Below are 108,518 nucleotides of genomic sequence, written 5' to 3' on the forward strand. Positions count from 1 at the left end.
TTGGGCTCATGCTTTTCGTATGGAAGTGGGAATTCTTTACATTTTGATTTGAAAGAAAGCCCAGCCCGCCCAGTGAAGAATATAAATATTTTCGCCATATGAAACATAAATAAATAAATAAATTAATTAATTAATTAATTAATTAATTAATTAATCTTTAGTTGGTTTTAGTATTTAACTTTAATCACATTGTTATTGTTGTAATTCTTTTAAGGATATAGTAAATGTAAAATTAGATGTTAATGATTTATAATTAAATATAACTTAACACCATCTAATTTTTTTGGCCAATGAGATAAAAGAAACAGACAAAAAACAAAGGAAGAAAAAGATTTTGTTTTTTTTTTTCCTTAGTTTTTGACATTTTGGTAATCACTTGCCACAAGCAAATCGGTGCGGCAAGGAGGGAAGAAAAATCAGAGCAGTGCCGCAAGAAGGGACAAGGGCGGGAGCAGCAGGGAGACGAGGGGATACGCTTTGGGCATCGAAGCAGAATCAAAAGAGTTAGGCATAAATCAATAGGCAATGGAGGGGAGTGGTGCTGATACAGACGGCCATGAATTCAAGAATGCGGAGGAGATGTGGAGGGAACATGTCGGGAATCCCACCAAGCGCACAGAATGGTATCGTGAAGGCGTAGGCTATTGGCAAGGTGTTGAGGCTTCTGTTGATGGGGTGTTGGGCGGCTATGGCCATGTTAACGACGCCGATATCTTGGGTAGTGAAGTCTTTCTCAAATCCATTTTAGGCGAACGTTTATCTTTTGCTGGAAAAGACCGACCCCTTGTCGCTCTCGGTATCTCTCTTCATACCCCCACTTCTTAATTTTCTCATTCCATCACTTTTTATTATCACTGCTCTGGATGAGTTGTACTTTCTAGTTAATGCTACTAATGCTTGAGCTGCTATTCCAGATTGTGGTTCTGGCATTGGGAGAATCACCAAGAATCTTCTTATTAGATATTTTAACGAGGTAACGTAAGATGATATAAATTGCCTTTTTGTTCCTGCCATGTTACCTTCTGTCTTGGAATCCGTTGTGTAACACTTACGAAATCGTGCTTTCTTTGGTTTTGGGCTTTTGGTTTTTGCTTCGACTTTGTGCAATCTGCTTGGCAGCTTGAAAGGTGGACATGATCATATGGATAGATGTTCAGTTTTCACAAGAGTGGCTAGAACTCTTATTGGGCTGTCGGGGATTTAATGCTCGTTTTTTTTTTTTCTTTTGTTTTAAAAAACGTGTATCGAAGAGCCAAACGAATGATGAATATGGTGGAATAGCTGTTAAATTAATTGAATCGCAGCGCTTCCGTATCTTTTTGGTTATAAAAGGAAGTAAAATCACAGACGTTTATAGTTAAAGTAACCGTGTGGAATTTAGATGGATTTTTATGCTTTTACGCCAATAATATAGTGAACCTAAAATTAGCGATGAGCATCCTGTCCTCTATCCACACGAAACACTTCTTGTTGGATATTGTCATACATAAGATAGAAGGATGAGATCAATAAACGCCTAGACTATAATAAATTTAGTTTCCCAGTGCATACCCCTGCCAGGATACCATTATTTTGGTTGGGCCATTTGTTTATGACCATTTCCTTGACTTCAACAAATGGTTTTCCGGATATTGATATTCAAAGTTATGCTCTGATGTAGACTGTCATGATTCTGAAATCAATGGTTTGTTGTGACTCTAGATCCAATTTCCCAAGCTTTCAATTCCACATTCAACTTTATGTGAATTGCAGCAAGATATCGCTACTAGCTCCTTTTGTTTTTTTATGTGAAAATTTTACTCCTATAGAAAGTTTGTTTATTTACCTCTTTTCTTTTTGAGTCTTAGGTCGATCTTCTTGAACCTGTATCACATTTCCTAGAGGCTGCTCGTGGAAGCTTGGCTCCAGAAAATAATGGTCCCTCTGATCTGCACAAAGCCACTAACTTCTTTTGCATGCCTCTACAGGTATATGTAATCAATTGATATTCAATCAGGTAAAATAAGAGAATTTGTTATTTTTTGTGGTTGTGTTTGCTCAAGACCTTCTCTTTCGCCCTTTAGGTGTTACTTGGTAGCTTATGTATTCTTTTTTAATAAGAAAGGAATTTTGGTTTTTGTGTAAAGAGCATGTTTTCCCCCACTATGCAACTGAAAAGAAAAGAGTTATAAGAAACTGGAGAACAATTGCCAATATATAGGTCCATGGTTAAGACAACATTTTCGAACTCAAGTAAAAAAAAACGGATAAACAATTTTTCACATTGCTAGATGCCACAGGATAGAGGTTCAACATCCAGTAGGTAAGACGTTGTATTGAGAAGTTTTATGTGATAAGTTGCTTTGGTATCTTAGTTGATGCTACGGTGCCTTTGGATCTCCTCCATCTTCTGACTGTGCATATCTGATTTACAGCAGTAAATTATGAGTACCAAATGTCTATCTGCCTGAATTTTCTTTGACATCCATGAATTCACTTGTATATTTCTTGATTTGGTATCTGGTGCCAGTCGTTTTCTCTTTTCTGAAACATCTAAATTTACACTACTGCTAGGAATTCACGCCAGATGCAGGAAGATACGATGTTATTTGGGTTCAGTGGTGTATTGGACATCTCACTGATGAGGACTTTATCTCGTTCTTTAAAAGAGCAAAGGTAAGTTGTATAGATATATCTTTTCTTGAATCTAGCTCTGAAGAATTTTGTTACTCGAGTAATTTATCATTTCTCGGGTTCCTTTGGCTGTAGCAATGTGGTCTAGCGGTCAATGTCAGTTAAACCCTTCAAATGGTTTAGATCTTCTCATTTTTCTCTTACCTTATCGTTAAATTTCTTGTTTGCCACCTTTGTTGTGGAGTTCTTCTATTGTGGGTGATATATTTTGAATTAGCTACTAAAACAGTCTTGAATATGGAAATGATAACGATGAAGGCCACTATGATGCTCAGAGAGTAAGATGTCGTGAAAATGTCGATAGAAATACTGGCAACAAAGTTTACTTCATGGAAGCTTGAAACCTTTAACCTAAAATTTCAATTTATATATAATTTTAGAAAGATATTAAAATAACTTTATCTATGAAAATTTCAATATTTCAAATAATATCTCAGGGAAAAATCCTTTTGATAATATTTATATTGAAAATAGAGATCTTAATATTTATATTGATTAGAAACTAGGAGCTCATTTCTCAGGATAAAGTAGAAACACAAGGGTAGATAAGATATGTCCACCTAGTTAAGGTTTGTTTAAAAGGACTTTGAGTCGGTATTGACGAGAAAATCATCATTAGTGCAAACGGAAAAAAAAGGTGTATATTAGAATTTTCAGGTTGAAAGCCTAGCAAACGTCTCAATCTCCTCTTTGTCCAAACTCCCCAGAATCGCTGTGAATTGATTTCTCAAAAAACGTAGGCACCTCTTTTGAACACTGAAAGATGAAATGATCATTCAATTGTGGGTATTGACTTGAAAATCATTCTGACTCAGTGAGTCTTATGGTGCTTCTTGTAAATGATAAGGTCATTCTGGACAATAATTATGATGGTTCTTTTCTTTCACTGTTTTCAGTTTTCAGTTTTTCTTTCACATTGGTGTTCTTTTCTTCTTTTTGGGAAGAACACATTGATATTGTTCATGTTTCTGCTAACGTCAGCACCATATTCATCTTGCAAGTAGTCTGTCTATAATAACATCTGGCTAGTAATTAAAAAAAATCATTTTTCTTACAACTTTTATTAGAAACAAAAATTCTGATAACTGGGCTTAACTCTGCTAGATAACCCCTTTATGGACCGTACTTATTGTTTGAATATTTAATAATTAAGTATGCCATGACTGCATCAGGTAGACTAAAACCTATTATGGCTCTAATCATTCATTACTTTTCAGTTGGGCCTAAAAGCTGGCGGAATTTTCATCCTGAAGGAAAATATTGCAAGATCTGGTACTTGCCATTTTCAGTTCTTTTCTTTAAGAATCCCATGCTCTCTAGTAACAAGAATATATTAGTTCTCAAAAAAAATAATAACAAGAATATATATTATTTCAATTTCAATGTCTGATACCTGCATTCAATGAAAACGATTTTCACTTTTTCATCTCCAATAAAGTTTCTGGTTTTGAAAGAAAGACCTTTTTATTTAGAGCATGTCTCTGCCTTATTAACCTTTTGAGTGGGACATATCGGAACTCAAGTGTTGTATCTTGTTGCAGGGTTTATATTAGATAAAGAAGATCGAAGCATCACAAGATCTGACTCATACTATAAAGATCTATTCAACCAGTGCGGGCTCTATATATTTAAATCAAGGGTAAAGTCACTATCCATTTGGTTCAGTCTGATCTATGCTACTTTTGTTTACTTTCATCTGTTCAACCATCAAACAAAATTGCAAATGATTTTCTCGGTTATCTTATTTTAAATCCATTATTTATTTCTCAAATTCATCTGTGCAAATCACTTCAAATAACAAGATACTTAAGATAAATGTAATTTCATCTGATTATGTTCATAAAAGCCTCTTAAATTTTTACCCTTCCAGTAAGATGCCTTCTGATCTCAAAATATTGAAATTTAGCAATTAGTCCTGAGAAGTTGTAAACTAGTCCTATCAACATTTCTGCTTTACCTCACTATACTTGGATTATTCAAATTCCCTTTGGTCCTATGGAAAACAATGAATTTAACAGAAAATAGAGTTGTATTTTGTGTTTGAAATGTGAACACTAGTTAGAGAGTTCGACAGCAGCTTGAACCATAAGGTGAGCTTAAGACCCATCATTTTATAGAAAAGCATACCTTACCCATAAAAGGATTGGAATATTTGGATTGAATATGAATAAATTCGTAACCAGGACCTCCCAACTCAATCCATGAACATGCTTTTACCTGGGTGTAATTTTACTAACTCTGAAATTCCTCCTATATCAGTGGACTTATTGTTTTCTATTTTGTGGTTAATGTTTTTAGGACCAAAAGGGATTTCCCCAGGAATTATTTCCGGTGAAGATGTATGCATTAACTACAGAGGTCCCCAAGAGGAGTTCTCGCATCAAAAGGGAACAAAGCAATAGACCTGGCGTTATCAAGTGAGGAGCTTCACCTCATTCCTCTCCTTTCTGAACGAGGCAGTAGCAATATATACATTTGTAGAGGGGTACTTTTTAACCTTTTATGTAGATTGCATGTGGGCGTGTAAGTACATATTATCCCAAAATTCTCGTAGAATGTCATCTTGTCTTCAAGTGATAAGTATGAACTACCTCCTTTAGTCTTTGTTAACTCTCTGGCTTTGATCGTTGAATACTCCCGTTTCAAAGATCTGAACAAAAGAAAATTACGAAATCCAAAGTTTGTTTTAGAGAGATTTCTTGGTCCAACTATTTTAACCTATTTCTACACTTCCTGGATTGTTTGGAAAGGTATCTTCATTTGTAGTTGAAGATAACTGCTTGTTTTGCAAACAACTGCTTCTTGAAACAGATACGAACACTGAAAGACAATAACATGGCACTTATATTAAAAGATCTGTATATATTTGGTATATGTCCGTATTTTAATTTCTCAGTTGTATTTATTTTGTGTGGTAGGCCAGTTGACATACAAATCCACAGTAGATGGAACTGGAAACACCAAGCTTCTCGTTTTTCATACTTGCAAGGAGATGTCATTGCCATCCGCCCCAAAGCCCTTTTCCCTTTATTATGTTAAACAGTAAAGTGATGTACATTGCATAATGGTCTTCTCATACTCAATGGTTCAACAGTTAATAGTTCTTCATTTTAATGAAAAGTTGTGATACTTTATATTTACAGCCATTTGGTAGAGTTCTAATTTGAAAGAGCAAGGAACGCCGAGGAAAGGTAGTTTATCAATGATTTTACCATAAGCGTCTTCATTTTACTTGATAAATGTGTAAGAATACCCTATCTAATAAATTTAGGCCATCAATTTCGCAATCTATATATTTTAGGTCCATCTAAATGTTGATAAATGAGTAAAAATACCCTACCTAATGAGTTCAGCAGTAAGAAAAAAAGTTTACCAAACCAAGCACGATAATTCAACAGCTTTTACTTTTAGTATAAACTGTTACAAGAGAAAGTCGTTCAGTTAGAAATAGAAAAAGAAAATTCAGATTACTATAGCAACAAAATGTTGTGCATTTTGTCACCTTACTTCATTCCTTTTTTTCCTTATTTTTCAATAGGGAAGGTTTAATATAAAATTGGAGGTGTATGGTAATGGGATCAACTAAAAATAAGTAGGCAAATAACAGAACTGATATCATATACTGAGAAATACTCCAAGACTAGCAATCTTCTTCTCCAATAAATGCTAGCATATCAAATAAAGCTAACTACACACGAACAAAATAACTAGTGCTAAATACTAAATTTGAATCAATTGCCCCCTCTTTAGCCATAGCAGTCCACTATTTAATCTTTCATATTGATTTACTAAACATAAACAAAACTCTTCAGTAGAGATACAAATTAGTATGATACCAAACCAATGGCAAATAGGTTGTCACTTTACCTGCCACCATCTGAGCCATTCCTCAGAAGCAAGCATTAAGACCTTATACAGTTATGCTCACGTTCGACAATTTGAAGGTTGTGGAAGGTGGGTGTATCAAATCCTTTAAGCATCAAGATTGATGGGTGTATCAGACTAACTTAATCGAAAATTAGAATCCATAAGCCAAACAAACCAAAAAAGAATCCATAGAAATATATATGATTGATGGAAAGAACTCATGTTCAAAACTTCCATAACTAACATCATAACCAGCTGTGCTAACAAAAGTTTTTAATAAGTGAAAGTTACTCGAGCAATGTGTCATATTATGCTTGCCGAAATTCAAAACAATATAAATAACAATCTTAGAAAAAGAAAGGACGTAAAAAGACACAAAAGATTAAAATTTTAACTTCCCCGGGCAAGTTGGAAAAAACAATAATGGATGCTGCTGACCTAAGCTTGAACAGCATCAACCTTCTCTTCTGCATCATCGGTCGCCGCATTAACAGTGACACCATTTTCATCTTCTGCTGGTGGTTGCACTTGATCCTCCTCAGCCAGTGGCTCCTCAACATAATCATTCTCAAATGCATCTGCAGGAACCTCATAGATCCTAACTTGTGGTTTCGATGGATCCTTAACCAAAACATACTTACCTTCATTCAATTTCATGCACAAATCCACGATTGATTTAACAATACCCCACATGTTAGAAGTATTCAAGTTAATTTGACCTGCAAAATCCTTAGGTTTGTATCCAACCACAGCTAAGATGACATGGTTAAAGTGATCACGAGGATGAACCCTAGAGACATATCCCAACTTCATCATATCTGCACTAGCCAACAGGGCTTGAGCTGTCCATTTGGCTAATTTATTAGCATTGTTCTTCAACTCAGTGGCCAAAACAGCACCCCTCTGCGTCTCCAATTTCTGCCTCCAATCAACACCAGAATATTTGGGATCGAATTCATTAAGAGCATTCAAAGTCAAGAATGATCTTTGCTTATTAACCTCCATTACACTTTGAACCTCACACCTGGCTACAAGATACATATCATCATCGAGTTTCCACCTCCTATACCTATAAGCAACAGAAGCAACCTCCTCACCCTCATTTGCAAATGGGTTTGGCTCGTCAAAGGCGACCTTATTTCCATCCCTAACTAAAACTTGCTGTGAAAAGTTCTGATTAATGTAAGCAGCTTCAACACTGAGTGAGTAAGCGGAATTGATATCATCCTTTGCCTCTGGTAAGGGTTCCTGAGAGGTCTCATGGACGGCAAGCAAATCAAGTTGTGACCCATCTCTCTTATCAAAGAAAAGCTTGTTACCAACACGCTGAACCACAATATCCCAGGAGTAAACCGATCTCGTTGCGCACATAAGGGTAGAAAGGATGGCATCGGTAGCAAAAACCGTGGCTTTGTCCTCGTTTGCTAAACGACGAATGACAGGGTCGTCAGTAGTAGTTACCTTGAAGAAGTTGCGGTTCTTGAAGCGTTCGAGGCGGCGTTCGTTCTTGGGAGTGATTCGGTCGTACGCTCGATCATAGAACTCTAGGCCGCCGCAGAGAAGGAGGTCTTCGGGCTCGGGAACAGAGAAGGACAGCTTCGAGAAAGTGGAGAACGGAATCTGATCAAGCATGTTCCATTCAGGTTGAATTTCCACAGAGGATTTGAAAACAGCAGCTTCACGACGGGGGGCATTGACATTAGACCTGTTGAGGTTGTAAAGGCGGTCACGGCGAGCCCGCTCCTTCTCAGCCTCGCGCTTACGAGCTTCAACTTCTTCGTCGCGGCGCTGAGGTAGTTGCGTCCTTTGTTGATTGAATCGCCATTTAGGGCCAAATTTAGGGCGCGGAGGAGGCTTTCCATCAACCAAACGGAAGGACATGTCCTCGTCGGCATTGGCCGGGAAGGAATCGTCATTCGTGAAATCGAAGACGGAATCGGAAGCAGTCTTGGGGCGACCAGGGTTATTCATCGTCCGGGTCCAATCGGCGATCCGGCCAAGCTTATCGGAACGAGAAAATGGGGCAAAAGGAACATTGAGAGGGAGGTTATTGGAGGCGACGAGAGTGGCGGTAGAGTCCGGAGGACCCCAGCCGTCAGGGTTGTAGGGAACAGCTCCCACTTCGAAACCTCCGACCATGATTGACGATCAGATGAGAAGGGGATTGGGAAAAGAAGAAGAAGAGCGCAAGAATGAAAGCAACTAAAATGGCGGCCAAAACCCTAGGTTTTTTTTCTTTGCCTCACTACTAAAGATATGCTTTAAATTACAATTCTGCCCCGGTACTTTTTCTTTTTCTTTTTCCTTTTCTCTTCTTTGGATAAAACATTAAATGTTTTAGGTTTATTTCAAAATTATCTTCTTCTAAATTAAAATCGACTTTCTATCTAAAATATAAAATAGATTATTAACAAAAAGAAAATAAACATATTTCTTTGCCAAAGTTATATTACCTTTATACTTTTCCAATTAATTTAGATTTTGAACTTAGGTAAATGTATCATAATTAAGTTGATGCAAATATTAATTTAGAATTTAAAGCAATAGAATCTTTTAATTTGGGATTTTAATCGATACAATTATTTTAATTCAAGATTTAAACTTTGACTCTAATAATATTTATCTCAAATTTAAAATAAAAAGAAAAACTTTCTAGCAACATTATGATAAAAGCTATCAAAATATTTATACTTCTAAGTGTAGTAGATTTTTATTTTTAATTATTTTCAATAATTAATTATATTATTAAAAATTTGGGCAGTATTAAACAGAAAGAGATATAATTAAGTTTACATTTATATTGGCTTAAGCTTGATCGAAGGAGACATCGATTCTATACTAGAACACTCCTATAATTTTCTTTTTCCAATTATTATTCATTTTCATTGATATACATATTCCTAGAGTTGTGTTTTTTTTTTCTTTTCACTGGTCAATTTAATCTTTAAAAAAAATACAAAATTCATAAGTAAGTCTCTATAAAATTCGTGAATTTAAACAAAAATTAAGTACAAAAATCATATTTATTTCCGGACGATTTGGACCAACAATTTATATATTATTTGATGAAAATAATAGAAAGTGTTGTTTAAGCATTTTCTTTAAATATAGTTTATAATCTTCTTTGTAATATATAAATATATAGTTAAAATATTATGGAAACATTATTTTAAATATCAATACTGTAAAAAAAAAATATTTATAAATAAATTGACTCATTTTTACTGTATATAGAAAAATAAATAAATACGAAACATACGAATGACTAAATAAATAAATATGAAGAATATATGGAGTGATGTTATTTATTAAAATGCATAAAAATTAAAAATTAAATAAAATGAAAAATTAAAACTATTGGAATCAAAATGACATCATACAGTGATAGTGATACTAAGTTCCAAAACTCCACTGGAGTTCATATTAGTTGAAGCTTCCAAAACCACATGAGTTGAGTGTTAGTAGAAGGAATCAGGCACCCAAATCTTCGTACACGAATTGCCCTTTCGGCAATGGAGGAATACTCTGTTCATTTCTAAAGAAATTATCAGGATCCACCATCGTCTTCACCTTTACCAATCGATCAAAGTTCCCTTTAAAATACTTCCTCCCATATACTTCTGCAACTCCCTCATTGATTCCACTACCTAAATTCGCTCCAATATCAAGATCTCTATAATTCAAAAACGATTCTCTAGGACAGCTCGACACAAACGGAGTCATGAAATCGTACAAACTCTTCGACATGTTCATATAAAAATTTGCAGCTTCAACTCCTTCTTCAACCCACGCCAATGGATACTGAATCAGAAACAAATTCCCAGCTCTATGTGGAAATGGAGTAGCTGATTCTTCAATCTCCCACATTCTTCCTCCATATGGATTCCATTGCATCACCAAATGGGTATTCTCAAATCCAATCATCGTTCGCCAAATCGCAGAAATCCCTTCCTTCGGGATGGGCTGCTTCACATAATCGGATCTACTCTTGAAGAAAGAAGAGCCATTCTTTGGTCTCTCGAGCAGAAAATCAATACCGTTCCCTTGGGGGGAATTGTACCAAAACAAAGTGGATTCTACCCATTTTCTCTCGCTACAATCACTTTCCTTCAAACCCAATTCAGGGAAATACTTATTCGTTAAGGGAATGAGAGATTTAGTAGTTCCCAAAAACAAACCAATAAACGAAACTTGTACTGTGAATTTTCCTTCTTTTGGAATGGACTCCACTACATTATGCATTGCTCTAACAAACAACTCCTTGGGTAGATTAGGAGCCACAAACTGCCAACGGTGAGCCACATCGAGTGCACCCTCTTCTATTGTCAGTTTCCTATTGAAAACCGTAACCTTTTCAGGGACTGACACTAATTTGATCTTCCACGAAATAACAACTCCAAAACTCGCAGCCCCACCTCCTCTAATAGCCCAAAACAAATCTTCACCCATAGACTCACGATCATGAATCACACCATTTGCATCAACAAACAGAGCATCAATAATATTATCAACTGAAAGTCCATATTTTCTCATGAGATTCCCATATCCGCCGCCACTAAAATGGCCGCCGACGCCCATGGAAGTACAAACCCCAGAGGGAAATGCAAGGGTGGGGCTGAATTGAGCAATCCGATAGTAAAGTTCGCCAACAGTGGCGCCGGCTTCAATCCACGCAACATAATCGGTAGATTCTTCAGAAATGCTAATGTTACGAAGATTGAACATATCAAGAAGAACGAAAGGATTGGTGGAGCGATAGGAGAGGCCCTCATAATCATGGCCGCCACTTCGAACTCGTAGCTCAAGACCGGCAGAGTTGGCACAGAGAATGGTGGCTTGGACATGGGTGGGGTCGAGAGGTGTGAGAATGAGAATTGGTTTGGGGGTTTGTGGGGTTAGAAATCGGAGATTTCTGTTGTAGGATTGAAGAACAGAAGAAAAAGAAGTGTTCTGAGGAGTGTAGATTATATCAGATATGGAGGGTGAGGATTGGATTGGAAGGCAAGACAGAAATTTTTGAAGAGGTGTTGTAAATTCATAGGAAGATGCTAATGAGATTAGTGAAATAAGAAGAAGAAGAAGAAGAAGGATGAAAGAATGAGGCCACATGTTGTTTGATATTATAATTTTGAAATGGGAGAGTTTAGATGAGGGATCATATATATATATGATATATGTTTTACGTATGCATATATGAAAAGAGAATTTAATTGAATGAGATTGTGTAGTGCGTTCAACATGGAAATTAATTATCCTTATTACTATATCTATTTAATTGGAATGTTTTTTGTTTCCTTTTTTTCTCTTCATTTATGTATATATTATTACTCTCCATTTCATGTATTTATTTGGGTGAGAGAAATTTCAAATGTTATTAAATTGTTACGTTAGTACGTTCCACTATAAATGGTGTCCTCTATTCATAGAACTGGGGATCTATATTTTCCTTTTCTTTTACTTTTTACTAATTACTAATATATTGGATATTTCTTTTAAAAAGCCTAATAAGTAAGGAATATAAATTTGATATCAAACTAAACCAAAAAATATATCAACTTTTCTATAAAAGAAAATAATTTAAATTCATATTAATTCCGGTTAATTTCTAATATTATATATAATATATAATAATTGTTTGAAATTTGTAATAAATATGCATTTTAATATTTAACATTTGAGTTTCATAAAATTCTAATAACTAATATGTGTTTTACACAAATTTAAGTAAAAAAGTCGACAATCCATTTCAATTTGAATTTTTTTATTTAAGTTATGTAAGTTGTCCACTCAATTGGATTGGTCGAAAATGTTTCCCTAATTCAATCTATGTACACCAAGTAAAATGACACGGAAGATTGTTAACAAATAAAATGGCGTAGGCATATACAGAAAGAAAAAGTTCATATTTTTAGTAATTTTCTCTTCTCTAATAATTAAAAGCTTAATCTCAGCCTTGAAAATGGAGAAAAAGAATTAGTACAATAATAGGATTAGTAAAAATAAGTATCTTTTCCAAATATATATATAATAAATTGTTTTCTAAAAAAGAATAATGAAGGAATGTGATTTGAAAATTGAAATTACATAATTACAAAATAAAAGATTCACCACCTTTCCTTGAAATATTTAATTTGATTTAGTATAGTAAAAGAGGTGGACAAATGATTAATCTACAAAATAAAATGATTGGCATTAAGTGAGAAAGCCATGAAATTAAGGAAATTTGACCTCATCCCATTTATAGAATATTTAGATTGACCAGTAATCAAGAGTCAATCAATTTGGAAAATCCAAAAACCAAAGCTTCTTTCTCACCATTAATTATTTGCTAAACTATATGAACCTCTTATTTTAATATCAATCTAATTTTAAATCATTTCCTTACACAACCAACTAACTGACATATATGGAAGAAAATTCATTGTCTTTTACTTTAAATCCCTCACCCAAATTTCTCAAACATTCTCATTCCTCCATCATTAATTCCATTGCAGCAATGTGGACTCCATCTTCTTCTTCTTCAATCCTCACATTCTTCTCTCTCATTTTGCTTTTTTCTCCATGCTTATCCTCCGATACGGTTCAACAGAGCTTTCTTCAATGTCTGGCATCCAATTCACACCCCAAATTCCCCATTTCTGATGCCATTTTCACCCCCGACGACGCTTCCTTCTTACCTGTCCTCAATTCCTACATCAGAAACCGCATATTTCAAACCCCCACAACCCCAAAACCACTAGTAATCGTCACTGCCAAACATCCATCCCATGTTCAATCAACCGTTGTTTGCGCCAAACGCGTCGCTCTAGAGATCAGAATCCGCAGCGGTGGCCATGATTACGAAGGTCTCTCTTACGTCTCTCAACAACCCTTCATCGTTCTCGATCTCTTCAACCTTCGAGCCATCAATGTTGACATTCCAACCGAAACTGCTTGGGTTGAAGCAGGGGCTACCATGGGGGAACTTTATTACGCCATTGCTAAACAGAGCAAGGTCCATGCCTTCCCTGGTGGAGTTTGCCCAACACTGGGTGCTGGTGGACATATTTCAGGAGGTGGGTATGGGAATTTGATGAGGAAATTTGGGCTTTCTGTTGATAATATTTTGGATGCACAGATTGTTAACGTTGAAGGGAAGATTCTAAATCGACAACAAATGGGTGAAGATTTGTTCTGGGCGATTCGAGGCGGAGGAGGAGGAAGCTTTGGTGTCATTCTCTCATGGAAGATCAAATTAGTTCAAGTCCCATCAACTGTGACGGTTTTTGATGTTGAGAGAAAGATTGAAGAAGGAGCAACAGATGTTGTTTGGGAATGGCAGAATGTTATGGACAAGTTGGATGGGAATCTGTTTATAAGAATGATGATGCATTCAGCTTCAGGGGAAAATGGACAAAAAACAGGGAAAACTACGTTGGTGGCTCTGTTTCTAGGGCCAGTGGAGAAGCTTATGGAGATTGTAAACCAGAACATACCCAGTTTGAAATTGCAAAAACAAGAGTGTATTGAAATGAATTGGATTGAATCGGTTCTGTTTTTTGCAAATTTCGCAAACGGGACAGCCCCAGAAGCGCTATTGAAGAGGGAATCTCCATCTGGAACATATCTGAAACGAAAATCGGATTATGTGAGAGAAGGCATTTCAAAGAAAGGGATTGAAGATATATGGAAGTTACTAATGGAGATAGAAGGAGTGGGTTTGACGTGTAATCCATACGGAGGGAGAATGGGTGAGATATCAGAGACGGCGACGCCATTTCCACACAGAGCAGGAGTGAAATTCAAGATTCAATACTCTGCAAATTGGAAGAAAGAAGGGGAAGAAGAAGCGAAAGAGAATATAGAGTTGGCGAGAAAACTGTACGAAGCGATGAGCCCATACGTGACGAAGAATCCGAGAGAAGCGTTTCTGAATTACAGAGACATTGATGTTGGAAGTAGTAGAAATTGGAGTTTGGCAGAAGGAAGGGTTTATGGGGAGAAGTATTTCAAAGGGAATTTCGAGAGATTGGTGAATGTGAAGACGAAGGTTGATCCTCAGAATTTTTTTAGAAATGAACAGAGTATCCCCACTCGTTAATTTTGAACTGAGATTATCTTCATCTCACGCTTTTCCACTAAATACATATTATCAGGACTCTTTCCTCTCCAAAAGCACCCCCAAGCAATTTGAAAAAACTGTAATATTATAATATTTGGATTGTCAAGTTATTTATTAGTTTTGATAATTGCATCGTATAAGTCTTAAAAGGAGTTTGGTTTGATCTAATTGACATGGATCCTGTTTTGTAGAGATGTTAGAGGTTCAATCTTCACCCACAATTATTATATCATCATCTCAAAGGATGCTTGTTAAAAAGAAGTAATGTAAAAGTTTATATGGACCAAAATTCTAAATTTAATTTGGTTGTGAAAGTTTTAGAAGCTTAGGAAGCAATTAAGGATTTCACAAAATAAAATTGTAAAATTTAGATGTATATTTTTCCAAAATGTATGGGTCATTACAAAGATTTGACCTCCAACTAAGCAAGGACATTTGACATACTCTAACATAATTAAATTGAGCAATCAAACATGGTGGGAAATCCAAATGGAAAACAATTAGGGCGTGTTTGGGGTGGGGTTTTAGAGGGAAAAGGATTAGGAAATTGGGCCAAACTATGTTTGGCCCAAGGAATATGATAAATAATCATAATCCCTAGATAACCCTATCTTATCCTATTTTTACTTTCTTACAGCCCTACATTACCCTACCTAAATAACCCAATCTAAATTCTATTATTATTTTTTAAATTACTACAATCATAATCCTTCCCCCAAACATATATTACTATAATACTACTATCATAATCTCTCCCCCAAACACATACTATTATAATACTACCTTTTATATTCTTTCCCCCAAACACATATTATCATAACACTAGGATTATCATAATCTCAGGATTATTATAATCCTTTTCCCCCCTAACTCTTTCCCTCCCCCAAACGCACCCTTAATATCAAATCTCCTTCTCCCCTTTATTTTCTAAATAGAGAAACATATTATTAAATACTGTGTTTTTTTTTTCCCTTAAATCATACTAAATAATGTTACAGATTCATAGGTTTCAAATCATTTCTTTAAATTACTCTCCATAACTTTGTCCCATGTAGAAGAAAGTCTTATTAAATGGAAGGTGTTTGGTAATAACCCTATTTTGAATTCTCCTATTTCATTTTTTTTAGCTTTTGAAAATGTTTAAACTTTTATATAAAGATTCTTCATCTATTTTATTAATACTTTTAAAAAGAAAAATTGTTGTAAATGACATAAGGTTCAATATCTATTACTGTCGTTAATAGAATATGAAGTTTTTGTATATTTTATAAACATTTTGAGACAATAATAAATTTTAGAAAACTATATACATTAAAAAAAACCCGTGAAATCGTTAAAATACAACGGGCCCTAATATTTTTTATTTTATTTTAGAAAACGGCGTTCTTTTAAAACTCAAGTCAAGTTTTGAAAATGAAATTTATTAAAGTTTACGTATTTATCGAGTAATTTTATGTTCCCCTAATCTTTATTAACTTCATTTAGACGATGTTTATAGTTTAAATATAAACTTTCTAACTCCAACGTAGACTTTAGAACTCAATTCTTCATCCGTAATAATCATATATTTTCATGTAGGTGAATGCAATACAAGGGATTAAATTGCCAGGGTATAACTTTCTAAAAAAAACAATATATATCAAATTAAGAATATTTGACCTCATTGGATTTATTTCCTAACTAAACCAACCTCTTATTCCTCCAATATGATTTGGATTTCAAACTTATTTCCTTATATAAATCCCCTCAGACAACACACATTTATAAACAAGAAATAACAATTAAATTAATTTCCATAAAATCAAATCCACAATTTTTTATTTTTTTTTTTAAAATAGTAACTACATAAGGATTATGTGTGTTTAATTTTTGTATTTTTAAAACTAAAGGCTATTTCACTCCAATGGATATTTTAATTTTGGTATAATTGTATAAATAAACAGTGTGTATAAACCTAATTTAGAAAAACCAACCTACTAAAAAAAGAGCAAAATAATTGTGTTTGTTCTTTAAGATTCACATAAATATCCATTCAAATTCCATCATTCTTCACCATTACATTACACAATATACAATGTGGTCTTCATCTTCTTCAATAATCCTCACGTTCTTCTCTCTCACTTTCATTTTCTCTCCATTGGTATCCTCTGATTCTGTTCAACAGAGCTTTCTCCAATGTCTAACCTCCACTTCACAACCCCAATTCCCGATTTCTGACGCCATTTTCACCCCCAACAACTCTTCCTTCTTACCAGTTCTCAACTCCTACATCAGAAACCTCCGATTTCAAACCCCCACAACCCCAAAACCACTACTTATAGTCACTGCCAAACACTATTCCCATGTCCAATCAACCGTTGTTTGCGCCAAACGCGTCGGCCTACAGATCAGAATCCGCAGCGGCGGCCACGATTTCGAGGGCCTCTCTTATGTCTCCCAACAACCCTTCATCATCCTCGATCTCTTCAATCTTCGAGCCATCAATGTCGACATTCCAACCCAAACTGCTTGGGTCGAATCAGGGGCTACCTTGGGTGAACTTTACTACGCCATTGCTAAAAAGAGCAACCTCCATGCCTTCCCTGGGGGAGTTTGCCCGACCGTTGGTGCTGGTGGCCATTTTTCTGGAGGTGGGTATGGAAATTTGCTCAGGAAATATGGGCTCACCGTCGATAACATTTTGGATGCTCAGATTGTAACTGCTGATGGGAAGATCCTAAACAGACAAACTATGGGGGAAGATTTGTTTTGGGCAATTCGAGGTGGAGGAGGAGGAAGCTTTGGAGTTATTCTCTCATGGAAGATCAGCTTAGTTCAAGTCCCATCAACGGTGACGGTTTTTGATGTTGATAGAAAGATTGAAGACGGAGCAACGGATGTTGTTTTTGAATGGCAGCAAGTTATGGACAAGTTGGATGAGAATCTGTTTATAAGATTGATGTTGCATTCATCCAAAGGGAAAAGTGGACAAAAAACAGGGAAAGCTACATTGGTGTCTCTGTTTCTTGGGCCAGTGGAGAAGCTTATGGAGATTATGAATCAGAACATACCCAGTCTGAAATTGCAAAGAGAAGAGTGTTTTGAAATGAGTTGGATTCAATCGGTTCTGTTTTGGGCAAACTTCGCAAATGGAACAGCTCCAGAAGCGCTGTTGAGCAGGAAAATGGCATCAACACCATATCTGAAGAGGAAATCAGACTATGTGAGAGAACCAATTTCAAGAGAAGGGATAGAAGGCATATGGAAGGCGATTATGGATGTTGAAAAAGTGGGTCTGACATGGAATCCTTACGGGGGGAGAATGAGTGAGATATCAGAGACGGCGACGCCATTTCCACACAGAGCAGGAGTGAAATTCAAAATCCAATACTCTTCAAACTGGAAGGAAGCAGGGGACGAAGAGGCAGAAGAGGAGATAGAGTCGTCGAGAAAACTGTACGAAGCGATGAGCCCATATGTGACGAATAATCCGAGAGAAGCGTTTTTGAATTACAGAGACATAGATGTTGGAAGTAGTAGGAATTGGAGTTTGGAAGAAGGGAAGGTGTATGGGGAGAAGTATTTCAAAGGGAATTTCGAGAGATTGGTGGATGTGAAGACGAAGGTTGATCCTCAAAATTTCTTCAGGAATGAACAGAGTATCCCCACTCGTTGATGTCTTTTTTGTAAATAAACCAGCAGCAAAGATGAATGTATGAATGAATGAATAATGGTTTCAAGTTTAAATTGTTATGATTTTGATATTAATCAAATCATGTGTTATGATTTCGATATTAATCATGTGTTATGATTTGATAAGTGGGAGTAGCCCCGTAGCTGTAGCTTTTGAATGAATGAATGAATGAATGCATGAATGATACTAAAACAAACACAACTATGCCCCTCTCTCTCTCTTATCTTATATCTATTTTTGTACCAAATTCTTAGGCACCTAAAATAAAAACTTAAAACATAAAATTCCCCAACACCTTACAAAATTTCAAATCAAAAACTTCTCCTTAAACATACAAAAGCAATAATTAAGGAAATTAAAAAAATGTATTTGTACAAGATTTCACTGAATTTAAAAAAAAATATATATTTTTTTTTTATTTGATTAGTTATTATTTTAGTGAATTTAACGAGAAATTTTTATTTTAAAATTTTGTCAGATTTTATGGAATTTTATATTTTTGGATTTCATGAGAAAATGGGTATAAACTTTGAGTATTTTCTAACTTTTCAATAGTTAGACAAATATTTTTGAAAGCAAGCTTTAACTATTTACATCTAAAATCAATTCTTAAATATTTTAAAACTTTTTTAAATTTTAAGATATTTTTTCGACAAAGGTGTATCTTTATTAATTTTAATCTTTTATATATATATATATAAGTAAATAAAGAAGGTAAGTGGGGGTAGGCGTAGCTTTGAATGAATGATAATGTGAAACTTGCACAACTGATTCTTTATGGCATTTCTTTTAAGAAATCTGTTATATTTTCTTGACGGTTTTCATTCGCTGTCAAATCATACAAATCCACTCTCTTAACCACAATTATCAAATCAACAAACAAATAACTACAACAAAACCAAACATACAAATTTATAAATTAATAATTATGTGTTACCTATCCACCTCTTATCTAATAGAGCTCGATTTTGTTATCCGTCATGGATCTTAATTAATTTGTTGATTAGACATGTAGAACTTGTCCATTGTTTTTAATGACAGATATTACTTAGCCTTCAAGTATGAAGTGGCAGCCTCCATTGGTCGATGCAAATTCCTTGTTGTTTCTTTAGTTTTCATCATCTTCCTCCCAAAGCCATTTCAATGGGGATCCCAATCCCAGATTCAGTATTAATCCCAACTCTCACAACCCTTCTTCTCATTCTCTCTTCAATGGCGCTTTCTGCTCAAACTCCCTCTCATCAAACCCTTCTCGACTGTCTTTCCGATCATTCTAATTCACCATCATCTTCCCCAATCTCTCAAGTTACCTTCTTCCCTGATAACCCATCTTACTCCCCTGTCTTAAACTCTTACATCAGAAATCTCAGGTTCGCTTCACCCACTACCCCAAAACCCTTGTTCATCGTCGCCCCAACCCATGTTTCCCACATTCAAGCCACCATTCTCTGTTGCAGAATCCACGCCCTTGAAATCAGAATCCGAAGTGGCGGCCATGATTACGACGGCCTCTCTTATGTATCCGATTCCCCATTTGTGATCCTCGATATGTTCAATCTTCGATCCGTAGCTGTCGACATCGAAGACGAAAGCGCGTGGGTGGATTCTGGTGCAACCCTCGGGGAAGTTTACTACAAAATTGCAGAGAAGAGCAAGATCCATGGATTCCCAGCTGGGGTTTGCCCCACGGTTGGAGTTGGAGGTCATCTCAGCGGCGCTGGATACGGTAATTTAATGAGGAAATTTGGGGTTTCAGTAGATAATGTAGTTGATGCTTTGATCGTTGATGTTAATGGTAGGGTTTTGGATAGAGAAACAATGGGGGAAGATTTGTTTTGGGCAATTAGAGGAGGAGGTGGAGCTAGTTTTGGTGTCATTGTTTCATGGAAGTTTAAACTTGTTCTTTTACCTGAAACTGTCACTGTTTTTAGAACGGAGAAAACCATAGAAGAAGGTGTTGTAGATATCTTGCACAAATGGCAAGAAATTGCTGATACAATTGATGAAAATCTATTCATAAGAGTAGTGATTCTTCCTGTAAATAAAAAAACCCAAAAGACAGCGAAGGCCAAATTCGTCTCCTTATTTCTTGGAAATGCACAGAAACTGTTTGCGTTAATGTCTGAAAGATTTCCTGAATTGGGTATTAAGGGTGAGGATTGTAAAGAAATGAGCTGGATTGACTCTATTCTGTTTTGGTCAAACTACCCAATCGGAACTCCACTCGATGTCTTGCTTGAAAGACAACCCAACTCTGAAAAGTTCTTGAAGAAGAAATCAGATTATGTTCAAGAACCAATCTCAAAGGCAGGTCTTGAAGGAATGATGAGAAAAATGATAGAACTGAAAAGACCAGCTTTGACTTTCAACCCATATGGTGGGAAAATGAGTCAAATTCCAGAGACGGAGACTCCATTTCCACATAGAGCTGGGAACAAATACAAAATTCAATACTCAGTGACATGGAAAGAAGAAGGGGATGAGGCTGCAGCCAAGCATTTGGAGATGATTAGAGAGCTTTACAAGTACATGACGCCGTACGTTTCAAAATCGCCTAGAAGTGCTTATTTGAACTACAGAGATGTGGATTTGGGAGTGAATGGGATTGGAAATGCAAGCTATTGGGAGGGTAGCATTTGGGGAAGAAAGTATTTTAAGGGAAATTTTGATAGATTGGTGAAGGTGAAGAGTATGGTGGATCCAGATAACTTTTTCAAATATGAACAGAGCATTCCATGTGTTGAACTCGAAGCATTTGATTCTAATGGCAGAGCTGAGAGCCTTTAAAAGTATGCATTGCTTGGTTGAAAATTGAAATTCATTCCCATATTATTTCTGGGATTTGTATAATTAAAGCTTAACTATCCCACTGATTAATGCTGGGGTATTTGTAATTGGTTAATTGTTTTACACATGATTATAAGAAGAAAAACAAAGTTTGTGAATAAGTTCGAGCATTTAATTAATGGAAGAAAAAAAAAAGGGTCAAAACAGTAGGTAGGGGAGGGAGATTGTTTGAGTTGGTGGAAGTTTGAATTTTCTTTATGAGTGGAGGTTTTCTAATGGAGGATTGTATAGGAATGGTGGGGGAGTCCGTGGGAGTCGTAAAAACGCGTCCCAGTTCCCAACTTGTGATTACGAACTTCATTAACTACCTCCCACGTGCTAAAGAGTTTGAACCAACTCAAACTCTAAACCCTCATTTTCATTTTTCTTTTTTTCTTTTTTTCTTTTTTCTTAATAAATAATCATTAAAAATATTATTATAATTATTATTTGGACATTTTAGGAATCCTCAATGCCTTCCTTCTATTTTATATTTTAAAAATTACCTACAACATATTTACTCAATATATATATATATATATATTTAAAAAAAAAATGAACTTCCAAAAATAATTTTATTGAAGTGATTATAATTTTAGTAAAGATAAAAGGTTTTTGTCTTAATTTAGATTAATTGTCTCAAGAAAAGTTTGAGTTTATATTTATTTTTCTTCAAGAGATTGATATAAATATAATAGAATTATCATGTTTTCTATATTTATAAATATTTTAGTTATTTTAGTTATTTATATATATATATTGAAAAAGGAAATGCATGGAGAACCTTTGTGTGGATTGAAAAATCAAAGTCAACTTTTAAACTTTTTTGGAAGTTTGACTTTTTAAATGGTTGAACTCAACTTGAAGATAATGCTTTTTAATTTAAATCACCTCAAATTTTATTTATTACATTTTTTAGCTTTTAAGTACAAATAATTGAATTACAAAATATCTTTCCTTTGCCTTAATAAATCTACGTGTTATGTAAGCGGACAAGTTATATTAGATGTCTTTCGCTACTTGAAAGAGCAAAGAAAACAAAATATTCAAAAATTAGATAATAAAATGTCTGGTGAATTAAAATTTCATTTTCAGGCATAAATTTGCACTTTATCACAAATGTATACCATCATTCATACATTTTCATTGTAATTTGAATATAATAACAAGTATATATTTGAGTGAATAATTGATGTGGGCAATGTGATTAAAAACGTGGCATAGCTTCTATGCTATATGTTAGTCCCAATCAAATCACAAAAGATCTCAATTCATTCACGTTGGTTGCAACCAAATTTTCTCTTCATTAATTATCATCACATTTTTCTCCACTTCTTTTTTCATAGTCAAACCATATCCCACTTATTCCTTTCACACTCTTTTCCCTTTCAATTATTTATCCACAAAATCAATTTTAAATCCTAAATCAATAATTGTTTTACTTTTACTTGTATCAATTTATACAAATACACCGATTACAAGTATCTAAGTAAAACACAATGGATATATAGTTCAAATTGATACATCTTGACCTCTAAATTTATAAATACTAGTTTGGAATTAAAAAGGGTTTAGATCATCCAATTATTAGTTTAAGGGTATAAATGAATTTTTTTCCCTTGTTTATTTAAAGTAGTATTGATGAAATCTTAGCATTAATTATTATATGAATTATGATATATTTATTTAGAATAAAACTTTTAAAAATTTAAATTTTCATAAAGTTTAGACCTTGAATAAAAGATTGTTTTAGATAGGAAGATATAAATAATGATGTGGTAGACATGTGAATCCACAAGGGACAGACGGACAATACATAACATACATATAACATATGTACTTTTCAATTTTAAATTATATGTCACACTTCCAATTCCATATTTAACTCTTCTCCATGCTTTTCTATCTTAAATTACTAATTTCATTTTACCTACTTTACACTACTTTCTAGAGTTAATAACTTAACATGGTAATGATTTACCTAACCAAGGAGACCACTTGTTAAATTTAATCCAATAATGACCTACTTAATTTTCATCCCCATTTGATTTTTTATTTTTTTGTAGGCCTTTTTCTATAATTACGAAATAGTCTAAAATTATTTTGCCAAATAAAGAAGAAAAAAAAGATTTAATTTTTGGAAGGATCATAATGGATTTTAAAAATTTTGTGGTACGGATATAACAACCATTTTGTATGTTTTGTAAAGTCAAAGCAATTGAATTTTGTAAATCTAATTAATTCGTGAAAATCCCCATTTTGAGTGGGAGTGTGACATCTTCATTCTTTAATTTCAAAATTACCATATGATTAACGTCCGCATATAATGCCGCCTTCGCCGGCATTATCTTCTTTCTCTTTGAATAATAACTAATCCTTTTTTAGTTTAATTAATTAACATGTGGGTTGATTGCCTTGCAAAAATTACAAATATTGACACAATATTCTTTTCCCCAGTTGCTAGAAAGATTCATGAGCTTCTTCCTCCTACCAATGCAGAAATTTCACGATACCAAGCATGAACAACACTATTAAGTCACATAATTAAAAGAGTATGAAGATGAATTAGTTGTTAATCACATAACAAATTGATGACTTCTTAACTTTCTTTAGAGGACAGCAAACTTAAGTTATCTGTTGTACGTAAAAAAGCATACTTTAAAACATGTTGAGAGATAACATAGTATAGTATAATATCAAATCAACCATCTTACAAAATTTAGGAGAACCTTATAAGCATAAGTTAAATGGGAGAGATTAATGATTATTGCGTTATAAATAAATGCCCAAAGAATAAGCACACGGTTTTGTTTTGTTTTGTTTTGTTTTGTTTTTTTTTTGGTACGTACAAATCAGTGTCACCGAAGACTACTCCACAATCTCTCACATTACCCAAAAAAACCAATTTATTTTTTTATAATCGGACTTTTCTTGGTCAAGCCAAGAAAGTTTCAAGTTTCAACACGGAACACCCACTTCCATTTTTCCATCTAATCTTTCATTTGTGTATAAATCAATGTCCCATGACACCAATTTATCAAATGAACAATCTCAATTCCAACCATGTTTCCTCTTATTCCTCTTCTCTGCCTTCTTCTCCTCCCTTTCTCTACTCCCACCGCCGCCGCAGATTCTGTCTACACCACATTTCTCCACTGCTTTGAATCCAATTCCAACCCTTCCGCTGGAGTTTCCGCCATTGTCTTCGCTCGAGAAAATGCTTCTTACACTTCCGTTCTTAGGGCTTATATCCGAAATGCCCGTTTCAACACCTCCTCTGCCCCAAAACCAGTCATAATCGTCACTCCATTGACTGAATCCCACGTCCAATCGGCGGTGATTTGCTCCAAGAAACTCGGTATTCAACTCAAAATCCGAAGTGGGGGTCACGATTACGAGGGTGTTTCCTATATTTCCGATGTCGAGTTCATCGTTCTCGACATGTCTAACCTTCGGGCTGTTACTGTCGATGTTGCCGACCAATCGGCGTGGGTTGAAGCTGGAGCCATACTCGGAGAAGTGTACTACAGAATTTGGGAGAAGAGTAAGGTTCTTGGTTACCCGGCTGGGGTTTGTCCCACTGTCGGCGTCGGCGGTCACATTAGTGGTGGCGGCTATGGCAACATGCTCCGGAAGTACGGGCTCTCTGTTGACCATGTTCTCGATGCTCGGATTGTCGATGTGAAGGGTAGAATCCTCGACTCGAAATCCATGGGGGAGGATCTTTTCTGGGCCATTAAGGGCGGCGGCGGAGCCAGTTTTGGCGTTGTCCTCGCCTATAAGATCCGGCTGGTTCCGGTGCCGGAGACGGTCACTATATTCCGAGTTGAAAGAACTATAGAACAAAACGCTGCCGATTTAGTCGTCAGATGGCAAGAAGTAGCTCCGACCACCGACGAAAATCTGTTCATGAGGCTACTTTTACAGCCAGTTTCCAGTAAAATAAAAAAGGGGACTCGAACAATCAGAGCCACTGTCATCGCCTTGTTCCTTGGGAAATCGGAAGAACTCGTTTCCTTATTGAAAAAAGAATTCCCGGAATTGGGTTTACAGAAAGAGAATTGTACTGAAATGAGTTGGATCGACTCTGTTCTTTGGTGGGGTAATTTCGATATCGGAACTTCACCGGAAGCTCTACTTGATCGGAATGTCGATTCAGCAGGGTTTCTCAGAAGGAAATCGGATTACGTTCAGAAACCCATTTCCAGAGATGGGTTGGATTGGTTGTACAAGAAGATGATAGAAATCGGCAAAACAGGGCTGGTGTTCAACCCATACGGGGGAAAGATGAGCGAAATTTCATCAACGGCAACTCCATTTCCTCACCGTGCAGGAAATTTATACAAAATCCAATACTCGGTGAACTGGGACGAACCAGGGCCGGAAGCAGATCAGCAATTTGTGAAGCAAATAAGAAGGCTGTACAGTTTCATGACCCCATTTGTTACAAAGAATCCAAGGCAATCGTTCTTGAACTACAGAGATTTAGACATTGGTATCAACAACAATGACAAGAACAGCTTTGAAGACGGAAAAGTTTATGGGTTCAAGTACTTTGGTGAGAATTTTGAGAGACTAGTGAAGGTGAAGACGGCTGTAGATCCAGAGAATTTCTTCTGGAACGAACAGAGTATTCCAACTCTTTCAAGTAAGCCATGAGAGATGGTACTGAGATTTAATGTCGGTTTATCTACATTATGATTTTTACTTACATTGCATTGTAATGGCAATGTGAGAAGATGGGTTATTTTGATTTTAGTAACATACAAAAAATTATATTGTTTTGATTAGAATGAATGTCTTGGTTTTTTTTGTGATGGAAACCAAAGATATTGATGTATGGACTTGATAGTTATCTACAACATTTCTCTATACGTTTGTATGAAAATGAGTTAATGTAAAACAATAAAAGTTTCTGGCACTGGAGTATAAAGCTTTGGTGCTTTGATAAAAGTAGGGAAGCTTGGCTTTTGGGGCACCATGATTAGCTGGATAGATTGAAATTTTATTGGCAATCAATGAGGCATATCATGTTGGGCTGATTTGCCGGGCTGCATTCTTGGTCAATTTGCAGCTTATGAACACTTGTGGTGTTCGTGCATTTGTTTGGTTTAAAAGTGGAAATTTGGTAAAGTTTCAAAATTTGAGGCCCTTAAAGAAAGCTATAATAATAATGTTGACGATTAAGTTTTTAAACGTTAAAAGTGATTGACATGATCATTAGGATAGAGCTCCAACCGAGACATGCATTCTGAAGCACGAAAACAGAAAATTAGTTTTGATGAGTTGGTTCTTAGGATTGTGTCAATGAATATTGATACCACAACAATTAAGTCATGGATACGAAGATCTGGGCTTATGCATCACTATTAACACTGTGTAAACTAAGGAGACTTAGGTTGGGATTACTCTCAAACTTGAAATAGAAGTGAGTTTAAAATAAAGAGCTTTAGGGAATACGTAGAACACAAGAAAAGCTGCCACTTTTTATTGTCACCGTTGAAGTGGAATGTCTGTCGGATCACAGTCCCCCAACTTGCACTATGCTCCGTCTTCCTCTGTTTCTTCATCTTCTCCTTCTCCTCTTCTTCAACCTTTCCGCCGCCTCTCCCCTCTACCAAACCTTTCTTCGTTGTCTACAAAACCACTCTGATCCAAACCAATTAACATCCAACATCGTCTTCGACCCAACCAACATCTCATATTCCTCTCTTCTTCGAGCCTACATCCGAAATGCCCGATTCAACACCTCCTCCACCCCGAAACCCACATTCATTATCACCCCATTACACGAATCCCATCTCCAATTCACTCTCATTTGCGCCAAATCCTCCGCTCTTCACATTAGAATCAGAAGCGGCGGCCATGATTTCGAGGGCCTCTCCTATGCCTCTGTTTCCCCTTCTCCCTTCATTCTCATCGACATGTTCAATCTCCGATCCATTGCAGTGGATTTGCAGAGCCGATCTGCTTGGGTTCAAGCTGGTGCTACTTTGGGGGAGCTTTATTACAGAATTTGGGAACAAAGTAAGCTCCATGGCTTTCCGGCGGGTGTTTGTCCAACTGTTGGTGTTGGAGGGCATATCAGTGGAGGGGGATATGGTAATATGTTGCGGAAATTTGGGCTTTCGGTGGATCATGTTGTCGATGCGCGGATTGTTGATGCGAATGGAAGAATCGTCGACAGAAAAATGATGGGGGAGGATCTTTTTTGGGCGATTAGAGGCGGAGGTGGAGCTAGTTTTGGGGTTATTCTAGCGTATAAAATTCAATTGGTTCCAGTGCCGGAAACAGTGACAGTTTTTCGGCTCCAAAGAACATTGGAAGATAATGGTACCGATATGGTTTATCGGTGGCAACATATTGCGCCCAACACCGACAGCGATCTTTTTATGAGACTTTTGTTGCAACCGATTTATTCAAAACCAAAGAAGACAGTCAGAGCTTCTGTTTATACTCTGTTTCTTGGACGGGCCGATCGGCTTCTCTCGATACTGAAAAGGGATTTTCCTGAATTGGGTTTGAAGAAAGAAGATTGTATTGAAATGGGTTGGATTGAATCTGTGATTTGGTGGGCTAATTATGAACATGGAACATCCCTCCGTGTACTGCTCGGCAGAAGTCCTGGCTTAGCTCACTTTCAGAAGAGAAAATCTGATTATGTCCAGACTCCCATCTCCAAAGATGGACTGGAATTGCTGTGGAAGAAGCTGATGGAATTGGATAAAACTGAGTTGGTTTTCAATCCATATGGCGGGAAAATGAATGAGATCTCAGCTTTAGACACAGCTTTTCCTCGCAGAGCTGGAAACTTGTTCAAAATCCAATATTCAGTAAGCTGGAAAGAGCAAGGGATTGAAGCAGAGAAGAGCCATGTGAATCAGCTACAATTGCTTTACAATTTCTTGACCCCATACGTTTCCAAGAACCCAAGAACAGCTTACTTCAACTATAGAGATTTAGACATTGGTACAAATCATAACTATGATGCTGCAAACAGTTTCGAGGAAGGGAAAGTTTATGGGATCAAATACTTCAAGGAAAATTTTGAAAGGTTGGTGAGGGTAAAGACTGCAGTGGATCCACAAAACTTCTTTAGAGATGAACAGAGCATCCCCGCTTTTCCAAGTAAGACATAACATAGGAATCAGACACCAAAACAAACATAAACCTCACAGGCTCTGAACCTTAGTGTCCGGCTGTCTGAATGAATCAACTATGGTTTCTTCCTATGCTTTACTTATCCCTGGTTCTACAAATTAGTAGGCTTCACAGTCTGTAATGGCTCATAGATGAGATGGATGTACATATATATTTGCTTAGCCAACCGAGATATAGTTTGGTTACAATGTATAGCTTGTGGTATGTAAACTTGGTAGTTGTAACTAAAGTAGGGGAACGTTTTTATTTCATCCAATGGAGTCAGAAAAGTACAATAGTTAGGCCCTGTTATGCAGGTCTTTTCTTAAATGGACCATAATTCCATTGAATTGTAAGTTATACCCTTTACTTGAAAGCATTCCCTTTAGAATCCTGAATCAAAAGGCAGCTCTTTAAGACGGTTTCTGATAACTGTTTTTCACAACAAGCTACCAAATATTCAGTATGTTATGGAATCGGGGATATCGTAGTATGACTTAAAAGATATATAAACATAATTAGTTTTCCTATTCTCTCCATCAAAATTAAGTTAGATTCTTGTTTTCCTTAGTTTTCATCCATGTAGAGGGGAGGAACAGATTCTATATCTCTCACTTTGTTCAAATCTGTTTGCTTATTGCAGAGCTCCAATCGTCTGGTTTGAGTTGGAGTGGAGGTTGGAGGCTGACCATGGTGGCCATCTTCATGTTCACAGCACAGCTTTTGTAAATCCACTTCACAGAGGGGAAGCATTTGTTTGAGGCCATGGAATGTATGAAGCCTCAAACTCTTCAAAAACCGTACTCTTGATTTTTGTTGGAAGAAGATGAAGACGAAGATTGGCCCTACTGTGTTATAAGACAAAGAAAAGCATTTACAATCGTCAAATACAAGATCCAATATTGAAGAAGCTATTGTTCCTCTAGGAGGCTGAGCTAACCCATGATTAGCCTTGAGCAATTTGCCCATATCTTATCGGTGAATAAGATTCCACAACAAAGAAGAACTAGTGGGAAAAGAATAATACCATCCAGCAGCACCACCCACCATGATTTGAAGTCAAAAAATTTCTTCTCAAGCTTTCGTAATTTAAACTTCAAAGTGAGATGAATATTTTTTTGTAACCATCCACTTACTGCCTTGCAATTATATTACTAACAAGTGGCAGTTGTTTAAAAATACCTCATTTACCACTTATTCTGATTTGGAGTAACCGAAAGATTTATCTTCCCAAATCCTATCCTCCCACTAAGTCTTTATCTAGATCAGGAAATTATATCATTCACTCCCAATAGTGATTTTTTTTTTTTTTGGAACAAAATTTTCTCAACTGAACAAAAATAATACATGAAACCACCTCAAACTCTTGTTCAAAATAAAGGAACTTTTACATGTCGTTCTTATCAATATTATTAAGAGAACACTTAAAATAGCAATCTTTCCCTACAAGTAAGATTTCTTCTAAGAGGAAACTTTTCATTAATGAACTACAGACTATAATGTAGGATTGATCCATGTTAAATTAAGTGTAAAACACATATATAGCATATATACACTAAGATCAAATTATTAATAATCATTGGTACGTAAAAGTTTCTTAAATGAATGTGATAATTTGTGAAGTGGAAGAAAATTCAATACTTATCCTTGTCTAATTGCAAAAGTTTCCAAAGCCTTATTTTGCAGCAAAGAACTTCTCAATGTTCTCATTATAACCGACGTCATCTTGATATTCTGTTGTTTTGAAACTTATTTATTAAGATCTGACAACATTATAATAATTAATTTGCATGGTAGAGAACATTTAGTTTATGAAACTGCCTCAGAATCCCATATTTTAACATATAATTTGATATTTGAGACAAACAAAAGGTCTTTATGTGCGAGTCACTTTCATTTTTTGCTTCACGTTTGAACAGACACAAGGCAGCAGATGTTCCTTAAAGACATGGATTACAAAAGTTTTGTTTTCTTAAAGGAATGTGTAACGTACAAACAAAATCAACAGTTGATTTTGCAAGGATCATCACCACTTTGTCCTTATCCATTTAATCTATGACGTCGTATTAGCCCAAGTATGCGTTTGATGCCACTTTCATAGCCAAAGCTTGAAACTTTTCCCTATATATTATTTGAGAAACCATTGATTACTGCCATTCCACAGAGATTAAGGTACTAATTGAGCCTTTTGTTGTTAGCTATGATGGTGTCTACAAATCCCAAGTACAAATCCTTTGTAGCTCCTCTGTTTCTTGTCTTTTTGCTTTCATCTTCTTCTTGGGTCGATTCATTTTCTCTTGAGGAGAGTTTCCTTCAATGTCTCAATGAGAATTCTCAATTTTCTGTCCCTTACTCGTCTTTTTGTGCTCCAAACAATTCTACATTTAATGCTCTTTTGCAATCAACTGCTCAGAATCTGAGGTACTTGGAGCCTTCAGTGCCAAAGCCTCTGTTCATCTTCACCCCATTGTTTGATTCCCATGTCCAATCAGCTGTTATATGCTCAAAACAGCTTAGGATTCATCTTAGAGTTCGTAGTGGAGGCCATGACTATGAGGGTCTCTCTTATGCATCTGAAATGGAGACACCTTTCATAATTCTCGACCTTGCCAAGCTCCGATCTGTCAAGGTTGACATCGACAGTAATAGCGCTTGGGTTCAGGCTGGGGCGACCATTGGCGAGGTTTATTACAGAATTGCTGAGAAAAGTAAGGTTCATGGCTTCCCAGCTGGGCTTTGCACAAGTTTGGGTGTTGGAGGTCATATAACAGGTGGAGCTTATGGTTCTATGATGCGAAAATATGGTCTTGGTGCTGACAATGTCGTTGATGCTCGAATTGTTGATGCAAATGGGAGAATTCTTAACAGAGAAGCCATGGGAGAGGACCTATTTTGGGCTATTAGAGGAGGAGGAGGAGGGAGTTTTGGAATCATTCTGTGGTGGAAGCTAAATCTGGTTCCTGTTCCATCAACTGTGACTGTTTTTACAGTTGCAAAGACATTAGAACAAGGTGCTACAAAAATCCTATACAAATGGCAACAGGTTGCTGATAAACTGGACGAGGATTTGTTCATCAGAGTCATTATAAACGTGGCGGCAAATGGTGGTCAGAAAACTGTGAGCACAGCTTACAATGCTCTCTTCTTGGGTGATGCAAGCAGACTCCTCAAAGTTATGGGTGAAAACTTTCCTGAATTGGGTTTGACAAGAAAAGATTGCATAGAAACAAGCTGGATCAAATCAGTTCTTTACATTGCTGGTTACCCAAGTGGAACTCCACCAGAAGTTCTTCTCCAAGGAAAATCCACATTCAAAAACTATTTCAAAGCCAAATCAGACTTTGTCAAAACCCCCATTCCAGAAACAGGTCTTGAAGGGCTTTGGAAAAGGCTGTTTGAAGATGAAAGTCCATTGATGATATGGAATCCTTATGGTGGAATGATGGGGAAAATTTCAGAGACGGAGATTCCATTTCCTCACAGAAGAGGAGTCCTTTTCAAGATTCAGTACCTAACTACATGGCAAAAAGGAGAGGAAAATCAAGACAAACACCTACAATGGATCAAGAAGCTGTACAATTACATGACACCTTATGTTTCACAGCTTCCAAGAGAAGCATATGTGAATTACAGAGATCTTGATTTGGGAATCAACAAGAACAGCAACACAAGCTACATCGAGTCAATTGGATGGGGAACTCGATATTTCAAAGAAAACTTTGGAAGATTGCTGAGAGTTAAGACTAAAGTTGATCCTGATAACTTCTTCAGACATGAACAAAGCATTCCACCTATTCCAACTTCTGAAGCTTTAAGAAGCTTTGGCTCTTCCAAAAGGGGATTTGATTAGAGTTGTTTGAAGCATTATGTGTTTGTTTTTTTTTTTTTCCTTCCCTTTGAAGTTTATAATTTGCTTGATCTCTAAGTGCAATAAGATACTGATAAATCCTACTATGAATTTGATGCAACGAAACAAAACAATGAACCTTGAAATTTTTCTCCTAAGAAACAAATCATTGCACATCAAAACAATGAAAGATATCAATCTACACTTCCCACAGAAGTTGATGATCGGATAACAACTTTAATATTTTAAAATATCAATGGATGTATTGAGTACTGATCATAACAACATTTCTTACATTAATTATGTGGCATAAAAAGTTATTTTTATAACCTAAATAATTTATTTACAACAACGTCATCATCACAATGTTGTGGAGTGCTAAAAGAAGAGATTTGAAATCAGCCCCAATCACCTTGGAGTCTGATTAGTCAAACATTTTCAAGAAAGACTCCTATGTCGAAACAAAAATTGGGTTTGAAAAGGTTGGGTGGATGAAGGTGTTAACAACCCAAAAACTGGTTACCACATTAAATTTTTAGAATCATCCTATCATTGTTTGTCCAAAGAAATCACCTTAAAACAACAATGACATTCCTTGTTTTGCAGCGATCTCAGAGCCAACACCAGTTTCTTATCTCTCCTTTTATCTTATTCATTCTGGACTCAAATTTATGCCAAAAGAAAATAACATAGCTGATATAAGATATGAGTTGCTTCGCCCGAACATGGCGAACGGCAATAAGTAATAATGATAACAATATGGGACACAGATGAATCTTCCATTATTAGACTACATCAAGTCCTATACAAAACCTTCCATCCTTGAATAATTTACAGCACGAAGCTGATACAATCTTCTATCTCACTTAGCATTGTCATGATGCAACAAATGGAAAACAATGAATATAAAGACAAAAATATGTACTTTAAATCACTGAAACTTGAGCCATAAAACTTCGCTATCTAGTCTTCTGAGCTACTTTAGATCCAGGAAGTGTTCCAAATACTCTGTCCCAAAGTGGTGAAGTGACGCCGAAGCCTTTATTCAGGATGCGGAAGTGATGATTCATATGATATTTCTACACAAACACAACTCAATCAATTGGGGCAACAACTCAACACAGAACAAATATTAAAAATGAAATAGCCGATGATGAATGTTTCCATCCATTCTATAACCTACAAGCCAAAGTAAGAGTGAGATAGGATGCTCAGCATATTGATACGGCATATAGGTAAGCCAAAGGGACTCTCCAACGACCGCGCTGAATCCCTGGTAAACTCAAGATTTTCACTCCATGATTCAACTTGACCTTTGGAGTAACTTTGGCCAACACTACACCGATATGTCAACCATCTTCCTATTTCACTCTTTTCAATGCTTCAAGCTATAACATCAATGGTATCATGATTTTAAAGAATTTTTTAATACAAACACATGAACTGTGGGAGAATTTGAACCTTAGACCTCCACATATGCTTTTATCAGTTAAGCTACACTCAAGTTGGACTCAAAATGACGAGCATTGAGCCACTTGATTGAGTAGAAAGTGGGGATATTATGCAGTGCTTTACCTTCAATTTTTTTGGCATGTCCCCTGTGGGTTGGCCATGATGCAAGTAGTAGTGAGTAACGTCATAGATCACATAACCCAAAAGCCCGCCTCCAAACAGAGCAGGAGCCATAGATGATGGGAAAAAGAGTTTAACCAAGTTCCATAACTGTAAACAATGGATAGCAAAGATAAAATCAACTACACGGATTGTGTAAAGAAAACAACCAGACCATTTATATGTTATTTAAAAAATAACTTCGACACTTCTCTTTAAACAGCTTGCTCATTTACTACTCTTTCTTTTGGAACCAACGAATTCAAATCTTCCATAATGCAATATTGAACAAATTTTGAAGCCAAGAAGAGGGGAGGACATACCGGAACTAACAGAACAGCTGTTGCAGTAGGAGGAAAAACAAGTCGCAGACTATCCATTGGGTGCTTGTGGTGGCAACCATGAATAAGGTAATGCATGGTATTTCCCCTAAAGAATGTTTAGGGCGTTATTAACATTTTCCCGAATTTGCATAAGGAAAAGCACTCCAACAGATTGAGATACTAACCAATAACTCTGGGTTTCAATATGGAATAGGAAACGATGCACTATGTATTCAATCAATGTCCAAATGGAAATGCCAAAGATCACCATTAGTGATATCTGAGAAAATGTGTGCCCCATGTTGACAGACATGGAAACAAACCAACAGACCACTGGCAGCCATATGAGTGGAACCGCCCACCATGCTGTGCATGTACAGAACTGTTTCCAGATTTAAATATATCAAAAACAATGCTAATGGAATTCAGTACTCTTTGAAAACTAGAAAAGGGCATCAATTCGTCACCTCCCAAAAGTCGCTTTTGAAGAATCGAGGTCTTTCCTTGCTGATAATAGGCTGGTGAACCCACTCTTGATATGCTTCTCCAAGATGGCCAACCTATGGAAGAACAAACATAACTAAGCAATTTCCTCTGAATTTATAAAGAGCAGCTTTGGTTCGAGCAGAGTGGATTGGAACCATTATTCATGAATTCAACTGATAACCAAGAAAATTTGCTAGCTTAAAACCAAAACCCATTGTTTATCCATCCCCACAGCCTTGAAACATAGAATAACATAGTTTACTATAGTTAGACAAAAGACATATGTAAATATGAAGGCAAGGTGACCGTGTAACTCACCTGGAACACAAGTGGTTTATTCAGATCTACAGTAAATTGCTGCGAAACCATTGTGATAACTGTCGGTAGATTCCAGTGGCCTGAAAGATTGTTGTTAAAAGTGAAAAAGTGATCAAGAAATTCATCTGTTACCAAATGAGTTTTGTCAAAATATCAATGATTAACTTTGAGCTTTGTGGCTTATCTCAGTTTTAAATAAAAAAACGAGACATCTATCACTGTGGATCCCAATTCCCAACAAAAACCAAATTCCAAAAACAAAAACAACTTTTTCAAAACTGTTTGTTTTTTTGAAAACTTTGCTGAAGTTTTGAAAAAAGAAATATAAAAAGTAATGACAAAACCTTAAACTATATACACAATAGTATGATAACATCCACATGGACATAAACCATCATGACTTTACTTTTGGACCATGTAACATGAACCTATCTCTTTCCTGACCAATGTAGGATTTTTTTTGCACCTAACAATCCTCCCCTCAAACAAATATCACCTTGACCCTCCCCTCAAACTGATCAATGCACTCTCAACCATGAGAGTTCATTCTTCATTCCAAGCCTCAACAGAGACAGTTGAACTTAGACTTACTGGTATAACATCAATTATCTTTTCTTTAACCAATGTTGGACTTTGTTTGCACCTAACAAACGAGCTTAATTTTTAAAAATTAAAAACCAAAAGCTTATCAAACAAGGCCTTAAAGACCGAGTAAAGTAAAGTTGTGACACTGGATAAATGATATTCAAGCGTCTATGAGCAGCCTCGGCAAGAGTTTGTTCGTTGTTGACTGATTGACTGGTTTAAACAATTGAGTTGATTGCTCTCAGTAACATGCTAACAGGAAACAATACGATTTCCTTTCATTGCGATTTTCAAAGCGTTCAGGTTTTGGTTGCTTAGTTGGAGCAAAACGCATTAGCTTTAGGATTTATAACGCCAAGATTCATTCAAGTTGTCTAATTACAAAGCAAGAGAGAGAGAGAGAGAGAAAGAAAAAAAAAAAAAACAAACAAAACAAAAGCACCCTCTAAGATTGTAATTCAAAAATCATCTAAAGAATAACCAAACACAAGTTCACATGAATTCTTCAGTTTATCAACATATACAGCCTAAACAGCAATGTAATAAACCAATCGAGAAACCTAAGAAAGAAACCTCATAATGCCAATCTACATTCACCCTGCATCGGCATTTCGAATCCCAGAACCCAAAAAAGAAAGAAAAAACCCAGAAAAAAAAAGGAAGGAAAAGAAGAAAACCCATGAACAAAGAAGCCACATTTAAGGATAAAAGACAGAAAACGGCAGAGAAAAAAAAAACAGAGAAGAAACAGATCTAAGGAGGAGTAAGGAAAGAGATTAATGAAAAGAGGGAAAAAGAGGAGTACCAAGCGCAGTGAAGGCAATGTAGAAGAAGGGGATTTTGATTTGATTGATTGAAGGAATGAATGAATTTGAATGGGTTGAATGGTGGTGAGTTGTTTTGTTTGATGTTGAAATCGAGAGACGGAGTGCGGGGGGGGAGAAAGAAGAGATTTTTAAGGGTTGAGGCAAAAGTGGCGTTTTGATTTGCACCGTTCAATCAAAATGGGTGTCAGTCGAATCAAACCCAGCGCATTTTGCCAGCTCATCCATTCCATTGCCGCTTTCAAGTTTCAACCTTTTTTTGTCTTCCTTTCCATTTCCCTCGGATTCATTCTTCAACTCATTACTCTCTTTCTCTTTCTATCATATCAAATAAAATTCAACTTATCATTCTCTTTTTATCTTCGATTCTTTTTCAATATAATTTTCCTTTTCTATTTTTCAGTTTGGAGACCAAAAAATTTCAACTTTTTTTTCTTTATATATTTGATGTTGGAAAAATATATAAGATCACTTTTTATAACTATTTGAATTTTGAATTATGGTTTTTAGTTTTCAAAATTCAATCTTTTCATTATTTTTTTATCTCTAAATTCTTTGTTTTGTTATGTATTTTTTAGCAATATCTTTTTATAAAAAACTCTATTTGGAAAAGTAATAATAATAGTTTTAGAACACATGTTCTTTACTTTTCTTAATTTGGTCCAGAGTTGTTGAGAAATAGGAAACATTGTGAACCTTGAATATCGTTTTTCTTTTGATCTTTAAGATTCAAAATATTTCAAATTTTGAGTTTGATTTTAATTTAATTTTTAAGTTTTAGGAAGTTATAACTTTACCAATGAAGTTTTATTTCTTTTTCTAATTTTGTCTACATATTTCAAGATCTACCCTTTTAACTTCCCATTTTTATTAATGACTATTAATTAATTTGAAAGAAATAAAATAATTATAATTAATTAAGTTTCACTAAATAACCATTTAAAATCAATTAATATACACTAATATAGAAATCTATGGATCAAATTGGAAAAAAAATTCAAATTTTAATGACAAAATTATAACAATTTAAAACGTATAAACTAAATTAAATTAAAACTTTAAAACTTATAACTAAAAGTATAAGGGTATACAACGAAAAATAAGATTTCCAAAATGATATTATTTTCCCTTTAATTTTTATTAATGAATTGATATTACAAGTTTGAAACTTGATGGTGTCTATGAATAGGTTATTTTATAAAAATGGTGTCTAAAAATATTAAATGGGAAAATGTTGACCAAACAATATTGTATTGTTAAACAAATGTTAGAATGAGACTTGTAAAAGTTGTTTCAATTATTTGGCCCTACTTCTATATCATTCAATCTCTCTCCATCTCTTCACTCTTTTTAATTCTCTACTTTTCACATTTCAAATATTAGATTCACCTTTTCTTTCTTTTAATCTAATTTTTGAAAACTTTTCATGATTATGTTCAAGTGTGTTTGTACAATTATTATTTGACCTTTTGCAATTCTTTTAATATAAAAGTTTGTTCTATACCCCACTATCTCTCTCTCTCTCTCTCTCTAAATTTTAAAAAATAGCTTTTATAAAAATTATAAATAATAATAAAAAAAAAACATTGATAATTAAACAAATCTCATAACCTTGTTGGTAATATATTATACTTAGAAGCTTCAAAGTGCGTGTGGAAAAACAGATTAGAGAGAGAAACGTATGAGCTTTGCAATGTGCAAACTGAAAAACACAAAATCCTCATTCAAAGTGTCTCTCCATAGCTAATATACATGAAAGTACCTTACTACATCTGATAACCAAAAGGGAAGGGAAGAAGGAACAATACGATATCCAAACAAGGCACAGGCTATCACCCCCAAAAAAAGATATATAATGGTTGTCGAAGCATGAATTTGATGCGCTCAATGTACAAAAAGGAAAGAAAGAAAGAAAGAAAGAACAAACTCAATACATAAATCTGGTGACGACTTAATATCTGTGCAACCAATATCGTCATTTGTTTTTCTGAGTGGATTTAGTTGTAGGATATGTTCCAAATGCTCTGTCCCATAATGGAGAAGTGATTCCAAATCCCTCACTTTGATCTCTGAAGTGATGGTTCAAGTGATATCTCTGTTTAACACAACATAACAATCATAAGAAATATTTCCTTACTCAATTCTCCAAGAACAAACACAGTCTTATTATTCCTTCAACTTTACCTTCAAATTTTGAGATAACCCTGGGGATGGCTTTCCATGATGCAAGTAATAATGAGTTACGTCGTACATTACATATCCCAGCAACCCACCTCCAAACAAAGCAGGAGCTACAGCTGGAGTCGATGTAAGTCTAATCACGATCCACAACTGATAGACACAAATCACAAAGAAGGCTCCATAAGAAAGAAGACAAGAAACCACATCATTCCTTGAGTTATTGACATTAGCCTGAAACTTGATTGGCTACTTAGATTGCATACAAAAATACATAGATTATTTTATTCGACCTTTTTTTTAGGAGTAACATTTATGATTGCCAACGCATTCCATCTTTCAAAATCAATAAATCTATCTGTGTTGAACTTGTGAAGTGTTGAGGTCAATGGTCAATCATTATGCAATTAAAATCCTTAAGGTTTCTCTTTTAAAACCATATGGCAATTCAGTTCACTCAAGCTGATTGGATATAAAACCAAAGTTTTGGGGGGTTCCATGAAACAGTGCATAGCATTAATTCATAGCATGAGGGAATGTAAACTGCAACAAAAAGAATTTCCTCAAATAAAATATAACAGTAAGCACATGATAATCATGCAAATTTGCGGAGGATAATCACAGAGGTAAGCGTTTTTCGAACTTACCGGCACACTCAAAATAGTTGTTGCAGCAGGTGGGAAGACGAGTCTGAGTCCATCCATTGGATGCTTGTGATGACAACCATGAAGTAGATAGTGCAGAGTGTTTGCCCTGAAATAGGTTGTGATATCATCAGCGTCCTTGAATTTACCATTTATCTGTGTGTGTAGAGAGAGAGAGAGATGAGAGAGTACCAGTAGCTTCTTGTTTCCATGTGGAAAAGAAAGCGGTGCAATGTGTACTCAAGCAAGGTCCAGATGAAAATCCCACCAGCCAAACATGAAGCTGCATCAGAGGGAGTAAGGCCCCTCGATAATGACACAGAAACCAACCATGAAATCACTGGCAGCCAAACAAGTGGAATTACCCACCATACTGTTCGGGTCAACATCTGTTATTACAAAGAAATTAAAGCCAAGCCTCTCATTAGTCATTTCAGAAAAGTTATATATCAACTATCACATCAATGTATGAATAGTAACTTTATTTGATGACATCTCCATGATAGTAAGCACAGGATACGATAAGTTATTTGTCCCAAGGGAAACGATATAAGAGATTGATCTCCAAATAGAGATGTTGCTATAGATTATTATCTGAATGGTTTAGTATACCCTTCTTCATTGATATTTAAAATTGTGAGCAAAATTTTAAAAATCACTGCACCACATTATTAACGAGCAAATAATTAGACGAAAATTGCTGGTGTGACCACCAAGAGAGTTTATTAAACCTATGACAAACAATATTGTGTTTATCTTCATGCTTAAGGTTGTGTAACAGGATATAATTATTATAAAGGGTCGAATAAAACCTCCAGAAAATCATTTCCAAAGAATCGAGGGCCCTCCTTGCTAATTATAGGCTGGTGAACCCATTCATTGTAAGCTTCTCCAAGATGACCAACCTGTAAAAAATATTCATTACTTAAGAAACATTTAAATAAAACTAAATGGCAGAGAAGATTATAATTCAACTACGAAGAGTACAGCCAAGCAACTTAGCATAGATTAAACGTAATCAAGACAGGAATGTACACCTATACTTCTTGACCCTCGCAAACATAAAGGTTGGGAGATTTTTTTTAAAAGGATTACAACTTTAAGGGCCAAGATTACAGCGACTTATTTGCATTTGAAACCTCAGTTCCTTTGATGTTTACGATATCAACTTTACAGGACATAACAGAAAATGTATCAAGTTGAAAAGGAGAAGGCTAACCTGAAAAACGAGAGGCTTGTTTAAATCTACAGTAAAAGGCTTTGAAGCCATCTTCGAACCTTCTTGCTGAGGGGCTTCGAAATTAATCTTTTGCAGACAAGACGATGAAACATCAGAAAGTTAGCCAACAGTAAGAAAATAAACATCACATAATGGAACAGTTAAAATGGGACAATTCAAATGACTTTCAACTGCTTAAACATTTTGCCTCCTCTTTCTTTATCCCTTGATGCAAGAAGTTATAATTTTATTCAGCACAGATAGAAATGCATTTGGGCAGACAAACAAGTTTACGACAACGTATACAAAATTGAATACGCAAATACCCACAAGTTTAAGAGAAATATTTGTTTTTTGTCACCTATTCTAAAAAGCGAAATGTTTAAAACTAGTCTCCGAAATCATTATTCCGCAATTGACTAAACTTAACAAACTAAAGAATGATGTGACTTTGCATATGTTGGTAATCTTATGTGTTGTGACAAGTTAAGTGAATTGAGCAAAAAGAGGCTTATATGACTAAAAGGCATAATTATATATTTCTTAAACTTGATGCTCGAGGCAAAGCCATCACCATTTAACTAAATTAGAATGATTAGATTTTCGTGAATTGGCAGATCAATTCAAATCATTTCTCAAATCCAAAAAGACTAAAATCTCTTTTTCTAATTATAAACTATTACTAAAACTAAAGGACTAAGCTGTAGTTTTCCTAAGCATAATCTGAAAATATACCCCCCATTGGATTTGAGGACCCAAAATAGCAAAGAAAGAAGTAGAACACAAAAACGCAGGAAGAATTCACCGTTGAACCTAAAGAACTTAAATCAACAGATTTAAGAAAGAACGATAGAGAATACCCAGAAGAGGATTAGCCAATAAAGAAGAAATCAAGACAATGGCATGCATCCCAATTAGCACGACATCACACAATGAACTAGAGTGAGGAACGGAATCTTGTGACACACGAAGTTGAAGGACAATACCCAGATGAGAAATTAAATAAAGAAATCGAGATATTAAAAATTCCACCCTCACTGACTCGATTTAAGAAAAAGAGAAGAAATTTGAAGGTATGTAAGAAGATTCTCCCGAATACCAACCTTTTCAGCACAATGCAGAGGAGATGGAGAAACCCAAGAAAGGATTTCGAGGAAGATGGATTTGGGCTTTTCCGAGAACGTCCTCCTCCAGCCGTACCACGAGATCTGAAGGAATGTTAAGATCTATATGTAAGAGAAACCCGTGAAAGAACGGAAAGAAACAAAGAAAGCCAAAGATTGGAGAAGAAGAGTGGAGGGTTTTATGTTGAAATTGGGAGGCTCAAAAGCACCCACTCTATTGGAATCGAAATCCTAGCTTGGCCTCACAAATCCACACTGTCCAGCATTTTCCCAATTTCCCCCTTTCGTTTAGGACTTAAACAAATATATGGTCTTCATTCTTGTTTTTTCTTTTTTTTAGTAAAAACTTGTACTTTTAAACCCTCTAAGTCAAATTAAAAGTTTCACATCAAAATTTGGAGTCTAAATCCATGAAATTGAGATGACTTTCCTCCAAAATGTTTTTTATCCCTTGTATTTTTTATTCTTGATTCGAGTTTATTGTTTGAATTTCTTACTTTTGTTTATACTATAAAAACAATATCTTTCGATATCTTTTTCTAAAATTATCGTAAACTTGCAAAAAAAAGATTTTTTTTTTCCCTTAGGTCCCAAATTCCAGCCCAACACTATATATATATATATATATATATATATAAACTCAAGTTTGATTATTTGCGTATAATAGGAAATTTGAAAGAAGAAAGGGATGTGGGGGTGATGATGTTAAACATGTCCATCAAATCATTATGGTCTTGCGGTGGTGTGGTGAGGTGTAAGTTATGATTCCTCAATCACGTTTCAATTTTCTCATTCTATTTTTACCATTTTTAGTCACTTTTTTTGTTCATTAAAATAATTCAAATTTTTTATTTACTACTCAAATCCATTTATATTTCCTTTGACTTTCACATATGTTGCGTAGAAATTCAAAATTCCAATGTTATTATATTATTAGAAACAAAAGGCAAACGAAAAAAAAAAAAAACAAAAAAAGGTGGTGGTTTTATTATTGATTTGATATGCAATGATGTAAAGGCAAATTCATGTGTATTAATACGTTGTTGAAAAAGATAGTTATGTTAAGTGTTCGTTTTAGGAAAATAAAAATAAGAAATTCAGACCAACAAAAGAGAAATAAAAATAAATTAGAAAACGAGTTTGACGGTGGTCAAAGGAATGATGTCTGCATAGATGTCTAAGTCACCAACAACATCAAATTGGCGTACAAACAAACAAATCAAATTTCATTTTCATCCAATTCTCAAACATCTTATCCCATTTTGTCCTATATCATATTTCCTTTTCTAGTAATCAATCCATTGTCCTCTAATATTTAAATTAAACGACTTACTATGTTTATAAAAAAAAAAATTTTAATCGAAGAAATAATAATCGCGAGAGGAAAATGATATTATAGCAACGAGGAATTAACAAATTTAAGTGTATGAAACTAGGGTAAATATAATTATATCAATGCTATAAATACAAATGTCCATCTTAAGTTCAAGTATACAATATTAATTTAAAAATAGATCAATAAGATAAAGCTCTTACATAATAATAATGTTATTTTTAATAGGTTTTTCATCGTAGCAATTAATATACGAAACTTAATCAATCTCTTTTTTCTCTATTCATTTTTGTTTCGAGTAAATTTTTAGAGCTAGCTAAGGAATAAAATCAATATTTTAGTTCTTCTCTTATATACAATATTAAGATAAGTAGCTCCACCACAAAATTAGGATTTCAACTTAAAATTAAGCAAACAAAACTGTGAAAGAAAAAGACATATCAATTCAAAGTAGGAATTTAAACCACATAATTCATATTCTTTATATGTACTATTAATTTAAAACCAACAAGACCACAGAGAAAGAAAGGGTTAGAATGGACAAAGATTGTACTATGAAGTGTCTAAGTATGATTAATTAATGAATAAATTTAGATTTCCAATGCATAATCAAAAGAGATTACAGAGATGGTTGGTATATAAAATAAAACACAACAATAAATAATATTATTATACAAATAATTCATAAACAAAAACATATATTAAATTTTATTGTGTCTCCACATACACCAACAATCTCAACTCACTCCTACTGACCTATTTGTACCATCCAAATTCCCATAATCCCATAATTCATATTTTGTACATCACTCTTTCAAGAATCCTAAGAAACCCTCCTTTTTTTTTTTTTTTTTTTTTTTTTTTATTGCTATAAAGTTCAATTTATCATATTTAACAACATATAATAGAATGTTTTATCAACAAAAAGAAAATGGAGTTGAAAACACAAACCACCCAAGTTTTTGTATTGTTGAATATAATTTATGTCTCAAAAATTTTCAGATAATTAGTAAACCAATATACACCTTCATCACCATCATCACCATCATCAGATTTTGGAAGGGAAAAAGGGAAATTGATAATTCTAACTTACTGGACTACACTTTACTCAAATCTCCATTTGTGAGTCAGAATTTTGATGAATTTGAACATGAAACACCCTGAAACTGTTAGAACAAATGCCAGAAATCTTCCCCCACACAGCCCCAAAAGAATTGTTACGATCACAATGTCACACTCAAAACTCTTCTTCCCTTCTTCTTCTTCTTCTTCATCATCGCCATCTTCTTTATCTTTCCCTTTCCTCGTCGTTGATGGTCCTATGTCTTCTTCTTCTTCTTCCCAAACCTCTTCATCTTCTTCCTCGCCACTCGATTCTGTTTCCTGTTCGTTTTCGTTGATCGTGATTCCCATTTCTTGTTTCATTATCTTCTTCTCCTTCTTGCTCCTTTTCACTCTCTTCCCACTTCGTAGTTTCTTCGGTATTAATTTCTTTATGATTTTCGCTCTCAATTTTGCGCTTCTACTTATCTCATTCTTCCCCACCTGTAAATTCCCCTGTTCCTCCTTCTCCACTTCCAAATCAGAACAACCCACAAATCCCTTTTCCCGATTTCCTAGTGATTCACGTTCCAAACACAATCCTTCATCTTCGGAATACGATTCCACGATTTGGATTGCGTTATTCAAACCAGAGTTAGTCGCCACCGCGTCCTCTTCTTCTCCTCCTCCTCCTACACCACGATAATTCAACCCAACTCCGCAACTTTTTACGGTTGTCGGGACGAACCAATTCCGGATCAAAGAGCGATTCAATAAATTACAAACAGCGAATTTCCCAAAAATCTCGAGAAGAAACAAAAGGAAAGCAGAGATAGTAATTCCGAGAACGAGTTTTTGGGTACTCAAAACCGGAATCACCACAAGAAGCATCTTCACCGCCGCAACAAACACCATAGACATGGAATTCAAACAGACACCATCCGCATCCGCATCCGCATTACTACAAAAATTCGGTCGGGCAGAGACGACATTGAGTTGAACATCCGCCGGGATGGGGCGGTGTTGGAGACCATCGACTTTGCGTCCGGCGGTGGAGCAAGAAGCGGTAACGACGACATCCTCGTGTTCAGGAAGGCGAGGGGAATTATCAGGGCTGAGAGAAGGAGTGGGAGGAGGGGCAAGGGATTCAGAGACATGGGTGGAGTGTTGTTTGTGCTTAGGTTTCCTGAGGGAGTGTCTCTTGATTCGGTCACGATTCTTGACGAAAAGATCAACGACGGAAGTGGGGAAGCCGGTTTCGACGACGAGAGAGGTGGCGCGTGATGGGGGTTGAAGATCAGCGACGATTCGAGAAATTCGATTGGGTTTGGTCTTCTTCCATGGAAGAGGCATGGTTATTGGTGGGGTAAAGGAGGGAGGGGGGGGGGGGAGTCTGTTAGTTAGAAGAAAGGAAAGAGAGAAATGGGAAGGAGTGAGGGGGGGAAGAAGAAAGGTTTAGAGAGAATGAGTTATAATGAAAAAAAAAGAAAGAATTAATGATGAGTTGGAGTTGGGAGTGAGAAAATGGAGGGGACAACGCGTGAGACTTAAAATAAAATTAAATAAAATAAAAAAAGACAGCCCCCAATCAATTTATTTATTTATTGTTATTTTAATTTTGTTATTAAATTCTTCTTCTTCTTCTTCTTTTTACATTCTCTCCTTTTATTTTTAGTTTCTCTTTTCTGTTTAGGATAATAAAATAAACAACTCATTATTATTATTATTACGTAACAAATGAAACAGAAACAAACGTTTTTTCTTTAATTTTCTTATTTAAAATTAAAGGAAAGGAACTGTCTTCTTTTTTTTTTTACTTTATTTAGATAATTCTAAATGATACCGTTCGTGTTAATAATGAATTTTGATTGTCATAAACTATATTTTCAAGCTTTAAGATTTTAAATACAACTCAACTTTCATGCTATATATAATTTAACAGGTTAATAAAAACTGACTTTTGAAAATAGTTAACCCAACGGAGAAGAAAGGCTAAAAATAATGAAATTGAAAACGTAATTTTAAAATATTAAATTAATTAGTTTGAAATTAAGTAACTTTTTTTTTTTTTTTTTTTTTTTTTTAGAAAAGAATGGCGTTTTTCTTTAATGATATATTATTTTGTGTAATTTATTATTATTGTTATATATTTCTACAATGGTAAAATTAACTAAAGAAGAAAACAGTCGTTGTTTCTTTATTGTTTGGTTTGAGGTGAGTTATACGAAATTAAATTAATTTATGTGTTTATACACATATATTAATTGCATATGGAAAGAAAAATACACAAAGTAATGATTAGGAGTGTAGTAAATGATGTTTTTGAAAAAAGAAAAGAAAAGAAAAGAAAAAAGTGTAGTAGTCAGTAGATGATGAAAATAAGGATGAATGGATTGGTTTATTAATATTTTCAAGGGAGGAATTAATTAGGGAAGGAAACTAAGCGGTGACCAACCCCATTCCATTAAATCCCAATATCTATTCAATTTAAACCCAATCACCATATTCTCCACTCAAATTAATTCATTAATTTAATTCAAGGCTTCACCCATAATTTTTAGTTTTAACAATTTTTTGTGTTCATATGATTGGATGTAAAGTTTGTAAACAGATTCACTTTAAATCAAAAGCATCTCATTTATATTTAGCTTAATAAAGTTTTTAACCATTTTTTCCCCGTTTTCTTGTTTAGTCAACTACTCAAAATCTCCCTTTTCAAATTTAATTTTCTTAATTTTGATGTCTTTTTAGTTAAAGGTCAAATTTTGGAAGTATTGATCCTCTGTGGAGTATGCTTTTATCGAATAAATTCTAATATATGTTCTTTGGTTAGTAGCCTGAGATGTCACATCTATCGAATGAAAATAAGAGATTCAATTTGACCATATTCGACAATCTCAAGATAATAAGACGATAGATGGCTTAATTTGTTTTTACCAATTTTTTATAGATATAAAAATAGAGAGGGAATAATCCCCTATTTATAATATCCACACACATCAAAATTATGAATTATACCCATTAATTCACTTTTTTCATATAGGATGCCAATCCTACACTTTTTTTTTTTTTTTTTTTAATTATATGTTGATACAAAAATCCAACATTTTATTCAAATATAAACTTTTTTTTTAAAGAAAATTGTGAAATTTTATTCAACCACAAATTATAATTAGTGAATATAGTCATAAAAGTTATGTTAATGAGTTATTCATAAAAGGCTATAGTTTGTTTTTTTATTAATTTTTTTTTTAAAAAAATAAAGAAGTTGAGTTTTTAATTTTTCTTTTCCTACCGTAAATAAGTTTCAAATTTAAAAATTTAGAAAGAAAAAAAGGAGTGCAATTAATTTATTCTTAAGTAATAATCTAAATAATAATATAAGAGTAGCGGTGCATGTGTATCTATTGCAAAGACCGAAAGTTGAGTGTTTTGACCACATAACAAAGTTGATAGATAGGAACTTTATTGATGCTTATAAATCTATGATTTTAAGATTACTTAAAAAATGTGAAACCTATTGAAGTATAATGATGCCGCCACAAGTTCCTATTTCCCCTCCTAATTATTATTATTCAAATTATATACATATATTATAAGCCCTCAAATTTAATAAATACTATATTCAAATTCAAATGTGGGATTCTCAATTATAATAATAATAATAATAATAATAAATAAGAAAAACATTATGCTTAAAAAGAGAAAATAAAAGAAAAGAAAAGAAAAGAAAGGTGTGACACCATCCACTTTTAATTAAGAACATATATAATTTGAGATTCATGACCAAAAGGAAAAGCAGAAGGAAGGGTAGGAGTGCTCAAAATAATTGGATGTGATCTACTTTAGTTAATTACTTAACTAGTAATGCATAATTCTTTTTAATATTATAATTATTTAGTTTTGAATTTAGCTCTTTTAATTTCATCTTCAAATTCCCCTTAATATTATCGTTTGTTAATTAAATAAGAGACCCGAGCCCAAGCCCAAGTTCAAGCCCAAGCACAGGCCCATTCAATGGATATAACATTGGTTGAAATTGGTATGAAACATTCAAATCATTGAAGAAATACTTTGGAAAATGACACTTCATATTTTATTACTTTTTAAAATTTCTCAAAATTGAGACTATGTCTCTTTATCCATTGGTGTACGGTAGATAGTTAACCAAATAGCATTTTGTTTATTGATAATTAATACACATTTATCTAATAAAAAAAAAAAAGATTTAGGAATTAATGGATGTTTGAAGAAGGCAATATATATATAATTTAATTTAAACCAACTATATGTATGAAAACCAACTCATGCCCATGAAAATGCACATCTTAATTGACCATAAATCAGGTCTACACCTTCCTAAGTTTATAAAAAATTATATTCTCAAATTATCACACTTCATATCTTTATCTTGAGAATGAGATCACCTCCAAAATGTTATTACATATATATCAACATGTATTATTTGACTTTATATTTTTCTAGCAATTTGCATAAAAATTTAAAGGATATTCGAATTATCTTTGGTATATTAAGTTGATTAATTTAATCAATTTCATTTTAAATTAGGCGTGCTCAATTATCAATTTTGATATTTACAACAATCTCTTAATTATGACATTATTCATAATTTTTTTTTTGTAATATTGTAAGATAATAGTGACAATAATATAGTTCGACACAACATATAAATACATAGAGGATGGCGTTTTTAATTTTAGATTTGGTTGTAGACTTCTTATTTCATTTACGATATATATAAGACACAAGAAAATTAACAATACCCAAATGAGGTTTACTTTTCAAATTACCACCATATCGATGAATTACGTTTTTTCCTATGTAAACACGGCCTAATGTCAACTATACATGATTTGTACTTATATATTCTTAATAAAGAAAATAATATTATACTTGCTTGCAAAGTACGTTTCTGAAAAAGTACATTATGATGTATATATTATATAGAGTTCTCTCTATGTTGTATGTAATGTACTTTCAGAAATAAGAGGAGCATAAAGTCTATTATATTTAATTAGTAGAAGTTTTCTTTGGTTCAATATCTAACATTATTATTATTCTGTTATTTGATTTGCAAGTTGGGGTTTAATTTAAAAGAGAAGAGGGTGTTAGATTATGTTTGGGATGATTAATTGGACTTGTTCTTTGCATATTGGGATTTGACTGACATAATTTAAGATGAAAGCTATAAGGTGTGTGTGTGTGTGTGTTTAATTAGGCCTATAAAATGAAGCTAATATATGGTCGATAAAAATCATCACTCTTAGCTCATTATCTTTTGTCTATTTTAATCAATTTGTTTCCATTTGAGGAAAAGAGTTTTTGAAGAAAAAAATGGGGTTTAAAAATTTTGTTTTGTTAATAAGTGTGTTTGCTGCAGCTTGCAGTTCCATTGTTATGGCATCTGATCCAAGCCCTCTTCAAGATTTTTGTGTGGCAGATGTCAATAATCCTGGTATAAATATATATACATACATGCACTAGATGCATATAATCGTTCATAATAATAATAATAATGAAGTGTTATACATATATATTTGCTTTTATATCTTAATAATTATCTCATAACAATCATATTATTTGATATGATGATGGTTTCATTATTAGTTATGAAATAACATATTTGATTTTGATAATTGTGGGATGGCCGGGGGCAGTGAAGGTGAATGGGTTCGTATGCAAGAACCCAATCAACGTGACTGCTGAAGATTTCTTCAGGAGTGGGCTTCACATTCCCCGAGACACAAACAACCCCGTAGGCTCCAACGTAACCGCCGTGAACGTGGCCAACCTCCCAGGACTCAACACTCTTGGCATCTCCATGGTCCGCATCGACTACGGGCGGATGGGGATCAACCCACCCCACACCCACCCACGCGCCACCGAGATCCTCGTCGTTCTCGAAGGCACCCTACTGGTGGGGTTCGTGTCATCAAACCAAGACGGCAACCGCCTCTTCTCCAAGGTCCTAAATAGAGGAGATGTGTTTGTTTTTCCAGAGGGGTTGGTGCACTTCCAACAAAACGTGGGGCGTCGCAATGCGGTAGCGATTGCGGGGCTTAGCAGCCAAAACCCAGGCGTTGTCACAATTGCTAATACTGTGTTTGGGTCCAAACCAGATATCCCCACTGATATCATAGCCAAGGCTTTCCAGACTGAAGCTTCCATTATTGCTGCCATTCAAGCCAAATTCTAAGAAATGAATGTTAGTGTTAATTACATTTATGTTTTTAATTAATTAATTAATTATGTGTGGAGTGGAGTGGAGTGGAGTGGTGTTGACATACACAAATTTAAATAATGCCCTTTTGGCTTCTTCCTGTGTGTTTTAATTTTGTTCTTATCATTATTTTTCTTATGAAATTATAAATCATTCAAATAATAACATTCGCTTTGACCGCCTCCGTGTCTGTGTCCCTGTCGTTTATATCAATTATAATGAAACCAATCTCAAACTTAAATTTAGTTCCGACACAAAAACATATCCAACCGAAAGTAATTCATTAATTAATTAACGAAGGAATCAAACGTTCATTTAATTAATTAATCAAACCTCTCTCCTCTTACTCCTCCAAATGTTTGAAATCCTCCAATAAAATCCTCCAATGGATGAGTATTAGTGATTGAAATTAATTAGGATAGTTGTTATTAAATTTTTTAAAATCACCACCCCGTATTCCCTCCCTGTTGCCATCATTAGCAATTAATAATGATGATGAATAAAATGATGTTGTGCTTGTCTCTCTCTCTCTCTCTCTCTCTCAGGAATCGAACAGTAAGTAGCACATAAATGCAAATGTCCTCAACCATCACAAAATTGAAAATAAAATTTGAGGAAAAAAAACAGAATTAAGTTGGGTTGAATTTGTTGTGTAGCATGTGTACTTCTGTGTTTGGTCGAAGAATATAAGTCATTTTATCATTAAAATAATTCTCATTTAATCCCTTAGTTTGAACATATACTTTCAAATGAATAGATTTGTACATAACTAGATAGGGCTATGTTGTATAATTAATATTACAATAATAAAAGAAAAATATTTTGTTTAACTAAAAGGCTAAGAAGTGAATTGACCAAGTAACCAACTGACCATTTAAATGTTGAGGTATGTTTGGAAGTTTCCATTTTGGTTAGCCGGCGCTCTGCCTTATCCTTAAACCCTAATTAAATGATCACTAATTATTATTATTATTATCATTATTGTTTTTTTTTTTTTTTTTTTTTTTTATTGTATAGAATTAAAATACATACTCAAACATGGCCTCATCTGTACCAACTCATTTAGACTATTTCAGTATCACAATAAGCTCATCTCTCAATTTTGTACCTATAAAATCAGCTTCATGGCTTTCCCAAGCTCATCACCCTCCAAAAACCATTCTATTAACTAACTCTAATATCTCTGATCAGAAGAGTTCAATATAATATAATGGCTTCTTCCCAACTCATCCTCATTTTAGCAGTTTTTGTTGCCACTTCTTCTCTGGTTTTTGCATCTGATCCAAGCCCACTTCAAGATTTCTGTGTTGCTGATCCCAATTGTACAGGTATAATATTTAGTTATAATTTGTTTTATGGTGTTCTGCCTTCTGATAATCTACATTAATCAAATTTGATAAACAAAAAAAGACCAAAGTGTTACCCAAACAAAACTCCTAATTAATAAAATAATATATTAAAGTGTTTACGTTAATATTGGGTTTGATGTATGAGTTACGTTGTTTATTTTGTTACCATTTGATTTTGCAGTGAAAGTGAATGGTGTAGTGTGCAAAGACCCCAAGGTTGTAACTGTAGATGATTTCTTCTTCAGTGGGCTTGACAAAGCCGGCAACACGTCAAACGCAGTTGGATCTAAAGTAACTGCAGCAAATGTGGTGCAAATCCCTGGGCTCAACACTCTAGGCATCTCTTTGGCTCGTATCGACTATGCCCCATGGGGGATCAACCCTCCCCACACGCACCCACGTGCCAGCGAGATCTTGACAGTACTCGAAGGAACCCTACTAGTTGGCTTCGTCTCCTCCAACCCCGAGAATCGTCTCTTCACCAAAGTGCTTTACAAGGGAGATGCGTTTGTGTTTCCCGTTGGACTCATTCACTTCCAACAAAACATCGGCTACGGACCGGTAGTGGCTCTAGCCGCTCTCAGTAGCCAGAACCCCGGCGTGATCACCATTGCAAATGCAGTGTTTGGGTCTAACCCTGATATTCCGGCCAACATTTTGGCTAAGGCTTTCCAAGTTGACGAGGCCACCATCACCAAGATTCAGTCCAAGTTTTGAGGTTGTCATATAGAATTTGTTTTTAATGTTAGGGAGAATTATCATTAGTGTTCTCTTTCATTGCAATAAAAAACTATATCATATGTGCGTATGTGGCGTGTGGAGACTGGAGAGTGTGGTTGTAGAGGTTGTTCCGTTCCCATTAATTGTCTTGTTGGTCAATTCTCATTATTGTTTCGTTTGAGATTGTTGTTTTCATTGGTCGGAACATTTTGTTGAATAAAAATTGATTGGTTATTTTCTGAACTTTTTGAGTTGTGTCATTTAGGTTCTAAATATTTTGAATTATATTAATGAGTATGATTGGATGATTAATTCTATCATAGCTATAAAAAAAAAAAAAAACAGAGAGTATTAGAATAGCCCATATCAACTATTACAAATAATTGGTTTAGTAATATTTACCATTCATCAAAATATTACATTAATTTGATTGAACTATATAAATAAATAAAAAAAAAATAATAATAATAATAAACGCCCACCGTGGGGCTCGAACCCACGACCACAAGGTTAAGAGCCTTGCGCTCTACCGACTGAGCTAGACGGGCTGTTGTCTACATAACTCAAAATTAAATATGAAATCAAATAGACAAATCGGTGTTTGATAACCTTAATATAGTTGTTGTGTGGAAAAGCCAATCGTCCCTATACATCCACGTTGCATGCAAATGTGGCAACAACTTTTCGTAACAAAGTATATTGGTTTGTAAATTAAAAGCAATAATGTTTTTGTTGAATGATTGATGGTAGAAATTAATGAAATATTTGACCAAAACTCATTCCAGCTTTCATTTGTAAAAGAAAAATTTGAGAAAAAAAAAACATAACATTAAAACTAATAAGAAACAAATCATAGAAAAAAAAAACCCATTAAAAATAATATTTGACCAAAATCTGTAACACAGGGAAGGATTTTTGAGGAAGTAAATTAATATATAGAAGCTTAGTCTGTCATGAACTAAGTCTTAACTACAATAAATTAACCAACGACCGCCACCTATGACTGTGTGTCGCCGGCACGGCGGTCCATCTTCAATCACCACAAGCAAACTCTTTGTTTTAATTAGTCATTATTAATTAATTAAGTTCACACACATCCTCATGATTCTCTACATTATTATTGTAATTATTCTCTCTATAAATTAAAACCCACACACACCCAAATCTCAATCCCTTTTAATTTCTCCTTTTCCCTTTTCTCTCAACACATCAAAACGCCCTAAACCCTCCCCGTTCATATATGGCTTCTCAACTTCTGATCTTTTCAGCTCTCTTTCTCCTTATTTCTCTTTCCATATGTTTTGCCTCCGATCCTAGTCCCCTCCAAGATTTCTGTGTCGCAGATCCAAATAGTCCTGGTATAATAAAATACTTATAGTCACTACTTCCAAATAAAATGTTTCTTAGAGTTTAAATTCATTGTCCTAATTTTCGTAATTATCGTTTGTTGTTATTTAACAGGATCACTTGAAAAATCTAATTATATATGCAATTATTTCCAATCCAACTTTAATCTAATCTTCGAATATATTGATATGGACTAAGTTTTCTTTTTCTTTTTCTTTTTTACAGTAAAAGTGAACGGTTTAGTTTGCAAGAACCCCAACTTGGTGGAAGCTAATGACTTCTTCTTCAGTGGGTTGCATGTGGCCAAAGACACCAACACCCCCACCGGCTCCCAAGTAACCCCGGTGAATGTGGTCCAAATCCCAGGTCTCAACACTCTTGGCATCTCTTTGGTTCGCATCGACTATGCCCCATGGGGCATCAATGCTCCCCACACCCACCCACGCGCCACCGAGATCTTGACTGTCCTTGAAGGCAAGCTCTTGGTAGGCTTCATCACTTCCAACCCTGAGAACCGCTTGATCACCAAGACATTGCGCAAAGGTGATGTCTTTGTTTTTCCCGTGGGCTTGATTCACTTCCAACAGAATATTGGGCATCACCGTGCAGTCGCCATTGCAGCATTGAGCAGCCAAAACCCAGGTGTTATTACCATTGCTAATGCAGTTTTTGGATCAAAGCCGGACATCCCCACGGATATCCTTGCAAAGGCTTTCCAAACCGATCCTGCTACAATAACCAAGATTCAAGCCAAGTTCTAGACTTGTAGTTAGGGTTTTAATGGGTTTAATTTTGTACTCTTGATCTTCATATATGTTGTGTTACGTTATTATTATTTATTTGCGTGCATTCAGTTGATGTCATGTACTCCAAATTGTACTGGAATAACTATCCAAATTTGTGTATTGTACCGCCTGTTGATCATTCACACCTTATACCAAATTAGGATATGTATAATATCATTCATTTAATAATAGTATACTGACATATTATTTTATATTTATGTCCAACCTTTATGCATGGTCTAGATTATTATTCTAAAAAAAAGTTGTGTTGATTAATTTGAGTGATGGGCCTTTTTATTTTCATTTGGTAATGTCTAATCTTTCCATATTTTATCTATTAATTGAAAATATTAATAAATGAATTATAAGTGTAAAATTAATATAGGATGACAACCCAACGGAGTTGCTGTGGTGTAGTGGTTATCACGTTAGTCTTACACACTAAAGGTCCCCAGTTCGATCCTGGGCAGCAACATTCCATTCTTATTTCTTTTTATTTTTTATTTTCTTCTTCTATAAATCAAAATCCAACTTTTAGAAAAATATTAGTTTTCTTTTTAAAAGAAAATGTTGATATATGTATATATTTTTGAAATGTTTAATAATATGTAAATCAAAGGATCTCTTTCAACTAATTGATACCTATGCTTAAGTTGATGAACGTCGGTTTCGTTTCTAATATTATATCTTTTTTTCATAATTATATACAAAATCATTTTATATAAAAGATGAAAAAAACTGTTAATCTAAGAAAATGTAAATGAGCACAATCGTATATATTTTCTTAATTGATAGAAAGTTAAAATCTTCAATACACCGCAATTTAATGATACTTATAAACAAAAACAAGAGTAAGCTTATCAAACAAGCAATATTATGTTTGCAATATCATAAAATTAAATAATAAAGCAGAAATATTAATTTGTACTTACATACAAAATTGGTCAAATTTGTCTTCTACATTATTATTATTATTATTATTATTATTATTATTATTATTATTATTATTATTATTATTATTATTATTATTTTACTTGAAATGTTCAACTGAACATAAATTTGTCCAACAAATTAATACGATGTAACTTTCAAAACCCAAAAACATAGAACTATACAAATTAATTAGGTAAAAGTAAGTAACAAAACTAAGTCAAATATATACACAATTAATTAGCTTTTATATTTTAATTATTTTGGTTTAAGTGTTTGATCATAATTATTCACATATATATACTCTTAAGCTGGGCCAGTGTGGATATATCCTCTAATTAATAATCACTACCAAACTTATTAACTAATCTTCCCTCTTGAACTCAGTCCTTCATCTAAACCAAAATTAATAAATATAAATAAAACAAAAATATCCATAGTCCTACAAATGTGTGAAATCTGTGTGTTTTGATTTATAATTTGGTGGCCTTAACCTTACAAGTTTGATCAACTCCAACATTATTATTTTACTGTTTCAAACAGGAAAATGTGTGTTTGTTTGAAGTTACTAAAGAAAATATATATACTTTAGCCGCCCACATCAATTATTAAATCTTTGTAAATGATCTATAAATAGAGCTTATGGTTGTTAATCCATCCTCACACAATCCAAAGCAAAACCATATTTAGCCTTTAATTAATTAAACTCATTTCATATCAGTTGATTATGGCCGCTCCTGTTTTCATTCTCATCACCTTCTTTGCTCTTACTTGTTCTATTGCATTGGCATCCGATCCTAGTCCACTTCAAGATTTCTGTGTTGCTGATCGAAACAATCCTGGTTAGTACTATATATGTATATTACTAGATAGATCATTCTTTAACCTTCTAGGGGTGTGAGACATTACTTTTAATTTCTAATATTTTTGCTATCAATATGGTTTTGTTATGATGTGGCGCAGTGAAAGTGAATGGCTTTGTTTGCAAGGATCCCAATGTTGTGGAAGCAAAAGACTTCTTCATGAGTGGGCTAAATGTGGCCGGTGACACCAACAACCCAGTTGGTTCTGCAGTAACTCCTGCCAATGTTGTGCAAATCCCAGGGCTCAACACACTTGGTATTTCTATGGTTCGTATTGACTATGCCCCATGGGGAATCAACGCACCCCACACCCACCCTCGTGCCACTGAAATCTTGACCGTCCTCGAAGGCACTCTTTTGGTTGGCTTTGTCACCTCCAACACAGAAAATCGTCTCATAACCAAGACACTAAACAAGGGCGACGTGTTCGTGTTTCCTGTTGGACTTGTTCACTTTCAACAGAACATTGGTTATGGTCCTGCAGTTGCTATTGCAGCTTTGAGCAGCCAAAATCCAGGCGTTATTACCATCGCTAATGCTGTTTTTGGATCAAAGCCAGACATTTCAACCAATATCCTTGCAAAGGCTTTTCAAACTGATTCGGCTATAATAGCCAACATTCAGTCCAAGTTTTAGATACTAGGTGTTCTGTTATGATTGATCTTTCATATACTATTTTTTTTTTCCATCTGTTTAATTATTGTCTCCTCACTCTTTAATTACTTTTTGTTGCTCAATTCATATTGTTGTATTCACATTTGAAATTTGTGTCCATCCAATAAAATTATTCTCCTTTTGTCAAATTGCACTACAAGAAAATGGAGCATTCCCGACGCCGAAAATCACGTCGGCATAAAGAACGTCGGGAATAAGGGCTTTCCCGACGCCCTCAACAACGCGTCGGGAGCTGCGTCGGGAAAACCATCTTTCCCGACGCACCACGAAGGCGTCGGCAAGAATACGTCGGGAAAAACCCCTTTTCCCGACGCACTGTTCACGGCGTCGGGAGAGGCGTCGGGAATAGGGGTTTTTCCCGACGCCGCGTGAAACGTCGGGAAAAGGGGTTTAATGAGCGTCGGGAATTCCCCTTTTCCCGACGCATTTTGAGGGATGTCCCGACGCCACGTCACTGCGTCGGGAAATCCCCTTTAAATTCGTTTCAGTTCTGTATTCACAGAACCGAAACCGAGAGGAGGAGAAAAAGAAAGGAGAAGAAGAAGAAGTCGCCGCCGTTCATAATCCTTTTGTTCCGCCGCCGTCCGTCGCCGACCGCCCTCGCCGTTGTTCCTCGTCGCCGTCTGCCACTTTAGGTAAGTGAAATATGTAAATTTATTTAGTTTAACTTTATGTTTTAGGGTTTTTTTTGATAAAAATTAGTTTAGGGTTTTTTTTTTTATGAAAATTAGTTTAGGTGTGTGCTAGATCATGTTGACTAAAAAATACTATGATCGGATTAACTCTGTTTTACATTGTTCAAATAAAAAATGTGAGTAGGGTCTGCAGTTTCTCTTCTTTATTCTGTTGCAATTGCTATAAAATTGGCTTGATTTTCTATTTCGTTGTTGATGATTTTATTGTTTGCATGGATGTTGTTTCTGGTTGAGATTTATGTGGTTAATGTTGCAGAAATAGGAAAGGAAGATGAAGTATCGGGAAATATTGGTTCTGGTTCTATGTTTGCTTGGGTTTGTTCTTGGAGCGGTGAGCAATTTCTTCTTTCTTTCTTTTCTTTTCATTGTCGATTATAGTTTCTGCAAGTTTTACTTCTTTTGGATTAAGTTTGTTGCAAAATTTAAGGTTCCTGTTATTTCCTTGCATTATTTTAAATATTTGCCTTGATTTTTGGCTATGATTCAGTATGGATTGTTGGAAAGGCAGTGAATAATTTCTTAAAGAAAATGAGAATATCATTACATTTTCACCCATAGGTAAAGTGTTTGGCTCTAATGAAAGTGGAATTCAATTGGGTAAAGTTAAAAGTGTTTGATAGAGGGTGAGATTTACTTATGCAAACTGATTTTAATGGTTTAAGTAGGAGAATTCAGTTTGATGAAAGAAAATGTTTGAATGGTGTTGTAGGTGTTTGATACAGTAGTCGGGGAAATTGCAATTATTACAAACTGAACCAAGTTCCACAACAGGGCTGATCATAGTTGCGCCAGTTGAAGATTCAAAATCCACGTGTTGGGTGTTCTTGATATTGCTTGTAGAATGATTGAAGTCATATCAAACTGAAAGCTAAGCGATTGTGTAGAAAGTCAGACGATCGTTGAAGGTTTGAGAAGGCGTTTAAGATTTCTTATTTAAGTTTTGTATTAGGATCTTGTTTCATGTACCGTTGTAGAATATATAAACATAATATAAGATTCCATTTTGTGTATACAAATGTAAAAGACAAATATTATAGTTTCTAAAATAATATTAATTTTATTGATTTATTGGGGTAAAAAAATATTTATCTACATGGACTCAATGTCAGTTTATAAAAACTGGACAATAATGAAACATTTTAATAAAAATAAAATTAAAAAAATGGGCCCAGAACAAGGCAAAGATGTTGTCTTTAGTGTCGATATAAAAATATTTCCCGACGTTCATTACGTCGGGAAAAAAAGTCAAAAAATAAGGTTTTCCCGACGCCGGGAGATGCGTCGGCATCGACGGCGTCGGGAATAAGGTTTTCCCGACGCCGTCGATGCCGACGCACCTCCTAGCGTCGGGAAAGCCTTTCCCGACGCCGTACCAAATCGGCGTCGGGAAAGCCTCTCGCGACGCATTTCTCCCGACGTTCTTCCCGACGCCGTTTTGTACGTCGGGATATCCTTTCCCGACGTACTTTGCATTTTCGCCGACGTATTTGTGCGTCGGGAGTACCCACATCTCTTGTAGTGTTGAGTGAATGGATTCTTAGCTTCGTTTTAATCTCTCTCTCTGAGAAATGTGCAAATACTTTCAAGTACTTAAGAGAGAGAGAGAGAAAGAGAGAGAGAGAGAGAGAGACCATGACAACATGCATGGTTGTGGTTGGTTACTTGTAATTTGATTTTATGCTCTATCAACCTGCATGCCCATGACTGACGCTTTTTGAGGACTCCCTGCTTTAATCCTATATAAAAATTTTAACATCTTCGCCTCCATACCTTGCAATGGCTTCAATACTACTCTCTCTCTCTCTCTCTGTATATAATGTATGTTATCTATATGATCAATAAGGCATATGAGAGGGAGACGATGATTTTTAGTTTATTTTGAGCTCTTTCTTTAGAAAAAAATCGAATCTAACTCAAAATTAATTAATAAAAAAGAAAATTTTGTCCATTCACCTTTCAGTTGGATGCATCTCGTCCAGAATTTAACTCAAAATATCAATAACAACAATACCATTCTTTTTTAATTAAGAAAAGAACGTGTTTTTAACTAGTTGGCATTTCAGGTCCTTTTTACTTTATGTTGTCTTGGGCGATCCCCTTCACTATTAAACTATAACTAGTAGCCGAAAGCAATTTTAATTATATATCACTAACGTCTACGATTTATCATTATTTTTTAGATGGGATTGAAGGGAGTTGTCCTCTCATACATGTCCATGGTTGCATGTGATGCTAGGAGGTGTCGAGAACATTTTCGGTGCTCGAGATTGTAGGGTGTCAATCCAATCTTGACTCATTTATTTCCTTATAATTGACATATGTTTAATAGCTTGATTGGTCAGAGGACCTAACACTTTTCTTCTAAGACATTTCCGTAGACTTTTTCTAAATTAAATCTTATCTTGGATAATCTTCCACGTAGCTAATATTTTTAAATTACAATATTCAACCGATTAATCTTTCATTTTACCCTTTCAAAAAAAAAAATCTCAAAGAATAATGTATATAAATCAAAATTAAAACAAAAGTTGGAATGATCAGATTTTGAAACAATAATCTCAACGAAATGGGTTAATATTAAAAATTGGTCCCTGAAATCTTTAAGAAAAAGAAAAAGGAAAATTAGAAATTAAATCTCAAAAGACAGTATTGAAATTAAAGTTAAAAAACATGCAAATTTGAAAAAGAAAAAAAAGTTCAAATATAATTAAAATATTGATTATAGGTAGAGGTAATTAAGGGATTCTCATGCAACGTTAACCTTTTTCGTTTGAACTCAATTATGTCTATAAGTCAATTTTGTGTTCTACTCTGATTATTATTATTATTTAAGTGAGGTATTACTTCAACTAATTAATTAATTAGTTAATTTATCCAACCAAACATTATATTTTCTCCCCCAAAACTTCACAACTAACAAAAAGACAAAAACCAAAACCAAGTCAGATTTGCCTCTTTTTTTTTTTTTTTTTTTTTTTTTTTTTTTTTTTAATTTTAGGCTATCCTTATCCTAATTTAATTTAATTGTTAAGTTTAAGTGTTTGACCACAATTCATATACAAATTTAATCACTACACTACCAATACCAAGTCTCTCTTAGAGCAAGTCACCAAAGTTAATAAACAATAAAATTGTAAGGATAGAGAAAAACATAGCACATAATGTTTACAAATGTGTGTGTGAAATCTCTTCTACCAACTGATATCCCAAGATTATTAATTTAATTACTATTTCAAATCGAAATTAATGCGTGTTGAGCTAAGGGTTTGAGAAGTTCTTTCTTGCCGTCCTTCAATTAATTGTATTATATTGTATTGTATTGGGTATGGAGAGGTTCTTTTATTTAGTGATCTATCTATATATATATAAATAGAGCTATCTATCCTCATTCAAAAGCATTAATACACATCCAAATTATCAATTAAACTTTAGAATTTTTCAATATCCATTTTAATGGCCTCTCAACTTTTCTTCCTCGCATTTCTTGCTATTACTTCTTCCATAGCATTGGCATCAGATCCTAGTCCTCTTCAAGATTTTTGTGTTGCAGATCCAAATAATCCTGGTTGGTATATGGACTACTCTTGTTATTGTGTTTGAAGTCGTCCGTCACTTCATTTTACTATAAATTGTAACATATTATATTGGATATATTGTTAATGGTGATTGGTTTTGTTATGACATGCAGTGAAAGTGAATGGTGTGGTTTGCAAAGATCCCAATGCTGTAGAAGCCAAAGACTTCTTTATGAGTGGGTTGAATGTGGCAGGTGACACAAACAACCTTGTTGGCTCTAAAGTGACTCCCGCCAACGTTGTACAAATCCCAGGGCTCAACACACTTGGAATCTCTATGGTTCGTATTGACTACGCCCCATGGGGAATCAACGCACCCCACACCCATCCTCGTGCCACTGAAATCTTGACCGTCCTCGAAGGCACTCTCTTGGTTGGCTTCGTCACCTCGAACCCAGAAAACCGACTCATAACTAAGACACTGAACAAGGGCGATGTCTTTGTCTTTCCCATTGGACTAATTCACTTTCAACAGAACATTGGTCATGGCCCTGCAGTTGCCATTGCAGCTTTGAGTAGCCAAAACCCAGGTGTTATTACTATTGCTAATGCTGTTTTTGGATCAAAGCCTGACATCGCGACCAATATTCTTGCTAAGGCTTTCCAAACCGATTCTGCTATAATAGCCAACATTCAGGCTAAGTTCTAGATAATTATATAGTAGGGCACCTCAAAGATTAGACGTCCTGTTATAATTCTCTCATGCTATATTTTTTTTTTTTCATTTACTCGTGTTCACATTTTGTAATTTTATTGCCATTTTAGTTACATTTGATGTTTGATTCATTGTTGTATTCAATTCTAAAATTTATGTTGATCATTCAATAATAAACCATTTTGTTTAAGGAACCCATTTTTATTTATTGAAATTTATGTTAGTTTTCATTTTTCTGAATTATGATTTTAAATTTCTTTAGAAAGTTAAACCTTAAACATAACAAATATACGAAATTATAAATCCACTGTTGCATGGTCATGGTCTTTCTTAAACGAAAGAAATAAAAGATGCATCGCACAGCCTCTAGGTAAGTATTAGTTTTCATATGGTTTCACAATTCTCAAACTAATTTTTGCTTTCCAAGATACCGATATTGACTACGCTCCCGAACAAGAGCTCTGAAAAAGCAGGAATCATGTTGCACATTGCTCAAAGCTAGTATACATTAAAAACCATTGTTGGTAACTAAATAATTTTCAATGGAAAACCTCAACTCTTCTAAGAAGCAGGATTCCCATAAGAACAAATTAAGAGCAATTGAAACTGATGTATTATAAGACCAAAACTGATTCTTACAGATTAGAAGCTAAAATAGACTCAAAGATACTTAGCCAACCAAGGTATATCCTTACTATCTTTCAGTGCAAATGAGACGTCATCACTTGGAACATTAAGCTGTAACTTTTGCAACCGGTGTTTAGCCCCTGATTCACATAAAATAATTCTGGACTCACCAAGCCTACAGCCAACTTTCAGGAGAGCATCATATCCAGGAAATTCTTCTCCATTGCTTGTACAAAGATTTGAGAAAGTCATGGCAAGCTTTTCAAAGGTTGCTTCACCCAAACCCGTCTTATAATAGTCGTGCACCATGGCTGTCAAGAAGATCTTGCTCTGCTTAGAACAACTCTTCATCACTTGAATATGAGGTGCTTGAAACATTTCTTGAATCGCTGTTTCCACCTCAGCTATTCCAACATGTGTTTTCGCAGTGTTGGAAATCAAACTCAGATGCTTCTTTAGGTGATAATCCATAATTTCAGCTGCACGCCGACATATCTCCAAAGCACGACGTGCATCTCCTGAAATAGCAGCCACCTTTCTCGATGCAAATTCAATGGCTTGTTTCTCAAATGCATTGATTCCTTCAAGCCGGCTCAAAATGATTTCTTGAAGTTGCTGATGGTTATAGGGGCCAAAACAAAGCCTTTCAATACCCATTCGGCTTGAAATTCGAGGAAGCAACTTCTCTGGTAGGTCCATGGTATTTGCAATTCCTATCACAATCAACTTTGCTTGTGGCTTTGTAGGCCAATCGAGAATGTTGTATAGAATTGACTGATTTCTTGTTACAAGAAGATCAAGTTCATCAATGAGCAGAATGCAAGGCCGCTCATCATTCCTGCAACTATTTACGTCTGAAAACCGTTTGGTCAACAACTGAAGCGCCTTTTTCCAATGAACCCTATGCCCAGTTAATGCTTCATGTATAACCCTGTATATATTTTCTGGTGCTGCCAGCTTTAGACCATTAACCTCCACAAAGCAATGAGGCCTTAGATTTCCTGCATCAACTTTAGCCCGCAAGTTTCTCATTACCGACAGTACACTCATTGTCTTACCTGTTCCTGGAACACCATAGATGTACAAGCATCGACCCAAGCATTGATCATCACATAAAGCACTTTCAATAAATGTAGTTATCTCCTCAATTTCTTTATTTCTACACGGTAGGGACTTGGGTAGTGACGCCAACATGAGGGTTGCCTTTGCTCTTTCCAATTCAGTCTGTTTGCGACATCTTGTATGCTCTGGGATCTTCTTAGCTCCTATTTTTTGTAGTCCACAAAAGTGTCCTTTCCTTGAATTTGCAGCTAATTCATGGGTTGAGCTTGAGTAGTTTCGAGATAGTAAAATTTGTGCTCTTTCTTCTTCATATTCCACATCACCGTCTGAATCAGAGTCTGCATTCTGGTCCAACTTCCACTCTGTGTCACTATCAACTGCTTCAGTATCCTGTTCTTTATCAATTTCAGCCAACCTCTTGAAACTATGCCAACGAACGTCATATTTATACTCACATAAAAATATATCATCCCCTTCCTTGGCTTTATAATAGTCTTTCGGATTCATGACTTCACACAGTCTAAGAAGCGATTCCATCTCAATATCTGCAAAATCATTAGTTAAATAAAGCTCTCTCTTCAAGTTATGCGGTTGCCTTCCAGCTGCAGTCTCTTCTGGGATTATATACCATCTAACCTTACACTGATGGTTACCCGTTACTTCTTTCCATATACTTTCAATGTGAGCAGCCCACAAATCGCCTGCTAGAAGCTTTTCCCTCATTGTCCTAACCCGTTTTTTACCCTCCGGAGGCTTTGGCAATTGAACCTCTTTGCCCATTTTGGCAGCCTCACAAAACCCACAAATCCAATCCCCCTCAGGGATCACCTTCATTGGAGGCTTCAAACACTTCAAATGAAAACCACCAAGACAGTCATCACACTCGATCATTACAGCGTTTCCAGATTTAAAGCACACTCTACACTCCTCAACTTCGGGATCTTCATCATCAGAGCTTGCATCTTCTCTCCTCCTCACATAAACATCGTCCCCAACCTCAAATTCACCACCATCAAAAACCACTTTTTGATAATACACCCTCTTCCTTAATCTCCCACTCCCTCTTTTGTTGATCCCCTCCTCCGAATTAGGATTCTTTGAAGCAGTTGCTCTTGTGACCATTGACCTCTTCTTGTATGTCTTTCTCTTCTTTCCCTCTAATTGTTGAAAAGATGGAGAAAACATAACTTCATTTAGCTTAACCTCATTATTTTCTGTCCACGTTCGACTCCTTCTATGAGCTTTAAGGTCTCCCTCGGATACAACATATCCGTTAGTTCTAGATGCACTCGCCTTTTCCACTAACCTAGTCGATCTTCGAGACATCTTTGGTCAAACGCTGCCCTTAATTTCAAACAGGCGAGGGGTTCATCTTTGCATCTTCTTCCTCTGCTCTACAGGTGATGGTGGATAGAGGAGGGGTCCAAAATGTGGCTTGATCCAAAGCTTCTTTCAAACTCCAAACAAAGATCTCAACCAAAAACGCACCAAATGCTTTGAACTTGGGAGAGCACCGGACTCTAAAATCTTGAATCTTTAGGATTAAATAAAATCTAGCCCCAAAATTTAGTAGGTATTCAAGATAATCGAAGAAAAACCCACAAAAACCACCAAATCCTTACCCACAACCTCAAATCCAAAAGTGGAACGTGGCGGCGGGTTCCGTCAGAAGAGGACGCGTTCAACGGAGAAAACGTGCGGCGGCGGCGGCGGCGGCGGCGGCTGGAAGTGAAGACAGAAAGACAGAGAAACTGTCCGTGGTCGACGGGGGCGATTGGAGGAGGTAGAGAAAGTAAAATAGCACCGCGAGGGAGCTGCTGAGATTTTTAGTCTAAAATAAAATAAGAATCGAATTAATTATATTTTAGTTTATGGGTTTTAACAAAACATTTGTAAATGTTCCTTTCAATTTCAAAATCTATTAGCATTCTCTAACTAATATTTTAAGATTATATTTCAAAATTTTGTCATAATGATTTAATTTGGTGTAATCTGATCCAAACAATTCTCATGGCCAACCAAAACTCCTATTTTTCCACCTCATTCAATTTATAATTTTTATAATTTGTTTCATACAAAGAGTTGGATATAGATTTCTTTTTGTTTTTATACCTATAAAATGAATGAAATCTGATTAATTAATAAATTAATTTTAATTAATTATCATAATTTTTAAATAGAGATACTAATTAGTCAATATCTATACTCATGAAATAATATGTGCAATTCAATGACTCTTTATTGTACACTTTTTTTTTTTAACTCTACTATATTGGATATCTTTAATTTATTTTCTATCGTTAATAAGAGACTATTTCCTTTTACACATAACAGACTCTATATATATTCATTTAGTATAAAATCACTACATATAATAAAATTTGTAAACATGTAGCGTTAGTTTTATAAACAACCGTATGAAGTATTTTTGTATAATTGAGGATATAAACATAATATCTAGGATGTGTATTTCTTTTTTTCTTGAACAGTAGCACCCTCGAGGATCGGAGATATTGACGATGGTTGAGGGAAGCCTTTTGGTAGGGTTTGTGAGCTCGAACCAAGATGGTAATAGACAATTCTCAAAGGTGCTAAACAAAGGAGATTTGTTTGTGTCCCCTTATCGAATGTACGTTTTCAAAAGAACATTGGAGATAGCTAGGGAATATGTTGTCGCGACTACAATGTTTAGTAGCAAATCCCGAGGTTTTGAGATAATTGAAAATACATTGTTTGGTTCTCTAAGAAAAAGTAGACTTCTATTGTACTTTTGAAATTAGTTCCCGTCTTCTTTCTACTTTGTTCGCATCTTTAAAAAAGGAAAGAGTGTTTTGAAAGATGATCTCTCAAATTAGCAATAGATCGAAGAGAAAGAGATGAGAAGAATATGCAAGCGTAGATTATATTGGTATAACAAATTTGCTTACATTACTTTTCAAATTTTCAAAGCTAAAATGATAAGTAATTCATTTAGTTTCTCAAACAAATGCAGAGGGTTGAGCCCTTAAGCTGAAGATTAGTTCACAAAATCAGGACAAAAAATTCAACTGATATTCTTGCAACCCCATTACAGACTGATCCAGCCACTATTTGGAACATTTAAGCCAAGTTCTAATTATAACTAAACTTATTCAAAACAATTCCTTCTCTCAGTTGTTGTTGTCGTTGTTGTCGTCATCATCATCAAGGAAAAAATGGCTTCTAATTTTGGATCCTTCATGTGTTGTGTAGTACTACCAGATCAGATATTATCAATAAAAATTAAGGATGCTTAATAATGTTGTAATTAAGCAATTTGGTCTGCTTTCTTTTCTTTTCTTTATTGTTATTATTAATTAATTAGGCAGATAGGGCTGATAATCCGATCCTTTGAGTAATTAATGTGTCGTTTGATTGGATAACTTTCCTCCCGATGTTATCCTAACTGGTGTTGGAATGGAAGATATGTATAATAAAGTCAACATCTCTGCCCATGCGTGGCTTAATTAATGCCCTAAATCTAACCCTTTCTAATACAAGAGTTAGATCTTAGTTATGGGAATGGAACATTTTTTTTTAAAAAAAAAAGAAAATTAAGCATTGTCCCTTAGTGCTTAATCCCAAACTATCTATAAATTCAGTTGAAAGTTTACCGATTAAATACATTCATATGCAAGTGTGTGTTTTTCGTAGCGTTGGTTCTAAGCAAAATCTTGTTGTCTAGAAATTAATAAGTTTAGTATAAATATGATGGACTCTGGAATTATTCTCTTCTTCTTAGGGGTCTGTTACAACAAATTCCATTGTTTTGGCATCTCTTCATCAAGATTTTTGTGTTGAGATATCAATAATCCAGGTAGTTTAACTTTTATATCTCTAACTTAGTTTTGGAAAGTGATTTAATTATGTATTCACAACGTAAAGTTTTACTCAATTTAATGTTTCAAAACGAAATTTACCATTAATTAGCTAATTAACATCCCAAGAAGGTTTAATGTTTTTTTTGTTAAATGAGCAGTGAGAATGAATGGTTATGGTTGCAAGAGCGCCCTGCCAACGTCGTAGCAGATGACTTCTACTTTACCGGGATACTTACTCCGCGTAGCACAGACAACCCCCTAGGCTCGAACATTACATCGGTGAACGTCGAGACGTTTCCGGGCCTCAACACTCTAGGCATGGGACGCAGTGACTTCGCATCCGGTGGTGTGAACCCTCCTCACGTGCACCACCCTCGAGCATCGGAGCTGTTGATGGTGCTTGAGGGAACCCTTTTGGTGGAGTTGGTGAGCTCAAACCAAAACGGAAATCGAGTATTCTCAAAGGCGGTGAACAAAGGAGATGTGTTTTTGATCCCTCAAGGAATGGCTCACTTTCAAAAGAACATTGGAGATGGGAATAATGCTGTGGGGATTTCAAAGCCTTTAGCAGCCAATTCCCAGGAGTTTACACAATTGATACTTCTGTGTTTAATTATTCTACACCTAAAATTCCTACTCATGATATAATTATTTCAAACCCATCCCAAGACTGATCATGATCCCATGCAAGCCACTTTTTGGAACACTATCAACCCCAAGTTCTAATTAACTAAATGCCTTCTAAATTATTATATAATTCAGATGTGTGCTGTGTCAACTTAATTATTACCGATAAAATTAAAGATGTTTAATTAAGTTATATTTAAACAATTTGGTCTCTACTTTCTTTTTTTATCATTGTTAATTAATTATCTTCATGGAAACATCTATTCTTTTAAAGGCCAAAGCCAAGTCTTAAAAAGTTTGCAAACCTATATATATATATATATATATATATATATATATATATATATATATATATATATATATATATATCACTTATTAGCACACAAATTATCAAATAATTGAAAAGTAAAAAGGTAGATTAAGATCGATAAAGACACTCCAATTTAAACCAATTAAAAAAATTACAGCTGATTATTAAACAAATAATCGACAGCTCTCGGAACGAATACAATCAAAATTAAAGAAACACACATCAAAACAAATAAAGAATCAAAGATTTCATCACATACACAACACAACAAACTCAAAACATAAAAAAGTAATAATTATAAACCTAAACCAATCACGTCTCTAGAACTTGGCTTGAATTCCAGCGATAATGGATTTATCAGTTTGGAAAGCCTTTGCAAGAATATCAGTTGAGATGTCGGGCTTTGATCCAAACACCGCATTAGCAATGGTAATAACACCCGGGTTCTGGCTACTAAGAGCGGCGAGAGCAACTGCGGGTCCGTGTCCGATATTCTGCTGGAAGTGAACGAGACCAATGGGAAAAACAAACACGTCACCCTTTTCAAGCACCTTGGTGAATAGACGATTCTCGGTATTGGAGGTGACAAAACCGACGAGGAGGGTTCCTTCGAGAACGGTCAAGATCTCAGTGGCACGCGGGTGAGTGTGAGGTGGGTTGATACCCCACGGTGCATAGTCGACACGTGCCAATGAGATACCGAGAGTGTTGAGTCCAGGAACCTGAACCACATTCACAGGGCTCACTCGAGATCCAACTGGATTCGATGTGTTTCCTACTTTGTCAAGTCCACTGAAGAAGAAATCATCCGCTGTCACAACTTTGGGATCTTTACACACAACTCCATTCACTTTCACTACAAAATCATTCAGCAACAACATTCTTTAATTAATTAAAATACAAACATATATATATATATATATATATATATATATATATATATAAAGGTTAAAAATGTTTGAAATGGTGGTTATATATTTACCTGTATTGTTTGGATCAGCAACGCAAAGGTCTTGAAGATGATTAGGATCAGAAGCGAAAACGGCAACGACACACGTTACAATGAGAAATCCAAAAATGATAGCTTTGGACGCCATGAGGGAGTAGAAGGATACAAATATAACTGTATATAATGCAAATAGAGAATCAGAAAGTTTTAAGATGTTGAGTATTTTTTGTGAATTGGGAGTTCAAAAGACTTCCTTTTTATAGAGATAGATTTTAAGATGGGATGAAGGAAATTAGGTGGATGAATTTGAAGAAGTCTATTTAATTTGGCCGTCCCTCATATATAATATGATTTGAATTTGAAAATCTTAATCAACGTATGAATCTAATCCTCTACCTCTCCTCTATATATATATATATATATATATATATATATATATATATATATATTCATTTTACACTTCATTGATGGCAGCCGGCGGATGTATATTCATATGAATCTAATCTATAATCTTATACAGCCATTTGTATGCAAATCCCTTGTTTATATTATACTAATTAAGCTTTTCTCTAAACATATATATATCTAACTGATCTTGTTTTCATTTCCCCTTAATCGACGATTTTTCTTATGTGTTTAATTATACTGATCATTTCTCATTTATTAGTTGTTGTTAGTTAAATATCTATCCATGGTTTTCATATTTCTTTTTATAAGAAGTAACCTTTCAAACCAAGTCAAAAAAAACTTTCTTTAGGTAAATAAATTACCTCGAGGTAATCAAAATAAAATTGCACAAAACCAACTGATCAAAATTTTCTTCATAGTTATTAATTGTTTTAATAATTTGGGTTTGAGTGAATTTGACTGTTAATCACTGCAATGCCAAGTCTATATTCGTCATTCACTCCACCAACCAAAGTTAATAAAACAATTAAATTACAATCCATATATGATACGAATAGGTAATGTTTTACGTAATTAAGGCTTTATTAAAACCTAAAACCTGTTTTGCTCAACTGACATAATATAATTTATAAGAAAAAGTTTTCTGGATGATTTATGTAACTATTATCTTAAAACAACATTGGTTCACTTAATATTATATATACATATATTATTTGATTGTAATTATGATTTGAGATGTTTATTTAAGATTAAATTTACCAAACAATCAATTATTATTTTATTCGTCTCGTCAACCAACATAGACAATTATCTCCAGGTGGACAAACCTAAGCCAAAGAATCTGTCTTTTATGAGACTCCTTTCATTTTGACCACTTCAATCATGTTATTTTAAATCCACAGTTAGAATGATTTTGAATATTATACTTTATGCTAATTTACTAAAATCAAATTAGTTAAGAACATATCCTCTAAAAGTAGATTTAATTTAATATTAACGAAATAAAATCATAATGAAAGCAACCCATTAAATTTATCAATGTGAAATACATTAATTATTTTTTCACTTTTGAAATAGAAATGCAATATGTTATGTTTATTTTTTATGTGGTGTGTTAAGTTTTGAAAATTAAGTTATTCAAGTGGCCTCAATTATTATTAAATAAATAGTCGTCAACGTGATGATTAAATAGAGAGCTTTTTAATTGATCATTGTTAATACATTCTCACAATTCGCAAACCAAAACCATACCCCCATATGTCTCTTTTACTTCATCAAAATATATATTATTGAAGGTCACTCAAGTTTTATTTCTCACCTTCCTTTGCCTTAACTTGTTCCATTGGATTGGCTTCGAATTCTAGTCAGCTTCGAGACTTTTGTGTTGCAGATCCAAATAATCTAATTTTCGTATGTTTTTTTTTTTTTTTTTTTTTTGAAGATCTCACGTTAAAAAGATATATATATATATAGAGAGAGAGAGAGAGAGAGATTCTTCACGATATATTTGATCTCATTGTCAAAGATGAAATTCAAGCTTAGTTTTAATTTGTTATGTGTCAGTGAAATGGAATGGAATAGTTTGCAAGGATCCCAAACTTGTAGAAGCTTAAGCCAAAGACTTCTTCACGAGTGGGACGTTGCATGTGTGCCAGGTGACTCTTAACAATTCTGCTGAATCTCAAATAACTCCACCCAGTATTGTCCAAATCCCAGGACTCAACACTCTTGCCATCTCCATCGCTTCGCCTTTACTTTCTCCCTAAACCGTACAGTATCGTTACTCCCACACTCCTCTCCTCGAAGGCACACTCTTGGTGGGCTTCGTCACCTCCAACCCTGAAAACCGTCTGATCATTACTAAGACATTGAATAAGGGCGAGATGTCTTTAATTTGTCTTTCCCATTGGACTAATTCACTTTATCATCAGAACATTATGCTCGTCGTCCTGCTGTTGCCATTGTAGCTTTTAGCAGCCAAAACCAAGGCATTGTTACCATTGAAAAATTCTGTTTTTGGATCAAAGCCTGACATCCCAACCGACATTCTTGCAAAGGCTTTTCAAATCGATCCTCCTATTATAGCCACTATTCAGTCCAAGTTTTAGAAATAATTCATTACGTTATATTTTTCATGCGCTAGAGTTCTATCATTCTAGTTGTCTCGCATGCATGCCTTCTTCAAGTTTCGGTTCATTTATATTTATTTGTGAGAATAATATCCTCTCTGTGTGCAATCAAATTAATACACGAGAGATCAAAGTGAGTATAATTGAAGATTAAAAAATAAAAAAAATTAAAAATGTTCGACGTTGATAATAGTCAAATGCAATGAAAGAATTAGAAAAGAGTTCATTGTTTTAACCATTGAGTTGTAAAACAACAGTGTCTTAATTTTTAGATATTGAAAATTGATATACTGAAATTAGAAGAAAAAAGATATGACATATATAATTGAAAGCAAATATTTAAATTAAAAAAAAAAAAAAAAAAAAGAACTAAATTTTTACGAAATGCAAAACCTATCTCTTAAGAAATGTGTTTAGAAAGGAAAAAAAGAAATGGAAAGCCTAAGACAAGAACTGTAATGTTGTTGTTTGTTGTAGTTGCTGCGTTTTGTTTTTGTTAAATGGGAGAGAGAGGTTAGCGCCACATGGAAGCGGTGGCAGACACGTGGTATCAACATGCTTATAAAACGACATGTCGTCACCATATCCAATATTACATTCTATAAATCCTAATTATCAATTCCTTCACTCCTAACGTCCTTTTTTTTTTATATATATATATGATATTCTCCGATTCCTAAACGAACGTTATTGTGCAAAATACTTTGTATACGATAAGGCCATGATGAAGGTACAATCTTCATGCAATTTTATTCTTTAATTAATTCATATTCATGAAGAATTATTAAAACAGCACTTTAAGCAAGGTTTTTAAATATGTTGTGTATTTGTGGGGGTGGAGTAGCCTACAACTACAATCCAACATGTTACTTTGTTGTTGTACTACTCAGCTTTTTTATTTGAAAATGGGAAGATATATTCACATATATATATATGCCTTATTTATTCAATTAATGTCACTCAACATTTATCTTTTTCATTAAATTTTAATTATTAGTTTGTTTTTCTTCCGAATCTTTGTATCTTTTTTTCGTTGGTTTTATGTTTAGAAAAGGAAATCAAAGCGAGTAAAAATGAAGCTCCCCAAAGAAGCAAAGGTTAGCAAATCAAACTCATAACTCATAAGTTGATTTCCAAATTCACATTTTACTTGGATTTTGGATATTGGGTATTGGATGATTTTTTTTTTCTTTCTCTTTCTCGAAAGCCTATCATAAATTTTACTGTTTGTGTTATACACGTCGTGTTCTTACACTATGGATTATGCTGTCTTATTCAATGTTTTTGGATTGGGGACATTGTAGGAAGAAGTTCACAGCATGAACAACGAAGACGATGAACGAGATTGGGATCTGGAAGATGAGGGAGGCTTGGCGCAAATAAGACGACGAGAGTTTACTTATGGATCTCATCTAGTACAAGGGAAAATGAATCATGGAATGGAGGACTATATAGTTACTGAAGATCGACATGTCGACGACCATAAGCTAGGACTATTTGCAATATTTGATGGCCACTCGGGTCGCGATGTCGCAGAGTACTTGCAGAGCCATCTGTTTGATAACATCTTAAGCCAGGTTTTAAGAAGAAAGCCATTGGAGAAGAGATTCAGCATAAGAACAGTAGGTTAAATTAACATTTTTCATTTTTGTGTATAATTTTTTGGGCAGTCTGATTTTTGGGAAGACCCTGACGGAGCAATCAGGAGGGCATATAAAGAAACAGATGAAGAGATCTTAGCTAAAAAGGTGGGAACGAGAGGAGGTTCAACAGCAGTCACTGCTATACTAATCGATGGGCAGACTCTAATTGTCGCTCACGTAGGCGATTCACGGGCGGTGATATGCAGGAATGGTTCGGCAAAACCGATTACGGTTGATCACGAACCGGAGAAGGAGAAGGAGCTTGTTGAGAGCCGAGGTGGATTTGTTGTACAAATGCCAGGTCTTTTGACAACAAATGGATCTCCAAATATAATTTTCAGTTGATTTTCTGTGTTGTTTACTATAGAAATTTTGTTTGATAGGGAGTGTGCCAAGGGTGGATGGTCAGCTAGCAATGTCAAGGGCATTTGGCGATGCTAAGCTGAAAGAACACATTACTTCAGAACCAGATATCAGGATCGTCGCTATTGAAAATGAGACTGAGTTCGCCATTTTAGCCAGTGATGGCCTCTGGAAGGTTTACTTCTTTTGCTCATTTGTCTTGTCCTGAATTCATTTGACCAAAAACATTCTCAATAATGAGAGAGAAAAGAAAAGTGGGGGAATTTTGACATCTGAAGGCTTTGTCCTGTTACTGAAGTTGTAGTTTATGGAAACATTAACTCAACAAGAAAGATATAAACAAAGCTTCGAGACTTCCATGTGGGGTTCTGGAGAAATACTCCTTCCATTGTTAATCACACTTGTACCGTATACCAATGGTAACTTTAAGGTCGACTTGTTTGATCCTAAGAGGTATTGAGACAGTGCTTTGTTTTGGTTTTTTGTTTGAAATTGCAGGTAATATCAAACCAGGAAGCTTGTGATTGTATCAGAAAAATGGCTATGGATCCTCAAAAGGCTTCAGAGAAGTTGATCAAAGAGGCATTGTCTAAGATGAGCTACGACGACATTTCCTGCATTGTTGTTACCTTCCACTGAACATCTCCATTTCTCTTTATATTTTCAGATGAGTTTTATGCAATGGGCCATTGATGCTCAGAACAAGTTTAGTTTTGTCTGTATAAGATCTGTGGTCACCACTTTCTTCTTAAAATGTGTCTTTCATGGGAGCAGAAAAAAATTACTTCAAATTCAAATTCGCTTTTCAGAATGATACCAATATAAATCGAAGTACTTCAAATTCAAAGTACTTCAACAAAAAAAAAAAAAAAAAAAAAAAAAAAAAAAAAAAAAAAGATACCAGTATAAATCGTATTTGGAGAAAATTGAGCAAAATTTGAAAGTTGTGTATAAAGAAATGCCATGATGATTTGCATGAGACAAGCAGAGAAGCAAATCGCGTATAATCAATTACATTTTGAGCAATACAGTAATGCAGCCAGGCAACAGGAAAATCTAGGATTCATACTTCTATAAATGGAAGAACAAATTCAAAAGAATATAACAAAAAATAAAAATTTAATTGAATTGGCAGAAGGCAGTTGGCCTTGCTAGTTATGTAACCGAATTTATTAGGATGAGTGATCAGTTGGAGTTGAAGCTTTCATGTTGGAGCTTTCCTCTTCCCCATCAAGATCTAGCCTCTGTTCCTCAGTTTGTGCTCCTTCGGAGTCTACCGCGCAAGAACTTTGTGCATCATTAGTGCGGATCCAAGCATCATGGAGTTGCAGAGAATATTCTAGGTGCCATAGAACTTCGCCCATTGTTGGCCGAATCTTCCCTTCATCAGCGAGGCACTTTTCTGCTATTTCTCCAAATGTTTTTAGAGATTCGGGACAATATTTGTCTTTAAGATGTGGATCTATAATGGTGTGCAACAACTTTTTGCGTTGCCATTTCATTGCCCATTCTGCAAGATTTATCTGATCCTTAGGCAAACTTGGGTTTATAACAGCTCTTGCACAAACAACTTCTAACAATACCACACCAAAAGAATAAACATCAGATTTTTCACTCAGCTGCTGGCGCCTGAAGTACTCCGGATCGAGGTAGCCGAAGCTGCCCTTAACTGCAGTACTAACATGAGTGTGATCCAAAGCAGGGCCCGTTTTTGAAAGACCAAAATCAGACATTTTTGCAACAAAGTTTTCATCCAAGAGTATGTTGGTCGTCTTCACATCTCTGTGGATTATTCCTCTCTCAGCTCCTGTGTGAAGATAATGGAGTCCCCTGGCTGCACCAATGCACACTTCCAATCTCTGCTTCCATGTCAAAGGTGGGAGATTACTCCCAAAGAGATGACTTCTAAGAGTGCCATTCGCCATATATTCGTAAACCAAGATCATTTCCTTTTGCTCGTCACAAAAGCCAATCATTGACACCAGATGTCTATGCCTAAGTTTAGAAAGCATTTCGATTTCAGTTTCGAACTCAGCAAGTCCCTGCTGAGACTGGGGGTTTGCTCTCTTGATTGCCACAAGAGTACCATCATCAATCTCCCCTCTGTAGACCTTACCAAAACCGCCAACTCCGATCATCAGAGCTTCATCAAAGTTATCCGTCGCTGCAAGAATCTCTGCTAATGTAAACCATTTGCCAACTCTGACAGATGGCAAGGTCCCGAACACACTTTGGCCTCCGCCAACAGACCCTCTGGCATAAGTGTTGGTGACAGTGCCCCCATGACTGGATCCTCCTCTCCACCCAGAAGAGTTCTTCTTTGTAAAATTCCTTCTCCGGATTCTGCAGAAATAGATGATGAGAAAGGTAATAACAGCAAGGAAAACAACAGAGGCTAAACCTGCTCCAATGCCTATCCAGAGAATTTGAGATTTCGAGTTTCCCTTCGATTCCTCCAAGGCATTAAACCTGTCAATGTACGCAAGATTCCCATTTTGACTCAGCTTAAAGATTTCCAAACCATTCAAGAGAGCATCTGTTCCTGCAGCACCTGCAGCCGTATCCGGGCCTAGTTGAATCCAGAGGGTGTTGATTTTGGATGAAATTGGTTCAAGGAAATCCACATGATATGCTCTGTTCATTCCCCCGGCTCGTACAAACACATCAAAACTCTCAACTGCAGTCCTGTTGTTTATGTAAATCTTGAAAACCCTCTCTCTTGCCTTCTCATACAGCAGCTCACAGAAATGCAATCTAATCAAATACTCGAAACCAGGATGAATTTCGAATTTCCACGACATGTTGAACCTTTTCTCGAGCACTTCAGTCTCAGACATCGTTCTAGCTGTTTCATACACAGGGAGAGGAGCTACAATGGAGTCATTCGTGGAAGCATATGTTACATTAGAACTGTTATGTACCTCAGACCCAGCATTTGCTGTAATCATATAGCTCGAGTCCACTTCCCACATCCTCCATAGATCTGGATCTTGAGTGGGCTTGATCACAGGCCCTCCAACATTCAACCTGTACATAGTTTCAGTTCCCCTTTCACTCACATTCAAAGTAACAGCACTTCCACCCACCTTATCAATGGAACCTCCAAAAATCTCATCCGTCAGGGGAACGATTTCAATAGCATTGATGAACCCGAATGATCCTTCAGAAGGGGAGAACTCAAGAACAAATGCTTCTGAATTGACAGAAATAATGAACTCTTTAATCAAAGAGAATGAACTTGAATTGACCCCAGAACGCTGAAACTCCATATTCTTATATGCGATCTCATTGGGAACACTGAATTTTGAAACTAATCTAAGACCATTTGCTGAGACAGAAAATGATGAATCGTTCACATTTAAGTTCTCAAAAGGAAAGGGGCAGAAATGAAGTCGAACAACATGATTACCCCAAACCCCATTAAAAGTATAGTTCAGGGAATTAGTAAATATCCTAGCAGTTTTATACAGCGGCTCAAAGACTGAATCTCCATTTAAAGTGGCTGTGGAGGCATTGATATTAGCACCAAGATTGCCCACAGAAAAGTTCCCTTCTGAAGTCAGGTCGCCAATCCATTTCCTACCATCAGCAGTTTCATTTGAACTTGAGCCACAATTGATGAAAAGGGAATTGGATTTGGCATCTCCAGTTTGTAAATACTCAGAAATCATCAGAAGTAGTAATGGAATCAAGAATTTCCGGATTTGAAACTTCCCCATCTTGCCAAATAATTATATGCTCTTTCGATATTAAGCAAAAAGAAAATATCAACCAAATTTTCAGCCAACGCTCATAAACAAAAAGGAATCATAAACACATCAAAACCCATTTAATAATTGAACTCCCCAGCTCCAAAAATACTTGTATTACCTTAACCAAACTAATAGGCGCATCAGAAATCGAGAGCCAAAGAAACCCAACTGCAAAATCCTCTAAGAAACTGGAATCAACCTTTATCTCCAACCCACAGCCTCAGCTAACTGGTAGATCTGAACAACAAGAACCCAGGAGGGGAAAAAGGGTCTCATAAAGAAAACCCAATAAACAGAGAATGAAAAGAGAAAAAATAACAAACCCCCACAAGAAAATCAATGAAGTAGCATTTGAAATGGTGCTCTCTCGGAAGGAAAAAAAAAAGAAGAGAGGGAGAGAGAGAGAGATTAGAACATGGGTTTTTGTTGTTGGAAACAGAGAGAAGAAGGGTCCATAGGATATTGCTTTTTCACCATATCTTCTTCACCAAAGAGCCAAAAGATCTGACACCATTGAAACGCCCGCACGTAAAACAATACAAATTCCCGGAAATGTAATGTGTAATGTAACTGAAATCCAAAGTTTTTGATTCATTCACTGTTTTTTTTTTTTTTCTTCTTTTTTTTTTCCCTCTCTCTCACACACAGCTTTACTTTATGGGCATTGTGAGTTGGTATGGAAGAGGCAGGTTTTGGGGTTGCCAGAAATGGGGCTCCATTATTTGGGAGATGGGTCACATGCTTATGTCTTGAAGAAGATAAGCAAAAGCAATTATTCTTGCGGCATTTCCTCAAAAAAAAAACTACCATTCTTTCAACACTTTTTAAACTAAAAAATAAAAAAGCCATCTTGCTTGTCTTTTTTGCTGTTCCGTACCACATGGTACCTCTAAATAGTCCTCACTCTTTACTTACCTTCAAAACTCAGTCTCCATTTTTATATCTAACAAATTGCATTCCACTTTGTTGTCACTTACCATTTCTACAACCATATTTAAAGAACACAGTTTGACTTTGAACTTCATTCTTGGCTCCATATGAATTTAGATGTTCTACAAAATGAGAGTAGAGATTGATTCGTGGCTGATCCTATATTCAGCCATGAGTTAAAAGGAAGAGCTTATTTTTTAGTCGATTGTGGTAATAGTTGACAAGAACTTAAGTTGACTCACGCATTAAAAAAAAAAAAAAAAGCAATCTTTTTTATAAAACAGAAAAGAGGAAAAATAAAGGACCGAAATAGTCTTATCCATTGTTGGTAAAGAGGTTGATTTACAAGTTTGAATCTTTACGTTCGAAGCTACAAAACCGTTGAATAAATTTTTAATTTCCAATTTCTGTCACATAAATCTATAAATTTGTATAGACAACGGTTGGTTTTTAACTTTTAATCTTATGTCTAGTAAATCCTTCCATGCTAAAGTTTTTCTAAATTTCAATTTTATATCTCATTCAAAGTAAATGTTTTTTAAAAAAGTTTATAAATCTATTAAACACAAGATTGTACTATTAAAGTTCTAAAACAAAATAAAGAAAACTTTAAAGGTGTGTTTGGAGTGGGGTTTTAGGGGGAAAATAATTAGAAAATTGGGCCAAACCGTGTTTGGCCCAAGGAATATGATAAATAATCATAATCCCTAAATAACCCTATCTTATCCCATCTTTACTTTCTTACAACCCTACGTTACCCTACCCAAATAACTTAATCTAAATTATATTATTATTTTTTAAATTACTACAATCATAATCCTTCCTCCAAACACATATTATTATAACACTACTATCATAATCTCTCCCTCCAAACACATACTATTATAATATTACCTTTTATATTCTTTTCCCCAAACACATATTATCATAACACTAGGATTATCATAATCCTAGGATTGTTATAATCATTTTCCCCCATAACTCTTTCTCTACCCCAAACGCACCCTAAAGATTAAAAACTAAACATATAGCTTAGTGGACTTTAAAGTTGTGCATACGATAATCACTCGTTCTAATTTTTTTAGCGAAATCGCACAAGTAATAAAACAAATAAAGAATGTTATATGGCTGAAATATAACCATATTTAATTCAATAGTTTTAACTATTAATTGAGCAGTAAAAGTAGAGTAAAAAACAAAATTAGAAAGCTGAATTATTGTCAGAAAATGGGATCCATTTTCATCTTAAAAATGACATTATCATTTTGAGGAACACAAGATTTTATTAGTACAAAAGATAGATGTAAAAACAAAAAAGCAAATGATGATGATAATGGAAACAGCCCCCCCCCCCCCCCCCCCCCTCTTTCCCCTTAAAGATGCAAATTGGGGTTTTTTTTTTCTTTTGTTTTGTTTTTCTTTTTTATTTTTTGGTAAAGAGTCAACAAAGATATTTTTATACTGAAGATGGGATGGACCCAATCCATACACATGGCTTGACTTACTAATGTGTTTGTTTTTTGTTTTTTTAATAAATCAGATTTTGAAATCAAAATAAGTTGCATCGACTTTAGCAAAACTCTTGTTTTTTAGCAAAACTTGTCTCTGTCTCCCTCAATAAATTATTCAAAGATTAAAAGATTCTAATTCCAGATTAAAATTCGAAGTAATAAGGATAAAAATGTAAGATAGTAAATAAAGGGGATAAAGCCAGTCTTAGCAATAGAGAAGAATTCGTTCTCAAAAGATCAAGAGTGGAATCTTGCTGTCATATTTCAATAGCATTTAATATATAAAAGTAGACTTCATTACATGAACGAAAAGTACGATTTTTTTCAATTTTCTAATTTTGAGTTTTTTTTTATCTGTCTTTATTGTTAAAAATATCATAATCTTATTTTTAAGATTCGAAATTTGTTTCAACTCCAATTGTCACTATTCAATCTTCAATTTTTGGCATTACTGTCTATGAATTGGTTTAAAATAAATGAGATAAAATTACCAATTTTATTTAAATAGTGAAAAGAAAAGGCAAAATTATTTATTATTATTAATTATTTAATAGATACTAACAAAAAGACATTTTCAAAACTATTTGTTGATTGTTTAATAAATACTCAAAAATAAGTATTTGGCATAAAATTATGGTAAAAATACAAATCTTGAAGTATAAGAAATAAATTGAAACAGCAAGAATAAAATTACATTATTTCAAAACTATTAAACCAAAACTAAAAATAGGTTTTAAAACGTCAAACCAAATAAAAATAGTAAGAGCAGAGCCACAACCTGTACCCCAAAAAGGTACTTTTGCCTTGAAAAAGTTCAGTAAAAACACATCACATCAAAGAGGGAGTCAGTAGAACGTCTTATGCAGGTATTAATAACGAATGGAAAAAAGAAATGCATTTTCAAATCATCTAAGAAATAAAGTGAACAAAAAAAAAAGGGACAATTCTGGCCATCAATGGCCCTTCATTTGGCTAGACTTCCCTATCACAATCAAAGCTCTCTCCATACACAGATGCCCCAAATTTTTAACACAAGAAAACCAAGTCTTGTCGGATCCATTCACATTTTAAAAAAACTCAGACTTTTGCCTCTCATTGTTCAGATTCGATTTGATATGCCAACAACTATTGATTATTTTAATACATATATACATATAGAAGGGACAAGTAATCCAATTATTGTGTTTAAGATTAGTGAGAAAAAAAGGAAAGGAACAGGAGAGGTTATTAAAAGCCTAAACTCCAAACTTGTGTCCACAGCATGATTTTGACTCACAAACAACACTTTATTGGGGTATTAAGACAGAGAAACAATGAAATCACCGACATTATCACTATCTTAACAACTTGCAGATTCCAGATTGATCACAAAACTCCATTTGGATAAGTGCTCTCTACTCTAACATTAACTTTCTTTCTCCATCTTGTGAAGAAGACAGATGGAGTGTTCTGATTCATCAATTTCAACCCCAACCATAGACATATATTGAGAAAATAACATTAACTTTCTGTAAAAAGGCATTTGATTTACTGGATGAAACAACCTTTACAACAAAGAAAAGAAAACTATGAGAAACAATAAACATCTAACAAAAAGAACCCTAAGGGTTATACTGAAAACGAGGAGCCTACAAGCCCTGAGACAAAAAGAATGACTTATTCTATACCTACAAATCCTGTTCTCCAATCTATATTTCTGTTGTGTTAATCTCATTTCTGCCGATAGATTTTCTCGGTTAACCTCAGTGAGATTAGGACTGGTAACTGAAGTTTTGAGGACATGGGTTTCCTGCCTCCACACAACTAGTTAACTATCTACTTACAGTTGTTCCTCCCTTTTTGGAGGCAATGTATACCTTAGAAATAATGCCTTTCCAGAAATCCTGCATTGCAGAACATGCAGCAGGGAATTCACAGCTTTTAACCTGTCCAATGAAAAACAAATTGAAGGCAAAGGATGATGATTGTTTACCAGAGAACACCCCAAAAATGGACAAGAATCAGTTGTATTTATCATCTCCCAAATGAAATCCACTCAGAGTTGCATCTAAGTTACAAGGTATTGAATCGCTAGAAACTAAATAAATCGGGTTGCAATTGAATAGGATGTGACTATTTGATTATAGACATTACCTCATCGTAGCATGTCAAAAAGCTTCCATCGTATTTCCACTCAATTCTCTTTTTACAAGCTTCAAGGTTTCAACAATCTATAATAGAAAAGAAAATACAAAGTATAATTTATAGGTAAATTTAAGGCATAAGTTAATATATATTTTTCTCCAAGCACACACAAAACGCAAGATAACTAACTATCCACAAAAGTTAGATAACCAAAAAATCACTGAAGAAGAAAGAATAGTGTATTAATCACCGAGAACCCCAAAAATTATTGTGGTGATGTAATTAACGTTTGTTATCTTCAAATTATAGGAGATACATAATAACAACGAAATTTCAAAAGGTTAGATATCAAGCTGACAGCGATGGTTAATAGACCCCCTGGATCCTCAACAAATGAAAGGCGTGGATGAAATCTAGCAATCCAGATGATCAATTGCTGTGCAATTAGGATAAATATCGGATTTCAGGGTTAAAGATTCAAAATGAATTTTGGTTGTCAACCTTTCAACAGGTCTGTACAAAGATGAAATCATTTTAGAGAAAATATAAATCTCAATGAAATAGAGCCAAAAGATTAATCTATAGCGCATTGTCACCAACTCAATTAAATACAAGCCCTCCATTCAATCAAAAAGGTGAAAGATTTTCAAATTGTATCTCTGTGCTCACCCAAAGATGAAAAGCTTTTAATAGGAGTAGATAGAAAAGGGTCATGTGGCAATTAAAAAGGTAGTTTGTAAGAAGTTGGTTGGAGACTAGTTGTCTTAACTAGAGGAATCAGATGCATGCGGGAGAGACTTGAGAGAGAAAGAGTTCAACTTCTTGATCCACTTGGATTGAAACTCAAGTAATTTTCAATATATCCCCACATGTGATTGTCAAAAATTTTACTATCCGCTTCCTATCAAATTTTCATGGTATAACTCCGATATTCAAGGAGATGAACAAAACGGTTCTCAAAGCATGTATTCCCCATTCAAGTAATGAACTGAATATTCTCAAATCACGAAAAGTAAACTTAACATTTTCAGTAAAAAAAAACAGTAGTTTGTGATTTGAGACTATTCTTCTCTCTCTTAACAGGAGAAATTAGTGAGAATTAACACAGGTGTACTCAAGAATAAAGAAAGCAACTAAAAATTAAAGGAAAAGCAACTTACTCCAGGATAATGTTTCAATATTGGTGAATAATGATCAAGAGCAATATACATCTTTTCAAGAAGTCTTAAAAGAGCATCAACCTCATCCCCCAAAAGATCGACCTGAATCAGAAATGCAAATTAATAGCTGTGAGCTCATAAGTTATACCAGACAGTGAGAGAATAACAAGAGAACAAATACCGTATCCGGAGAAAACGATAATCCAACACGTAGATTATAAATTCTATCTACTGAACCACAAAATGTAGAATTTCACAATGGCTTACTAATTATGACGCTTCTTCTAGATGTCTTTCAAGCAACCAATCATTTCGATGTTCCTTGTTGAGGAACTATTAAGCAAACTTTAACTTAATTGACAAACATGCATTCTTTTTCTGTTAGTTAATTGTTAACTTCAAACTTCTACATCAAAATAATAATAGATTATTACAACTCTTGGATATATGTTAGAACACAAATCATTTCTGAGAAAATGGGTTTCAAACATAAAATCAATAGGTTGACTGCCATAGTTAATCAAATGGCAATACTCCTCTAAATTCTAAAGAACGTAAGAACCAGAAAATCGTTGTCAAAAAGTATACATAAATCATCCATCCCCTTGGCGGCATGGGCAACTTCCAAAAGAGAGAATTCAATATCACAAAATAGAACTAACAAATTGATTCGCTTGGAAAATTTGCTTTAGTACCTCAGCTTCAGCCTTTTGGAGGTCAGAACACCTCTTCTCAAGCCTCTGCTTGTAGATCAAACGATCCCTTTTCACCATAGAAGCATCCTGGATAAGTGACTTTGTCTCAGAACCCAATCTCTTCAACCTGAAAACAAAGCTACATATGAATGCTTTTGGAGCATAAATTATAGCACATGGACATTTAAATCAAAAAAATAAACATGACTAATTACGAAAAGTCAGAACAGGGACTAGTAATTTTTATTCATTTACAAGGCAAAACAAGAGGTTTAAGCATCCCATTAAATGGATAATTAAACAGAGGTCGTAGGGGAACGACAGAAACTAGGGGCAGAAAGAAAGCATATAGGGATCTGTTTGGCCCACTCACACACATGTTCACAAAGAAAGAATATTGATCGTTTGATCTGAAAACAAGAAATGAGCTTCTTGACAAGTTTTTTTTGTTTAATCAAAAAATGGAGTAAAAAGAGCCGTGAAATGTCATTTGGTTTGATTAAAACATAGAATCAATCTCATTACCAGTGTTTATAATATTGTAGCTAAGGTTTTGGCCAATCGTCTAAGAAGTGTTCTGCCATCAACAAATTTCGACAAATTTTGTGTCTCAAGTCCGTTTGTAATTGGGAGGAAAATTCTTGATCAAGCTCTAGCTACCGAAGCCATAGAGGATTACAGACATAAGAAGAAAGAAAATTGATTTTAAAAAGTCCTATAATCATGTGGATCGAACTTTTTTGGACAATGTCCTGGTTAAGAAAGAGTTCAAATGGAAAATGTGGACAAGAAGTTTCACGTGTATAAGCTACTATTTTTCCATCAATAATAGTCTCAGGGGTAAGATAAAGTCGAAAGGTCCTAGAAAAAGTGACTCTTTGCCCCCTTTCTCTTCTTGTTAGTGATGGTTGTGATATGAACCAACCAAGCATCAAATTATTAATTAGATTTTATTTAATAATTTTGATGTAATTTTAGTATTTCCAATTTTTACCCTTTTTAATAATATTCAAGTAGGGTTAATTTAATCTTTTTACAATACACTGGGGGGAGGGGTTGAAGAAGGTGCATGATGCAGCGGACTAAGGTATTAAGCCAAATCCATGACCAATGAAGAAGGTGCATGATGCAGCAGACTAAGGTATTAAGCCAAATCCATGACCAAACAAGAGAATCCATCCCTAAAGATGAGGAAAACTCTCCAAGAATTAATTCCTAGGTAGGTTGCTACCATGGATTGAACCCATGACCTCTTAGTTAGTTATTGAGACAATGTCTCCTTTTTTACCACTAGACCAACCTATGATGATTTCCAACTAAATAAAATGTTGTCTATAACTTAATTACAAAAGGTACCAAAGCCTAAGAAGAAACTTGAAACCTCACTAGAGACCAAACTTCTCTGGGTCACTCTCCACATCACGAAACACTCTATTGTTCCTCTCTCCCTAAAGGTCCCACAATATCATACACACCCCAGCCCACAAAAGAAAACGGTCTTTCTTATTGAAAGACGAATGGAGGGGGAACTCCCGATCATCAAGCGAACATACTTTTTCCTCCACAAAGCATGTCTTTCTCATTGTTAGAAGGACAATCTTTGTTGAGGAAAAAATGTGATATGATAACAGGAGAATTGCAATCCACCCATGAAATCAACTGCCATGGTATTTACAGCCCACCTCCCACCTCTGAACTACATGAGCCAGAACCAAGGTAGGATTAGGAGACATGGTATAGCAAAACGATCAACCATAACCATGCCAGATACAAAGAATAAATGGAGTAGAACAATCTACAAAATAACCAATAATCCAAGCTACAGCAATAATACCAGAATAGTACCTTTCATTATTCCTTGAAATGTAGTCAATCACTCTGTGTTCAAAATCATAAACTTCTTTTGATAATTCCTGGACCACAAAAATTACCGTTTCCATCTGCTTCCTATGTTCCTTTTCTTTCTCCTCGAACAATAACTTAGTCTCCTGATTCTCTGACACCGTGGCAACAAGCATTCTTCTATCTTCATCAACCTTTCTAAATTCTGCCATTGCTTGTTCAAGCTTCCGTTTCAATTCACAAGTTTCCACCTTAAGTAATCCAACATTTTGCATGGCCTCTGTCAATTTAAAATTGGTAGTATTTGATTCTTCATGGCTTTTTAAAATCAGTATTTCCTGACTATTGGCCTGATCCTTCAAAGAACCAACCTCTTCATAAGCTAACGCTAGCTTCTCTTTCTCTTCTTTTAATAAAGAGGTTATTTCTTGCACGAGCTTTTCTTTTTCTTTTAATGATGCTCTAGATGATATTAGTTCTGCTTCTAACTTCTTGTTATTAAAAATCTCTATTTCTAATGCCTGTCCACAATGTAACACCTCTTTTTCTATGGACAGTCGAGCACTCATCTCTTCCATATATCGGTTGTGCAAGCTAATCATTTTCTCCTCAGCTTCTTTTAAGGATTCTTGTAAAACCACTCCTAGAAGACCTTGCATAACGATGGATTCCTCATCCAAATGTTCATTTTCAGATGTACTAGCAAGCTCACCTACAAAAGATGCTCCTTCAAAGACAGTTTCATAAATTCCTTGCATGATATCATATCTCATAGCTGACTCCTCAGTGGCACATTTGCTTTCATCCATCATCTCCCTTAAGAAGCATTCGACTATATCCTCACAAATTGAGGCCTCAAATTGAGCCTCCTGCATCTCACATTTAAGTTTTTCAATTGTATTTAAGGACTCGGAAAGTACAAGAGAATGTTGAGACATTTTCTCGGCATGGCTTGAAACTTGAGAGGACAAACACTTAATCTCCTTTTTCTTTTCTCCAAGCAAGTCCTTAAGGTGATGATTTTCTGAAATAAGAGACTCCAGTCTATTCCTCATTGTGCCTAGGTTCTCATCATTAGCATCTGACGACCGTAACTTCTCATTTTCCATAAGAATGTCGTCTAACTTTAGAATAATGTCAGGGATTTTTCTCCTAAGTATGTCAAATTCTCTATCCTTCTTCAACATAGATGACTTCTCTCTTTCCTTCAAAATTTCTCTTTTGAGAGCAAAATTCTCCTCAGTAATTTCATGTACTTGGGATTCGTGATTTCTACTCATTTTTGTCATCTCAGTGTTAAAATGATTGATCAATTCATCTTTGCCCATATGCTTCAGACGAGAAGGGTCCACATTCTCAGGAAGATTTGTCTTGGACATTTCATGCTTGCCATTTCCTTCCCGATGCAAAGTTGGAGTCATATGATTACCTAATAACTTGCGGTGAGAATGATCAGAATCCATGGAACTATAGGAAATCAAATGTCCAACTTCAGGAGATAGTGATTTTAAAATTATATCCAGTTCTTGACGTAAACATGAAATTTCTTTCATCTTTTCGGCTGATATCTTTCTTTCATTACTCAAAATTTTAGCATTTTGGTCCCATAATTTCTCTTCAAACTCCTGTTGGATACTCCAGATATAATTTCTAATCACCAGGCACTCAATATCTGCTAGGTACTCCTGCTCGACTTGCCACTGACCAAGAGATGCTTTTGACAATTGAAGTATACCTTCCAGCTGCTTATAGAAAGTATCTAGGTTATCTTGAAGATCATCAACAATTTTATCGAGGTCAATACATCTCGAAGATGCTTTTTCCTGTAGTAGACCACCCAATCCAAGTCCAACAAACTCAGAGCCTGAATTGATATTTCTAATTGAATTGCATCCTCTTATTCTATCAATTTCTTTCTTTAGTTTGTTGAGGTTTTCCTTAGCTGTGTTCCTTAGGCTGCACATCGATTCTGTCATTCCATCGTGCTCAAAGAATGCACCACGGATGCTGTCATTTCTGTCAAATTCAGTACATTTTGGCTCGCACGACCTCAATGGAAACGCCAAAAACTTTGTATTCTCGGAGTTGGGACCCAAGTGGTAGGACTGTAGTATTTTCTTCAATTCAGACACCTCCAATTCTTTCTGAGTAATTTTCTCATGCGCCTCCTGAGAAATTGCATTTACCATACCCTTGATGACAGAGTCGCTTACCAGTCTTGAAATGGTCAACCGGTCAGTAATGTCTTGCCAACAAGAGTCAAAATCCTCGAGGAAGTCATCACCCAGATTACCATCTTGTTTACCACTTTCGGTAAGCTCCATCCTACCGTTTTCCTCCACAGGCGCATTTGCATCCATATCTTCCTATACTTGCAATGGCATCCTGATGAGGAAGACAATAAAACTCAAGCGTAGTTAAACAAAAATGTAACGAATATGCCCAAAATGGGAAGGAGACGAACCATATCGTAGAACAGCCAGCTTAATCATTACGAAGATGAATGAACATGAAACAAAAATCTACTGTTCTATGAAACCAAGCATCCAGAGGGGAGGAAGGGGGTTCTCAATTCAAAGATGGGGGATACAGAGTAAAATGGTTTCCCCAATCAATATCGGCATAATTTTCAAAACTCCCTTGACAGAATACTTCATTTCTAACTAAGCAAGAGCTCGAGAACTAAAAGGTAGCAACTAAAGTGACAAATTAAACTCCAACCATAAAAGTATCTCGAAGTCAAGCACAGAGAACAACAACTGAAAAAAAAAAAAAAGGAAAAATGAAAACAGCAGAAAAATAAAGAAAACGGATACTTACCGTTGAAGCAGGGCAGAAGTGAAAATAATTAAGGGTGAAGAACTTGAGAAAACCTGAAGAGGACAAGGAAGAGAAGTGTTCCTGGGTCCCCCAGAGGTGAAGAAGTGATAATTAGTGTTTAGGAGGGAAGGCTAAATTAGGGTTTTGCAGAGAAAGAGGAAAGGAATGGAAGAAAGAGGGAAGGAAAACGTTGAGCGGGAGAGGGAAGGTATAAACAAGAACAACCGAGAGGGGACCCCAGAAAAACAGATATTTACACCATTTGCCCCTTCCCAAATCCAAACTGCAATGTAAATTAAATACCTTTTTGTTTTTTCCTATTTCATTTCAGATTCCATTTGTTAAAGTTTTAGAATTTATGAAAAACAAAAACATTAATTATTTAAATTAACTCAAAAAAATATTGATTTTGTTATTTTTTCGAGAGAGGAAAAAGGAATCGGATTGCTGATTTATTTGTATTTATTTATACACATTTTTTATATGTTTCTTTTTTTACCGTTATGAATTGAATTTTTCTTTTTTCTTTTTTCTTTTTTTTATCGGAGGGGTTGAGGACTAAGAAAATTTTATTTTACACAAAAAAAGAAAAGAGAGAGATCAATTATGCTAAGTTTAATTTGAAAAAGGAACGTTGGGTTCATGTGTTGACACGTGTATTGTGCAAGAACTGCTATGGGGGCATTTAGGTCATGTGTCCATCTTAGTTTTAAATTATCTCTCGTTTTTTCATGTTTATTGTTTGTATATGATATCTTAGCATTATGGGTGTAAATGGATTGGGTTGGGAGATATTTTCAACATAACCCATATTTTTGAATTCGTTGGGTTGCTAATCCGAATAGCCCGAATTAAATTTTTAACCCAACCCAACCTATTATGGATTGTTGGATTGTATTATTTTTATTTTACTTTTTTGTTTCTAAATTTGAGTGTTTGTAAATGGAAATCATCAACAGTAAATTGAATATATTTTGCATCAAGTTAAGAAAAAAAAACTATTATAACTTAGTATTGTTTAACTTTTATTAAAAAAAATAAATAATAATGAAATATAATATATATTTATTTATTAATATTAATATTTATTATATTCATTCGGGTTGGGGGTTGATCCGAATTTTTCAACCCTTCATCAACCCAACCCAACACACAAAAAATCAAAAATTTCAACTCAACCCAACTCATATTTTAAACTAACACAATCCAAACCATATAATATATGTTGGGCATTCGGGTTGCTCGGATTATTCTTACAACCCTACTTAGCATATCGTTAAAAATGCAAAACTACCTTATTTTTCACATTTCTTACTTTTAAGGTTTGTTTGTATGTTGTTCCTGTAAAAATTTTATATTATTAACACTCATTTTTCAATTGTTTCTCTTTTGGTTTAAACAATAAAAAAGTAAATAAAGTTTAGACTATTTGATTTTAAAGAGAAGCAATAGAAAAGTGAAATTGCGTAATTGCGAAGCAATAATAATCGTCATGATTACTTTAATCCTTCCCTTAATTTATTTTGTCTCGTTAATTTTGTCCTCATTCGCAATTATATCCAATTAATTAGTGGTTACAAAACCTTTGGGTCCCAATTAAAAAAGTTAAAAATAAAAAAGGTTTGTCCATACAAAGTAGACCATGATTGATGTGAGTTTAAGACAATTTTTTATGTATAAATATTATATATATATATATATATATATATATATATATATATATATATATATATATTGCTCTCATACACCACTAAAATCCTTAATTAAAAAATTGGTATATGGGTTTTCTTGGCAATGGGGAATATATGATTTTTTATTTTTGAAACTCAACTTTAATACAAAACAGTACGACTTTGTCATTAGTTGTCTTCCATTGAAGTGAAAAAAATGACATGACATTTTTTTTATTAGAAAAAAAAATGTTAGGGTATATCTCTAACCTATTCAATAATTTAAAAAAAAAATCCAATAAAACGAACACACAAAATTAAAATTTCTTATTACATTAAACACAAATTTGAAAGTTAAATATAGTTAGATTGTTTAATTTTTAGGGGAACGATGCATGGCTTAAAAGTAAAAGACTTACTAAACTATATTTAAATTTAAAAAAAAAATTATTAGTATTATTGAAAGTTTGTAGATCAAATAGCCCACCAAGAGCATGTATGGCAAAGGCCCAATTATAAATGTACAAAACTTGTGGGCTAGGCCCAGTTTCTTTTTCTTTTTCTTTTTCTTTTTCTTTTTTTTTTCTTCAATTATGGAATCAAAAAAGTATTTTCAAATAAAGTACTTATTTTTGGAAGTCAACGTCTCGTGATGAGAGAATTAGAAGAAAATGATATTTGCAGAAAAATTAAAGGCCTCTTCTACTAGATGCAGATAATGAGAGTGCAATTTTTTATTTTGAAAAGGAAAGAATTGATGACTGAGATATCATATCTCATGTCTTTTATTATATTGCAAAGTCATTTTCATGTCGTAACCTAAGAAAAGAAGAAGATATTTTTGATAAAATAGAGTATTATAATCAAAATTAAAGAGGGGTGATTTAATTAGTAGTTGGGCAGCAAGCTACTCACTAACTCTATTACAGCCTTCTAGAATGAATGGAAATCAATTCAAAACTTATACAAATAAATTGAATAACAATGAATGGTTTTTAGTTTGTTGGTTGCAAGTAGAGAATGACATGTGGTTATTGCAACACCACAAACTTAGCCACAAGGAGGTTTTGTAGTTTTGTATTTCAAACAAATTAAACCTACAAAATACCATCCTTTTTATTCAACTATTTAAATGTAAAATAATCAAACCATCCTTATAGATAGTTTTATCCAAAGCTATTTGTATGATTTATAAATATATATATATATATATATATATATATTTTTTAAAATTATTTTAAATTTGGATTAAAATTTTTTGAAGTCAGTTGCCCAAAACACGTGTAATTAAAAGTATTCTTAAAAACTTGAAAATTCTAAAATACTTAAAAGACTAAAAAACTTGAATGAAAAATGAACTTCAAATGATTAAATATAAAGTTTATTAAATCTACATAGACAATTAACATAACAACTAAGACAGTGCAGTTCAAGTAAGTTTAGTTGAATGGTATATATTCAGATACGACTTTGGTATGAGTTTTGGTAAAGAAAGGTTGATGTGATGTGACAATAAAGGAGGAGTTCAATAATGTAACCCAATACAATAAATACATTAACTGAATAACCACTTTTTCTCATTATTTATTCTTCTATTTAATTACTTCTCATGGCATTTAATATAAATTGGTGTCACCGCATCAATTCACTTCACCCTATCTTTTCCACTTGGAGTATATGTATGATGTTTCTTTTTTAGCAATTCATCAACACATATTACGAAAGTCCTCTATCCATTTATTATTTCCTACAAATATTTTTATTTTAGTCGGAGAACATAAAGACTAACCTACAAATCTATAATTTCACAAAAATATATAACAAAGTTGGGAATTTAAGCTCTAGAAAGCAAAAGTGGGGTAGGATACATAAATCCATGACACGTATTTTCAATTTGAATTTGTCTACCGTGTGGATGAGAAACTTGAGTTGGCAACAACCTGTGTTTTTCTTTTCATCAACATTACAATTTGTAACCGATAGATTTACGGACAGATTTTCAAGACCTATATCAAAGCTTATAGGTAGCTCAATGAACTCTGGAGGGGGAAGATCTAATAAAAAATTTTAGAAAGTCTTTTGTCCAGTTTAAAATAGTAAAAATGAGCTCAAAAGACACATGACAGAACTTAGAATGAGCTTAGACGACCTAATAAAAGTCTAGATCAGAGAGATTAGATCATAAATGAATACAAAACGAGTCTAAAAAACCCTATAGGGAGCTAAGAGGCTCTATAAAAAATTTTAGAATGAGCTCATAGAACGTACGAAAAACTGAGTGATATGAATATAAAGAACAATCCAGAAGAAAGAGTTAAATCCTAAATCTTCTAAAAGAATACGTAGCGTGCATCTAAAGTTTTCCAAAAAGTTTACATGCATGATTATCAAAACTCATAAGTTGTTGATACTATAGCTCCCTGTCCCAAAAATAAACTTGTCAAATACCATTCAAAATTTAACCATTAAAAGCAGACCACTTGGACTGTTGAAAGTTTGAATGGCGAAATTAATACTCAAAAGTTGAGATGGGAGCTGTCAGGTAGAAGGATAAGAAAAGGGTAGGCTTATTTTGTTTAGAAATTAGGATGTCATCATTTCCAAATTTATTGGCACAGCACATTCCACATATCTCAAAATTTTCATCAACCATCGTTTCATTTCTAGAAAACTTCTAGTCATTCTATGAATTTACACCTTTCACGCTATATATCAATAAGGTTTCAATGTTCTTGGACCCTACTCCATCAATGGATACTTATCATTTCCCTATACAAACTTAAAAATAACGAACACATTTGATCACCACACAATCATTCATCTTCAAAAACCAAATAAAAACCAACTCGAAATTCAAAGTGTACATATACCTCTCCAATCCTCCACTTTGTCTTCTTCATCACTCTCTCTGTTTTGTATAATAGAATTTGTTCTTTTGGTACCTGAAAATGTCGCACCCAATAAACCAGGCCAACGAGAACAGCCCCTATGGAGAGCTAACAAGGGAAGAATTCTACAAGAAACACAATGTTACTCACCATGAAAGCTTCATCCTCAATGCACAGAAGATGAAGATCTTCACTCAATCTTGGCGGCCTGATTCTGACACAAAGCTCAAAGGGGTTGTAGCCATGGTCCATGGCTACACCTGTGACAGTGGCTGGATATTCGAGCTCACTGGCGTCGCCATAGCAAAACTTGGGTTCCTCGTTTGCTCCCTCGACCTTCAAGGCCATGGTCGCTCCGAGGGAGCCCCTGGTTCAATCCCAGATATCGAACTCCTCGTCCACGATTGTACACTGTTCTTCGACTCTATTCGAGAACAGCATCCAAACCTCCCTGCTTTTCTCTACGGGGAATCCCTAGGGGGTGCAATTTCAATCCTGATTTCCTTGAAGCAAGAGGGGGTTTGGAACGGAATAGTGTTAAACGGTTTCATGTGTGGAATATCAGGGAAATTTAAACCGATTTGGCCATTGGAGAAGCTTCTTCCAATAGCAGCGTCTTTAGCGCCGTCATTACGGTTGGTGATATCGAAGCCAGTAGCGAGCAAATCATACAAAGAGGAATGGAAGAGGAGATTGGTAGCGAGGAACCCTAATCGGCGATTTTCGGGAAAGCCGCCGATGGCAACAGCATTGGAGTTCCTTCGAGTGTGTGAGTACATAAAGAGGAACTGCCATGAAATCAGGGTTCCAATGCTGATGGTTCATGGGGAAGACGACGTGGTTTGCGACAGCTGGTCGGCGAGATATGTGTTCGAAGCGGCGGAGAGTGAGGACAAGACGTTGAAGGTATATCCCGGAATGTGGCATCAGTTGATCGGAGAGGCGAAGGAGGATGTGGAGATTGTTTATGGCACTATTTTGAACTGGTTAGTGGATAAGGCAGACAAAGCTAACAACAGCAACAACAACGCCGCCAAAGATAAAATAAAATAAAATGTCAAAGGCAAAGACAAAGGCAAAGGCAAAGGGATGGGTTCTGAATTTCATTTTCTTTTTCTTTCTTTAAGGGCTCCGTTGTGAATTATGATGTAATAAACGATACGTTCTTTTTCTTCTTTCATAAATGAAAAAAAGAAACAAAGACGTAATGTAATTTCTTGCTCTCTTCTTTTTTCTTTGCAAGTTTATTTGTCCAAGAAAAGGAAAGGAAACTATGAGACAAAAAGATTACTTTTTTTCTAAAAAGAAATCAGTTTCTTATGTTGTGTTCGTAATTTGAGACCAACTAATCAAGGAAATTAGAGAAACCACAATAAACAAGCTTGCGAGCAATTGTATTTTAGAAAAGAGTAGGCCTTAGTTTGTGGTTGTTATAAAAAGTGTATATAATTTTATTTTTTACCCCACGATCCTTTGACATAAATCAAGATAATAATATTGGACTGTTGTTATTGCAATTAGTGATAAAAGAAAAATGGAATCACCATTTCATACAAAAAAAAAAACTTGAGTTTTTTGTTTTTTCAAAATAAAAAGTTATTATGATTTACTTGCATAGCTTTCTTTTTTAAAAAATAAACCTAGTGTCATCTTTTGGTTACTAGTGTCATCTATTGGTTATATGCCTATAGAAAATTTGTAATGGTAGAACAGCATGGAATTATTATAATTGTTATTATTAATTCTTGTTTGTTTGTCGTTAAATGAAAAAAAAAAAAAACTCTTTAAGTTAATAGGATCGTATCAAATAGTATGATAAATTTGAAAAAAAAAAATGATTGAATTAATGTATGATTTGCTAAACATTATTTGTTCAATTATTATTGATCATAAGACGAACTCTTACCATAAAGAGTCAAATCATGTTTAATGCACCACACCAATGACCAATCAATAAGGTCTCAGAAGGAAGTTTTTGTACATGAACGATTGAAATGTCAAAGCTATATTAAAACAAGTTTTACTTTTTCCAAACATGTGGTGATGTGCGATCATTGGTTTACTGTTTGTCTATCTATTCTATGTTCATCGCAGATAGTGAAACTTTTAGTTTGATTTCATTGTTATGTCAAAAGAATATAACTTATGGCTTCTTTGAGACTTTGAATTACTATATATATATATATTTAAGATGGTTTTTTTTCCCATTCTTTTCAATTTAGTCATGTTAATTTCTAGAAATAGTTAGAAACAGATGGTTTAAAGTGGTTTTTTTAAGTTTAAAACACAATCAGATGTACTTCTGATTTTTTTTTATTTTAAAAAATACAAATTAATCAAAACACACTTAAAAATTAATTTAGTTGAAAAATCATTCTATACCTATTTATCTTTGGTATAATTTCAAATATTCAAACACCTAGAACTTATTTATGTGTTATATATGCCATAACGTTTTCATTAAAATCAAAAAAATATTGATAAATTAAAGCTAAAATTAAAAAAAGAAAAAGAAATTAACTCAAAATCTTAATCTAATTTTAGAAACCCTTCAGACGGAATAAAATTAATTTCAATAACTTTTAAAACAAAGACATAGAATGATTTGAAGTAAAATTTGTATAAAATTAAAAACATGTGTACCAAATGCATCACATCAAATCTCACTTGCAAGTTGCTGCAAAGTACATCAAAATAATGTAACTGAAAGGTTGTTGATTAAGAAATGAAGGTGTCTAAATCAATGTGAGTGTGAAGATAATTTTGATGTGTGATTGAGAGTTGGAGTGGGACAGTGCATTCCAATTATCTTGTTTGTTATCAACTTCCACCATCAATGGTGATTGTGAGATTTGAACTTCTCAATCTCATTCTCACATATTTATTTCACATTATAACACTTTTTAATTATGTGACATTTTCAAAACCTACAATCTTTTTTTTTTCTCATACACAAATATTTCTTATATTTTTTATTTTATTTTGTTTCAAGACAAAAGTCGAGAAGCTATATTACCTATATTACAAAACCACCATCAAATATGCAATATTTACAAAATTTCGTTGCAATTGTGAAAAAAATTGTAAATGGGACTTGGGAGAATGGAAAAAAGAATAATAAGCTTTACTCGATCAACAAAGAAAGTATTTCAACTTTTCTATTGGAATTCCCTTTGGGAAGAATCTAAAAATGATCACAAATTAACCAAAAACACCATAAACAGAAGGCGTTCTTCCTTGACTTAGCTTTTGCAGATTCATCAGTTTCATTTCAAAGGGTGCTACGCAGTAATCGAAGTTGAGATATTACCTCATTTCGAACTGCGTCCCTTTTCAATTTTCCCATTGTAGTGACTGGAAATGGCTTCCCCCACTTGATAAACTCCTTTGGTACTTTGAACCTTCAAAGGATAAAAGAAGATTATGGACAGCAAAATGCAAGGGAAATGCCATTCTCAAGTCAAAAACATATCTAAGAGAGAAGTGGGGAAAGTAGTTACCCAGTTAAGTTACATTTCATGCAATGTTCACGAAGAATTGCACTAGATATATGCTGCTTAACCTTTCCACGAAGAAGTTCGTGATTGGTTTCATACCATTGCCAGTCCTTTTCTAATTGAACACAAGCCACAGCCTTCTCTGTCAATCGAGAATCAGGAATGCCGACCACAACACAGCCTTTAACTCCCGGATGTTGCAATAGAATTCTCTCCACCTACAGCACCAAGACAGCTAGAGTCTAAAGTTGAACTAAATTGCGATTAATTTCAATGTATTTGTGATCACGCACCAACGATCATTCCATCTGTGTGTCAACATATAATCAGCTTTCAAAAACCTAGTCTTCCTAACGTCAGCAGACAGACGCATACAATTTGTGTTTTAAAATCTCAAGTGTTACGAACAGAAAAGCAAATGAAGTTACCATTGAATAAAGATATAAAATCAGGCTACCAAAATGATTTACGAGTTCAACTTCCTCTTTACCACCTCCCAGTATTCAAATGTCCAAAATTATTAGTTAAAAGATTAGAGAAATTCATGTATGACATCTTGTGGAAAGGCATGGATAAATCAGAGTGTTCCAATTTAGTCAACTGGAACGTTACCTACCGGCCTATCTCGAAAGCCAGCCTGGGGGCGGGAAATTTAATAGTCAGAAATGCCATAGGGTTGGAGATAAGTGGACGGGCATAAATCCATTTGGGGGCAAGTGATGGATAGTAAATATACTCATAGCAATGATCATCGTTTTACCCTATGCAAGGCTCCAACATGTCTTCCTTTTTAAACAACAGCCACCTAGGGCTTCCACCAGCAGATCATCAATATCTTCAGGAAGCTGCAGGGAATGAAAATGTGGCCAAACAACTGCTATTTTAGACAGCGAGTAAAGATCGAGAGGGATAAAGTGCAATTTCTACATTTCCTCCTAAGCTTTTCATGGGTGTTCCGACTTCAATGTGCAAGAGATCATAGAAAAACCTTCATTATTTTAAAGTTCGGAACTTCCAAACCGCTTAGATCAAAGGGGTTTTCAAGGAGGATACGATAACAAACGAGTTCAAAAAGAGAGAAAGAAAAAGAAAAGGAATTTAAGGAAAGTCTCAGGGTCCTAAGGACCACAACTTGTCCCCTTCCACCCTAGTTTATCTGATTCACCAGCCCAAGCCGACTTTGTAATTCTCCATCAAGAGGTCTCTTCTCCAAACCTATTTTTCATCCTCTTTCATCTTCATTTCAACAAGCAGCGACGGTAGCATTTTTCTTCACGGAAATAGTGAAGAGTTCTAGGAAACTATGTTCTAAGCTGTTCTAATCTATCCAACGATCCTTCCAAGGTCTGATACGATCCCCGCTGTTAGCCTCAAATGTAGCAAATTTTAAGGAGTCAACATTCTCAGCTATATCTAACCAAGGCATTCTAACGTCTTTCCTAGCCCCATAAATACTAAGTGATCACCTTCTTCCAAAAGTTGTTATTTTCTTGAGAGAATCTTTAAAGCCATTTCATAAATAGAGCAAAGTTTTTTCTCCCAATGGAACAGTGAACACCTTGGACAGGGTGGCCAGGAAGATGTTTGATAGGATCGTAAAGCATTTATTTCTGCTATTGGTAAAGCTAAAACTCCATCTTCATCGATAAATAATTCCCAATACACGTTATTTCATAATGTCGAGCTAGTCAAAAATCGATTCAGGATGAGGGTAGCCTGGACAAATTCTTCAAGAAATCTAGCAATCCTGGCGTTCTCTTCTTTACTACCCTTTCTTAACCAACTAGCTAATCAGACATGATCCCTACTCTCAAATAACTAAACACATTTCGAATGCCGACAAGAGCTCTTGCTGAAGCAATTGTAGCAGATCGGCCCAACATGCATTTAATAGCATCGTGTTGGGGCACAGTCTCTGTATAAGGCAGCAGAAGATCTTGATTACATTCTTTGGAGTACTTTGCCTGCGAAGTATGGATTTGCTTCTTTCATGAGTTTAGTGTTGAGTTGGCTAGACATTGCAGTTGTAGAGAGATGGTTGGAAAGTTCCTTTTCCACTCTCTAGGGAGAACGGAAAGTTTCTGAAGCAAGCAAGAATATGTGCTATTTTGTGGGGGCTTTAGAGCGAGAGGAACAACAGAATCTTTCAAGGAAACAAGCTTAATCCTTTTGAATGTTGGTCCCTTGCTAGATTCCTTATTTCTTTATGGGCTTTAGCCACAAAGCTTCTTCTTCTTCTTCTTCTTCTTCTTCTTCTTCTTCTTCTTCTTTTTTTTTTTTGAAATCTTTCTTTCCCTTTTTTGTGTAATCATTATCTTCGCTTTATTTTGCTTGATTGGAGGCCTTCTTTTAGGAACCTCTTTTTTTTTTTGTGGGCTTCATTTTTTGTCTTGTCTGTGTATTCTTTTTATTTTTTTTCTCAACGAAAGTGTGATTATTTATTAAAAAAAACTAATAAAAAAAGAGCAAAGATTCTATTTTTGAGGAGTTGATGTCCAGCCTCCCACAAATGATTTGCGTTGCCCATTCCCACTTGACTAAATGCATACGCTGTTTATAGTCTCCACCATCCCAGAAAAAGTTTCCAACCAACTTATCCATTTCCTTTGTTGTGTTCAGAGGGGATTTTAAGAGAGAGAAGGACCCTAGCAAACTATTCATGGAAATAGCAAGGTGGAAAAAAGGTTGGGGGGAGTAAAGACCCTGGTTATCACTAACACAAGAGATCCTCTTGCTTCCCTGACCAAATCTCAAGGAAATAAATAAAAACCCAGCATGACCATATTGACCAGAAAATACCTCCACTGCTACCAAAAGGAGGATTCACGATATTCCTCCCCATTTATCATGCAGTCCTGTTCAACTTCAAACTTCCAATTGAGCACGGAAGCATGGGAAGGGTTAGAGCTTTTCATACCTTTTGAAACTAATTGAATCAATGAGATATTTTATTTCCTATTCAATAAAAGCATGGAAAACCCCAAAAGAGTGCCCAATCAAATCTGAGTTAGCGAAAGAGGGTCCATCTTGTTAGCCAGAAGCCTGTAATCTATCACTTATTCTTGTTAATATTTATTATCCAACATTTCAAATAACAAGATAGCAGAAATAAAATGCTATAGTCCCACTATTGTTTAATCAACCAAACCATACCTACATTTGTCCAATGCTTGTGAGCTTAAATCAACTCGAGGTTTACGGGAGGCCCTCATTTCATAGACACAGCTTGTCTATCTCTCACAACCAATTCATAAAATTCTGGACCTCAATTTAGTGTTATGTAGCTAACTCACCAAAAAGTTCTTGCATGTCTGGTTTTCGTTTCTTCTCAACTCTCTTTTGTCGATGACGAGCATTATATATAGTCTTCATTGTGCTAGCATTTTGAGCATCACGACTCTTCAATGTACTCAATATATCTTTAGGACGGACTGATGAGTTAGACAAGTTCATCAAAATCTCATTCTCTTCTTGCGATAACCTCCCTGCAAATGTATGTCCTTCCATATTTTTATTTGCAACGTGATTATGTATTCCACAGACTACTTTTACCATCCAATCATCATCGGTGGTCAATTTTTGTCCTTTCAGTAAAAAGGGGCATCCACATTTTTTGGTTCCAGTAAGCTTGCGTGCTCCTTTGTCTCCTAAAACTTCCAATTTTGATATCCTTCTATATCTCCCACTTCTCTCACACCCAAAAGAAATTCTAGGCCTCCTACCATTCACGCCAGCATCAGATGTCTTTATGACTATAACCAATCCCTTTCTCTTTCCAACCTCTCGTGTCCAATTAATTAGAGCTTCTCGACTTTTGAATATCTGTAGAACAATGAAATTATGATGAAAATCATTCACAATCAGCACAAATCATTTACATCATAGTTCAACAAATCTGAATGTCACTTAACTAACCTCATTTGTCGTAAACTCATTTGTGTAATCTACTTCACAAGATGAATCAATACTAGTGTAACTAGTAGAAGAATGCCCCTGCAATAGTTAAATATGATTTAATCCCATTTTTTAACCAAAATTTTATTGGCTTTGTCCAACCCACACCTATACATATGGTAAGTATTAAACTTGGCAATTTCTCGACAAGATAAATTCATAAATATACACTAAACGTACAAAGACACTTAATAGTATTATGCGCTTCTCAACTGCTAGAGTGGAAATTATTTTTCTTTTTATTTTGATAATGGAGGGGGGAGGGGAAGGGGCTGAACTGCTTTCATTCAGATGAAAGAAAGCAGAGAAAGGATATACAAAAACAGAGGCTGGGACTAAATGGAGGAGCCTCCAAAAAAAGGTAAACTAAAAGGAGTTCTGACTGCTTACTAACAAAGCAAAGAAAAACCATGTAAAGTTTAAAGTAATTGATGTAGGTCTGGGTAGGCTCGCGTTTATATTTATCTCCCAGCCATCTTTATTGTTTACTGTTTTCTTTTTGTACTTTTCACTGTTGACATTTTTGTTTAACCGTTGTTGAGGTTAGGAAGTTAGCCGCACTTGGTTGTTTTAAGTACGGCAGGGCGGTGTGTCTCTGTTATGTTAATTGTCTTACGATCTGTAACAAAATCATATCCTGTAAATAAAGGTTTAATTTCATATCTAACCCAACTTTACATTTTCATGAGAGGCATTCAAATAACCTCCCTGATCTCTTTAAACCTTCAAAATCCCTCAGTTTTCTCTCAAGCAAAATAAACTAACAACAAGCCAAAGATACAGCCTGCAAAATAGTGTCCTATACGACAACTAGATTAATATAATTATCAAGCTTGCATATATGCTCTGCAATCAATGCAATGAAATTGCTTCCATCCGTGAGAAGATTAGGCAAAACACTTTGGACAAATGCTGAAGTAATCCGATTCTTTGTTAGAGATCAAGATTCAAATTATATAGCATGCTGTTAATATTTTATTTACTAAGTTTTCAAACACATTGAATTTACAAAATCTAAAGCATTAGTCCGTGTTTAGGCCAAGAAATAGTATAGCTATAGACCTTAACAACTAAAAAAGGAGGATGAAACAAAGAAATGACTTTCAAGTTCACCAAACTTTGAATGGAACTATATATTTTTATTTGGTTCTGGTTTCATACACCAGTGTTTGCTTATCCAGTGATAAGCATAAATAGTGCTGCAAAAGAAAACTGTTAGGTGAAGACAAACAGAAATGAGATTAAATCGACGTAGGTAAGACTAAGAGGTGTCTAGAAATTCTCTAATAATTCTACCCAGATAAAAAGAAATAACGATACCTCCTCAGGGTAAATGTTCTCTCCACCACTTTTTATTCTGCCATTTGATCGTCCAACAAGCCACAGATTACCATTATCATCTATTGAGCCAATATCGCCTGTGTCAAACCAAACGTCGTTGGCATCATTTGATGGCCTTGCAGAAATTTTATCATAGTACCTAAGCATTAAATGTGGTCCTCTTGTTAAAATTCTCCCAACATTAGAAGAACCATCCAAAGAAATCTTTATTTCTATGTGAGGGGCAGGCTTGCCAACACAAACACCCTCTGGTTGATATACTGAACGACATTTTGAATGCTCATAACTCTGGAAGTGTGGAACAGAAGTTTCTCCCATTGGATCGCAAAGCATCAGGAAGGTCAATGATGAGCATGTCTCAGTCATCCCTGACAGGTAAAAAAAAAGATGAAATATAAGATATAAGAAAATATAGGAATCTAAAATACCTATTAAAAAGGTAAAATAAGAAAATAATGAGACCCAGATCAACAGATTCAACAATTTATTTTACACTACATACAAAAATTCCTTTTCTACTTGAGTAAACACATTGTTTTAAAATTGTTCCAATAAATAAACTGTATGAAATTTAATCTAATCTAATCACCTTGGAGAATCACAACCCAAAAGCCTGCTAATGCAGTGGGAGAGCCAAGCCAATTAAGTAACACGTTGGTTAACAACTTATCTCATTTTAACCAATGTGGGACAAAGGCATCCCATACTACCTTGGTTCCTAACAGATTCAAAGCTCACAAGAGGAAAAGATAAGTTGCATGAAACTGACCGTAAGCTGACACAAGCTTAGCTCTGGGAAAAATGCTCACGGCATCTTTGATTAGCTCTAATGGTAGCCCCCCACCTCCATTTAATATCTTCTTCACACTTTCTCTGGTTTTGCCATTATCTCTTTCCCTGAAAAATTTTTAAGAGCTAAGTGAGATAATTAACACCTTGACAACCATAAGTCAGTCTCAAACGGCCAAGAAAACCAAGCTTCTGAGTAGTCATTTTGACATAAAGAGCAAACAGTCGAACTAAAGGAAACAACACCTTGTGGATTTTGCAAGGTGGTAGATTTGCATAGAACAATTTTTAAGAACAGTTAAAAACAAATCCATTTTCTTTTCCAGAAAACAACACAATGAGAATAGTCAAATAAGAATATTTATCTTCTACTACATATAGAGCACAGAATTTATGAGACTAGGAAACCAAAATGTAACAACTTACAAATATTAAAAAAAAAAAAAAGAAGTTAAAATTGCAAATACATAAATAACCATTTATATATAAGTGAATAGTGATCTTTAATGGGGAAAAAATATTCGTAAATGAATAACAGGTCGTTTGGAAAATTGCTTCCTTATCAGTTTCTAACTCTGTTTTGAAGAATTGTGAAAGTAAGTCTCATCTTGCAAATTGAAATCGTAATTCAAAATTCTGTAATTTGAAGGAAATAGCAACTTCATTTGTATAAAGAACTACCCCATTATGAACATATTAAAGAAACAGCAAATATTACACACACACACCATAAATATAACTTTAGAAACAATTATCTAAACATGTTTCATTAAATTTTTGTTCTAAAAAATAGATAAGCGTTTTGACAACTGTTCACAAAGAAGGACCCTAAACTTTTGACGATTCTTTTTCACAACAAAAATTCCCTTCGGTAACTAAAATTTCCTTAGTTTTGATGCATTACTAATGCCTTTCAAGAGAATAGCCATGGATACATTTTTCAATAATGGTCTCTTTTTCCTTTTTGAAAGAAAAGAATTCTTTTAAATGAAACAAACATCAAGAGAAGATTTTAAGAGTTGGATAAGTCCAACAAAGCACAAATAAAGACACCTGATTAAAGAAACTAAATCAGCCATCATCGCTGGGACAGTGATTAAAGAAGTCACACCATATAGATCTATTGCTTCAACAGCAGGCTTAACCTCAAACTTAGGAATTAATATATGGCGAGCTCCAAGCATTAGCATGGCAATGGCTGATGACAAACCGCCAATGTGACACAAAGGAGCAGTATGTAAATAAACCTGAAAATGTGACACTTAAAACCATCAGGGGTCATTCCTGCTTGAACTACTTGAGCTCTAGAATTCATCCACTGAATGCCTCTTCAAGGAATATACTAAGACTCTTGTATGCTTAAACCTAATGGATAGAGCCTTCATATATTACAGAAACGCATACATCATCCTCACTATAACCAACAATAGCAACTTTTGCCAGGGTCTGTACAATCAGAGCCGAATGTGTGATAGCAACACCCTTTGGCCTTCCCGTTGTTCCTACAATGAATTTGACGGTCAAAACAGATCAGTGACTTCTAAACTCAGGGGGCAAACTCTTAGCTTTAGATAACACCAGAATAAAGTTTACAAGAAAAGTCATGGGCTGCTTTAAAATACTTTATATGAACCAAACTACTAAAAGAAAAATGTCAGTGCTGACAACGTAACTTTGGCGCTCGATGTCACTTCAACCAGAATGTCATAAAAAGAAAGTGAAGTTGAAGTAGAACAAAACACAGACCTGAAGTAAAGCATATTAGAGCTACACCTTCAGGTGCATGGAGGAAATTCGGAGGCATGTTTATTACATAATGCTTCTTCAATTCTTCAGAGGTTAATGCTGACAAGTTGTAGTCGCATGCATTAGAAAGGTTGATAAAGTAATAAAAGAAAGAAACAGAAAATTGAAAAATAGCAATTAGCACATAGGTTTCTTCTAGTTTGCTTTGTATGGCAAAAAACCAAATAAACTACACACCTCCCCTTGTCTTGTCATAACCTGGTGGATGGAAACCAATTAAGACATGCCATCTCAAGGAAGGTATGTGATCGTTTTGAAGCTTTGAATACCATTGACAGCCGCCCTCATCAATGACCAACATCACTGGCCGAACTGCTACCATTGCAGATAGTGTCTCTTCGAAGCTCTATACATCCAAAAAAATATGTTTCACGCATGTCAGTTTATGGCAAGAGCCAAGATAAACTAAACCGAACAAACAAATTGCATGATATATTGAATTTTCAGGTTCGGAATCAAGTAGGCTATTGCTCATTCTATTTTGAGCCACGCAACCCTTTAAATTCACAAATCTCAACAACAAACATCTAGCACGTTCATCAAGCACCACGATAGAAAATAAGTAATAATAATAATAAAAAAGAACAACTCATCAACCTAGAGACTCCCTTCAAAACCGAGTACCAAAAGATGTCTAGCACAAAGTTCTCCTACATACAGAAATTCATGCATGCAAGCGGAGATATCAACGTGACTTCCAAATACAAAAGCAGGAATACGCACAGAGAGGCATCATTACTGTTATAAGCAATAATTACGCGTGTACTTCCACAAAAACCATTCTACACTCAACACAACAAAAACTTAACATACCCATCTGTAATTCAGAGGAGCAGCAATGGCGCCAACAAATGCAACCGCAAGCAACCACTCCAAGTACCAATCACTGCCAGCTAGAAAACTCAAAGTTACAATTCCAAATTGAAGAAAACCGTAAAGTAGAAAGAGAAAATGAACCTGTTGAAAGCAGATATGGCAACAACGTCTCCCGGAAGGAGACCAAGATCAAGCAGGCCTCGGGCAAGCGCGAAAACGCTGTCGACGAACTGCTGGCCGGTCTGACGTCTGTCGCCGGCGACGGTGAGTGGGGAAGCTCGACGTGCGGTGGCTATGCGAGTGAGGCACTGGCAGATGTGAGGGAGGGAGTAATTGGTCATTTGGGAAATTGGGGAAAGGAGCGAAGAGGTTTGGTTGGTTCGCCGTCGATTGAGGTGTCGGATATTTGAAGCTCACATGGCTGTGGCGTTTCAATTGTCACCGCCAAATGGGAAATCTGATCCTGCTTTTTGATTGGGTGGTCATTCTGCTATATCACACACCGCAATTAAATTAATATATATATATCCACCGATTGTATTTTTCTCTAATCCACTCTTTCGGCGTGAGACAACGGTCAGGAGGCCGCAAGAAATAACAATTTGCTTCCCACTCTCTCTCTCTCTCTCTCTTTTTTTCTTCCTCTTTTATTCTTTTCACATTTAAATTCATACATATATATATATATATATATATATATATATATATAAATTTCAAATTTGGTCAAATAATTGTGGAAGAAAGTTTTCCATTTACTTTGAATAGACTTTTTGAGACATTTAAGCTAAATAGTTGGTTGTCAAAATATATGGTTGTTATAGTTTGTGTTTGTGTAATGGATTATTTTAGTTTGAGTTATAATAATAAATATTTAAAATGTAAATTATTTTAGTTTAAGAATAAATCAACAAGTATTATAGTAAATAATAAAAAATAATTAATATAAAATAGTAAAAATTATAACAAATAATAGTGAATATCGTAACAAATATAAGTTTTGAAATAGTATCTATGGTTGTTAATCGAAAACTAAAATAATAACATTTACTGTAATATGATTATTATTATTTTATATAGTCATTGCCTTATAAAATGTACTCAAGTTAAAATTTGTTGTTTTAACTCACAAGAAAAATAATAAAATTAAGTAATCTAATCAATATATATATATATATATATATATATCACCATGCAATAAAAAAAAACGGTGTTTTGACAAAGTATTTGTACGAAAAATAATAAATAATAATGTTAAAAAAGAAAATAAAATCATTAATTATTGAGGTATTTTTCATGCATCCACTTGATTGAAAAAATAATAATAAAAGTCAAAGTAGCCAACCATAAGTAGGAATAACCTCACTCGTATAACGAAAGCAATTAATTAAAGTTTCGTAATGTTAGTTAGTGATAAATGTATAGTATTATTTAAACTAACTGCCTTATTTGGTGGAATTTGGCGCTGTAAATTAATGTAATTAAATGTACAATAATTTAATTAACTACTTACCTTCATTGATTAAACTACATTATTTTGTTCTATAATTGTATTAACAATAATGTCAATATTATTACTATTATTAAAGTCGAATGCAATCCTATAAAAGATTCAAATAATGTCAATCGTGATGGACCACCTTTCAATTATCGTTGAATTCGATAGCGGGAAGCCATTCTATTGTTGAAATAAAAAACTTACAATTTTACATCCATAAATGAGTGTAATTTTCAGTTAAAATTCATCTATCATTTTTATGGAGGATTAAATTTTAATTTATATGTAATTTATAAATTAATTTGCAAAATAAAATTTTAAGTATCTAATTAAATGCAAACGTCAAAAGTGAATTTAATCTGTTACTCAAAATGATAGAAAGTTTCTTCCTATTTTATTTATAGTTCACATGAACATTAATTATATTTCAGTGTTTTAATTTAAATTATATTTAAATTTTCATGTTAATCATATATAAAAACAAATTTTTGAAACCCACATCTGATAAATATTATATATATATATATAACAAGTTGAAGGTGAAAGTCAACCGACGATATTTTAATAATCGAAGGATTATGAAAAATAAAAATGTTAAAATCTTATTTTTATTTTTTTCTTAAAAAGAAACTATTTATCAATTTAAAGAAAAAAACCAAAGATAATCATCATAAACTAATCTCAACGGTTAAAATACTCATAATATCAACTTTGAGATTAGAGATTCTTTTTCTACTTATTTTACTTTTAATTAGAATGTATTGGATAAGAATCGAGAGATCTAAAAAAATAAATATAATAACAGACAAGTAGGCACACAAAACATAGAAGCATGGGGAACCGAAAAAAATATATTTAAAAAATAACAATTAAATTAAAAGAGGATTTTAAAATTTAAAAATAAAAAATAACAATGGGTCTTAAAAATCTGAGTTACAATTTTAAAAAGGAATTATTTATAATCAACCTCTCAATTATTATAATATTGGAGCCAATGGATCAAAATTTGAAATCATTATTAGAGTTGGTATAAAGTTTTAATCCTGTCCACTCAAATACATAATTTTGGATTATTTTATATTATGTGATTCTACCCTCTATAATTATGACGTAAATAAAAATAAATATTATTTAAAATTATTTATTGCAAACTTTGAAAAACAACAAATTATTTACTCGAATTTTAATTTAGTTTTCATTACATATAGATATCTCTTATTCCTTTTTAGTATTTATATTTTTAAATATCTAAATTTAGTATTCAATCCACTTTTGATCACTTTCAATAGTCTTAAAGTCTTTAAATTAGTCTTTCGAAATAAAATTGTATTAAATGCATATACTAGTAATAATAATTTAAATGAAAAAAATAAAGCTATGTGAATATCCTTCTAAAACATATCAAAAGAGTTTTTTTTTTTTTTTGTGTGTGTGAAAAATATTTACAATAGATATTAACAATATAGATTAATTAAAAAAATCTAGATCCAAACATCTATAAAAATTTAATGAAACTATAAGAATATTTTTTTATAAAATAAAAATTATATATTATATGAATATATTTTCACAATTTATAAAAGGAATATTTTCTAAAAAAATGTTAATAATAAACCAAGTATATAGACTAAACTTTAAGATTTATAGACAATTAAATTAAAATAGAACAAAATCCAACCTTTTGTTTTTTATTTGGTTAGTGTGTGAAAAAACAATAAAATTACTAAATTTGAGAAATGATATTCAAATTATATTAATTGTCAAAAAAAAAAATTGAGAAAATATTTACAAAAATATGCACAATTTCAACACTATTATTATTA

The 108,518-nt window shown here is 34.5% G+C and overlaps 25 protein-coding genes and 3 non-coding genes across 39 annotated transcripts; 16 read left to right on the forward strand and 12 right to left on the reverse strand.

The window, feature by feature from the left end:
* The first annotated feature begins 343 nt into the window (after positions 1-343).
* Positions 344-5,819, forward strand: LOC103484292 (alpha N-terminal protein methyltransferase 1). 5 transcript variants are annotated; one of them, XM_008441301.3, is made up of 8 exons: positions 346-796; positions 915-973; positions 1,848-1,967; positions 2,554-2,655; positions 3,891-3,945; positions 4,215-4,312; positions 4,972-5,090; positions 5,597-5,819. In XM_008441301.3, exons 1-8 carry the CDS (start codon positions 526-528, stop codon positions 5,598-5,600), a joined length of 828 nt encoding a protein of 275 aa, XP_008439523.1. In that variant the 5' UTR covers positions 346-525; the 3' UTR covers positions 5,601-5,819. The 5 variants fall into 5 exon arrangements, 3 of the variants coding, with proteins under 3 accessions (XP_008439522.1, XP_008439523.1, XP_008439521.1); XM_008441299.3 differs by having other exon boundaries at positions 350-796; positions 5,592-5,819; XR_007823038.1 differs by having other exon boundaries at positions 351-796; positions 4,972-5,158.
* Positions 5,820-6,506: 687 nt separating this feature from the next.
* On the reverse strand, positions 6,507-11,649 carry LOC103485296 (berberine bridge enzyme-like 4). Its single transcript, XM_008442850.2, has 2 exons — positions 10,058-11,649; positions 6,507-6,893 (listed from the first exon to the last, which is right to left on the reverse strand). The coding sequence occupies exons 1-2, from the start codon at positions 11,647-11,649 to the stop codon at positions 6,692-6,694; spliced, it is 1,794 nt and encodes a 597-aa protein (XP_008441072.1). The 3' UTR covers positions 6,507-6,691.
* LOC103484294 (eukaryotic translation initiation factor 3 subunit D-like) lies at positions 6,713-8,775 on the reverse strand. The gene has a single exon (XM_008441303.3). The coding sequence runs from the start codon at positions 8,677-8,679 to the stop codon at positions 6,979-6,981; it is 1,701 nt and encodes a 566-aa protein (XP_008439525.1). The 5' UTR covers positions 8,680-8,775; the 3' UTR covers positions 6,713-6,978.
* Positions 11,650-12,977: 1,328 nt separating the features above from the next.
* On the forward strand, positions 12,978-14,942 carry LOC103485297 (berberine bridge enzyme-like 8). Its single transcript, XM_008442851.3, has one exon. It carries the CDS (start codon positions 13,037-13,039, stop codon positions 14,618-14,620), a length of 1,584 nt encoding a protein of 527 aa, XP_008441073.1. The 5' UTR covers positions 12,978-13,036; the 3' UTR covers positions 14,621-14,942.
* A 1,744-nt stretch (positions 14,943-16,686) lies between these two features.
* Positions 16,687-18,440, forward strand: LOC103484293 (berberine bridge enzyme-like 14). The gene has a single exon (XM_008441302.3). The coding sequence runs from the start codon at positions 16,716-16,718 to the stop codon at positions 18,294-18,296; it is 1,581 nt and encodes a 526-aa protein (XP_008439524.1). The 5' UTR covers positions 16,687-16,715; the 3' UTR covers positions 18,297-18,440.
* Positions 18,441-19,273: 833 nt separating this feature from the next.
* On the forward strand, positions 19,274-21,262 carry LOC103484295 (berberine bridge enzyme-like 21). Its single transcript, XM_008441304.3, has one exon. The coding sequence runs from the start codon at positions 19,401-19,403 to the stop codon at positions 21,099-21,101; it is 1,701 nt and encodes a 566-aa protein (XP_008439526.1). The 5' UTR covers positions 19,274-19,400; the 3' UTR covers positions 21,102-21,262.
* Positions 21,263-23,966: 2,704 nt separating this feature from the next.
* On the forward strand, positions 23,967-26,093 carry LOC103484297 (berberine bridge enzyme-like 21). Its single transcript, XM_008441307.3, has one exon. It carries the CDS (start codon positions 24,204-24,206, stop codon positions 25,797-25,799), a length of 1,596 nt encoding a protein of 531 aa, XP_008439529.2. The 5' UTR covers positions 23,967-24,203; the 3' UTR covers positions 25,800-26,093.
* Positions 26,094-26,134: 41 nt separating this feature from the next.
* LOC103484296 (berberine bridge enzyme-like 21) lies at positions 26,135-29,515 on the forward strand. The gene is made up of 2 exons (XM_008441306.3): positions 26,135-28,268; positions 28,924-29,515. Exons 1-2 carry the CDS (start codon positions 26,684-26,686, stop codon positions 29,007-29,009), a joined length of 1,671 nt encoding a protein of 556 aa, XP_008439528.1. The 5' UTR covers positions 26,135-26,683; the 3' UTR covers positions 29,010-29,515.
* A 756-nt stretch (positions 29,516-30,271) lies between these two features.
* On the forward strand, positions 30,272-32,234 carry LOC103484298 (berberine bridge enzyme-like 15). Its single transcript, XM_008441308.3, has one exon. The coding sequence runs from the start codon at positions 30,481-30,483 to the stop codon at positions 32,128-32,130; it is 1,650 nt and encodes a 549-aa protein (XP_008439530.1). The 5' UTR covers positions 30,272-30,480; the 3' UTR covers positions 32,131-32,234.
* A 642-nt stretch (positions 32,235-32,876) lies between these two features.
* LOC103484299 (dihydroceramide fatty acyl 2-hydroxylase FAH1-like) lies at positions 32,877-36,606 on the reverse strand. The gene is made up of 7 exons (XM_008441309.3): positions 36,256-36,606; positions 34,866-34,945; positions 34,529-34,621; positions 34,247-34,443; positions 34,062-34,167; positions 33,703-33,849; positions 32,877-33,206 (listed from the first exon to the last, which is right to left on the reverse strand). The coding sequence occupies exons 2-7, from the start codon at positions 34,914-34,916 to the stop codon at positions 33,087-33,089; spliced, it is 714 nt and encodes a 237-aa protein (XP_008439531.1). The 5' UTR covers positions 34,917-34,945; positions 36,256-36,606; the 3' UTR covers positions 32,877-33,086.
* A 1,371-nt stretch (positions 36,607-37,977) lies between these two features.
* Positions 37,978-41,741, reverse strand: LOC103484300 (dihydroceramide fatty acyl 2-hydroxylase FAH2-like). Of its 2 annotated transcripts, XM_008441311.3 has the most exons (8): positions 41,653-41,741; positions 41,419-41,523; positions 40,316-40,402; positions 39,909-40,001; positions 39,289-39,485; positions 39,100-39,205; positions 38,459-38,605; positions 37,978-38,369 (listed from the first exon to the last, which is right to left on the reverse strand). In XM_008441311.3, exons 3-8 carry the CDS (start codon positions 40,364-40,366, stop codon positions 38,250-38,252), a joined length of 714 nt encoding a protein of 237 aa, XP_008439533.1. In that variant the 5' UTR covers positions 40,367-40,402; positions 41,419-41,523; positions 41,653-41,741; the 3' UTR covers positions 37,978-38,249. The 2 variants fall into 2 exon arrangements, with proteins under 2 accessions (XP_008439533.1, XP_050944472.1); XM_051088515.1 differs by having other exon boundaries at positions 41,419-41,716.
* A 1,675-nt stretch (positions 41,742-43,416) lies between these two features.
* Positions 43,417-45,210, reverse strand: LOC103484301 (uncharacterized). The gene has a single exon (XM_008441312.3). The coding sequence runs from the start codon at positions 45,164-45,166 to the stop codon at positions 43,877-43,879; it is 1,290 nt and encodes a 429-aa protein (XP_008439534.1). The 5' UTR covers positions 45,167-45,210; the 3' UTR covers positions 43,417-43,876.
* A 3,886-nt stretch (positions 45,211-49,096) lies between these two features.
* LOC103484302 (germin-like protein 8-2) lies at positions 49,097-50,238 on the forward strand. The gene is made up of 2 exons (XM_008441314.2): positions 49,097-49,289; positions 49,492-50,238. Exons 1-2 carry the CDS (start codon positions 49,169-49,171, stop codon positions 50,028-50,030), a joined length of 660 nt encoding a protein of 219 aa, XP_008439536.1. The 5' UTR covers positions 49,097-49,168; the 3' UTR covers positions 50,031-50,238.
* A 957-nt stretch (positions 50,239-51,195) lies between these two features.
* LOC103484303 (putative germin-like protein 2-1) lies at positions 51,196-52,211 on the forward strand. Its single transcript, XM_008441315.2, has 2 exons — positions 51,196-51,382; positions 51,585-52,211. Exons 1-2 carry the CDS (start codon positions 51,265-51,267, stop codon positions 52,118-52,120), a joined length of 654 nt encoding a protein of 217 aa, XP_008439537.1. The 5' UTR covers positions 51,196-51,264; the 3' UTR covers positions 52,121-52,211.
* Positions 52,212-52,598: 387 nt separating this feature from the next.
* Positions 52,599-52,671, reverse strand: TRNAK-CUU (transfer RNA lysine (anticodon CUU)). The gene has a single exon. It is a non-coding gene; the product is annotated as a tRNA-Lys (tRNA).
* A 620-nt stretch (positions 52,672-53,291) lies between these two features.
* LOC103484304 (putative germin-like protein 2-1) lies at positions 53,292-54,490 on the forward strand. The gene is made up of 2 exons (XM_008441316.3): positions 53,292-53,481; positions 53,696-54,490. Exons 1-2 carry the CDS (start codon positions 53,364-53,366, stop codon positions 54,229-54,231), a joined length of 654 nt encoding a protein of 217 aa, XP_008439538.1. The 5' UTR covers positions 53,292-53,363; the 3' UTR covers positions 54,232-54,490.
* A 167-nt stretch (positions 54,491-54,657) lies between these two features.
* TRNAV-UAC (transfer RNA valine (anticodon UAC)) lies at positions 54,658-54,730 on the forward strand. Its single transcript has one exon. It is a non-coding gene; the product is annotated as a tRNA-Val (tRNA).
* A 1,182-nt stretch (positions 54,731-55,912) lies between these two features.
* LOC103484305 (putative germin-like protein 2-1) lies at positions 55,913-56,684 on the forward strand. The gene is made up of 2 exons (XM_008441317.3): positions 55,913-56,027; positions 56,149-56,684. The coding sequence occupies exons 1-2, from the start codon at positions 55,913-55,915 to the stop codon at positions 56,682-56,684; spliced, it is 651 nt and encodes a 216-aa protein (XP_008439539.1).
* Positions 56,685-60,817: 4,133 nt separating this feature from the next.
* On the forward strand, positions 60,818-61,875 carry LOC103484306 (putative germin-like protein 2-1). Its single transcript, XM_008441318.3, has 2 exons — positions 60,818-60,983; positions 61,107-61,875. The coding sequence occupies exons 1-2, from the start codon at positions 60,872-60,874 to the stop codon at positions 61,640-61,642; spliced, it is 648 nt and encodes a 215-aa protein (XP_008439540.1). The 5' UTR covers positions 60,818-60,871; the 3' UTR covers positions 61,643-61,875.
* A 209-nt stretch (positions 61,876-62,084) lies between these two features.
* On the reverse strand, positions 62,085-65,169 carry LOC103484307 (origin of replication complex subunit 1B-like). Its single transcript, XM_017043887.2, has one exon. The coding sequence runs from the start codon at positions 64,661-64,663 to the stop codon at positions 62,309-62,311; it is 2,355 nt and encodes a 784-aa protein (XP_016899376.1). The 5' UTR covers positions 64,664-65,169; the 3' UTR covers positions 62,085-62,308.
* Positions 63,740-63,817, reverse strand: LOC127150790 (small nucleolar RNA snoR28). The gene has a single exon (XR_007823371.1). It is a non-coding gene; the product is annotated as a small nucleolar RNA snoR28 (small nucleolar RNA).
* Positions 65,170-67,326: 2,157 nt separating the features above from the next.
* Positions 67,327-67,824, forward strand: LOC103485298 (germin-like protein subfamily 1 member 8). Its single transcript, XM_017043686.2, has one exon. It carries the CDS (start codon positions 67,327-67,329, stop codon positions 67,822-67,824), a length of 498 nt encoding a protein of 165 aa, XP_016899175.2.
* A 558-nt stretch (positions 67,825-68,382) lies between these two features.
* Positions 68,383-69,210, reverse strand: LOC103485299 (putative germin-like protein 2-3). The gene is made up of 2 exons (XM_051088519.1): positions 69,096-69,210; positions 68,383-68,969 (listed from the first exon to the last, which is right to left on the reverse strand). Exons 1-2 carry the CDS (start codon positions 69,208-69,210, stop codon positions 68,434-68,436), a joined length of 651 nt encoding a protein of 216 aa, XP_050944476.1. The 3' UTR covers positions 68,383-68,433.
* A 3,040-nt stretch (positions 69,211-72,250) lies between these two features.
* Positions 72,251-74,445, forward strand: LOC103484308 (probable protein phosphatase 2C 28). 3 transcript variants are annotated; one of them, XM_008441320.2, is made up of 6 exons: positions 72,251-72,329; positions 72,649-72,696; positions 72,904-73,176; positions 73,270-73,543; positions 73,626-73,780; positions 74,104-74,445. In XM_008441320.2, the coding sequence occupies exons 1-6, from the start codon at positions 72,321-72,323 to the stop codon at positions 74,242-74,244; spliced, it is 900 nt and encodes a 299-aa protein (XP_008439542.2). In that variant the 5' UTR covers positions 72,251-72,320; the 3' UTR covers positions 74,245-74,445. The 3 variants fall into 3 exon arrangements, with proteins under 3 accessions (XP_008439542.2, XP_050944474.1, XP_050944475.1); XM_051088517.1 differs by lacking the exon at positions 72,649-72,696 and having other exon boundaries at positions 72,270-72,329; XM_051088518.1 differs by lacking the exons at positions 72,251-72,329; positions 72,649-72,696 and adding an exon at positions 72,724-72,767.
* Positions 74,446-74,531: 86 nt separating this feature from the next.
* Positions 74,532-78,168, reverse strand: LOC103484310 (probable receptor-like protein kinase At1g30570). The gene is made up of 2 exons (XM_051088516.1): positions 77,476-78,168; positions 74,532-77,345 (listed from the first exon to the last, which is right to left on the reverse strand). The coding sequence occupies exon 2, from the start codon at positions 77,322-77,324 to the stop codon at positions 74,778-74,780; it is 2,547 nt and encodes an 848-aa protein (XP_050944473.1). The 5' UTR covers positions 77,325-77,345; positions 77,476-78,168; the 3' UTR covers positions 74,532-74,777.
* A 3,091-nt stretch (positions 78,169-81,259) lies between these two features.
* On the reverse strand, positions 81,260-88,710 carry LOC103484312 (WPP domain-associated protein). The gene is made up of 6 exons (XM_008441328.3): positions 88,440-88,710; positions 85,623-88,004; positions 83,778-83,904; positions 83,083-83,184; positions 81,932-82,008; positions 81,260-81,723 (listed from the first exon to the last, which is right to left on the reverse strand). The coding sequence occupies exons 2-5, from the start codon at positions 87,977-87,979 to the stop codon at positions 81,946-81,948; spliced, it is 2,649 nt and encodes an 882-aa protein (XP_008439550.1). The 5' UTR covers positions 87,980-88,004; positions 88,440-88,710; the 3' UTR covers positions 81,260-81,723; positions 81,932-81,945.
* Positions 88,711-93,057: 4,347 nt separating this feature from the next.
* On the forward strand, positions 93,058-94,137 carry LOC103485302 (caffeoylshikimate esterase-like). The gene is made up of 2 exons (XM_008442853.2): positions 93,058-93,983; positions 94,125-94,137. The coding sequence occupies exons 1-2, from the start codon at positions 93,058-93,060 to the stop codon at positions 94,135-94,137; spliced, it is 939 nt and encodes a 312-aa protein (XP_008441075.2).
* Positions 94,138-96,100: 1,963 nt separating this feature from the next.
* On the reverse strand, positions 96,101-105,826 carry LOC103484311 (2-succinylbenzoate--CoA ligase, chloroplastic/peroxisomal). 5 transcript variants are annotated; one of them, XM_008441323.3, is made up of 11 exons: positions 105,342-105,826; positions 105,198-105,270; positions 104,562-104,730; positions 104,325-104,423; positions 103,983-104,080; positions 103,632-103,825; positions 102,559-102,686; positions 101,769-102,157; positions 100,410-100,487; positions 99,788-100,316; positions 96,532-96,712 (listed from the first exon to the last, which is right to left on the reverse strand). In XM_008441323.3, exons 1-11 carry the CDS (start codon positions 105,539-105,541, stop codon positions 96,678-96,680), a joined length of 1,992 nt encoding a protein of 663 aa, XP_008439545.1. In that variant the 5' UTR covers positions 105,542-105,826; the 3' UTR covers positions 96,532-96,677. The 5 variants fall into 5 exon arrangements, 3 of the variants coding, with proteins under 3 accessions (XP_008439548.1, XP_008439545.1, XP_050944477.1); XR_536711.3 differs by having other exon boundaries at positions 96,565-96,712; positions 99,648-100,316; positions 105,342-105,825; XR_536712.3 differs by having other exon boundaries at positions 96,568-96,712; positions 99,652-100,316; positions 105,342-105,825.
* Positions 105,827-108,518: the final 2,692 nt, after the last annotated feature.

The sequence above is a fragment of the Cucumis melo genome, chromosome 8, assembly GCF_025177605.1.
Source record: "Cucumis melo cultivar AY chromosome 8, USDA_Cmelo_AY_1.0, whole genome shotgun sequence".
Lineage (NCBI taxonomy): Eukaryota > Viridiplantae > Streptophyta > Magnoliopsida > Cucurbitales > Cucurbitaceae > Cucumis > Cucumis melo.

Excerpts from the sequence above, each read along its gene's own strand:
- LOC103484292 (XM_008441299.3), top strand. The coding sequence starts at position 526 with ATGGAGGGGAGTGGTGCTGATACAGACGGCCATGAATTCAAGAATGCG. Across the intron at positions 974-1,847 it reads TTATTAGATATTTTAACGAG|GTCGATCTTCTTGAACCTGT; the intron begins GTAACGTAAGAT and ends TTTGAGTCTTAG. Across the intron at positions 2,656-3,890 it reads CGTTCTTTAAAAGAGCAAAG|TTGGGCCTAAAAGCTGGCGG; the intron begins GTAAGTTGTATA and ends ATTACTTTTCAG.
- LOC103484294 (XM_008441303.3), bottom strand. The coding sequence starts at position 8,679 with ATGGTCGGAGGTTTCGAAGTGGGAGCTGTTCCCTACAACCCTGACGGC.
- LOC103485296 (XM_008442850.2), bottom strand. The coding sequence starts at position 11,649 with ATGTGGCCTCATTCTTTCATCCTTCTTCTTCTTCTTCTTCTTATTTCA. Across the intron at positions 6,894-10,057 it reads AGAAATGAACAGAGTATTCC|TTCTAAGATTGTTATTTATA; the intron begins TCCATTGCCGAA and ends CGTCCTTTCTTT.
- LOC103485297 (XM_008442851.3), top strand. The coding sequence starts at position 13,037 with ATGTGGACTCCATCTTCTTCTTCTTCAATCCTCACATTCTTCTCTCTC.
- LOC103484293 (XM_008441302.3), top strand. The coding sequence starts at position 16,716 with ATGTGGTCTTCATCTTCTTCAATAATCCTCACGTTCTTCTCTCTCACT.
- LOC103484295 (XM_008441304.3), top strand. The coding sequence starts at position 19,401 with ATGCAAATTCCTTGTTGTTTCTTTAGTTTTCATCATCTTCCTCCCAAA.
- LOC103484297 (XM_008441307.3), top strand. The coding sequence starts at position 24,204 with ATGTTTCCTCTTATTCCTCTTCTCTGCCTTCTTCTCCTCCCTTTCTCT.
- LOC103484296 (XM_008441306.3), top strand. The coding sequence starts at position 26,684 with ATGCTCCGTCTTCCTCTGTTTCTTCATCTTCTCCTTCTCCTCTTCTTC. Across the intron at positions 28,269-28,923 it reads GAGCATCCCCGCTTTTCCAA|AGCTCCAATCGTCTGGTTTG; the intron begins GTAAGACATAAC and ends TGCTTATTGCAG.
- LOC103484298 (XM_008441308.3), top strand. The coding sequence starts at position 30,481 with ATGATGGTGTCTACAAATCCCAAGTACAAATCCTTTGTAGCTCCTCTG.
- LOC103484299 (XM_008441309.3), bottom strand. The coding sequence starts at position 34,916 with ATGGTTTCGCAGCAATTTACTGTAGATCTGAATAAACCACTTGTGTTC. Across the intron at positions 34,622-34,865 it reads ATAAACCACTTGTGTTCCAG|GTTGGCCATCTTGGAGAAGC; the intron begins GTGAGTTACACG and ends GTTCTTCCATAG. Across the intron at positions 34,444-34,528 it reads TCAAAAGCGACTTTTGGGAG|TTCTGTACATGCACAGCATG; the intron begins GTGACGAATTGA and ends ATCTGGAAACAG.
- LOC103484300 (XM_008441311.3), bottom strand. The coding sequence starts at position 40,366 with ATGGCTTCAAAGCCTTTTACTGTAGATTTAAACAAGCCTCTCGTTTTT. Across the intron at positions 40,002-40,315 it reads ACAAGCCTCTCGTTTTTCAG|GTTGGTCATCTTGGAGAAGC; the intron begins GTTAGCCTTCTC and ends TATTTTTTACAG. Across the intron at positions 38,606-39,099 it reads CAACTATTTTGAGTGTGCCG|TTGTGGATCGTGATTAGACT; the intron begins GTAAGTTCGAAA and ends TGTGTCTATCAG.
- LOC103484301 (XM_008441312.3), bottom strand. The coding sequence starts at position 45,166 with ATGCCTCTTCCATGGAAGAAGACCAAACCCAATCGAATTTCTCGAATC.
- LOC103484302 (XM_008441314.2), top strand. The coding sequence starts at position 49,169 with ATGGGGTTTAAAAATTTTGTTTTGTTAATAAGTGTGTTTGCTGCAGCT. Across the intron at positions 49,290-49,491 it reads GGCAGATGTCAATAATCCTG|TGAAGGTGAATGGGTTCGTA; the intron begins GTATAAATATAT and ends GGCCGGGGGCAG.
- LOC103484303 (XM_008441315.2), top strand. The coding sequence starts at position 51,265 with ATGGCTTCTTCCCAACTCATCCTCATTTTAGCAGTTTTTGTTGCCACT. Across the intron at positions 51,383-51,584 it reads TGCTGATCCCAATTGTACAG|TGAAAGTGAATGGTGTAGTG; the intron begins GTATAATATTTA and ends TTGATTTTGCAG.
- LOC103484304 (XM_008441316.3), top strand. The coding sequence starts at position 53,364 with ATGGCTTCTCAACTTCTGATCTTTTCAGCTCTCTTTCTCCTTATTTCT. Across the intron at positions 53,482-53,695 it reads CGCAGATCCAAATAGTCCTG|TAAAAGTGAACGGTTTAGTT; the intron begins GTATAATAAAAT and ends TCTTTTTTACAG.
- LOC103484305 (XM_008441317.3), top strand. The coding sequence starts at position 55,913 with ATGGCCGCTCCTGTTTTCATTCTCATCACCTTCTTTGCTCTTACTTGT. Across the intron at positions 56,028-56,148 it reads TGCTGATCGAAACAATCCTG|TGAAAGTGAATGGCTTTGTT; the intron begins GTTAGTACTATA and ends GATGTGGCGCAG.
- LOC103484306 (XM_008441318.3), top strand. The coding sequence starts at position 60,872 with ATGGCCTCTCAACTTTTCTTCCTCGCATTTCTTGCTATTACTTCTTCC. Across the intron at positions 60,984-61,106 it reads TGCAGATCCAAATAATCCTG|TGAAAGTGAATGGTGTGGTT; the intron begins GTTGGTATATGG and ends TATGACATGCAG.
- LOC103484307 (XM_017043887.2), bottom strand. The coding sequence starts at position 64,663 with ATGTCTCGAAGATCGACTAGGTTAGTGGAAAAGGCGAGTGCATCTAGA.
- LOC103485298 (XM_017043686.2), top strand. The coding sequence starts at position 67,327 with ATGAGCAGTGAGAATGAATGGTTATGGTTGCAAGAGCGCCCTGCCAAC.
- LOC103485299 (XM_051088519.1), bottom strand. The coding sequence starts at position 69,210 with ATGGCGTCCAAAGCTATCATTTTTGGATTTCTCATTGTAACGTGTGTC. Across the intron at positions 68,970-69,095 it reads TGCTGATCCAAACAATACAG|TGAAAGTGAATGGAGTTGTG; the intron begins GTAAATATATAA and ends ATGATTTTGTAG.
- LOC103484308 (XM_008441320.2), top strand. Across the intron at positions 73,544-73,625 it reads ATTTGTTGTACAAATGCCAG|GGAGTGTGCCAAGGGTGGAT; the intron begins GTCTTTTGACAA and ends TTTGTTTGATAG. Across the intron at positions 73,781-74,103 it reads CCAGTGATGGCCTCTGGAAG|GTAATATCAAACCAGGAAGC; the intron begins GTTTACTTCTTT and ends TTGAAATTGCAG.
- LOC103484310 (XM_051088516.1), bottom strand. The coding sequence starts at position 77,324 with ATGGGGAAGTTTCAAATCCGGAAATTCTTGATTCCATTACTACTTCTG.
- LOC103484312 (XM_008441328.3), bottom strand. The coding sequence starts at position 87,979 with ATGGATGCAAATGCGCCTGTGGAGGAAAACGGTAGGATGGAGCTTACC. Across the intron at positions 83,905-85,622 it reads ATTTCAAGGAATAATGAAAG|GTTGAAGAGATTGGGTTCTG; the intron begins GTACTATTCTGG and ends CTTTGTTTTCAG. Across the intron at positions 83,185-83,777 it reads TCCAAAAGGCTGAAGCTGAG|GTCGATCTTTTGGGGGATGA; the intron begins GTACTAAAGCAA and ends TTTCTGATTCAG.
- LOC103485302 (XM_008442853.2), top strand. The coding sequence starts at position 93,058 with ATGTCGCACCCAATAAACCAGGCCAACGAGAACAGCCCCTATGGAGAG.
- LOC103484311 (XM_008441323.3), bottom strand. The coding sequence starts at position 105,541 with ATGACCAATTACTCCCTCCCTCACATCTGCCAGTGCCTCACTCGCATA. Across the intron at positions 104,424-104,561 it reads TTATGACAAGACAAGGGGAG|CATTAACCTCTGAAGAATTG; the intron begins GTGTGTAGTTTA and ends ACAACTTGTCAG. Across the intron at positions 96,713-99,787 it reads AGACATGCAAGAACTTTTTG|GTGGAGAGAATTCTATTGCA; the intron begins GTGAGTTAGCTA and ends TTGGTGCTGTAG.